Source organism: Schistocerca americana, chromosome 3 (genome assembly GCF_021461395.2).
Source record: "Schistocerca americana isolate TAMUIC-IGC-003095 chromosome 3, iqSchAmer2.1, whole genome shotgun sequence".
Lineage (NCBI taxonomy): Eukaryota > Metazoa > Arthropoda > Insecta > Orthoptera > Acrididae > Schistocerca > Schistocerca americana.
In genome coordinates this window covers 63,792,978-63,937,156 of record NC_060121.1, presented here as the reverse complement: position 1 = coordinate 63,937,156, position 144,179 = coordinate 63,792,978, and positions in this window count along the sequence as shown.

Below are 144,179 nucleotides of genomic sequence, written 5' to 3'. Positions count from 1 at the left end.
GGACATTCTTGTTGCCGATGAAACACAGAGATTGCATCGGAATTAAATACAAAAGGCACAATGCGGAATTAAGTACAAGAAGACTGACTCTTCTTACTGTCTATGTTTTGAGCCTTTCGTGTGAGACCAGTTTGAGATTCCGATGCTTCACTTCCGCTTACAGTTTCCCTTGGACTTTCTTTTTGACGATGAAACACAGAAATTGCATCGGAATTAAATTCAAAATTCACAATGCCGACTTAAGTACAAGAAGACTGACTCTTCTTACTGCCTATGATTTGAACCCTTCCTGTGAGACAAGTTTTAGATTCCGATGCTTCACTACAGGTTTACTGTATCCCTTGGACCTTCTTATTGACGATGAGACACAGAAATTGCATCGGAATTAAATACAAAGTCACAATGCCGACTTGAGTACAAGAGGGCTGACTCTTCTTACTGTCTATGTTTTGAACCTTTCCTCTGAGACCAGTTTTAGATTCCGATGTTCACTTCAGGTTTACTGGATCCCTTTGACCTTGTTATTGACGATGAAACACAGAAATTGCATCCGAATTAAATACAAAAGGCACAATGCCGACATAAGTACAAGAGGAGTGACATTTCTTACATTCTATGATATGAACCTTTCCTGTGAGACCAGTTTTAGACTCCGATGCTTTACTTCAGATTTACTATATCCCTTGGACCTTCTTATTGACGATGAGACACAGAATTTGCATCGGAATTAAATACAACAGCACAATGTCGACTTAGGTACAAGAAGACTAACTCTTCTTACTGTGTATGATTTGAGCCTTTCCTGTGAGACCTGTTTTAAATTCCGATGCCTCACTTCTTGTTTACCGTATCCCTTGGACCTTCTTATTGACGATGAAATACAGAAATTGCATCGGAATTAAATACAAGAAGCAGAATTCCGATTTGAGTACAAGAGGGCTGACTCTTCTTACTGTCTATGTTTGAACCTTTCCTCTGAGACCAGTTATAGATCCCTATGCTTCACTTCAGGTTTACTGTATCCCTTGGACCTTCTTGTTGACGATGAAAAACGGAATTTGCATCGGAATTAGATACAAAAGGCAGAATACCGACTTAAGTACAAGAGGACTGACTCTTCTTACATTCAATGATTATAACCTTTCCTGTGAGACCAGTTTTAGATTCCGATGCTTCACTCAGGTTTACTGTAGCCCTTGGACCTTCTTATTGACGATGAAACACAGAAATTGCATCGGATCGAAATACAATAAGCTCAATGCCGACATAAGGACACAAGGTATGTCACTTCTTACTGTCTATGTTTTGAACCTTTCCTGTGAGACCAGTTTTAGATTCAGATGCTTCACTCAGCTTTACTGTATCCCTTGGACCTTCTTATGGACGATGAAACACAGAAATTGAATCGGAATTAAATACAAAAGGCACAATGCCGACTTAAGTACAAGGAGACTGACTCTCCTTCATTCTATGATTTGAACCTATCCTGTGAGGCCAGATATAGAATCCGATGCTTCACTTCAGGTTTATTGTATCCCTTGGACCATCTTGTTGACGATGAAACACAGAAATTGCATCTGAATTAAATACAAAAGGCACAATGCCGTCTTAAGTACAAGAAGACTGACTCATCTTACAGCCTAAGTTTTCAACATTTCCTGTGAGACCAGATTTAGATTTCGATGCTTCACTTCAGGTTTACTGTATTCCTTGGACCTTCTTATTGACAATGAAACACAAAAATTGCATCGGAATTAAATACAAAGGCACAATGCCGACTTAAGCACTAGAAGACTGTCTCTGCTTACTGTCTATGACTGAACCTTTCCTGTGAGACCAGTTTTAGATTCCGATGCTTCACTTTTAGGTTTACCGTATCCCTTGAACCATGTTATTGACGATGAAACACAGAAATTGCACCGGAATTAAGTACAAAAGGGACAATGCGAGTTAAGTAGAAGAAGACTGACAGTTCTTACTGTCTATGTTTAAACCTTTCCCGTGAGACCAGTTTGAGATTCCCATGCTTCACTTCCGGTTTAGTGTGTCCCTTGGACCTTCTTTTTGACGATGAAACACAGAAATTGCATCGGAATTAAATACCAAAAGCACAATGCCGACTTAAGTACAAGAAGACTGATTCTTCTTACTGTCTGTGTTTTGAACCTCTCCTGTGAGATCTGTTATAGATTCCGATGCTTCACTTCAGGTTTACTGTATCCCTTGGATCTTCTTATTGACGATGAAACACAGAAATTGCATCGGAATTAAATATAGAAGGCACAATGCCGACTTAAGTACAAGAAGACTGACTCTTCTTACTGTCTATGTTTTGAACCTTAACTGTAAGACCAGTTTTGGATTCTGATGCTTCACTTCAGGTTTACTGTATCCCTTGCACCTTCTTTTTGACGATGGAACACAGAAATTGCAATGGTATTAAATACAAAAGGCACAATACCGACTAAAGTACAAGAAGACTGACTCATCTTACAGCCTAAGTTTTCAACCTTTCCTGTGAGACCAGTTTTAGATTCCAATGGATCACTTCTGGTTTACTGTATCCCTAGGACCTTCTTATTAACGATGAAACACAGAAATTGCAATGGAATTAAATACAAAAGGCACAATGCCGACTTAAGTACTAGAAGACTGACTCTTCTTACTGTTTATGATTTGAACCTTTCCTGTGAGACCAGTTTTAGATCTCGATGCTTCACTACAGGTTTACTGTATCCCTAGGACCTTCCTATTGACGATGAATCTCAGAAATTGCATGGGAAAGAAATACAAAAGACACAATGCCGACTTAGGTACAAGTAGACAGACTCTTCTTACTCTCTATGTTTTGAACCTTTCCTGTGAGATCAGTTATAGATTCCGATGCTTCACTTCAGGTTTACTGTATCGCTTAGATCTTCTTATTGACGACGAATCACAGAAATTACATCGGAATTAAATATAGAAGGCACAATGCCGACTTAAGTACAAGAAGACTGACTCTTCTTACTGTCTATGTTTTGAACCTAAACTGTAAGACCAGTTTTGGATTCTGATGCTTCACTTCAGGTTTACTGTATCCCTTGGACCTTCTTACTGACGATGAAACACAGATATTGCATCGGAATTAAATACAAAAGGCACAATGCCGACTTAAGTACAAGAAGGCTGACTCTTCATACTGTCTGTGATTGGAGACTTTCCTGTGAGACCAGTTTTAAATTCAGATGTATCACTTCAGGTTTACTGTATCCCCTTGGAACTTCTTATTGACGACGAAACACAGAAATCGCATCGGTATTAAATGCAAAAGGCACAATGCCGACTCAAGTACAAGAAGACTGACTCTTCTTACGGTCTATGTTTTGAACCTCTCCTGTGAGACCAGTTTTAGACTCCGATGCTTCACTTCAGTTTTACTGTATCCCTTGGACCTTGTTATTGACGATTAAACTCAGAAATTACTTCGTAATTAAATACAAAAGATACAGTGACGACTTAAGTACAAGAAGACTGACTCTTCGTACTGTCTATGTTTTGAACCTTTCCTGTGTGACCAGTTTTAGATTCCGATGCTTAATTTCGGGTTTACTGAATCCCTTGGACCTTCTTGATGGCGATAAAACACAGATATCGCATCGGGATTACATACAAAAGGCACAATGCCGACTTAAGTACAAGAAGACTGTCTCTTCTTAAGGTCTATGTTTAAACCTTTCGCGTGAGACCAGGTTTAGATTAAGATGCTTCACTTCAGGTTTACTGTATCTCTTGGACCTTCTTATTGACGATGAAACGCAGAAATTGCATCAGAATTAAATGTAAAAGGCACTATTCCGACTTAAGTACAAGAAGACTGACTCTTCTTACTCTCTATGTTTTGATCCTTTCCTGTGAGACCAGTTTTTAACTCCGATGCTTCACTTCAGGTTTACTGTATCCCTTGGACCTTCTTATTGACAATGAAACACAGAAATTGCATCCGAATTAAATACAAAAAGCACAATGCCGTCTTAAGTACAAAAGGATTGTCTCTTCTAACTGTCTATGTGTTGAACCATTCCAGTGAGACCAGTTTTTGATTCAGATACTTCACTTCAGGTTTACTGTATCCCTTAAACCTTCTTTTTGACGATGAAACACAGAAATTGCATCGGAATTAAATACCAAAGGCACAATGCCGACTTAAGTACAAGAAGACTGAATCTTCTTACTGTCTATGATTTGAACCTTTCGTGTGAGACCAGTTTTGCATTCCGATGCTTCACTTCAGGTTTACTGTATCAAATGGCCCTTCCTACTGACGATAAAACTCAGAATTTGCATCGGAAATAAATACAAAAGCCACAATGCCGACTTAAGTAAAAGAAGAGTGACTCTTCTTACTCTCTATGCTTTGAACCTTTCGTGTGAGACCAGGTATAGATTCCGATGCTTCACTTCAGGCTTACTGTATCCCTTGGATCTTCTTATTGACGATGAAACACAGAAATTCCATCGGAATTAAATACAAAAGCCACAATGCCGACTTAAGTACAAGAAGTCTGACTCCTCATACTCGCTAGGTTTTGATTCAATACTGTGAGACCAGTTTTAGATTCCAACGCTTCACTTCAGGTTTACCGGATACGTTGGACCTTGTTATTGACAATGAAACACAGAAATTGCATCGGAATTAAGTACAAAGGGCAAAATGCGAATTAAGTACAGGAAGACTGACTCTTCTTACTGTCTATGTTTAAACCATTCCCGTGAGACCAGTTTGAGATTCCGATGTTTCACTTCCGGTATAGTGTGTCCCTTAAACCATCTTTTTGACGATGAAACACAGAAATTGCATCGGAATTAAATACCAAAGGCACAATGCCGACTTAAGTACAAGACCACTGACTCTTCTTACTGTCTATGTTTTGAACTTATTCTGTGAGACCAGTTTGGGATTCCGATGCATCCCTTCGGGTTACAGTATCCCTTGGACCTGCTTCTTGACGATGAAACACAGAAATTGCATCGGAATTAAATACAAAAGGCACAATACCGACATAAGTTCACGAAGACTGACTCTTCCCACTGTCTATGATTTGAACCTTTCGTGTGAGACCAGTTTTGGATTTCGATGCTTCACTTCAGGTTTACTGTATCAACTGGACCTTCCTATTGACGATGAAACTCAGAAATTGCATCGGAAGTAAATACAAAAGGCACAATGCCGACTTAAGTACAAGAAGAGTGACTCTTCTTACTCTCTATGCTTTGAACCTTTCGTGTGAGACCAGTTTTGGATTACGATGCTTCACTTCAGGTTTACAGTATCCATTGGATCTTCTTATTGACGATGAAACACAGAAATTCCATCGGAAGTAAATACAAAAGGCACAATATCGTCTTAAGTACAAGAAGACAGACTCTTCTTACTGTCTACGATTTGTGCCTTTCCTGTGAGACCAGTTTTAGATTCCGATGCTTCACTTCAGGTTTACTGTGTCTCTTGGACATTCTTATTGACGATGAATTACACAAATTGCATCGGAATTAAATACAAAGGGAACAATGCCGACTTAAGTACAAGAAGACTGACTCTTCATACTCTCTATGTTTTGAACCAATCCTGTAAGACCAGTTTTATATTCCGATGCTTCACTTCTGGTTTACAGTATTGCTTGGACCTTCTTATTGAAGATGAAACTCAGAAATTGCATCGGAAACATATACAAAAGGCACAATGCCGACTTAAGTACAAGAAGACTGACTCTTCTTACTGTCTAAGCTTTGAACCTTTCCTGTGAGACCAGTTTTAGATTTCGATGCTTCACTTCAGGTTTTCTGTATCCCTTGGACCTTCTTGTTGCCGATGAAACACAGAAATTGCATCGGAATTAAATACAAAAGGCACAATGCTGACTTAAAACAAGAAGACTGACTCTTCTTACTGTCTATGTTTTGAACTATTCCTCTGAGACCAGTCTGGGATTCTGATGCTTTCCTTCCGGTTACAGTATCCCTTGGACCTTCTTCTTGACGATGAAACACAGAAATTGCATTAAATACAAAAGCCACAATGCCGACCTAAGTACAAGAAGACTGACTCCTCATACTCTCTATGCTTTGAACCAATCCTGTGAGACCAGTTTTAGATTCCGATGCTTCACTTCAGATTTACTGGATCCCTTGGACCTTGTTATTGACGATGAAACACAGAAATTGCATCGGAATTAAGTACAAAAGGCACAATGCGAATTAAGTACAAGAAGACTGATTCTTCTTACTGTGTTTAAACCATTCCCGTGAGACCAGTTTGAGATTCTGATGCTTCACTTCCGTTTTAGTGTGTCCCTTAAACCTTCTTTTTGACGATGAAACACAGAAATTGCATCGGAATTAAATACAAAATGCCCAATGCCGACTAAAGTACAAGAAGACTGTGTCTTCTTACTGTCTATGTTTTGAACCTAAACTGTGAGGCCAGTTATAGATTCCGATGCTTCACTTCAGGTTTACTGTATCCCTTGGACCTTCTTATTGACGACGATACACAGAAGTTGCATCGGAATTGAATACAAAAGGCACAGTGCCGACTGCAGTACAAGAAGACTGACTCCTCTTACTATCCATTGTTGAACCTTTCCTGTGAGACCAGTTTTAGATTTCGATGCTTCACTTCGGGTTTACTGTATTCCTTGGGCCTTCTTATTGACCGTGAAACACAAAAATTGCATCGGAATTAAATACAAAGGCACAATGCCGACTTAAGTACAAGAAGACAGACTCATCTAACTGTCTATGATTTGAACCTTTCCTGTGATACCACCTTTAGATTCCGATGCTTCACTTCAGGTTTACTGTATCCCTTGGACCTTCTTGTTGTAGATGAAACACAGAAATTGCTTCGGAATTATATACAAAAGGCACAATGCCGACTTAAGTACAAAAAGGCTGACTCTTCTTACTGTCTATGTTTTCAACCTTTCCTGTGAGACCAGTGTTAATTTCCGATGCTTCACTTCAGGTTTTATGTATCCCTTGGACATTCTTGTTGCCGATGAAGCACAGAGATTGCATCGGAATTAAATACAAAAGGCACAATGCGGAATTAAGTACAAGAAGACTGACTCTTCTTACTGTCTATGTTTTGAGCCTTTCGTGTGAGACCAGTTTGAGATTCCGATGCTTCACTTCCGCTTACAGTTTCCCTTGGACTTTCTTTTTGACGATGAAACACAGAAATTGCATCGGAATTAAATTCAAAATTCACAATGCCTACTTAAGTACAAGAAGACTGACTCTTCTTACTGCCTATGATTTGAACCCTTCCTGTGAGACAAGTTTTAGATTCCGATGCTTCACTACAGGTTTACTGTATCCCTTGGACCTTCTTATTGACGATGAGACACAGAAATTGCATCGGAATTAAATACAAAGTCACAATGCCGACTTGAGTACAAGAGGGCTGACTCTTCTTACTGTCTATGTTTTGAACCTTTCCTCTGAGACCAGTTTTAGATTCCGATGTTCACTTCAGGTTTACTGGATCCCTTTGACCTTGTTATTGACGATGAAACACAGAAATTGCATCCGAATTAAATACAAAAGGCACAATGCCGACATAAGTACAAGAGGAGTGACATTTCTTACATTCTATGATATGAACCTTTCCTGTGAGACCAGTTTTAGACTCCGATGCTTTACTTCAGATTTACTATATCCCTTGGACCTTCTTATTGACGATGAGACACAGAATTTGCATCGGAATTAAATACAACAGCACAATGTCGACTTAGGTACAAGAAGACTAACTCTTCTTACTGTGTATGATTTGAGCCTTTCCTGTGAGACCTGTTTTAAATTCCGATGCCTCACTTCTTGTTTACCGTATCCCTTGGACCTTCTTATTGACGATGAAATACAGAAATTGCATCGGAATTAAATACAAGAAGCAGAATTCCGATTTGAGTACAAGAGGGCTGACTCTTCTTACTGTCTATGTTTTGAACCTTTCCTCTGAGACCAGTTATAGATCCCTATGCTTCACTTCAGGTTTACTGTATCCCTTGGACCTTCTTGTTGACGATGAAAAACAGAATTTGCATCGGAATTAGATACAAAAGGCAGAATACCGACTTAAGTACAAGAGGACTGACTCTTCTTACATTCAATGATTATAACCTTTCCTGTGAGACCAGTTTTAGATTCCGATGCTTCACTCAGGTTTACTGTAGCCCTTGGACCTTCTTATTGACGATGAAACACAGAAATTGCATCGGATCGAAATACAATAAGCTCAATGCCGACATAAGGACACAAGGTATGTCACTTCTTACTGTCTATGTTTTGAACCTTTCCTGTGAGACCAGTTTTAGATTCCGATGCTTCACTCAGCTTTACTGTATCCCTTGGACCTTCTTATGGACGATGAAACACAGAAATTGAATCGGAATTAAATACAAAAGGCACAATGCCGACTTAAGTACAAGGAGACTGACTCTCCTTCATTCTATGATTTGAACCTATCCTGTGAGACCAGATATAGAATCCGATGCTTCACTTCAGGTTTATTGTATCCCTTGGACCATCTTGTTGACGATGAAACACAGAAATTGCATCTGAATTAAATACAAAAGGCACAATGCGGTCTTAAGTACAAGAAGACTGACTCATCTTACAGCCTAAGTTTTCAACATTTCCTGTGAGACCAGATTTAGATTTCGATGCTTCACTTCAGGTTTACTGTATTCCTTGGACCTTCTTATTGACAATGAAACACAAAAATTGCATCGGAATTAAATACAAAGGCACAATGCCGACTTAAGCACTAGAAGACTGTCTCTGCTTACTGTCTATGACTGAACCTTTCCTGTGAGACCAGTTTTAGATTCCGATGCTTCACTTTTAGGTTTACCGTATCCCTTGAACCATGTTATTGACGATGAAACACAGAAATTGCACCGGAATTAAGTACAAAAGGGACAATGCGAGTTAAGTAGAAGAAGACTGACAGTTCTTACTGTCTATGTTTAAACCTTTCCCGTGAGACCAGTTTGAGATTCCCATGCTTCACTTCCGGTTTAGTGTGTCCCTTGGACCTTCTTTTTGACGATGAAACACAGAAATTGCATCGGAATTAAATACCAAAAGCACAATGCCGACTTAAGTACAAGAAGACTGATTCTTCTTACTGTCTGTGTTTTGAACCTCTCCTGTGAGATCTGTTATAGATTCCGATGCTTCACTTCAGGTTTACTGTATCCCTTGGATCTTCTTATTGACGATGAAACACAGAAATTGCATCGTAATTAAATATAGAAGGCACAATGCCGACTTAAGTACAAGAAGACTGACTCTTCTTACTGTCTATGTTTTGAACCTTAACTGTAAGACCAGTTTTGGATTCTGATGCTTCACTTCAGGTTTACTGTATCCCTTGGACCTTCTTTTTGACGATGGAACACAGAAATTGCAATGGTATTAAATACAAAAGGCACAATACCGACTAAAGTACAAGAAGACTGACTCATCTTACAGCCTAAGTTTTCAACCTTTCCTGTGAGACCAGTTTTAGATTCCAATGAATCACTTCTGGTTTACTGTATCCCTAGGACCTTCTTATTAACGATGAAACACAGAAATTGCAATGGAATTAAATACAAAAATCACAATGCCGACTTAAGTACTAGAAGACTGACTCTTCTTACTGTTTATGATTTGAACCTTTCCTGTGAGACCAGTTTTAGATCTCGATGCTTCACTACAGGTTTACTGTATCCCTAGGACCTTCCTATTGACGATGAATCTCAGAAATTGCATGGGAAAGAAATACAAAAGACACAATGCCGACTTAAGAACATGAGGACCGACACTCTAATTTTCTATGATTTGAACCTCTCCTGTGAGTCCTGTTATTGATTCCGATGCTTCACTTCAAGTTTACTGTATACCTTGGTTCTTCTTATTGACGATGAAATACATAAATTGCATCTGAATTTAATACAAAAGGCACAATGCCGATTTAAGTACAAGCGGACTGACACTCCAACAATCTATGATTTGAACCTCTCCCGTGAGTCCAGTTTTAGGTTCCGATGCGTCACTTCAGTTTTACTGTATCAGTTGGACCTTCTTATTGACGTTGAAACACAGAAGGTGCATCGGAATTAAATTCAAAAGGCACAATGCGGACTTAGGTACAAGAGGACTGACACTCTAACTTTCTATGATTTGAACCACTCCTGTGAGTCCAGTTTTAGTTTCCGATGCTTCACTTCAGATTTACTGTGTACCCTGGACCTTCTTATTGACTATGAGGCACAGAAATTGCATCGGAATTAAATTCAAAAGGCACAATGACGAGTTAAGTGCAAGAGGACTGAGACTCTAACTTTCTATGATTTGAACCTCTCCTGTGAGTCCAGTTTTAGATTCCGATGCTTCACTTCAGGTTTACTGTATCCCTTGGACCTTCTTATAGACGATGAAACACAGAAATTGCATCCGAATTTAAAATAAAAGGCACAATGCTGACTTAAGTACAAGAGGACTGACACTTTAACTTTCTATAATTTCAACCTCTCCTGTGAGTCCAGTTTTAGATTCCAATGCTGCACTTCAGGTTTACTGTATGCCTTGGACCTACTTATTGACGATGAAACACAGAAATTGCATCCGAATTTAATACAAAAGGCCCAATGCCGATTTAAGAACAAGAGGACTGACACTCTCACTTTCTATGATTTGAACCTCTCATGTGAGTCCAGTTTTAGATTCCGATGCTTCACTTCAGGTTTCCTTTATACCTTGGACCTTCTTATTGACGATGAAACACAGAAATTCCATCCGAATTTAATACAAAAGACACAATGCCGACTTAAGTATAAGAGGACTGACACTCTCACTATCTATGATTTGAACCACTCCTGTGAGTCCGGTTTTAGATTCCGATGCTTCACTTCAGGTTTCCTGTATACCTTGGACCTTCTTATTGACGATGAAACACAGAAATTGCATCCGATTTTTATTCAAAAGGCACAATTCCAACTTAAGTACAAGAGGACTGACACTCTAACTTTCTATGATTTGAACTTCTCCGGTGAGTGCAGTTTTTGATTCCGCTGCTTCACTTCAGGTTTACTGTATACCTTGGACCTTCTTATTGACGATGAAACACAGAAAGTGCATCCGAATTTAATACAAAAGTCACAAGGCCGATTTAAGTACAAGTGGACTGACACTCTCACTTTCTATGATTTGATCCTCTTCTGTGAGTCCAGTTTTTGATTCCGACGCTTCACTTCAAGTTTACTGTATCTCTTGGGCCTTCTTATTGACGATGAAACACAGGAATTGCATCCGAATTTAATACAAAAGGCACAATGCTGACTTAAGTACAAGAGGACTGACACTCTAACTTTCTATGATTTGAACCTCTAATGTGAGTCCAGTTTTAGATTCCGATGCTTCACTTCATGTTTACTGTTTACCGTGGACCTTCTTCCTAACGATGAAACACAGAAATTGCATCCGAATTTAATACAAAAAAGGACAATGCCGACTTAAGTACACGAGGACTGTCACTCTAACTTTCTATGATTTGAACCTCTCCTGTGAGTCCAGTTTTAGATTCCCATGTCTCACTTCAGGATTACTGTATCCTTTGGACCTTCATATTGACGCTGAAACACAGAAATTGCAAATGAATTTAATACAAAAGGCACAATGCCGACTTCAGTACAATAGGACTGACACTCGAAATTTCTATGATTTGAACCTCTCCTGTGAGTCCACTTTTGGTTCGGAAGCTTCACTTCATGTTTACTGTATCCCTTGGACCTTCTTATTGACGATGAAACACAGAAATTGCATCCGAATTTAATACAAAAGCCACAATGCCGAATTAAGTACAAGATGACTGACACTCTCACTTTCTATGTTTTGAACCTCTCCTGTGAGTCTACTTTTAGATTCCGATGCTTCACTTCAGGTTTACTGAATACCTTCGACATTCTTATTGACGATGAAACACAGAGCTTGCATCCGAATTTAATACAAAAGGCACAATGCCGACTTAAGTACAAGACGAATGACACTCTCACTTTCTATGATTTGAACCTTTCCTGTGAGTCCAGTTTTAGATTCCGATGCTTCACTTAAGGTTTACTGTATCCCTTGGACCGTCTTATTGGAGTTGAAACACAGAAATAGCATCCGAAATTAATACAAAAGGCACAATGCCGACTTAAGTACAAGAGGACTGACACTCTAACTTTCTATTATTAGAACCTCTCCTGTGAGTCCACTTTTAGATTCCGATGCTTCACTTCAGGTTACTGTATACCTTGGACTTTCTTATCGACGATGAAACACAGAAATTGCATCTGAATTTAGTACAAAAGGCACAATGCCGACTTAAGTACAAGAGGACTGACACTCTAACTTCCTATGATTTAAACCTCTCCTGTGAGTCCAGTTTTAGATTCGGATGTTTCACTTCCGGTTTACTGTATCCCCTGGACCTTCTTATTGACGATGAAACACAGAAATTGCATCCGAATTTAATACAAAAGGCACAATGCCGACATAAGTGCGAGAGGACTGACACTCTAACTTTCTTCGATTTGAACCTCTCCTGTGAGTCCAGTTTTAGATTCCTATGCTTCACTTCAGGTTCACTGTATACCTTGGACCTTCTTATTGACTATGAAATACAGAAATTGCATCCCAATTTAATACAAAAGGCGCAATGTCGCCTTAAGTACAAGAGGACTGACACTCTAACTTTCTATGATTTGAACCTCTCCTGTGAGTCCTGTTATTGATTCCGATGCTTCACTTCTAGTTTACTGTATCCCTTGGTTCTTCTTATTGACGATGAAACACATAAATTGCATCTGAATTTAATACAAAAGGCACAGTGCCGACTTAAGTACAAGAGGACTGACACTCCAACATTCTATGATTTGAACCCCTCCCGTGAGTCCAGTTTTAGGTTCCGATGCGTCACTTCAGTTTTACTGTATCACTTGGACCTTCTTATTGACGTTGAAACACAGAAAGTGCATCGGAATTAAATTCAAAAGGCACAATGCGGACATAGGTACAAGAGGACTGACACTCTACCCTTCTATGATTTGAACCTCTCCCGTGAGTCTAGTTTTAGATTACGATGCTTCACTGCAGGTTTAGTGTATCCCTTGGACATTCTTATTGACGATGAAACACAGAAATTGCATCCGAATTTAATACAAAAGGCACAATGGCGACTTAAGTACAAGAGGACTGACACTCTAACTTTCTATGATTTGAACCTCTCCTGTGAGTCCTGTTTTAAATTCCGATGCTTCACTTCAGGTTTACTGTATACCTTGTACCTTCTTATTGACGATGAAACACAGAAATTGCATCCGAATTTAATACAAATGGCACAATGCCGACTTAAGTACAAGAGGACTGACACTCTTACTTTCTATGATTTGAACCTCTCCTGTGAGTCCAGTTTTAGTTTCCGATGCTTCGCTGCAGGTTTACTGTATCCCTTGGACCTTCTTATTGACGATGAAACACAGACATTGCATCCGAATTCAATACAAAAGGCGCAATGCCGACTTAAGTACAAGCGGAGTGACACTTTAACTTTCTATGATTTGAACCTCTCCTGTGAGTCCAGTTTTAGAATCCGATGCTTCACTTCAGGTTTACTGTATCCCTTGGACCTTCTTATTGACGATGAAACACAGAAATTGCATACGAATTTAATACAAAAGGCACAATGCCAACTTAAGTACAAGAGGACTGACACTCTAACTTTCTATGATTTGAACCTGTCCTGTGAGTCCAGTTTTAGATTCCGATGACTCACTTCCGGTTTACTGTATCCCTTAAACCTTCTTACTGACGAAGAAACACAGAAATTGCATCTTAATTTAATACAATAGCACAATGCCGACTTAAGTACAAGAGGACTGACACTCTAACTTTCTATGATTTAAACCTCTCCTGTGAGTCCAGTTTTAGATTCCCATGTCTCACTTCAGGATTACTGTATCCTTTGGACCTTCATATTGACGATGAAACACAGAAATTGCAAATGAATTTAATACAAAAGCACAATGCCGACTTAAGTACAAGAAGACTGACACTCTAACTTTCTATGACTTGAACCTCTCCTGTGAGCCCAATTTTTTAATTCAGATGCTTCACTTCATGTTTACTGTATCCCTTGGACCTACTTATTGACGATGAAACACAGAATTTGCTTCCGAATTTAATACAAAAAAGCACAATGCCGACTTAGGTACAAGAGGACTGACACTCTAACTTCCTATGAATTGAACCTCACGTATGAATGCTGTTTTTGATTCCGATGCTTCACTTCAGGTTTACTGTATCCCTTGGACCTTCCTATTGACGATGAAACACAGAAATTTCATTCGAATTTAAAACAAAAGGCACAATGCGCGACTTAAGTACAAGGGGACTGACACTCTAATTTTCTATGATTTGAACCTCTCCTGTGAGTCCAGTTTTTGATTCCTATGCTTCACTTCAGGTTTACTGTATACCTTGGACCTTCTTATTGACGATGAAGCACGGAAATTGCATCCGAATTTAATACAGAAGGCACAATGCCGACTTAAGTACAAGAGGACTGACACTCTAACTTTCTATAATTAGAACCTCTCCTGTGAGTCCAGTTTTAGATTACGATGCTTCACTTCAGGTTATTGTATACCTTGGACCTTCTTATTGACGATGAAACACAGAAATTGCATCTGAATTTAATACAAAAGGCACAATGCCGACTTAAGTACAAGAAGACAGACTCTCTAAGTTTCTATGATTTGAACCTCTTCCGTGAGTCCAGTTCTAGATTCCGATGCTTCACTTCAGGTTCACTGTATACTTTGGACCTTCTTATTGACGATGAAACACAGAAATTGCATCCAAATTTAATACAAAAGGCACAATGCCGACTTAAGTACAAGAGGACTAACACTCTAACTGACTATGATTTGAACCGCTCCTGTGAGTCCAGATTTGGATTCCGATGCTACACTTCAGGTTTACTGTATCCCTTGGACCTCCTTATTGACGATGAAACACAGAAATTGCATCCGAATTTAATACAAAAAAGCACAATGCCGACTTAAGTACAAGAGGACAGACATTCTAACTTTCAATGATTTGAACCTCTCCTGTGAGTCCAGTTTTTGATTCCGACGCTTCACTTCAAGTTTACTGTATCCCTTGGGCCTTCTTTTTGACGATGAAACACAGAAATTGCATCCGAATTTAATACAAAAGGCACAATGCTGACTTAAGTACAAGAGGACTGACACTCTAACTTTCTATGATTTGAACTTCTCCTGTGAGTCCTGTTTTAGATTCCGATGCTTCACTTAAGGTTTACTGTATCCCTTGGACCGTCTTATTGACGATGAAACACAGAAATTGCATCCGAATTTAATACAAAAGGCACAATGCCGACTTAAGTACAAGACGAATGACACTCTCACTTTCTATGATTTGAACCTCTCCTGTGAGTCCAGTTTTAGATTCCGATGCTTCACTTAAGGTTTACTGTATCCCTTGGACCGTCTTATTGACGATGAAACACAGAAATTGCATCCGAAATTAATACAAAAGGCACAATGCCGACTTAAGTACAAGAGGTCTGACACTCTAACTTTCTATTATTAGAACCTCTCCTGTTAGTCCACTTATAGATTCCGATGCTTCACTTCATGTTACTGTATACCTTGGACCTTCTTATTGACGATGAAACACAGAAATTGAAGCTGAATTTAATACAAAAGGCACAATGCCGACTTAAGTAGAAGAGGACTGACACTCTAAATTTCTATGATTTGAACCTCTCGTGTAAGTCCAGTTTTAGGTTCCGATGCTTCACTTCAGTTTTACTGTATCCCTTGGACCTTCTTATTGACGATGAAACACAGATATTGCATCCGAATTTAATACAAAAGGCACAATGCCGACTTAAGTACAAGAGGACAGACACTCTAACTTTCTATGATTTGAACCCCTCCCGTGAGTCCAGTTTTAGATTCCGATGCTTCACTTCAGGTTTACTGTATACTTTGGACCTTCTTATTGACGATGAAACACAGAGATTGCATCCGAATTTAATACAAAAGGCACAATGCCGACTTAAGTACAAGAGGACTGACACTCTAATTTCTACGATTTGAACCTCTCCTGTGAGTCCAGATTTGGATTCCGATGCTACACTTCAGGTTTACTGTACCCCTTGGACCTCCTTATTGACGATGAAACACAGAAATTACATCCGAATTTAATACAAAAAAGCACAATGCCGACTTAAGTACAAGAGGACTGACACTCTAACTTTCTGTGATTTGAACCTCTCCTGTGAGTCCAGTTTTTGATTCCGACGCTTCACTTCAAGTTTACTGTATCCCTTGGGGCTTCTTATTGACGATGAAACACAAAAATTGCATCCGAATTTAATACAAAAGGCACAATGCTGACTTAAGTACACGAGGACTGTCACTCTAACTTTCTATGATTTGAACCTCTCCTGTGAGTCCAGTTTTAGATTCCCATGTCTCACTTCAGGATTACTGTATCCTTTGGACCTTCATATTGACGCTGAAACACAGAAATTGCAAATGAATTTAATACAAGAGGCACAATGCCGACATAAGTACAATAGGACTGACACTCTAACTTTCTATGATTTGAACCTCTCCTGTGAGTCCACTTTTTGATTCCGATGCTTAACTTGATGTTTACTGTATCCCTTGGACCTTCTTATTGACGATGAAACACAGAAATTGCATCCGAATTTAATACAAAGGCCAAAATGCCGAATTAAGTACAAGATGACTGACACTTTCACTTTCTATGTTTTAAACCTCTCCTGTAGGTCTACTTTTAGATTCCGATGCTTCACTTCAGGTTTACTGAATACCTTCGACATTCCTATTGACGATGAAACACAGAACTTGCATCCGAATTTAATACAAAAGACACAATGCCGACTTAAGTACAAGACGAATGACACTCTCACTTTCTATGATTTGAACCTTTCCTGTGAGTCCAGTTTTAGATTCCGATGCTTCACTTAAGGTTTACTGTATCCCTTGGACCGTCTTATTGACGATGAAACACAGAAATTGCATCCGAAATTAATACAAAAGGCACAATGCCGACTTAAGTACACGAGGACTGACACTCTAACTTTCTATTATTAGAACCTCTCCTGTGAGTCCACTTTTAGATTCCGATGCTTCACTTCAGGTTACTGTATACCTTGGACCTTCTTATCGACGATGAAACACAGAAATTGCATCTGAATTTAGTACAAAAGGCACAATGCCGACTTAAGTACAAGAGGACTGACACTCTAACTTCCTATGATTTAAACCTCTCCTGTGAGTCCAGTTTTAGATTCGGATGTTTCACTTCCGGTTTACTGTTTCCCCTGGACCTTCTTATTGACGATGAAACACAGAAATTACATCCGAATGTAATACAAAAGGCACAATGCCGACTTAAGTGCGAGAGGACTGGCACTCTAACTTTCTATGATTTAAACCTCTCCTGTGAGTCCAGTTTTAGATTCCTATGCTTCACTTCAGGTTTACTGTATACCTTGGACCTTCTTATTGACGATGAAATACAGAAATTGCATCCCAATTTAATACAAAAGGCGCAATGCCGCCTTAAGTACAAGAGGACTGACACTCTAACTTTCTATGATTTGAACCTCTCCTGTGAGTCCTGTTATTGATTCCGATGCTTCACTTCAAGTTTACTGTATACCTTGGTTCTTCTTATTGACGATGAAATACATAAATTGCATCTGAATTTAATACAAAAGGCACAATGCCGATTTAAGTACAAGCGGACTGACACTCCAACATTCTATGATTTGAACCTCTCCCGTGAGTCCAGTTTTAGGTTCCGATGCGTCACTTCAGTTTTACTGTATCAGTTGGACCTTCTTATTGACGTTGAAACACAGAAGGTGCATCGGAATTAAATTCAAAAGGCACAATGCGGACTTAGGTACAAGAGGACTGACACTCTAACTTTCTATGATTTGAACCACTCCTGTGAGTCCAGTTTTAGTTTCCGATGCTTCACTTCAGATTTACTGTGTACCCTGGACCTTCTTATTGACTATGAGGCACAGAAATTGCATCGGAATTAAATTCAAAAGGCACAATGACGAGTTAAGTGCAAGAGGACTGAGACTCTAACTTTCTATGATTTGAACCTCTCCTGTGAGTCCAGTTTTAGATTCCGATGCTTCACTTCAGGTTTACTGTATCCCTTGGACCTTCTTATAGACGATGAAACACAGAAATTGCATCCGAATTTAAAATAAAAGGCACAATGCTGACTTAAGTACAAGAGGACTGACACTTTAACTTTCTATAATTTCAACCTCTCCTGTGAGTCCAGTTTTAGATTCCAATGCTGCACTTCAGGTTTACTGTATCCCTTGGACCTACTTATTGACGATGAAACACAGAAATTGCATCCGAATTTAATACAAAAGGCCCAATGCCGATTTAAGAACAAGAGGACTGACACTCTCACTTTCTATGATTTGAACCTCTCCTGTGAGTCCAGTTTTAGATTCCGATGCTTCACTTCAGGTTTCCTTTTTACCTTGGACCTTCTTATTGACGATGAAACACAGAAATTCCATCCGAATTTAATACAAAAGACACAATGCCGACTTAAGTATAAGAGGACTGACACTCTCACTATCTATGATTTGAACTTCTCCGGTGAGTGCAGTTTTTGATTCCGCTGCTTCACTTCAGGTTTACTGTATCCCTTGGACCTTCTTATTGACGATGAAACACAGAAAGTGCATCCGAATTTAATACAAAAGTCACAAGGCCGATTTAAGTACAAGTGGACTGACACTCTCACTTTCTATGATTTGATCCTCTTCTGTGAGTCCAGTTTTTGATTCCGACGCTTCACTTCAAGTTTACTGTATCCCTTGGGCCTTCTTATTGACGATGAAACACAGAAATTGCATCCGAATTTAATACAAAAGGCACAATGCTGCCTTAAGTACATCAGGACTGACACTCTAACTTTCTATGATTTGAACCTCTAATGTGAGTCCAGTTTTAGATTCCGATGCTTCACTTCATGTTTACTGTTTACCGTGGACCTTCTTACTAACGATGAAACACAGAAATTGCATCCGAATTTAATACAAAAAAGGACAATGCCGACTTAAGTTCACGAGGACTGTCACTCTAACTTTCTATGATTTGAACCTCTCCTGTGAGTCCAGTTTTAGATTCCCATGTCTCACTTCAGGATTACTGTATCCTTTGGACCTTCATATTGACGCTGAAACACAGAAATTGCAAATGAATTTAATACAAAAGGCACAATGCCGACTTCAGTACAATAGGACTGACACTCGAAATTTCTATGATTTGAACCTCTCCTGTGAGTCCACTTTTTGATTCGGAAGCGTCACTTCATGTTTACTGTATCCCTTGGACCTTCTTATTGACGATGAAACACAGAAATTGCATCCGAATTTAATACAAAAGCCACAATGCCGAATTAAGTACAAGATGACTGACACTCTCACTTTCTATGTTTTGAACCTCTCCTGTGAGTCTACTTTTAGATTCCGATGCTTCACTTCAGGTTTACTGAATACCTTCGACATTCTTATTGACGATGAAACACAGAACTTGCATCCGAATTTAATACAAAAGGCACAATGCCGACTTAAGTACAAGACGAATGACACTCTCACTTTCTATGATTTGAACCTTTCCTGTGAGTCCAGTTTTAGATTCTGATGCTTCACTTAAGGTTTACTGTATCCCTTGGACCGTCTTATTGGCGATGAAACACAGAAATAGCATCCGAAATTAATACAAAAGGCACAATGCCGACTTAAGTACAAGAGGACTGACACTCTAACTTTCTATTATTAGAACCTCTCCTGTGAGTCCACTTTTAGATTCCGATGCTTCACTTCAGGTTACTGTATACCTTGGACCTTCTTATCGACGATGAAACACAGAAATTGCATCTGAATTTAGTATAAAAGGCACAATGCCGACTTAAGTACAAGAGGACTGACACTCTAACTTCCTATGATTTAAACCTCTCCTGTGAGTCCAGTTTTAGATTCGGATGTTTCACTTCCGGTTTACTGTATCCCCTGGACCTTCTTATTGACGATGAAACACAGAAATTGCATCCGAATTTAATACAAAAGGCACAATGCCGACATAAGTGCGAGAGGACTGACACTCTAACTTTCTTCGATTTGAACCTCTCCTGTGAGTCCAGTTTTAGATTCCTATGCTTCACTTCAGGTTTACTGTATACCTTGGACCTTCTTATTGACGATGAAATACAGAAATTACATCCCAATTTAATACAAAAGGCGCAATGTCGCCTTAAGTACAAGAGGACTGACACTCTAACTTTCTATGATTTGAACCTCTCCTGTGAGTCCTGTTATTGATTCCGATGCTTCACTTCAAGTTTACTGTATCCCTTGGTTCTTCTTATTGACGATGAAACACATAAATTGCATCTGAATTTAATACAAAAGGCACAGTGCCGAGTTAAGTACAAGAGGACTGACACTCCAACATTCTATGATTTGAACCCCTCCCGTGAGTCCAGTTTTAGGTTCCGATGCGTCACTTCAGTTTTACTGTATCACTTGGACCTTCTTATTGACGTTGAAACACAGAAAGTGCATCGTAATTAAATTCAAAAGGCACAATGCGGACTTAGGTACAAGAGGACTGACACTCTAACTTTCTGTGATTTGAACCACTCCTGTGAGTCCAGTTTCAGTTTCCGATGCTTCACTTCAGATTTACTGTGTACCCTGGACCTTCTTATTGACTATGAGGCACAGAAATTGCATCGGAATTAAATTCAAAAGGCACAATGACGAGTTAAGTACAAGAGGACTGAGACTCTAACTTTCTATGATTTGAACCTCTCCTGTGAGTCCAGTTTTAGATCCCGATGCTTCACTTCAGGTTTACTGTATCCCTGGGACCTTCTTATTGACGATGAAACACAGAAATTGCATCCGAATTCAATATAAAAGGCCCAATGCCGACTTAAGTACAAGAGGACTGTCACTCTCACTTTCTATGATTTGAACCTCTCCTGTGAGTCCAGTTTTAGATTCCGATGCTTCACTTCAGGTTTACTGTATCCCTGGTACCTTCTTATTGACGATGAAACAAAGAAATTGCATCCGAATTTAATACAAAAGGCACAATGCCGACTTAAGTACAAGAGGACTGACACTCTAACTTCCTATGATTTGAACCTCTAATGTGTGTCCAGTTTTAGATTCCGATGTTTCACTTCAGGTTTACTGTATCGCTTGGACCTTCTTATAGACGATGAAACACAGAAATTGCATCTGAATTTAATACAAAGGCACAATGCCGACTTAAGAAGACGATGACTGACACTCTTACTTTCTATGATTTGAACCTCCTCTGTGAGTCCAGTTTTAGATTTCGATGCTTCACATCAGGGATATTGTATCCCTTGGACCTTCGTATTGACGAAGAAACACAGAAATTGCATCCGAATTTAATACAAAAGGCCCAATGCCGATTTAAGTACAAGAGGACTGATACTCTCACTTTCTATGATTTGAACCTCTCCTGTGGGTCCAGTTTTAGATTCCGATGCCTCACATCAGGTTTCCTTTATACCTTGGACCTTCTTATTGACGATGAAACACAGAAATGCCATCCGAATTTAATACAAAAGGCACAATGCCGACTTAAGTATAAGAGGACTGACACTCTCACTATCTATGATTTGAACCTCTCCTGTGAGTCCGGTTTTAGATTCCGATGCATCACTTCAGGTTTCCTGAATACCTTGGACCTTCTTACTGACGATGAAACACAGAAATTGCATCCGAATTTTATACAAAAGGCACAATTCCAACTCAAGTACAAGAGGACTGACACTCTAACTTTCTATGTTTTGAACTTCTCCGGTGAGTGCAGTTTTAAATTCCGCTGCTTCACTTCAGGTTTACTGTATCCCTTGGACCTTTTTATTAACGATGAAACACAGAATTTGCATCCGAATTTAATACAAAAGGCACAATGCCAACTTAAGTACAAGAGGACTGACACTCCTACTTTCTATGATTTGAACCTCTCCTGTGAGTCCAGTTTTAGATTCCGATGCTTCACTTCAGGTTTACAGTATACCTTGGACCTTCTTATTCGCAATGAAACACAGAAATTGCATCCGAATTTAATACAAACATCACAATGCCGACTTAAGCAGGATTTGAACCTCTCCTGTGAGTCCAGTTTTAGATTCCGATGCCTCACTTCAGGTTTACTGTATCCCTTGGACCTTCCTATTGACGATGAAAAACAGATATTGCATACGAATTTAATACAAAAGGCACAATGCCCACTTAAGTACAAGAGGACTGACACTCTAACTTTCTGTGATTTGAACCTCTCCTGTGAGTCCAGTTTTAGATTCCGATGCTTCACATCAGGTTTACTGTACACCTTGGACCTTCGTAATGACGATGAAACACAGAAATTGCATCGGAATTACATTCACAAGCACAATGCCGACATAGGTACAAGAGGACTGACATTCTAACTTGCTATGATTTGAACCTCCCCTGTGAGTCCAGTTTTAGATTCCGATGCTTCACTTCAGGTTTTCTGTATACCTTGGACCTTCTTATTGACGATGAAACACAGTTATAGCATCCGAATTTAATACAAAAGGCACAATACCGACTTATGTAAAACAGGACTGACACTCTAACTTTCTATGATATGAACCTCTCCTGTGAGCCCAGTTTTGGATTCCGATGCTTCACTTCTGGTTTACTGTATCCCTTGGACCTTCTTATTGACGATGAAACACACAAACTGCTTCCGAAGTTAATATAAAATGCACAATGCCGACTTAAGTACAAGAGGAGTGACACACTAACATTCTATAATTTCAACCTCTCCTGTGAGTCCAGTTTCATATTCCGATGCTTCACCTCAGGTTTACTGTATCCTTTGGATCTTCTTATTGACGATGAAACACAGAAATTGCATCCGAATTTAATACAACAGGCCCAATGCCGACCTAAGTACAAGAGGACTGACACTCTCACGTTCTATGATTTGAACCTCTCCTATGAGTCCAGTTTTAGATTTCGATGCTTCATTTCAGGTTTTTCTTTATTCCTGGTACCTTCTTATTGACGATGAAACAAAGAAATTGCATCCGAATTTAATACAAGAGGCACAATGCCGACTTAAGTACATGAGGACTGAAACTCTCACTTTCTATGATTTGAACCTCTCCTGTAAGTCAAGTTTTAGATACCGATGCTTCACTTTAGCTTTTCTGTATACCTTGGACCTTCTTATTGATGATGAAACACAGAAATAGCATCCGAATTTAATACAAAAGGCACAATACAGACTTAAGTAAAAGAGGACTGACACTCTAATTTTCTATGATTTGAACCTCTCCTGTGAGTCCAGTTTTAGATTCCGATGCTACACTTCAGGTTTACTGTATCCCTTGGACCTTCTTATTGACGATGAACACAGAAGTTGCGTCCGAATTTTATACAAAAGGCACAATTCCGACTTAAGTAGAAGAGGACTGACACTCTACCTTTCTATGATTTTCCTGTGAGTCCAGTTTTAGTTTCCGAAGCTTCACTTCAGATTTACTGTATCCCTTGGGTGTTCTTATTGACGACGAAAAACAGAAATTGCATCCGAATTTAATACAAAAGGCACAATGCCGACTTAAGTACAAGAGGACTGACACTCTAAATTTCTATGATCTGAACCTCTCCTGTGAGTCCAGTATTAGATTCCGCTGCTTCACTTCAGGTTTACTGTATCCCTTGGACCTTCTTATTGACGATGAAACACAGAAATTGCATCCGAATTTAATACAAAAGACACACTGCCGACTTTAGTACAAGAGTACTGACACTCTAACTTTCTATGATTTGAACCTCTCCTGTGAGTCCAGTTTTAGAATCCGATGCTTCACTTCAGGTTTACTGATCCCTTGGACCTTCTTATTGACGATGAAACACAGATATGGCATGCGAATTTAATAGAAAAGGCACAATGCCGACTTAAGTACAAGAGGACTGACACTTTCACTTTCTATGATTTGACCCTCTCCTGTGAGTCCAGTTTTAGATTCCGGTGCTTAATTTCAGGTTTACTGTATCCCTTGGACCTTCTTATTGACGATTAAACACAGAAATTGCATCCGAATTTAATACAAAAGGCACAATGCCGACTTAAGTACAAGATGACTGACACTCTTACATTCTATGATTTGAACCTCTTCTGTGAGTTCAGTCTTAGATTCCGATGCTTCACTTCAGGTTTACTGTATCCCTTGGACCTTCTTATTGACGATGAAACACAGAAATTGCATCCGAATTTTATACAAATGGCACAATTCCGACTTAAGTACAAGAGGACTGACACTAATTTTCTATGATTTGAACCTCTCCTGTGAGTCCAGTTTTAGATTCCGATGCTTCACTTCAGGTTACTGTATACCTTGGACCTTCTTATTGACGATGAAACACAGAAATTGCATCTGAATTTAATACAAAAGGCACAATGCCGACTTAAGTACAAGAGGACAGACACTCAAACTTTCTATGATTAGAACCTCTTTTAAGAGTCCAGTTTTACATTCCGATGCTTCACTTCAGGTTTACTGTATACCTTGGACCTTGTTATTGACGATGAAACCCAGAAATTGAAGATGAATTTAATACAAAAGGCACAATGCCGACTTAAGTAGAAGAGGACTGACACTCTAAATTTCTATGATTTGAACCTCTCCTGTGAGTCTAGTTTTTTATTCCGACGCTTCACTTCAAGTTTACTGTATCCCTTGGGCCTACTTATTGACGATGAAACACAGAAATTGCATCCGAATTTAATACAAAAGGCACAATGCTGACTTAAGTACAAGAGGACTGACACTCTAACTTTCTATGATTTGAACCTCTAATGTGAGTCCAGGTTTAGATTCCGATGCTTCACTTCAAGTTTACTGTTTACCGTGGACCTTCTTATTAACGATGAAACACAGAAATTACTTCCGAATTTAATACAAAAAAGGACAATTCCGACTTAAGTACAAGAGGACTGTCACTCTAACTTTCTATGATTTGAACCTCTCCTGTGAGTCCAGTTTTAGATTCCCATGTCTCAATTCAGGATTACTGTTTCCTTAGGACCTTCATATTGACGATGAAACACAGAAATTGCAAATGAAATTAATACAAAAGGCACAACGCCGACTTAAGTACAAGAGGACTGACACTCTAACTTTCTATGATTTGAACCTCTCCTGTGAGTCTACTTTTAGATTCCGCTGCTTCACTTCAGGTTTACTGAATACCTTCGACATTCCTATTGACGATGAAACACAGAAATTGCATCCGAATTTAATAGAGAAGGCACAATGCCGACTTAAGTACAAGACGAATGACACTCTCACTTTCTATGATTTGAACCTCTCCTGTGAGTCCAGTTTTAGATTCCGATGCTTCACTTACTGTTTACTGTATCCCTTGGACCGTCTTATTGACGATGAAACACAGAAATTGCATCCGAAATTAATACAAAAGGCACAATGCCGACTTAAGTACAAGAGGACTGACACTCTAACTTTCTATTATTAGAACCTCTCCTGTGAGTCCACTTTTAGATTCCGATGCTTCACTTCAGGTTACTGTATACCTTGGACTTTCTTATTGACGATGAAACACAGAAATTGCATCCGAATTTAATACAAAAGGCTCAATGCCGACTTAAGTGCGAGAAGACTGACACTCTAACTTTCTATGATTTGAACCTCTCCTGTGAGTCCAGTTTTAGATTCCGATGCTTCACTTCACGTTTCCTTTATACCTTGGACCATCTTATTGACGATGAAACACAGAAATTGCATCCCAATTTAATACAAAAGGCGCAATGCCGCCTTAAGTACAAGAGGACTGACACTCTAACATTCTATGATTTGAACCTCTCCTGTGAGTCCAGTTTTTGATACCGATGCTTCACTTCAAGTTTACTGTATCCCTTGGTTCTTCTTATTGACGATGAAACACATAAACTGCATCTGAATTTAATACAAAAGGCACAATGCCGACTTAAGTACAAGAGGACGGACACTCCAACATTCTATGATTTGAACCTCTCCCGTGAGTCCAGTTTCAGGTTCCGATGCGTCACTTCAGTTTTACTGTATCACTTGGACCTTCTTATTGACGATGGAGCACAGAAAGTGCATCGGAATTAAATTCAAAAGGCACAATGCGGACTTAGGTACAAGAGGACTGACACTCTAACTTTCTATGATTTGAACCACTCCTGTGAGTCCAGTTTTAGATTCCGATGCTTCACTTCAGATTTACTGTGTACCCTGGACCTTCTTATTGACTATGAGGCACAGAATTTGCATCGGAATGAAATTCAAAAGGCACAATGACGATTTAAGTACAAGAGGACTGAGACTCTAACTTTCTATGATTTGGACCTCTCCTGTGAGTCCAGTTTTAGATTCCGATGCTTCACTTCAGGTTTACTGTATCCCTGGGACCTTCTTATTGACGATGAAACACAGAAATTGCATCAGAATTTAATACAAAAGGCACAATGCCGACTTAAGTACAAGAGGACTGACACTCTAACTTCCTATGATTTAAACCTATCCTGTGAGTACAGTTTTAGATTCGGATGTTTCACTTCCGGTTCACTGTATCCCCTGGACCTTCTTATTGACGATGAAACACAGAAATTGCATCCGAATTTAATACAAAAGGCTCAATGCCGACTTAAGTGCGAGAGGACTGACACTCTAACTTTCTATGATTTGAACCGCTCCTGTGAGTCCTGTTTTAGATTCCTATGCTTCACTTCAGGTTTACGGTATACCTTGGACCTTCTTACTGACGATGAAACACAGATATTGCATCCCAATTTAATACAAAAGGCGCAATGCCGCCTTAAGTACAAGAGGACTGACACTCTAACTTTCTATGATTTAAACCTCTCCTGTGAGTCCAGTTTTTGATTCCGATGCTTCACTTCAAGTTTACTGTATCCCTTGGTTCTTCTTATTGACGATGAAACACATAAATTGCATCTGAATTTAATACAAAAGGCACAATGCCGACTTAAGTACAAGAGGACTGACACTCCAACATTCCATGATTTGAACCTCTCCCGTGAGTCCAGTTTTAGGTTCCGATGCGTCACTTCAGTTTTACTGTATCACTTGGACCTTCTTATTGGCGATGAAACACAGAAAGTTCATCGGAATTACATTCAAAAGGCACAGTGCGGACTTAGGTACAAGAGGACTGACACTCTAACTTTCTATGATTTGAACCTCTCCTGTGAGTCCAGTTTTAGATTCCGATGCTTCACTTCAGGTTTACTGTATCCCTGGTACCTTCTTATTGACTGTGAAACAAAGAAATTGCATCCGAATTTAATACAAAAGGCACAATGCCGACTTAAGTACAAGAGGACTGACACTCTAACTTTCTATGATTTGAACCTCTCCTGTGTGTCCAGTTTTAGATTCCGATGCTTCACTTCATGTTTACTGTATCCCTTGGACCTTCTTATAGACGATGAAACTCAGAAATTGCATCCGAATTTAAAATAAAAGGCACAATGTTGACTTAAGTACAAGAGGACTGACACTTTAAATTTCTATAATTTCAACCTCTCCTGTGAGTCCAGTTTTAGATTCCAATGCTGAACTTCAGGTTTACTGTATCCCTTGGACCTACCTATTGACGATGAAACACAGAAAATGCATCCGAATTTAATACAAAAGGCCCAATGCCGACTTAAGTACAAGAGGACTGACACTCTCACTTTCTATGATTTGAACCTCTCCTATGAGTCCAGTTTTAGATTCCGATGATTCACTTCAGGTTTCCTTTATACCTTGGACCTTCTTATTGACGATGAAACACAGAAATTCCATCCGAATTTAATACAATAGGCACAATGCCGACTTAAGTATAAGAGGACTGACACTCTCACTATCTATGATTTGAACCTCTCCTGTGAGTCCGGTTTTAGATTCCGATGCTTCACTTCAGGTTTCCTGTATCCCTTGGACCTTCTTATTGACGATGAAACACAGATATGGCATCCGACTTTAATAGAAAAGGCACAATGCCGACTTAGGTACAAGAGGACTAACACTTTCACTTTCTATGATTTGAACCTCTTCTGTGAGTCCAGTTTTAGATTCCGATGCTTCACTTCAGGGTTACTGTATCCCTTGGACCTTTTTATTGACGATGGAACACAGAAATTGCATGCGAAATTAATACAAAAGGCACAATACCGACTTTAGCACAAGATGACTCACACTCACACTTCCTATGATTTGAACCTCTCCTGTGAGTCCAGTTTTGGATTCCGATGCTTCACTTCAGGTTTACTGTATACCTTGGACTTTCTCATTGACAACGAAACACAGAAATTGCATCGGATTTAATTCAAAAAGCACGATGCCGACTTAATTACAAGAGAACTGACACTCTCACTGTCTATGATTTGAACCTCTCCTTATGAGTCCAGTTTTAGAATCCGCTGCTTCACTTCAGGTTTACTGTATCCCTTGGACCTTCTTATTGACGAAGAAACACAGAAATTGCATCCGAATTTAATACAAAAGGCACAAATCCGACTTAAGTACAAGATGCCTGACACTCTATATTTCTATGATTTGAACCTGTCCTCCGAGTCCAGTTTTAGATTCCGAAGCTTCACTTCAGGTTTACTGTATCCCTTTGACCTTGTTATTGACGACGAAAAACAGAAATTGCATCCGAATTTAATACAAAAGGCACACAGCCGACTTAAGTACAAGAGGACTGACACTCTAATTTTCTACGATTTGAACCTCTCCTGTGAGTCCAGTTTTAGATTCCGCTGCTTCACTTCAGGTTTGCTGTATACCTTGGAACTTCTTATTGACGATGAAACACAGAAATTGCATCGGAATTAAATTCAGAAGGCACAATGCCGACTTAAGTACAAGAGGACTGACACATTAACTTTCTATGATTTGAACCACTCCTGTGAGTCCAGTTTTAGATTCCGATGCTTCACTTCAGGTTTCCTTTATACCTTGGACCTTCTTATTGACGATGAAACACAGAAATTCCATCCGAATTTAATACAAAAGGCACAATGCCGACTTAAGTATAAGAGGACTGACACTCTTACTATCTATGATTTAGAACCTCTCCTGTGAGCCCGGTTTTAGATTCCGATGCTTCACTTCAGGTTTTCTGTATACCTTGGACCTTCTTATTGATGATGAAACACAGAAATTGCATCCGAATTTAATACAAAAAGCACAATGCCGACTTAAGTACAAGAGGACTGACACTCTATGTTTCTATGTTTTGAATCTCTCCTGTGAGTCCAGTTTTAGATTCCGATGCTTCACTTCAGGGTTACTGTATCCCTTGGGCCTTCTTATTGACGATGAAACACAGACATTGCATCCAAATTTTATACAAAAGGCACAATTCCAACTTAAGTACAAGAGGACTGACACTCTAACTTTCTATGATTTGAACCTCTCCGGTGAGTGCAGTTTTAGATTCCGCTGCTTCACTTCAGGTTTACTTTATGCCTTGGACCTTCTTATTGACAATGAAACACAGAAATTGCATCCGAATTTAATACAAAAGTCACAATGCCGACTTAAGTACAAGTGGACTGACACTCTCACTTTCTATGATTTGATCATCTTCTGTGAGTCCAGTTTTAGATTCCGATGCTTCACTTCAGGGTTACTGTATCCCTTGGACCTTTTTATTGACGATGAAACACAGAAATTGCATCCGAATTTAATACAAAAGGCACAATGCCGACTTAAGTACAAGTGGACTGACACTCTAACTTTCTATGATTTGAACCTCTCCTGAGAGTGCAGTTTTAGATTCTGATGCTTCACTTCAGGATTTCTTTATACCTTGTACATTCTTATTGACGATGATACACAGAAATTGTATCCGAATTTAATACAAAAGGCACAATGCCGACTTAAGTACAAGAGCACTGACACTCTCACTTTCTATGATTTGAACCTCTCCTGTGAGTCCAGTTTCAGATTCCGATGCTTCACTTCAGGTTAACAGTATACCTTGGACCTTCTTATTGGCAATAAAACACAGAAATTGCAACCGAATTTAATACAAACGGCACAATGCCGACTTAAGTACAAGTGGACTGACACCCTAACATTCTATGATTTGAACCTCTCCTGTGAGTCCAGTTTTAGATTCCGATGCCTCACTTCAGGTTTACTGTATCCCTTGGACCTTCATATTGACGATGAAAATCAGATATTGCATACGAATTTAATACAAAAGGCACAATGCCGACTTAAGTACAAGTGGACTGACACTCTAACTTTCTATGATTTGAACCTCTCCTGTGAGTCCAGTTTTAGATTCCGATCCTTCACATCAGGTTTACTGTACACCTTGGACCTTCGTAATGACGATGAAACACAGAAATTGCATCGGAATTAAATTCAAAAGCACAATGCCGACTTAGGTACAAGAGGACTGACATTCTAACTTTCTATGATTTGAACCTCCCCTCTGAGTCCAGTTTTAGATTCCGATGCTTCACTTCTGGTTTACTGTATCCCTTGGACCTTCTTATTGACGATGAAACACACAAACTGCTTCCGAATTTAATATAAAATTCACAATGCCGACTTAAGTACAAGAGGAGTGACACACTAACTTTCTATAATTTCAACCTCTCCTGTGAGTCCAGTTTTATATTCCGATGCTTCACCTCAGGTTTACTGTATCCTTTGGATCTTCTTATTGACGATGAAACACAGAAATTGCATCCGAATTTAATACAAAAGGCCCAATGCTGACCTAAGTACAAGAGGACTGACACTCTCACTTTCTATGATTTGAACCTCTCCTATGAGTCCAGTTTTAGATTCCGATGCTTCACTTCAGGTTATCTGTATCCCTGGTACCTTCTTATTGACGATGAAACAAAGAAATTGCATCCGAATTTAATACAAAAGGCTCAATGCCGACTTAAGTACAAGAGGACTGACACTCTCACTTTCTATGATTTGAACCTCTCCTGTGAGTCCAGATTTAGAATCCGCTGCTTCACTTCAGGTTTACTGTATCCCTTGGACCTTCTTATTGACGATGAAACACAGAAATTGCATCCGAATTTAATACAAAAGGCACAATTCCGACTTAAGTACAAGATGCCTGACACTCTATATTTCTATGATTTGAACCTGTCCTTCGAGTCCAGTTTTAGATTCCGAAGCTTCACTTCAGGTTTACTGTATCCCTTTGACCTTCTTATTGACGACGAAAAACAGAAATTGCATCCGAATTTAATACAAAAGGCACACAGCCGACTTAAGTACAAGAGGACTGACACTCTAATTTTCTACGATTTGAACCTCTCCTGTGAGTCCAGTTTTAGATTCCGCTGCTTCACTTCAGGTTTACTGTATCCTTAGACCTTCTTATTGTCGATGAAACACAGATATTGCCTCCGAATATAATACAAAAGGCACAATGCCGACTTTAGTACAAGAGGACTGACACTCTCACTTTCTATGATTTGAACCTCTCCTGTGAGTCCAGTTTTAGAATCCGATGCTTCACTTCAGGTTAACTGTATCCCTTGGACCTTCTTGTTGACGATGAAACACAGAAATGGCGTCCGAATTTAATACAAAACGCACAATGCCGACTTAAGTACAAGAGGACTGACACTCTCACTTTCCATTATTTGAACCTCTCCTGTGAGTCCAGTTTTAGGTTCCAATGCTTCACTTTAGGTTTACTGTATACCTTGGACATTCTTATTGACGATGAGACACAGAAATTGCATCGGAATTTATTACAAAAGACACAATGCCGACTTAAGTACAAGAGGACTGACACTACAACTTTCTATGAGTTAACCTCTCCTGTGAGTCCAGGTTTAGATTCCGATGCTTCACTTCAGGTTTACTGTATACCTTCGTTCTTCCTATTGCCGATGAAACACAGAAATTGCATCCGAATTTAATACAAAAGGCACAATGCAGACATAAGTACAAGACGACTGACACTCTCATTTTCTATGAAATGAACCTCTCCTGTGAGTCCAGTTTTTGATTCCGATGCTTCACTTCAGGATTACTGTATTCCTTGGACCTTCTTATTGACGATGAAACACAGAAATTGCATCCGAATTTAATACAAAATGCACAATGCCGACTGAAGTACAAGAGGACTGACACTCTCACTTTCTATGATTTGAACCTCTCCTGTGAGTCCAGTTTTGGATTCCGATGTTTCACTTCAGGTTTACTGTATACCTTGGACCTTCTTATTGACGATGAAACACAGAAATTGCATCCGAATTTTATACAAAAGGCACAATGCCGACTGAAGTACAAGAGGACTGACACTCTAACTTTCTATGATTTGAACCTCTCCTGTGAGTCCAGATTTAGATTCCGGTGCTTCACTTCAGGTTTACTGTATACCTTAGACCTTCTTATTGACGATGAAACACAGAAATTGCATCCGAATTTAATACAAAAGGCACAATGCCGACTTGAGTTCAAGGCGACTGACACTCTCACTTTCTATAATTTGATCCTATCCTTTGTGTCCAGTTTTAGATTCCGATGCTTCACTTCAGGTTTACTGTATCCCTTGGACCTTTTAATTGACGATGAAACACAGAAATTGCATCCGAATTAAATTCAAAAGGCACAATGCCGACTTAAGTACAAGACGACTGACACTCTAAATTTCTATGATTTGAACCGCTCCTGGGAGTCCAGTTTTAGATTCCGATGCTTCACTTCGGGTTTACTGTATCGCTTGGACCTTCTTATTTATGATGAAACACAGAAGTTGCATCCGAATTTAATACAAAAGGCACAAAGCCGACATAAGTACAAGTGGACTGACACTCTCACTTTCTATGTTTTGAACCTCTCCTGTGAGTCCAGTTTTAGATTCCGTTGCTTCACTTCAGGTTTACTGTATCCCTTGTACCTTCTTATTGACGATGAAACAAGGAAATTGCATCCAAATTTAATACAAAAGGCCCATGCCGACTTAAGTACAAGAGGAATAACACTCTAACTTTCTATGATTTGATTCTCTCCTGTGAGTCCAGTTTTAGATTCCGATGCTTCACTTCAGGTTTCCTTTATACCTTTTACCTCCTTATTGACGATGAAACACAGAAATTGCATCCGAATTTAATACAAAAGGTACTATGATGACTTAAGTACAAGAGGACTGACACTCTCACTATCTATGATTTGAACCTCTCCTGTGAGTCCAGTTTTTGATTCCGATGCTTCACTTCAGGTTTACTGTATACCTTGGACCTTCTTATTGACGATGAAACACAGAAATTGCATCGGAATTTAATACAAAAGGCACAATGCCGACTTAAGTAGAAGAGGATTGACACTCTAACTTCCTATGATATGAACCACTCCTGTGAGTCCAGTTTTAGATTCCGATGCTTCATTTCCGGTTTGCTGTATATCTTCGACCTTCCTATTGACGATGAAACACAGAAATAGCATCCGAATTTAATACAAAAGGCACAATGCCGCCTTAAGTACAAGACGACTGACACTCTAACGTTCTATGATTTGAACCTCTCCTGTGAGTACAGTTTCAGATGTCGATGTTTCACTTCAGGTTTACTGTATCCCTTGACCTTCTTATTGACGATGAAACACAGAAACTTCATCCGAATTCAATAAAAAGGCACAATGCCGACTTACGTACAGGAGGACTGACACTCTTACTTTCTATGATTTGAACCTCTCCTGTGAGTCCAGTTTTAGATTCCGACGCTTCACGTCAGGTTTACTGTATCCCTTGGACCATCTTATTGACGATGAGACACAGAAATTGCATCCAAATTTAATACAAAAGGCACAATGCTGACTTAAGTACAAGAGGACTGACACTCTCACTTTCTATGATTTGAACCTCTCCGGTGAGTCCAGATTTAGATTCCGATGCTTCACTTCAGGTTTACTGTATCGCTTGTACCTTCTTATTGACGATGAAACAAAGAAATCGCATTCGAATTTAATACAAAGGCACAATGCCGACATAAGTACAAGGGGACTGACACTCTAACATTCTATGATTTGAACCTTTCCTGTGAGTCGAGTTTTAGATTCCAATGCTTCACTTCAGATGTCCTTTATACCTTGGACCCTCTTATTGAGAATGAAACACAGAATTTGCATCCGAATTCAATACAAAAGGCACAATGCCGACTTAAGTACAAGAGGACTGACACTATAACTTTCTTTGATTTGAACCACTCCTGTGAGTCCAGTTTTAGATTCCGTTGCTTCAGTTCAGATTTACTGTATACCTTTGACCTTCCTATTGACGATGAAACACAGAAATTGAATCCGAATTTAATACAAAAGGCACAAAGCCGAATTAAGTACAAGAGGACTGACACTCTCGCTTTCTATGATTAGAACCTCTCCTGTGAGTCCAGTTTTAGATTCCGATGCTTCACTTCAGGTTTACTGTATACCTTGGACCTTCTTATTGACGATGGAACACCGAAATTGCATCCGAATTTAATACAAAAGGCACAATGCCGACTTAAGTACAAGAGGACTGACACTCTAACTTTCTATGATTTGAACCTCTCCTGTGAGTCCAGTTTTAGATTCCGATGCTTCACTTTAGGTTTACTGTATCACTTGTACCTTCTTATTGACGATGAAACACAGAAATTGCATCCGAATTTAATACAAAAGGCACAATGCCGACTTAAGTACAAGACGACTGACACTCTCACTTTCTATGATATGAACCTCTCCTGTGAGACCAGTTTTAGATTCCGATGCTTCACTTCAGGTTTACTGTATCCCTTGGACCTTCTTATTGACGATGAAACACAGAAATTGCATCCGAATTTAATACAAAAGGCACAATGCCGACTGAAGTACAAGAGGACTGACACTCTCACTTTCTATGATTTGAACCTCTCCTGTGAGTCCAGTTTTAGATTCCGATGCTTCACTTCAGGTTTACTGTATACCTTGGACCATCTTATTGACGATGAGACACAAAAATTGCATCCGAATCAAATACAAAAGGCACAATGCCGACTTAAGTACAAGAGGACAGACACTCTAACTTTCTATGATTTGAACCTCTCCTGTGAGTAAAGTTTTAGGTTCCCATGCTTCACTTCAGGTGTCCCTTATACCTTGGACCCTCTTATTGAGAATGAAACAGAGAAATTGCATCCGAATTTAATACAAAAGGCACAATGCCGACTTAAGTACAAGAGGACTGACACTATAACTTTCTATGATTTGAACCTCTCCTGTGAGTCAAGTTTTAGATTCCGATGCTTCAGTTCAGATTTACTGTATACCTTCGACCTTCCTATTGACGATGAAACACAGTAATAGCATCCGAATTTAATACAAAAGGCACATTGCCGAGTTAAGAACAAGATGACTGACACTCTCACTTTCTATGATTTAAACCTCTCCTGTGAGTCCAGTTTTAGATTCCGATGTTTCACTTCAGTTTTACTGTATCCCTTGGACCTTCTTATTGGCGATGAAACACGGAAATTGCATCCGAATTTAATACAAAAGGCACAATGCCGACTTAAGTACAAGAGGACTGACACTCTCACTTTCTATGATTTGAACCTCTCCTGTGAGTCCAGGTTTAGATTCCGATGCTTCACTTCAGGTTTACTGTATACCTTCGACCTTCGTATTGACGAGGAAACACAGAAGTTGCATCCGAATTTAATACAAGAGGCACAATGCCGACGTAAGTACAAGAGGACTGACACTCTAACTTTCTATGATTTGAACCTCTCCTGTGAGTCCAGTTTTAGATTCCGATGCTTCACTTCAGGTTTACTGTATCCCTTGGACCTTCTAATTGACGATGAAACACAGAAATTGCATCCCAATTTAATACAAAAGGCGCAATGCCGACTTAAGTACAAGAGGACTGACACTCTAACTTTCTGTGATTTAAACCTCTCCTGTGAGTCCAGTTTTAGATTTCGATGCTTCACTTCAGGTTTACTGTATCCCTTGGACCTTCTTATTGACGATGAAACACAGAAATTGCATCCGAATTTAATACAAAAGGCACAATGCCGACTTAAGTACAAGAGGACTGACACTCTCACATTCTATGTTTTGAACCTCTCCTATGAGTCCAGTTTTAGATTCCGATGCATCACTTCAGGTTTACTGCATCCCTTGTACCATGTTATTGACGAACAAACAAGGAAATTGAATCGGAATTTAATACAAAAGGCACAATGCCGACTTAAGTACAAGAGGACTGACACTCTAACTTTCTATGATATGAACCACTCCTGTGAGTCTAGTTTTAGATTCCGATGCTTCATTTCCGGTTTGCTGTATACCTTCGACCTTCCTATTGACGATGAAACACAGAAATAGCATCCGAATTTAATACAAAAGGCACAATGCCGCCTTAAGTACAAGATGTCTGACACTCTAACTTTCTATGATTTGAACCCCTCCTGTGAGTACAGTTTTAAATTCCGATGTTTCACTTCAGGTTTACTGTATCCCTTGGACCATCTTATTGACGATGAAACACAGATATTGCATCCAAATTTAATACAAAAAGTACAATGCCGACTTAGGTACAAGAGGACCGACACACTCACGTTCTATGATTTGAACCTCTCCTGTGAGTCCAGTTTTAGATTCCGATGCTTCACATCGCGTTTACTGTAACCCTTGTACCTTCTTATAGACGATGAAACAAAGAAATCGCATCCGAATTTAATACAAAAGCACAATGCCGACTTAAGTACAAGAGGACTGACATTCTAACTTTCTATGATTTGAACCTCTCCCGTGAGTCCAGTTTTAGATTCCGATGCTTCAGTTCAGATTTACTGTATACCTTCGACCTTCCTATTGACGATGAAACACAGGAATTGCATCCGAATTTAATACAAAAGGCACAATGCCGACTTAAGAACAAGACGACTGACACTCTCACTTTCTGTGATTTGAACCTCTCCTGTGAGTCCAGTTTTAGATTCCGATGTTTCACTTCAGGTTTACTGTATCCCTTGGACCTTCTTATTGACGATGAAACACCGAAATTGCATCCGAATTTAATACAAAAGGCACAGTGCCGACTTAAGTACAAGAGGGCTGACACTCTCACTTTCTATGATTTGAACCTCTCCTGTGAGTCCAGTTTTAGATTCCGATGCTTCACTTCAGGTTTACTGTATACCTTGGACCTTCTTATTGACGATGAAACACAGAAATTACATCCGAATTTAATACAAAAGGCACAATGCCGTCTTAGGTACAAGAGGACTGACACTCTAACTTTCTATGATTTGAACCTCTCCTGTGAGTCCAGTTTTAGATTCCGATGCTTCACTTCAGGTTTACTCTGTACCTTGGAACTTCTTATTGTCGATGAGGCAAGGAAATTGCATCGGAATTAAATTCAAAAGGCACAATGCCGACTTAAGTACAAGAGGACTGACACTCTAACTTTCTATGATTTGAACCTCTCGTGTGAGTCCAGGTTTAGATTCTGATGCTTCACTTCAGGTTTACTGTATTCCTTGGGCCCCCTTACTGACGATGAAACACAGAAATTGCGTCCGAATTTAATAATACAGGCACAATGCCGACTTAAGTACGAGAGGACTGACACTCTAACTTACTATGATTAGAACCTCTCCTGTGAGTCCAGTTTTAGATTCCGATGCTTCACTTCAGGTTTACTGTATCCCTTGGACCTTCTTATTGACGATGAATCACAGAATTGCATCCGAATTTAATACAAAAGGCACAATGCTGACTTAAGTACAAGAGGACTGACACTCTGACTTTCCAAGATTTGAACCTCTCCTGTGAGTCCAGTTTTAGAATCCGATGCTTAACATCCGGTTTACTGTATCCCTTGGACCTTCTTATTGACGATGAAACACAGATATTGCATCCGTATTTAATACAAAAGGCACAATGCCGACTTAAGTACAGGTGGACTGTCACTCTCACTTTCTATCATTTGAACCTCTCCTGTGAGTCCAGTTTAAGATTCCGATGCTACACTTCAGTTTTACTGCATCCCTAGGACCTTCTTATTGACGATGAAACACGGAAATTGCATCCGAATTTAATACAAAATGCACAATGCCGACTTAAGGACAAGAGGACTGACACTCTAATTTTCTATAATTTGAACCTTTCCTGTGAGTCCAGTTTTAGATTCCGATGCTTCACTTCAGGTTTACTGTATCCCTTGTACCTTCTTATTGACGATGAAACAAAGAAATCGCATCCGCATCTAATACAAATGCACAATACCGACTTAAGTACAAGAGGACTGACACTCTAACTTTCTATGATTTGAACCTTTCCTGTGAGTCGAGTTTTAGATTCCGATGCTTCACTTCAGGTGTCCTTTATACCTTGGACCCTCTTATTGAGAATGAAACACAGGAATTGCATCCGAATTTAATACAAAAGGAACAATGCCGACTTAAGAACAAGACGACTGACACTCTCACTTTCTATGATTTGAACCTCTCCTGTGAGTCCAGTTTTAAATTCCGATGTTTCACTTCAGGTTTACTGTATCCCTTGGACCTTCTTATTGACGATGAAACACAGAAATTGAATCCGAATTTTATACAAAAGGCACAATGCCGACTTAAGTACAAGAGGACTGACACTCTCACTTTCTATGATTTGAACCCCTCCTGTGAGTCCAGTTTTAGATTCCGATGCTTCACTTCAGGTTTACTGTATCCCTTGGACCTTCTTATTGACGATGAATCACAGAAATTGCATCCGAATTTAATACAAAAGGCACAATGGCGACTTAAGTACAAGAGGACTGACACTCTCACTTTCCATGATTTGAACCTCTCCTGTGGATCCAGTTTTAGAATCCGATGCTTAACATCAGGTTTACTGTATCCCTTGGACCTTCTTATTGACGATGAAACCCAGAAATTGCATCCGAATTTAATACAAAAGGCACAATGCCGACTTAAGTACAGGTGGACTGTCACTCTCACTTTCTATCATTTGAACCTCTACTGTGAGTCCAGTTTAAGATTCCGATGCTTCACTTCAGTTTTACTGTATCCCTAGGACCTTCTTATTGACGATGAAACACAGAAATTGCATCCGAATTTAATACAAAAGGCACAATGCCGACTTAAGTACAAGAGGACTGACACTCTCACTATCTATGATTTGAACCTCTCCTGTGAGTCCAGTTTTTGATTCCGATGCTTCACTTCAGGTTTACTGTATACCTTGGACCTTCTCTTATTGACGATGAAACACAGAAATTGCATCGGAATTTAATACAAAAGGCACAATGCCGACTTAAGTACAAGAGGACTGACACTCTAACTTTCTATGATATGAACCACTCCTGTGAGTCTAGTTTTAGATTCCGATGCTTCATTTCCGGTTTGCTGTATACCTTCGACCTTCCTATTGACGATGAAACACAGAAATAGCATCCGAATTTAATACAAAAGGCACAATGCCGCCTTAAGTACAAGACGTCTGACACTCTAACTTTCTATGATTTGAACCCCTCCTGTGAGTACAGTTTTAAATTCCGATGTTTCACTTCAGGTTTACTGTATCCCTTGGACCATCCTATTGACGATGAAACACAGATATTGCATCCAAATTTAATACAAAAAGTACAATGCCGACTTAGGTACAAGAGGACCGACACACTCACGTTCTATGATTTGAACCTCTCCTGTGAGTCCAGTTTTAGATTCCGATGCTTCACATCGGGTTTACTGTAACCCTTGTACCTTCTTATAGACGATGAAACAAAGAAATCGCATCCGAATTTAATACAAAAGCACAATGCCGACTTAAGTACAAGAGGACTGACATTCTAACTTTCTATGATTTGAACCTCTCCTGTGAGTCCAGTTTTAGATTCCGATGCTTCAGTTCAGATTTACTGTATACCTTCGACCTTCCTATTGACGATGAAACACAGGAATTGCATCCGAATTTAATACAAAAGGCACAATGCCGACTTAAGAACAAGACGACTGACACTCTCACTTTCTATGATTTGAACCTCTCCTGTGAGTCCAGTTTTAGATTCCGATGTTTCACTTCAGGTTTACTGTATCCCTTGGACCTTCTTATTGACGATGAAACACAGAAATTGCATCCGAATTTAATTCAAAAGGCACAGTGCCGACTTAAGTACAAGAGGGCTGACACTCTCACTTTCTATGATTTGAACCTCTCCTGTGAGTCCAGTTTTAGATTCCGATGCTTCACTTCAGGTTTACTGTATACCTTGGACCTTCTTATTGACGATGAAACACAGAAATTACATCCGAATTTAATACAAAAGGCACAATGCCGTCTTAGGTACAAGAGGACTGACACTCTAACTTTCTATGATTTGAACCTCTCCTGTGAGTCCAGTTTTAGATTCCGATGCTTCACTTCAGGTTTACTCTGTACCTTGGAACTTCTTATTGTCGATGAGGCAAGGAAATTGCATCGGAATTAAATTCAAAAGGCACAATGCCGACTTAAGTACAAGAGGACTGACACTCTAACTTTCTATGATTTGAACCTCTCGTGTGAGTCCAGGTTTAGATTCTGATGCTTCACTTCAGGTTTACTGTATTCCTTGGGCCCCCTTACTGACGATGAAACACAGAAATTGCGTCCGAATTTAATAATACAGGCACAATGCCGACTTAAGTACGAGAGGACTGACACTCTACTTACTATGATTAGAACCTCTCCTGTGAGTCCAGTTTTAGATTCCGATGCTTCACTTCAGGTTTACTGTATCCCTTGGACCTTCTTATTGACGATGAATCACAGAATTGCATCCGAATTTAATACAAAAGGCACAATGCTGACTTAAGTACAAGAGGACTGACACTCTGACTTTATATGATTTGAACCTCTCCTGTGAGTCCAGTTTTAGAATCCGATGCTTAACATCCGGTTTACTGTATCCCTTGGACCTTCTTATTGACGATGAAACACAGATATTGCATCCGTATTTAATACAAAAGGCACAATGCCGACTTAAGTACAGGTGGACTGTCACTCTCACTTTCTATCATTTGAACCTCTCCTGTGAGTCCAGTTTAAGATTCCGATGCTACACTTCAGTTTTACTGTATCCCTAGGACCTTCTTATTGACGATGAAACACGGAAATTGCATCCGAATTTAATACAAAATGCACAATGCCGACTTAAGGACAAGAGGACTGACACTCTAATTTTCTATAATTTGAACCTTTCCTGTGAGTCCAGTTTTAGATTCCGATGCTTCACTTCAGGTTTACTGTATCCCTTGTACCTTCTTATTGACGATGAAACAAAGAAATCGCATCCGCATCTAATACAAATGCACAATGCCGACTTAAGTACAAGAGGACTGACAGTCTAACTTTCTATGATTTGAACCTTTCCTGTGAGTCGAGTTTTAGATTCCGATGCTTCACTTCAGGTGTCCTTTATACCTTGGACCCTCTTATTGAGAATGAAACACAGGAATTGCATCCGAATTTAATACAAAAGGAACAATGCCGACTTAAGAACAAGACGACTGACACTCTCACTTTCTATGATTTGAACCTCTCCTGTGAGTCCAGTTTTAAATTCCGATGTTTCACTTCAGGTTTACTGTATCCCTTGGACCTTCTTATTGACGATGAAACACAGAAATTGAATCCGAATTTTATACAAAAGGCACAATGCCGACTTAAGTACAAGAGGACTGACACTCTCACTTTCTATGATTTGAACCCCTCCTGTGAGTCCAGTTTTAGATTCCGATGCTTCACTTCAGGTTTACTGTATCCCTTGGACCTTCTTATTGACGATGAATCACAGAAATTGCATCCGAATTTAATACAAAAGGCACAATGGCGACTTAAGTACAAGAGGACTGACACTCTCACTTTCCATGATTTGAACCTCTCCTGTGAGTCCAGTTTTAGAATCCGATGCTTAACATCAGGTTTACTGTATCCCTTGGACCTTCTTATTGACGATGAAACACAGAAATTGCATCCGAATTTAATACAAAAGGCACAATGCCGACTTAAGTACAGGTGGACTGTCACTCTCACTTTCCATGATTTGAACCTCTCCTGTGAGTCCAGTTTTAGATTTCGATGCTTCACTTCAGGTTTACTGTATCCCTAGCACCTTCTTATTGACGATGAAACACAGAAATTGCATCCGAATTTAATACAAAAGGCATAAAGCCGACTTAAGTACAAGAGGACTGACACTCTCACATTCTATGTTTTGAACCTCTCCTGTGAGTCCAGTTTTAGATTCCGATGCTTCACTTCAGATTTACTGTATCCCTTGTACCATCTTATTGACGAACAAACAAGGAAATTGCATCGGAATTTAATACAAAAGGCCCTATGCCGACTTAAGTACAAGAGGACTGACACTCTCACTATCTATGATTTGTACCTCTCCTGTGAGTCCAGTTTTTGATTCCGATGCTTCATTTCCGGTTTGCTGTATACCTTCGACCTTCCTATTGACGATGAAACACAGAAATAGCATCCGAATTTAATACAAAAGGCACAATGCCGCCTTAAGTACAAGACGACTGACACTCTAACTTACTATGATTTGAACCACTCCTGTGAGTACAGTTTTAGATTCCGATGTTTCACTTCAGGTTTACTGTATCCCTAGGACCTTCTTATTGACGATGAAACACAGAAATTGCATCCGAATTTAATACAAAAGGCACAATGCCGACTTAAGTACAAGAGGACTGATACTCTAATTTTCTATGATTTGAACCTTTCCTGTGAGTCCAGTTTTAGATTCCGATGCTTCACTTCAGGTTTACTTTATACCTCGGAACTTCTTATTGACGATGAAACACAGAAATTGCATCGGAATAAAATTCAAAAGGCACAATGCCGACTTAAGTACAAGCGGACTGACACTCTAACTTCCTAAGATTTGAACCTCTTCTGTGAATCAAGTTTTAGAATCAGATGCTTCACTTCAGGTTTACTTTATACCTCGGAACTTCTTATTGACGATGAATCACAGAAATTCCAGCCGAATTTTATAGAAAAGGAACAATGCCGACTTAAGTACAAGAGGACTGACACTCTCACTTTCCATGATTTGAACCTCTCCTGTGAGTCCAGTTTTAGATTTCGATGCTTCACTTCAGGTTTACTGTATCCCTTGGACCTTCTTATTGACGATGAAACACAGAAATTGCATCCGAATTTAATACAAAAGGCACAAAGCCGACTTAAGTACAAGAGGACTGACACTCTCACATTCTATGTTTTGAACCTCTCCTGTGAGTCCAGTTTTAGATTCCGATGCTTCACTTCAGGTTTACTGTATCCCTTGTACCATCTTATTGACGAACAAACAAGGAAATTGCATCTGAATTTAATACAAAAGGCCCTATGCCGACTTAAGTACAAGAGGACTGACACTCTCACTATTTATGATTTGTACCTCTCCTGTGAGTCCAGGTTTTGATTCCGATGCTTCACTTCAGGTTTACTGTATACCTTGGACCTTCTTATTGACGATGAAACACAGAAATTGCATCGGAATTTAATACAAAAGGCACAATGCCGACTTAAGTACAAGAGGACTGACACTCTAACTTTCTATGATATGAACCACTCCTGTGAGTCCAGTTTTAGATTCCGATGCTTCATTTCCGGTTTGCTGTATACCTTCTACCTTCCTATTGACGATGAAACACAGAAATAGCATCCGAATTTAATACAAAAGGCACAATGCCGCCTTAAGTACAAGACGACTGACACTCTAACTTACTATGATTTGAACCACTCCTGTGAGTACAGTTTCAGATTCCGATGTTTCACTTCAGGTTTACTGTATCCCTTGGACCATCTTATTGACGATGAAACACAGAAATTGCATCCGAATTACAAAAGGCACAATGCCGACTTAAGTACAAGAGGACAGACACTCTAACTTTCTATGATTTGAACCTCTCCTGTGAGTCCAGTCTTAGATTCCGATGCTTCACTGCAGGTTTACTGTATCCCTTGGACCTTCTTATTGACGATGAATCACAGAAATTGCATCCGAATTAAATATAAAAGGCACAATGCCGATTTAAGTACAAGAGCACAGACACTCTCACTTTCCATGATTTGAACCTCTCCTGTGAGTCCAGTTTTAGAATCCGATGCTTAACATCATTATTACTGTATCCCTTGCACCTTCTTATTGACGATGAAACACAGAAATTGCATCCGAATTTAATACAAAATGCACAATGCCGACTTAAGTACAGGTGGACTGACACTCTAACTTTCTATGATTTGAACCTTTCCTGTGAGTCCAGTTTTATATTCCGATGCTTCACTTCAGGTTTACTTTATACCTCGGAACTTCTTATTGACGATGAATCACAGAAATTCCAGCCGAATTTTATACAAAAGGCACAATGCCGACTTAAGTAAAAGAGGACTGACACTCTCACTTTCCATGATTTGAACCTCTCCTGTGAGTCCAGTTTTAGATTTCGATGCTTCACTTCAGGTTTACTGTATCCCTTGGACCTTCTTATTGACGATGAAACACAGAAATTGCATCCGAATTTAATACAAAAGGCACAAAGCCGACTTAAGTACAAGAGGACTGACACTCTCACATTCTATGTTTTGAACCTCTCCTGTGAGTCCAGTTTTAGATTCCGATGCTTCACTTCAGGTTTACTGTATCCCTTGTACCATCTTATTGACGAACAAACAAGGAAATAGCATCGGAATTTAATACAAAAGGCCCTATGCCGACTTAAGTACAAGAGGACTGACACTCTCACTATCTATGATTTGTACCTCTCCTGTGAGTCCAGTTTTTGAATCCGATGCTTCACTTCAGGTTTACTGTATACCTTGGCCCTTCTTATTGACGATGAAACACAGAAATTGCATCGGAATTTAATACAAAAGGCACAATGCCGACTTAAGTACTAGAGGACTGACACTCTAACTTTCTATGATATGAACCACTCCTGTGAGTCCAGTTTTAGATTCCGATGCTTCATTTCCGGTTTGCTGTATACCTTCGACCTTCCTATTGACGATGAAACACAGAAATAGCATCCGAATTTAATAAAAAAGGCACGATGCCGACTTAAGTACAAGAGGACTGACATTCTCACTTTCCATGATTTGAACCTCTCCTGTGAGTCCAGTTTTAGAATCCGATGCTTAACATCAGGTTTACTGTATCCCTTGGACCCTCTTATTGACGATGAAACACAGAAATTGCATCCGAATTTAATACAAAAGGCACAATGCCGACTTAAGTACAGGTGGACTGCCACTCTCACTTTCTATCATTTGAACCTTTCCTGTGAGTCCAGTTAAAGATTCCGATACTTCACTTCAGTTTTACTGTATCCCTAGGACCTTCTTATTGACGATGAAACACAGAAATTGCATCCGAATTTAATACAAAAGGCACAATGCCGTCTTAAGTACAAGGGGACTGACACTCTAACTTTCTATGATTTGAACCTTTCCTGTGAGTCCAGTTTTAGATTCCGATGCTTCACTTCAGGTTTACTTTATACCTCGGAACTTCTTATTGACGATGAATCACAGAAATTCCAGCCGAATTTTATACAAAAGGCACAAAGCCGACTTAAGTACAAGAGGACTGACACTCTCACATTCTATGTTTTGAACCTCTCCTGTGAGTCCAGTTTTAGATTCCGATGCTTCACTTCAGGTTTACTGTATCCCTTGTACCATCTTATTGACGAACAAACAAGGAAATTGCATCGGAATTTAATACAAAAAGCCCTATGCCGACTTAAGTACAAGAGGACTGACACTCTCACTATCTATGATTTGTACCTCTCCTGTGAGTCCAGTTTTTGATTCCGATGCTTCACTTCAGGTTTAATGTATACCTTGGACTTTCTTATTGACGATGAAACACAGATATTGCATCGGAATTTAATACAAAAGGCACAATGCCGACTTAAGTACAAGAGGACTGACACTCTAACTTTCTATGATTTGAACCACTCCTGTGAGTACAGTTTTAGATTCCGATGTTTCACTTCAGGTTTACTGTATCCCTTGGACCATCTTATTGACGATGAAACACAGAAATTGCATCCGAATTTAATACAAAAGGCACAATGCCGACTTAAGTACAAGAGGACAGACACTCTAACTTTCTATGATTTGAACCTCTCCTGTGAGTCCAGTTTTAGATTCCGATGCTTCACTGCAGGTTTACTGTATCCCTTGGACCTTCTTATTGACGATGAATCACAGAAATTGCATCCGAATTAAATATAAAAGGCACAACGCCGATTTAAGTACAAGAGCACTGACACTCTCACTTTCCATGATTTGAACCTCTCCTGTGAGTCCAGTTTTAGAATCCGATGCTTAACATCAGGTTTACTGTATCCCTTGCACCTTCTTATTGACGATGAAACACAGAAATTGCATCCGAATTTAATACAAAAGGCACAATGCCGACTTAAGTACAGGTGGACTGTCACTCTCACTTTCTATCATTTGAACCTCTCCTGTGAGTCCTGTTTAAGATTCCGATGCTTCACTTCAGTTTTACTGTATCCCTAGGACCTTCTTATTGACCATGAAACACAGAAATTGCATCCGAATTTAATACAAAAGGCACAATGCCGACTTAAGTACAAGAGGACTGACACTCTAATTTTCTATGATTTGAACCTTTCCTGTGAGTCCACTTTTAGATTCCGATGCTTCACTTCAGGTTTACTTTATACCTCGGAACTTCTTAGTGACGATGAAACACAGAAAAAGCATCGGAATTAAATTCAAAAGGCACAATGCCGACTTAAGTACAAGAGGACTGACACTCTAACTTCCTAAGATTTGAACCTCTTCTGTGAATCAAGTTTTAGAATCAGATGCTTCACTTCAGGTTTACTGTATCCCTTGGACCTTCTTTTTGACGATGAATCACAGAAATTCCAGCCGAATTTAATACAAAAGGCACAATGCCGACTTAAGTACAAGAGGACTGACACTCTCACTTTCTATGATTTGAACCTCTCCTGTGAGTCCAGTTTTAGATTCCGACGCTTCACTTCAGGGTTACTGTATCCCTTGGACCATCTTATTGACAATGAAACACAGAAATTGCTTCCGAATTTAATACAAAAGGCACAATGCCGCCTTAAATACAAGAGGACAGACACTCTAACTTTCTATGATTTGAACCTCTCCTGTGAGTCCAGTTTTAGATTCCGATGCTTCACTTCAGGTTTACTGTACACCTCAGAACTTCTTATTCACGAGGAAACACAGAAATTCCATCGGAATTAAATTCAAAAGGCACAATGCCGACTTAAGTACAAGAGGACTGACACTCTCACTTTCTATGATTTGAACCTCTCCTGTGGGTCCAGTTTTAGATTCCGATGCTTCACTTCAGGTTTACTGTGTACCTTGGACGTTCTTATTGACGATAAGGCACAGAAATTGCATCGGAATTAAATTCAAAAGGCACAATGCCGACTTAAGTACAAGAGGACTGACACTCTAACTTTCTGTAAATTGAACCTCTCCTGTGAGTCCAGTTTTAGATTCCGACGCTTCGCTTCAGGTTTACTGTATCACTTGGACCATCTTATTGACGATGAAACACAGAAATTGCATCCGAATTCAATACAAAAGGCACAATGCCGACTTAAGTACAAGTGGACTGACACTCTCACTTTCCATGATTTGAACCTCTCCTGTGAGTACAGTTTTAGATTCCGATGTTTCACTTCAGGTTTACTGTATCACTTGGACCATCTTATTGACGATGAAACACAGAAATTGCATCCAAATTTAATACAAAAGGCACAATGCCGACCTAAGTACAAGAGGACCGACACACTCACGTTCTATTATTTGAACCTCTCCTGTGAGTCCAGTTTTAGATTCCGATGCTTCACTTCAGGTTTACTGTATACCTTGGACCTTCTTATTGACGATGAAACACAGAAATTGCATCCGACATTAATACAAAACGCACAATGCCGACTTAAGCACAAGAGGACCGACACTCAAACATTCTATGATTTGAACCTCTCCTGTGGGACCAGTTTTAGATTCCGATTCCTGACTTCAGGTTTACCGTATCCCTTGGACCATCTTATTGACCATGAGACACAGAAATTGCATCCGAATTTAATACAATAGGCACAATGCCGACTTAAGTACAAGAGGACTGAAACTCTCACTTTCTATGATTTGAACCTCTCCTGTGAGTCCAGTTTTAGATTCCGATGCTTCACATCAGGGTTACTGTATCCCTTGTACCATCTTATTGACGATGAAACAAAGAAATCGCATCCGAATTTAATACAAAAGCACAATGCCGACTTCAGTACAAGAGGACTGACACTCTAACTTTCTATAATTTGAACCTTTCCTGTGAGTCGAGTTTTAGATTCCGATGCTTCACTTCTGGTGTCCTTTATACCTTGGACCCTCTTATTGAGAATGAGACACAGAAATTGCATCCGAATTTAATACAAAAGGCACAATGCCGACTTAAGAACAAGACGTGTGACACTCTCCCTTTCTATGATTTGAACCTCTCCTGTGAGTCCAGTTTTAGATTCCGAAGTTTCACTTCAGGTTTACTGTATCCCTTGGACCTTCTTATTGACGATGAAACACAGAAATTGCATCCGAATTTAATACAAAAGGCACAATGCCGACTTAAGTACAAGAGGACTGACACTATCACTTTCTATGATTTGAAGCTCTCCTGTGAGTAGAGTTTTAGATTCCGATGCTTCACTTCAGGTTTGCTGTATACTTTGGACCTTCTTATTGACGATGAAAAACAGAAATAGCATCCGAATTTAATACAAAAAGCACAATGCCGACTCAGGTACAAGAGGACTGACACTCAAACTTTCTATGATTAGAACCTCTCCTGTGAGTCCAATTTTAGAATCCCATGCTTCACTTCAGGTTTACTGTATACCTTGGACTTTCCTATTGACGATGAAACACAGATATTGCATCGGAATTAAATTCAAAAGGCACAATGCCGACTTAAGTACAAGAGGACTGACACTCTAACTTTCTATGATTCGAACCTCTCCTGTGAGTCCAGTTTTATATTCCGATGCTTCACTCCAGGTTTACTGTGTACCTTGGAACTTCTTATTGACGATGATGCAAGGAAATTGCATCCGAATTTAATACAAAAGGCACAATGCAGACTTAAGTACAAGAGGACAGACACTCTAATTTTCTATGATTTGAACCTATCCTGTGATTCCAGTTTTAGATTCCGATGCTTCACTTCAGGTTTACTTTATACCTCGGAACTTCTTATTGACGATGAAACACAGAAATTGCATCGGAATTAAATTCAAAAGGCACAATCCCGACTTAAGTACAAGAGGACTGACACTCTAACTTCCTATGATTTGAACCTCTTCTGTGAATCCAGATTTAGAATCAGATGCTTCACTTCAGGTTTACTGTATCCCTTGGACCTTCTTTTTGACGATGAATACCAGAAATTCCAGCCGAATTTAATACAAAAGGCACAATGCCGACTTAAGTACAAGAGGACTGACACTCTCACTTTCTATGATTTGAACCTCTCCTGTTAGTCCAGTTTTAGATTCCGACGCTTCACTTCAGGGTTACTGTATCCCTTGGACCTTCTTATTGACGATGAAACACAGAAATTGCATCCGAATTTAATACAAAAGGCACAATGCCGACTTAAGTACAAGAGGACTGACACTCTCACTTTCTATGATTTGAACCTCTCCTGTGAGTCCAGTTTTAGAATCCGATGCTTCACTTCACGTTAACTGTATACCTTGGACTTTCTTATTGACGATGAAACACAGAAATTGCATCGGAATTAAATTCAAAAGGCACAATGCCGACTTAAGTACAAGAGGACTGACACTCTAACTTTCTATGATTTTAACCTCTCGTTTGACACCAGTTTTAGATTTCGATGCTTCACTTCTGGTTTACTGTATCCCTTGGACCTTCCTAATGACGATGAAACACAGAAATTGCGTCCGAATTTAATACAACAGGCACAATGCCGACTTAAGTACAAGAGGACTGACACTCTAACTTTCTATGATTAGAACCTCTCCTGTGAGTCCAGTTTTAGATTCCGATGCTTCACTTCAGGTTTACTGTATCCCTTGGACCTTCTTATTGACGATGAATCACAGAAATTGCATACGAATTTAATACAAAAGGCACAATGCCGACTTAAGTACAAGAGGACTGACACTCTCACTTTCCATGATTTGAACCTCTCCTGTGAGACCAGTTTTAGATTCCGATGCTTCACTTCAGGTTTACTGTATCCCTTGTACCTTCTTTTTGACGATGAATCACAGAAATTGCATCCGAATTTAATACAAAAGGCACAATGCCGACTTAAGTACAAGACGACTGACACTCTCACTTTCTATGATATGAACCTGTCCTGTGAGTCCAAATTTAGATTCCGATGTTTCACTTCAGGTTCACTCTATCCCTTGGACTTTCTTATTGACGATGAAACACAGAAATTGCATCCGAATTAAATACAAAAGGCACAATGCCGACTTAAGTACAAGAGGACAGACACTCTAACTTTCTATGATTTGAACCTCTCCTGTGAGTCCAGTTTTAGATTCCGATGCTACACTTCAGGTTTACTGTATCCCTTGCACCTTCTAATTGTCGATGAAACACAGAAATTGCATCCCAATTTAATACAAAAGGCGGAATGCCGACATAAGTGCAAGAGGACTGACACTCTAACTTTCTGTGATTTAAACCACTCCTGTGAGTCCAGTTTTAGATTCCGACGCTTCACTTCAGGGTTACTGAATCCCTTGGACCTTCTTATTGACGATGAAACACAGAAATTGCATCCGAATTTAATACAAAAGGCACAATGCTGACTGAAGTACAAGAGGTCTGACACTCTCACTTTCTATGATTTGAACCTCTCCTGTGAGTCCAGTTTTAGATTCCAATGCTTCACTTCAGGTTTACTGTATCCCTTGGACCTTCCTATTGACGATGAAACACAGAAATTGCATCCGAATTAAATACAAAAGGCACAATGCCGACTTAAGTACAAGAGGACAGACACTCTAACTTTCTATGATTTGAACCTCTCCTGTGAGTCCAGTTTTAGATTCCGATGCTACACATCAGGTTTACTGTATCCCTTGCACCTTCTAATTGTCGATGAAACACAGAAATTGCATCCCAATTTAATACAAAAGGGGCAATGCCGACTTAAGTGCAAGAGGACTGACACTCTAACTTTCTGTGATTTAAACCACTCCTGTGAGTCCAGTTTTAGATTCCGACGCTTCACTTCAGGGTTACTGAATCCCTTGGACCTTCTTATTGACGATGAAACACAGAAATTGCATCCGAATTTAATACAAAAGGCACAATGCCGACTTAAGTACAAGAGGACTGACACTCTCACTTTCTATGATTTGAACCTCTCCTGTGAGTCCAGTTTTAGATTCCGATGCTTCACTTCAGGTTTACTGTATACCTTGGACCTTCTTATTGACGATGAAGCACAGAAATTGCATCGGAATTAAATTCAAAAGGCACAATGCCGACTTAAGTACAAGAGGACTGACACTCTAACTTTCTATGATTTGAACCTCTCCTGTGACTCCAGTTTTAGATGCCGATGCTTCACTTCTGGTTTACTATATCCCTTGGACCTTCTTATTGACGATGAAATACAGAAATTGCGTCCGAATTTAATACAACAGGCACAATGCCGACTTAAGTACAAGACGACTGACACTCTCATTTTCCATGATTTGAACCTCTCCTGTGAGACCAGTTTTAGATTCCGATGCTTGACTTCAGGTTTACTGTATCCCTTGTACCTTCCTTTTGACGATGAGACACAGAAATTGCATCCGAATTTAATACAAAAGGCACAATGCCGACTTAAGTACAAGACGACTGGCACTCTCATTTTCTATGATATGAACCTCTCCTGTGAGTCCAGTTTTAGATTCCGATGCTTCACTTCAGGTTCACTGTATCCCTTGGACTTTCTTATTGACGATGAAACACAGAAATTGCATCCGAATTTAATACAAAAAACACAATGCTGACTGAAGTACAAGAGGACTGACACTCTCACTTTCTATGACTTGAACCTCTCCTGTGAGTCCAGTTTTAGATTCCAATGCTTCACTTCAGGTTTACTGTATCCCTTGGACCTTCTTATTGACGATGAAACACAGAAATTGCATCCGAATTAAATACAAAAGGCACAATGCCGACTTAAGTACAAGATGACAGACACTCTAACTTTCTATGATTTGAACCTCTCCTGTGAGTTTAGTTTTAGATTCCGATGTTACACTTCAGGTTTACTGTATCCCTTGGACCTTCTAATTGACGATGAAACACAGAAATTGCATCCCAATTTAATACAAAAGGCGCAATGCCGACATAAGTACAAGACGACTGACACTCTAGCTTTCTATGATTAGAACCTCTCCTGTGAGTCCAGTTTCAGATTCCGATGCTTTACTTCAGGTTTACTGTACACCTCGGAACTTCTTATTCACGAGGAAACACAGAAATTGCATCGGATTTAAATTGAAAAGGCACAATGCCGACTTAAGTACAAGAGGACAGACACTCTCACTTTCCATGATTTGAATCTCTCCTGTGAGTCTAGTTTTAGATTCCGATGCTTCACTTCAGGTATACTGTATACCTCGGAACTTCTTATTGACGATGAAACACAGAAATTGAATCGGAATTAAATTCAAAAGGCACAATGCCGACTTACGAACAAGAGGACTGACACTCTAACTTTCTATGATTAGAACCTCTCCTGTGAGTCCAGTTTTAGATTCAGATGCTTAACTTCAGGTTTGCTGTATCCCTTTGGACTTTCTTATTGACGATGAAACACAGAAATTGCATCCGAATTTAATACAAAAGGCACAATGCCGACTTGAGTACAGGTGGACTGTCACTCTCACTTTCTATCATTTGAACCTCTCCTGTGAGTCCAGTTTAAGATTCCGATGCTTCACTTCAGTTTTACTGTATCCCTAGGACCTTCTTATTGACGATGAAACACAGAAATTGCATCCGAATTTAATACAAAAGGCACAATGCCGACTTAAGTACAAGAGGACTGACACTCTATCTTTCTATAATTTGAACCTCTCCTGTGAGTCCAGTTTTAGATTCCGATGCTTCACTTCAGGTTTACTGTATCCCTTGGACCTTCCTATTGACGATGAAACACAGAAATTGCATCCGAATTTAATACAACAGGCACAACGCCGACTTATGCACAAGAGGACTGACACTCTAACTTTCTATGATTGGAACCTCTCCTGTGAGTCCAGTTTTAGATTCCGATGCTTCACTTCAGGTTTACTGTATCCCTTGGACCTTCTTATTGACGATGAATCACAGAAATTGCATCCGAATTTAATACAAAAGGCACAATGCCGACTTAAGTACAAGAGGACTGACACTCTCACTTTCCATGATTTGAACCTCTCCTGTGAGTCCAGTTTTAGAATCCGATGCTTCACTTCAGGTTTACTGTATCCCTTGGACCTTCTTATTGACGATGAAACACAGAAATTGCATCCGAATTTAATACAAAAGGCACAATGCCGACTTAAGTACAAGAGGACTGACACTCTAATTGTCTATGATTTGAACCTCTCCTGTGAGTCCAGTTTTAGATTCCGATGCTTCACTTCAGGTTTACTTTATACCTCGAAACTTCTTATTGACGAAGAGACACAGAAATTGCATCGGAATTAAATTCAAAAGGCACAATGCCGCCTTAAATACAAGAGGACAGACACTCTAACTTTCTATGATTTGAACCTCTCCTGTGAGTCCAGTTTTAGATTCCGATGCTTCACTTCAGGTTTACTGTATACCTTGGACCTTCTTATTGACGATGAAGCACAGAAATTGCATCGGAATTAAATTCAAAAGGCACAATGCCGACTTAAGTACAAGAGGACTGACACTCTAACTTTCTATGATTTGAACCTCTCCTGTGACTCCAGTTTTAGATGCCGATGCTTCACTTCTGGTTTACTATATCCCTTGGACCTTCTTATTGACGATGAAATACAGAAATTGCGTCCGAATTTAATACAACAGGCACAATGCCGACTTAAGTACAAGACGACTGACACTCTCATTTTCCATGATTTGAACCTCTCCTGTGAGACCAGTTTTAGATTCCGATGCTTCACTTCAGGTTTACTGTATCCCTTGTACCTTCTTTTTGACGATGAGACACAGAAATTGCATCCGAATTTAATACAAAAGGCACAATGCTGACTTAAGTACAAGACGACTGGCACTCTCATTTTCTATGATATGAACCTCTCCTGTGAGTCCAGTTTTAGATTCCGATGCTTCACTTCAGGTTCACTGTATCCCTTGGACTTTCTTATTGACGATGAAACACAGAAATTGCATCCGAATTTAATACAAAAAACACAATGCTGACTGAAGTACAAGAGGACTGACACTCTCACTTTCTATGACTTGAACCTCTCCTGTGAGTCCAGTTTTAGATTCCAATGCTTCACTTCAGGTTTACTGTATCCCTTGGACCTTCTTATTGACGATGAAACACAGAAATTGCATCCGAATTAAATACAAAAGGCACAATGCCGACTTAAGTACAAGATGACAGACACTCTAACTTTCTATGATTTGAACCTCTCCTGTGAGTTTAGTTTTAGATTCCGATGTTACACTTCAGGTTTACTGTATCCCTTGGACCTTCTAATTGACGATGAAACACAGAAATTGCATCCCAATTTAATACAAAAGGCGCAATGCCGACATAAGTACAAGACGACTGACACTCTAGCTTTCTATGATTAGAACCTCTCCTGTGAGTCCAGTTTCAGATTCCGATGCTTTACTTCAGGTTTACTGTACACCTCGGAACTTCTTATTCACGAGGAAACACAGAAATTGCATCGGATTTAAATTGAAAAGGCACAATGCCGACTTAAGTACAAGAGGACAGACACTCTCACTTTCCATGATTTGAATCTCTCCTGTGAGTCTAGTTTTAGATTCCGATGCTTCACTTCAGGTATACTGTATACCTCGGAACTTCTTATTGACGATGAAACACAGAAATTGAATCGGAATTAAATTCAAAAGGCACAATGCCGACTTACGAACAAGAGGACTGACACTCTAACTTTCTATGATTAGAACCTCTCCTGTGAGTCCAGTTTTAGATTCAGATGCTTCACTTCAGTTTTACTGTATCCCTAGGACCTTCTTATTGACGATGAAACACAGAAATTGCATCCGAATTTAATACAAAAGGCACAATGCCGACTTAAGTACAGGTGGACTGTCACTCTCACTTTCTATCATTTGAACCTCTCCTGTGAGTCCAGTTTAAGATTCCGATGCTTCACTTCAGTTTTACTGTATCCCTAGGACCTTCTTATTGACGATGAAACACAGAAATTGCATCCGAATTTAATACAAAAGGCACAATGCCGACTTAAGTACAAGAGGACTGACACTCTATCTTTCTATAATTTGAACCTCTCCTGTAAGTCCAGTTTTAGATTCCTATGCTTCACTTCAGGTTTACTGTATCCCTTGGACCTTCCTATTGACGATGAAACACAGAAATTGCATCCGAATTTAATACAACAGGCACAATGCCGACTTATGCACAAGAGGACTGACACTCTAACTTTCTATGATTGGAACCTCTCCTGTGAGTCCAGTTTTAGATTCCGATGCTTCACTTCAGGTTTACTGTATCCCTTGGACCTTCTTATTGACGATGAACCACAGAAATTGCATCCGAATTTAATACAAAAGGCACAATGCCGACTTAAGTACAAGAGGACTGACACTCTCACTTTCCATGATTTGAACCTCTCCTGTGAGTCCAGTTTTAGAATCCGATGCTTCACTTCAGGTTTACTGTATCCCTTGGACCTTCTTATTGACGATGAAACATAGAAATTGCATCCGAATTTAATACAAAAGGCACAATGCCGACTTAAGTACAAGAGGACTGACACTCTAATTGTCTATGATTTGAACCTCTCCTGTGAGTCCAGTTTTAGATTCCGATGCTTCACTTCAGGTTTACTTTATACCTCGAAACTTCTTATTGACGAAGAGACACAGAAATTGCATCGGAATTAAATTCAAAAGGCACAATGCCGCCTTAAATACAAGAGGACAGACACTCTAACTTTCTATGATTTGAACCTCTCCTGTGAGTCCAGTTTTAGATTCCGATGTTTCACTTCAGGTTTACTGTATCCCTAGGACCTTCTTATTAACGATGAAACACAGTAATTGCATCCGAATATAATACAAAAGGCACAACGCCGACTTAAATACAAGAGGACTGACACTCTGATTTTCTATGATTTGAACCTCTCCTGTGAGTCCAGTTTTAGATTCCGATGCTTCACTTCAGGTTTACTTTATACCTCGGAACTTCTTATTGACGATGAAACACAGAAATTGCATCGGAATTAAATTCAAAAGGCACAATGCCGACTTAAGTACAAGCGGACTGACACTCTAACTTTCTATGATTTGAACCTCTTCTGTGAATCCAGCTTTAGAATCAGATGCTTCACTTCAGGTTTACTGTATCCCTTCGACCTTCTTGTTGACGACGAATCACAGAAATTGCATCCGAATTTAATACAAAAGGCACAATGCCGACTTAAGTACAAGACAACAGACACTCACACTTTCCATGATTTGAACCTCTCCTGTGAGTCTAGTTTTAGATTCCGATGCTTCACTTCAGGTATACTGTATACCTCGGAACTTCTTATTGACGATGAAACACAGAAATTGCATCGGAATTAAATTCAAAAGGCACAATGCCGACTTAAGAACAAGAGGACTGACACTCTAACTTTCTATGATTAGAACCTCTCCTTTGAGTCCAGTTTTAGATTCCGATGCTTCACTTCAGGTTTACTGTATCCCTTGGACCTTCTTATTGACGATGAATCACAGAAATTGCATCCGAATTTAATACAAAAGGCACAATGCCGACTTAAGTACAGGTGGTCTGTCACTCTCACTTTCTATCATTTGAACCTCTCCTGTGAGTCCAGTTTAAGATTCCGATGCCTCACTTCAGTTTTACTGTATCCCTAGGACCTTCTTATTGACGATGAAACACAGAAATTGCATCCGAATTTAATACAAAAGGCACAATGCCGACTTAAATACAAGAGGACTGACCCTCTAATTTTCTGTGATTTCAACCTCTCCTGTGAGTCCAGTTTTAGATTCCGATGTTTCACTTCAGGTTTACTGTATCCCTTGGACCTTCTTATTGACGATGAAACAAAGAAATTGCATCCGAATTAAATACAAAAGGCACAATGCCGACTTAAGTACAAGAGGACTGACACTCTCACTTTCCATGATTTGAACCTCTCCTGTGAGTCCAGTTTTAGAATCCGATGCTTCACTTCAGGTTTACTGTATCCCTTGGACCTTCTTATTGACGATGAAACACAGAAATTGCATCCGAATTTAATACAAAAGGCACAATGCCGACTTAAGTACAAGAGGACTGACACTCTAATTGTCTATGATTTGAACCTCTCCTGTGAGTCCAGTTTTAGATTCCGATGCTTCACTTCAGGTTTACTTTATACCTCGAAACTTCTTATTGACGAAGAGACACAGAAATTGCATCGGAATTAAATTCAAAAGGCTCAATGCCGCCTTAAATACAAGAGGACAGACACTCTAACTTTCTATGATTTGAACCTCTCCTGTGAGTCCAGTTTTAGATTCCGATGTTTCACTTCAGGTTTACTGTATCCCTAGGACCTTCTTATTAACGATGAAACACAGTAATTGCATCCGAATATAATACAAAAGGCACAACGCCGACTTAAATACAAGAGGACTGACACTCTGATTTTCTATGATTTGAACCTCTCCTGTGAGTCCAGTTTTAGATTCCGATGCTTCACTTCAGGTTTACTTTATACCTCGGAACTTCTTATTGACGATGAAACACAGAAATTGCATCGGAATTAAATTCAAAAGGCACAATGCCGACTTAAGTACAAGCGGACTGACACTCTAACTTTCTATGATTTGAACCTCTTCTGTGAATCCAGCTTTAGAATCAGATGCTTCACTTCAGGTTTACTGTATCCCTTCGACCTTCTTGTTGACGACGAATCACAGAAATTGCATCCGAATTTAATACAAAAGGCATAATGCCGACTTAAGTACAAGACAACAGACACTCACACTTTCCATGATTTGAACCTCTCCTGTGAGTCTAGTTTTAGATTCCGATGCTTCACTTCAGGTATACTGTATACCTCGGAACTTCTTATTGACGATGAAACACAGAAATTGCATCGGAATTAAATTCAAAAGGCACAATGCCGACTTAAGAACAAGAGGACTGACACTCTAACTTTCTATGATTAGAACCTCTCCTGTGAGTCCAGTTTTAGATTCCGATGCTTCACTTCAGGTTTACTGTATCCCTTGGACCTTCTTATTGACGATGAATCACAGAAATTGCATCCGAATTTAATACAAAAGGCACAATGCCGACTTAAGTACAGGTGGTCTGTCACTCTCACTTTCTATCATTTGAACCTCTCCTGTGAGTCCAGTTTAAGATTCCGATGCCTCACTTCAGTTTTACTGTATCCCTAGGACCTTCTTATTGACGATGAAACACAGAAATTGCATCCGAATTTAATACAAAAGGCACAATGCCGACTTAAATACAAGAGGACTGACCCTCTAATTTTCTGTGATTTCAACCTCTCCTGTGAGTCCAGTTTTAGATTCCGATGTTTCACTTCAGGTTTACTGTATCCCTTGGACCTTCTTATTGACGATGAAACAAAGAAATTGCATCCGAATTAAATACAAAAGGCACAATGCCGATTTAAGTACAGGAGGACTGTCACTCTCACTTTCTATGAACTGAACCTCTCCTGTGAGTCCAGTTTTAGATTCTGATGCTTCACTTCAGGTTTACTGTATCCCTAGGACCTTCTCATTGACGATGAAACACAGTAATTTCATCCGAATATAATACAAAAGGCACAATGCCGACTTAAGTACAGGTGGACTGTCACTCTCACTTTCTATGATTTGAACCTCTCCTGTGAGTCCAGTTTAAGATTCCGATGCTTCACTTCAGGTTTACTGTATCCCTAGGACCTTCTTATTGACAATGAAAAACAGAATCTGCATCCGAATTTAATACAAAAGGCACATTGCCGACTTAAGTACAAGAGGACTGACACTCTAATTTTCTATGATTTGAACCTCTCCTGTGAGTCCAGTTTTAGATTCCGATGCTTCACTTCAGGTTTACTTTATACCTCGGAACTTCTTATTGACGATGAAACACAGAAATTGCATCGGAATTAAATTCAAAATGCACAATGCCGACTTAAGTACAAGAGGACTGACACTCTCACTTTCTATGATTTGAACCTCTCCTGTGAGTCCGGTTTTAGATTCCGACGCTTCACTTCAGGGTTACTGAATCCCTTGGACATTCTTATTGACAATGAAACACAGAAATTGCTTCCGAATATAATACAAAAGGCACAATGCCGCCTTAAATACAAGAGGACAAACACTCTAACTTTCTATGATTTGTACCTCTCCTGTGAGTCCAGTTTTTGATTCCGATGCTTCACTTCAGGTTTACTGTACACCTTGGAACTTCTTATTCAGGATGAAACACAGAAATTGTATCGGAATTAAATTCAAAAGGCACAATAACGACCTAAGTACAAGAGGACTGACACTCTCACTTTCTATGATTTGAACCTCTCCTGTGAGTCCAGTTTTAGATCCCGATGCTTCACATCAGGGTCACTGTATCCCTTGGACCTTCTTAATGACGATGAAAAACAGAAATTGCATCCGAATTTAATATAAATTTCACAATGACGACTTAAGTACAGGAGGACTGACACTCTCACGTTCTATGATTTGGACCTCTCCTGTGAGTCCAGTTTTAGATTCCGATGTTTCACTTCAGGTTTACTGTATCCCTAGGACCTTCTTATTGACGATGAAACACAGTAATTGCATCCGAATATAATACAAAAGGCACAATGCCGACTTAAATACAAGAGGACTGACACTCTAATTTTCTATGATTTGAACCTCTCCTGTGAGTCCAGTTTTAGATTCCGATGCTTCACTTCAGATTTACTTTATACCTCGGAACTTCTTATTGACGATAAAACACAGAAATTGCATCGGAATTTAATTCAAAAGGCACAATGCCGACTTAAGTACAAGCGGACTGACACTCTAACTTTCTATGATTTGAACCTCTTCTGTGAATCCAGCTTTAGAATCAGATGCTTCACTTCAGGTTTACTGTATCCCTTAGACCTTCTTTTTGACGACGAATCACAGAAATTGCATCCGAATTTAATACAAAAAGCACAATGCCGACTTAAGTACAAGAGGACAGACACTCTCACTTTCCATGATTTGAACCTCTCCTGTGAGTCTAGTTTTAGATTCCGATGCTTCACTTCAGGTATACTGTATACCTCGGAACTTCTTATTGACGATGAAACACAGAAATTGCATCGGAATTAAATTCAAAAGGCACAATGCCGACCTAAGAACAAGAGGACTGACACTCTCACTTTCCATGATTTGAACCTCTCTTGTGAGTCCAGTTTTAGAATCCGATGCTTAACTTCAGGTTTGCTGTATCCCTTGGACCTTCTTATTGACGGTGAAACACAGAAATTGCATCCGAATTTAATACAAAAGGCACAATGCTGACGTTAGTACAGGTGGACTGTCACTCTCACTTTCTATCATTTGAACTTCTCCTGTGAGTCCAGTTTAAGATTCCGATGCTTCACTTCAGTTTTACTGTATCCCTAGGACCTTCTTATTGACGATGAAACACAGAAATTGCATCCGAATTTAATACAAAAGGCACAATGCCGACTTAAGTACAAGAGGACTGACTCTCTAATTTTCTATGATTTGAACCTCTCCTGTGAGTCCAGTTTTAGATTCCGATGCTTCACTTCAGGTTTACTTTATACCTCGGAACTTCTTATTGACGATGAAACACAGAAATTGCATCGGAATTACATTCAAAAGGCACAATGCCGACTTAAGTACAAGAGGACTGACACTCTAACTTTCTAAGATTTGAACCTCTTCTGTGAATCCAGTTTTAGAATCAGATGCTTCACTTCAGGTTTACTGTATCCCTAGGACCTTCTTTTTGACGCTGAATCACAGTAATTGCAGCTGAATTTAATACAAAAGGCACAATGCCGACTTAAGTACAAGAGGACTGACACTCTCACATTCTATGATTTGAACCTCTCCTGTGAGTCCAGTTTTAGATTCCGACGCTTCACTTCAGGTATACTGTATACCTCGGAACTTCTTATTGACGATGAAACACAGAAATTGCATCGGAATTAAATTAAAAAGGCACAATGCCGACTTAAGAACAAGAGGACTGACACTCTAACTTTCTATGATTAGAACCTCTCCTGTGAGTCCAGTTTTAGATTCCGATGCTTCACTTCAGGTTTACTGTATCCCTTGGACCTTCTTATTGACGATGAATCACAGAAATTGCATCCGAATTTAATACAAATGGCACAATGCCGACTTAAGAACAAGAGGACTGACACTCTCACTTTCCATGATTTGAACGTCTCTTGTGAGTCCAGTTTTAGGTTCCGATGCTTCACTTCAGGTCTACTGTATCCCTTGGACCTTCTTATTGTCGATGAATCACAGAAATTGCATCCGAACGTAATACAAAAGGCACAATGCCGACTTAAGTACAGGAGGACTGTCACTCTCACTTTCTATGATCTGAACCTCTCCTGTGAGTCCAGTCTTAGATTCTGATGCTTCACTTCAGGTTTACTGTATCCCTAGGACCTTCTTATTGACGATGGAACACAGTAATTGCATCCGAATATAATACAAAAGGCACAATGCCGACTTAAGTACAAGAGGTCTGACACTCTCACTTTCCGTGATGTGAACCTCTCTTGTGAGTCCAGTTTTAGAATCCGATGCTTAACTTCAGGTTTGCTGTATCCCTAGGACCTTCTTATTGACGATGAAACACAGAAATTGCATCGGAATTTAATACAAAAGGCACAATGCCGACTTAAGTACAAGAGGACTGACACTCTCACTTTCTATGATTTGAACCTCTCCTGTGAGTCCAGTTTTAGATTCCGACGCATCACTTCAGGTTTACTGTATCCCTAGGACCTTCTTATTGACAATGAAACACAGAATTTGCATCCGAATTTAATACAAAAGGCACATTGCCGACTTAAGTACAAGAGGACTGACACTCTAATTTTCTATGATTTGAACCTCTCCTGTGAGTCCAGTTTTAGATTCCCATGCTTCACTTCAGGTTTACTTTATACCTCGGAACTTCTTATTGACGATGAAACACAGAAATTGCATCGGAATTAAATTCAAAATGCACAATACCGACTTAAGTACAAGAGGACTGACACTCTAACTTTCTATGATTTGAACCTCTTCTGTGAATCCAGTTTTAGAATCAGATGCTTCACTTCAGGTTTACTGTATCCCTTAGACCTTCTTTTTGACGATGTATCACAGAAATTGCATCGGAATTAAATTCAAAAGGCACAATGCCGACTTAAGTACAAGCGGACTGACACTCTAACTTTCTATGATTTGAACCTCTTCTGTGAATCCAGCTTTAGAATCAGATGCTTCACTTCAGGTTTACTGTGTCTCTTGGACCTTCTTTTTGACGACGAATCACAGAAATTGCATCCGAATTTAATAAAAAAGGCACAATGCCAACTTAAGTACAAGAGGACAGACACTCTCACTTTCCATGATTTGAACCTCTCCTGTGAGTCTAGTTTTAGATTCCGATGCTTCACTTCAGTTATACTGTATACCTCAGAACTTCTTATTGACGATGAAACACAGAAATTGCATCGGAATTAAATTCAAAAGGCACAATGCCGACTTAAGAACAAGAGGACTGACACTCTAACTTTCTATGATTAGAACCTCTCCTGTGAGTCCAGTTTTAGATTCCGATGCTTCACTTCAGGTTTACTGTATCCCTTGGACCATATTATTGACGATGAATCACAGATATTGCATCCGAATTTAATACAAAAGGCACAATGCCGACTTAAGTACAAGAGGTCTGACACTCTCACTTTCCGTGATGTGAACCTCTCTTGTGAGTCCAGTTTTAGAATCCGATGCTTAACTTCAGGTTTGCTGTATCCCTAGGACCTTCTTATTGACGATGAAACACAGAAATTGCATCGGAATTTAATACAAAAGGCACAATGCCGACTTAAGTACAAGAGGACTGACACTCTCACTTTCTATGATTTGAACCTCTCCTGTGAGTCCAGTTTTAGATTCCGACGCATCACTTCAGAGTTACTGTATCCCTTGGTCCTTCTTATTGACAATGAAACACAGAAATTGCTTCCGAATTTAATACAAAGGGCACAATGCCGCATTAAATACAAGAGGACAGACACTCTAACTTTCTATGATTTGAACCTCTCCTGTGAGTCCAGTTTTGGATTCCGATGCTTCACTTCAGGTTTACTGTACACCTCGGAACTTCTTATCCACGATGAAACACAGAAATTGCATCGGAATTAAATTCAAAAGGCACAATGCCGACCTAAGTACAAGAGGACTGGCACTCTCACTTTCTATAATTTGAACCTCTCCTGTGAGTACAGTTTTAGATTCCGATGCTTCACTTCAGGTTTACTGTATCCCTTGGACCTTCCTATTGACGATGAAACACAGAAATTGCATCTGAATTTAATACAACAGGCACAATGCCGACTTAGGCACAAGAGGACTGACACTCTAACTTTCTATGATTAGAACCTCTCTTGTGAGTCCAGTTTTAGATTCCAATGCTTCACTTCAGGTTTACTGTATCCCTTGGACCTCCTTATTGACGATGAATCACAGAAATTGCATCCGAATTTAATACAAAAGGCACAATGCCGACTTAAGTACAAGAGGACTGACACTCTCACTTTCCATGATTTGAACCTCTATTGTGAGTCCAGTTTTAGAATCCGATGCTTCACTTCAGGTTTACTGCATCCCTTGGACCTTCTTATTGACGATGAAACACAGAAATTGCATCCGAATTCAATACAAAAGGCACAATGCCGACTTAAGTACAGGAGGACTGTCACTCTCACTTTCTATGATTTGAACCTCTCCTGTGAGTCCAGTTTTAGATTCTGATGCTTCACTTCAGGTTTACTGTATCCCTAGGACCTTCTTATTGACGATGAAACACAGTAATTGCATCCGAATATAATACAAAAGGCACAATGCCGACTTAAGTACAGGTGGACTGTCACTCTCACTTTCTATGATTTGAACCTCTCCTGTGAGTCAGTTTAAGATTCCGATGCTTCACTTCAGGTTTACTGTATCCCTAGGACCTTCTTATTGACAATGAAACACAGAATTTGCATCCGAATTTAATACAAAAGGCACATTGCCGACTTAAGTACAAGAGGACTGACACTCTAATTTTCTATGATTTGAACCTGTCCTGTGAGTCCAGTTTTAGATTCCGATGCACCACTTCAGGTTTACTTTATACCTCGGAACTTCTTATTGACGATGAAACACAGAAATTGCATCGGAATTAAATTCAAAATGCACAATGCCTACTTAAGTACAAGAGGACTGACACTTTAACTTTCTATGATTTGAACCTCTTCTGTGAATCCAGTTTTAGAATCAGATGCTTCACTTCAGGTTTTAATGTATCCCTTGGACCTTCTTTTTGACGACGAATCACAGAAATTGCAGCCGAATTTAATACAAAAGGCACAGTGCCGACTTAAGTACAAGAGGACTGACACTCTCACTTTCTATGATTTGAACCTCTCCTGTGAGTCCAGTTTTAGATTCCGACGCTTCACTTCAGGGTTACTGAATCCCTTGGACCTTCTTATTGACAATGAAACACAGAAATTGCTTCCGAATTTAATACAAAAGGCACAATGCCGCCTTAAATACAAGAGGACAGACACTCTAACTTTCTATGATTTGTACCTCTCCTGTGAGTCCAGTTTTTGATTCCGATGCTTCACTTCAGGTTTACTGTACACCTCGGAACTTCTTATTCACGATGAAACACAGAAATTGCATCGGAATTAAATTCAAAAGGCACAATGCCGACCTAAGTACAAGAGGACTGACACTCTCACTTTCTATGATTTGAACCTCTTGTGTGAGTCCAGCTTTAGAATCAGATGCTTCACTTCAGGTTTACTGTATCCCTTGGACCTTCTTTTTGACGACGAATCACAGAAATTGCAGCCGAATTTAATACAAAAGGCACAATGCCGACTTAAGTACAAGAGTACTGACACTCTCACATTCTATGATTTGAACCTCTCCTGTGAGTCCAGTTTTAGATTCCGATGCTTCACTTCAGGGTCACAGTATCCCTTGGACCTTCTTATTGACAATGAAACACAGAAATTGCTTCCGAATTTAATACAAAAGGCACAATGCCGACTTAAGTACAAGAGGACTGACACTCCAACTTTCTATGATTTGAACCTCCCCTGCGAGTCCAGTTTTAGATTTTGATGCTTCACTTCAGGTATACTGTATACCTCGGAACTTCTTATTGACGATGAAACACAGAAATTGCATCGGAATTAAATTCAAAAGGCACAATGCCGACGTAAGTACAAGAGGACTGACACTCTAACTTTCTATGATATGAACCTCTCCTGTGAGTCCAGTTTTAGATTCCGATGCTTCACTTCAGGTTTACTGTATTCCTTGGACCTTCCTATTGACGATGAAACACAGAAATTGCATCCGAATTTAATACAACAGGCACAATGCCGACTTAAGTACAAGAGGACTGACACTCTAACATTCTATGATTAGAACCTCTCCTGTGAGTCCAGTTTTCGATTCCGATGCTTCACTTCAGGTTTACTGTATCCCTTGGACCTTCTTATTGACGATGAATCACAGAAATTGCAACCGAACATAATACAAAAGGCACATAGCCGACTTAAGTACAAGAGGACTGACACTCTCACTTTCCATGATTTGAACCTCTCCTGTGAGTCCAGTTCTAGAATCGGATGCTTAACTTCAGGTTTACTGTATCCCTTGGACTTTCTTATTGACGATGAAACACAGAAATTACATCCGAATATAATATAAAAGGCACAATGCCGACTTAAGTATAGGTGGACTGTCACTCTCACTTTCTATGATTTGAACCTCTCCTGTGAGTCCAGTTTAAGATTCCGATGCTTCACTTCAGGTTTTTGCTGTATCCCTAGGACCTTCTTATTGACAATGAAACACAGAAATTGTATCCGAATTTAATACAAAAGGCACAATGCCGACGTAAGTACAAGAGGACTGACACTCTAATTTTCTATGATTTGAACCTCTCCTGTGAGTCCAGTTTTAGATTCCGACGCTTCACGTCAGGTTTACTTTATACCTCGGAACTTCTTATTGACGATGAAACACAGAAATTGCATCGGAATTAAATTCAAAATGCACAATGCCGACTTAAGTACAAGAGGACTGACACTCTAACTTTCTATGATTTGAACCTCTTCTGTGAATCCAGTTTTAGAATCAGATGCTTCACTTCAGGTTTACTGTAGCCCTTGGACCTTCTTTTTGGCGATGAATCACAGAAATTGCAGCCGAATGTAATACAAAAGGCACAATGCCGACTTAAGTACAAGAGGACTGACACTCTCACATTCTATGATTTGAACCTCTCCTGTGAGTCCAGTTTTAGATTCCGACGCTTCACTTCAGGGTTACTGAATCCCTTGGACCATCTTATGGACAATGAAACACAGAAATTGCTTCCGAATTTAATACATAAGGCACAATGCCGCCTTAAATACAAGAGGACAGACACTCTAACTTTCTATGATTTGTACCTCTCCTGTGAGTCCAGTTTTTGATTCCGATGCTTCACTTCAGGTTTACTGTACACCTCGGAACTTCTTATTCACGATGAAACACAGAAATTGCATCGGAATTAAATTCAAAAGGCACAATGCCGACCTAAGTACAAGAGGACTGACACTCTCACTTTCTATGATTTGAACCTCTTCTGTGAGTCCAGTTTTAGATTCCGATGCTTCACTTCAGGTTTACTGTGTACCTTGGACGTTCTTATTGACGATGAGGCACAGAAATTGCATCGGATTTAAATTCAAAAGGCACAATGCCGACTTATGTACAAGAGGACTGACACACTAACTTTCTATAATTTGAACCTCTCCTGTGAGTACAGTTTTAGATTCCGATGCTTCACTTCAGGTTTACTGTATCCCTTGGACCTTCCTATTGACGATGAAACACAGAAATTGCATCCGAATTTAATACAACAGGCACAATGCCGACTTAGGCACAAGAGGACTGACACTCTAACTTTCTATGATTAGAACCTCTCTTGTGAGTCCAGTTTTAGATTCCGATGCTTCACTTCAGGTTTACTGTATCCCTTGGACCTTCTTATTGACGATGAATCATAGAAATTGCATCCGAATTTAATACAAAAGGCACAATGCCGACTTAAGTACAAGAGGACTGACACTCTCAATTTCCATGATTTGAACCTCTATTGTGAGTCCAGTTTTAGAATCCGATGCTTCACTTTAGGTTTACTTTATACCTCGGAACTTCTTATTGACGATGAAACACAGAAATTTCATCGGAATTAAATTCAAAATGCACAATGCTGACTTAAGTACAAGAGGACTGACACTCTAACTTTCTATCATTTGAACCTCTTCTGTGAATCCAGTTTTAGAATCAGATGCTTCACTTCAGGTTTACTGTATCCCTTGGACCTTCTTTTTGACGACGAATCACAGAAATTGCAGCCGAATGTAATACAAAAGGCACAATGCCGACTTAAGTACAAGAGGACTGACACTCTCACTTTCTATGATTTGAACCTCTCCTGTGAGTCCAGTTTTAGATTCCGACGCTTCACTTCAGGGTTACTGAATCCCTTGGACCTTCTTATTGACAATGAAACACAGAAATTGCTTCCGAATTTAATACAAAAGGCACAATGCCGCCTTAAATACAAGAGGACAGACACTCTAACTTTCTATGATTTGTACCTCTCCTGTGAGTCCAGTTTTTGATTCCGATGCTTCACTTCAGGTTTACTGTACACCTCGGAACTTCTTATTCACGATGAAACACAGAAATTGCATCGGAATTAAATTCAAAAGGCACAAAGCCGACCTAAGTACAAGAGGACTGACACTCTCACTTTCTATGCTTTGAACCTCTTCTGTGAGTCCAGTTTTAGATTCCGATGCTTCACTTCAGGTTTACTGTATCCCTTGGACCTTCTTATTGACGTTGAATCATAGAAATTGCATCCGAATTTAATACAAAAGCACAATGCCGACTTAAGTACAAGAGGACTGACACTCTCAATTTCCATGATTTGAACCTCTATTGTGAGTCCAGTTTTAGAATCCGATGCTTCACTTTAGGTTTACTTTATACCTCGGAACTTCTTATTGACGATGAAACACAGAAATTGCATCGGAATTAAATTCAAAAGGCACAATGCCGACTTAAGTACAAGCGGACTGACACTCTAACTTTCTATGATTTGAAGCTCTTCTATGAATCCAGCTTTAGAATCAGATGCTTCACTTCAGGTTTACTGTATCCCTTGGACCTTCTTTTTGACGACGAATCACAGAAATTGCAGCCGAATTTAATACAAAAGGCACAATGCCGACTTAAGTACAAGAGGACTGACACTCTCACATTCTATGATTTGAACCTCTCCTGTGAGTCCAGTTTTAGATTCCGATGCTTCACTTCAGGGTCACTGTATCCCTTGGACCTTCTTATTGACAATGAAACACAGAAATTGCTTCCGAATTTAATACAAAAGGCACAATGCCGACTTAAGTACAAGAGGACTGACACTCCAACTTTCTATGATTTGAACCTCTCCTGTGAGTCCAGTTTTAGATTTTGATGCTTCACTTCAGGTATACTGTATACCTCGGAACTTCTTATTGACGATGAAACACAGAAATTGCATCGGAATTAAATTCAAAAGGCACAATGAAGACCTAAGTACAAGAGGACTGACACTCTCGCTTTCTATGCTTTGAACCTCTTCTGTGAGTCCAGTTTTAGATTCCGATGCTTCACTTCAGGTTTACTGTATCCCTAGGACCTTCTTATTGACGATGAAACACAGTAATTGCATCCGAAAATAATACAAAAGGCACAATGCCGAATTAAATGCAAGAGGACTGACACTCCAACTTTCTATGATTTGAACCTCTCCTGTGAGTCCAGTTTTAGATTTTGATGCTTCACTTCAGGTATACTGTATACCTCGGAACTTCTTATTGACGATGAAACACAGAAATTGCATCGGAATTAAATTCAAAAGGCACAATGCCGACGTAAGTACAAGAGGACTGACACTCTAACTTTCTATGATTTGAACCTCTCCTGTGAGTCCAGTTTTAGATTCCGAAGCTTCACTTCAGGTTTACTGTATTCCTTGGACCTTCCTATTGACGATGAAACACAGAAATTGCATCCGAATTTAATACAACAGGCACAATGCCGACTTAAGTACAAGAGGACTGACACTCTAACATTCTATGATTAGAACCTCTCCTGTGAGTCCAGTTTTCGATTCAGATGCTTCACTTCAGGTTTACTGTATCCCTTGGACCTTCTTATTGACGATGAATCACAGAAATTGCAACCGAACCTAATACAAAAGGCACATAGCCGACTTAAGTACAAGAGGACTGACACTCTCACTTTCCATGATTTGAACCTCTCCTGTGAGTCCAGTTCTAGATTCGGATGCTTAACTTCAGGTTTACTGTATCCCTTGGACTTTCTTATTGACGATGAAACACAGAAATTACATCCGAATATAATATAAAAGGCACAATGCCGACTTAAGTATAGGTGGACCGTCACTCTCACTTTCTATGATTTGAACCTCTCCTGTGAGTCCAGTTTAAGATTCCGATGCTTCACTTCAGGTTTTCTATATCCCTAGGACCTTCTTATTGACAATGAAACACAGAAATTGTATCCTAATTTAATACAAAAGGCACAATGCCGACGTAAGTACAAGAGGACTGACACTCTAATTTTCTATGATTTGAACCTCTCCTGTGAGTACAGTTTTAGATTCCGACGCTTCACGTCAGGTTTACTTTATACCTCGGAACTTCTTATTGACGATGAAACACAGAAATTGCATCGGAATTAAATTCAAAAGGCACAATGCCGACTTAAGTACAAGCGGACTGACACTCTAACTTTCTATGATTTGAAGCTCTTCTATGAATCCAGCTTTAGAATCAGATGCTTCACTTCAGGTTTACTGTATCCCTTGGACCTTCTTTTTGACGACGAATCACAGAAATTGCAGCCGAATTTAATACAAAAGGCACAATGCCGACTTAAGTACAAGAGGACTGACACTCTCACATTCTATGATTTGAACCTCTCCTGTGAGTCCAGTTTTAGATTCCGATGCTTCACTTCAGGGTCACTGTATCCCTTGGACCTTCTTATTGACAATGAAACACAGAAATTGCTTCCGAATTTAATACAAAAGGCACAATGCCGACTTAAGTACAAGAGGACTGACACTCCAACTTTCTATGATTTGAACCTCTCCTGTGAGTCCAGTTTTAGATTTTGATGCTTCACTTCAGGTATACTGTATACCTCGGAACTTCTTATTGACGATGAAACACAGAAATTGCATCGGAATTAAATTCAAAAGGCACAATGAAGACCTAAGTACAAGAGGACTGACACTCTCGCTTTCTATGCTTTGAACCTCTTCTGTGAGTCCAGTTTTAGATTCCGATGCTTCACTTCAGGTTTACTGTATCCCTAGGACCTTCTTATTGACGATGAAACACAGTAATTGCATCCGAAAATAATACAAAAGGCACAATGCCGAATTAAATGCAAGAGGACTGACACTCCAACTTTCTATGATTTGAACCTCTCCTGTGAGTCCAGTTTTAGATTTTGATGCTTCACTTCAGGTATACTGTATACCTCGGAACTTCTTATTGACGATGAAACACAGAAATTGCATCGGAATTAAATTCAAAAGGCACAATGCCGACGTAAGTACAAGAGGACTGACACTCTAACTTTCTATGATTTGAACCTCTCCTGTGAGTCCAGTTTTAGATTCCGAACCTTCACTTCAGGTTTACTGTATTCCTTGGACCTTCCTATTGACGATGAAACACAGAAATTGCATCCGAATTTAATACAACAGGCACAATGCCGACTTAAGTACAAGAGGACTGACACTCTAACATTCTATGATTAGAACCTCTCCTGTGAGTCCAGTTTTCGATTCCGATGCTTCACTTCAGGTTTACTGTATCCCTTGGACCTTCTTATTGACGATGAATCACAGAAATTGCAACCGAACCTAATACAAAAGGCACATAGCCGACTTAAGTACAAGAGGACTGACACTCTCACTTTCCATGATTTGAACCTCTCCTGTGAGTCCAGTTCTAGATTCGGATGCTTAACTTCAGGTTTACTGTATCCCTTGGACTTTCTTATTGACGATGAAACACAGAAATTACATCCGAATATAATATAAAAGGCACAATGCCGACTTAAGTATAGGTGGACCGTCACTCTCACTTTCTATGATTTGAACCTCTCCTGTGAGTCCAGTTTAAGATTCCGATGCTTCACTTCAGGTTTTCTATATCCCTAGGACCTTCTTATTGACAATGAAACACAGAAATTGTATCCAAATTTAATACAAAAGGCACAATGCCGACGTAAGTACAAGAGGACTGACACTCTAATTTTCTATGATTTGAACCTCTCCTGTGAGTCCAGTTTTAGATTCCGACGCTTCACGTCAGGTTTACTTTATACCTCGGAACTTCTTATTGACGATGAAACACAGAAATTGCATCGGAATTAAATTCAAAATGCACAATGCCGACTTAAGTACAAGAGGACTGACACTCTAACTTTCTATGATTTGAACCTCTTCTGTGAATCCAGTTTTAGAATCAGATGCTTCACTTCAGGTTTACTGTATCCCTTGGACCTTCTTTTTGGCGATGAATCACAGAAATTGCAGCCGAATGTAATACAAAAGGCACAATGCCGACTTAAGTACAAGAGGACTGACACTCTCACATTCTATGATTTGAACCTCTCCTGTGAGTCCAGTTTTGGATTCCGACGCTTCACTTCAGGGTTACTGAATCCCTTGGACCATCTTATGGACAATGAAACACAGAAATTGCTTCCGAATTTAATACATAAGGCACAATGCCGCCTTAAATACAAGAGGACAGACACTCTAACTTTCTATGATTTGTACCTCTCCTGTGAGTCCAGTTTTTGATTCCGATGCTTCACTTCAGGTTTACTGTACACCTCGGAACTTCTTATTCACGATGAAACACAGAAATTGCATCGGAATTAAATTCAAAAGGCACAATGCCGACCTAAGTACAAGAGGACTGACACTCTCACTTTCTATGATTTGAACCTCTTCTGTGAGTCCAGTTTTAGATTCCGATGCTTCACTTCAGGTTTACTGTGTACCTTGGACGTTCTTATTGACGATGAGGCACAGAAATTGCATCGGATTTAAATTCAAAAGGCACAATGCCGACTTATGTACAAGAGGACTGACACACTAACTTTCTATAATTTGAACCTCTCCTGTGAGTACAGTTTTAGATTCCGATGCTTCACTTCAGGTTTACTGTATCCCTTGGACCTCCCTATTGACGATGAAACACAGAAATTGCATCCGAATTTAATACAACAGGCACAATGCCGACTTAGGCACAAGAGGACTGACACTCTAACTTTCTATGATTAGAACCTCTCTTGTGAGTCCAGTTTTAGATTCCGATGCTTCACTTCAGGTTTACTGTATCCCTTGGACCTTCTTATTGACGATGAATCATAGAAATTGCATCCGAATTTAATACAAAAGGCACAATGCCGACCTAAGTACAAGAGGACTGACACTCTCAATTTCCATGATTTGAACCTCTATTGTGAGTCCAGTTTTAGAATCCGATGCTTCACTTTAGGTTTACTTTACACCTCGGAACTTCTTATTGACGATGAAACACAGAAATTGCATCGGAATTAAATTCAAAATGCACAATGCTGACTTAAGTACAAGAGGACTGACACTCTAACTTTCTATGATTTGAACCTCTTCTGTGAATCCAGTTTTAGAATCAGATGCTTCACTTCAGGTTTACTGTATCCCTTGGACCTTCTTTTTGACGACGAATCACAGAAATTGCAGCCGAATTTAATACAAAAGGCACAATGCCGACTTAAGTACAAGAGGACTGACACTCTCACTTTCTATGATTTGAACCTCTCCTGTGAGTCCAGTTTTAGATTCCGACGCTTCACTTCAGGGTTACTGAATCCCTTGGACCTTCTTATTGACAATGAAACACAGAAATTGCTTCCGAATTTAATACAAAAGGCACAATGCCGCCTTAAATACAAGAGGACAGACACTCTAACTTTCTATGATTTGTACCTCTCCTGTGAGTCCAGTTTTTGTTTCCGAAGCTTCACTTCAGGTTTACTGTACACCTCGGAACTTCTTATTCACGATGAAACACAGAAATTGCATCGGAATTCAATTCAAAAGGCACAATGCCGACCTAAGTACAAGAGGACTGACACTCTCACTTTCTATGCTTTGAACCTCTTCTGTGAGTCCAGTTTTAGATTCCGACGCTTCACTTCAGGGTTACTGAATCCCTTGGACCATCTTATGGACAATGAAACACAGAAATTGCTTCCGAATTTAATACATAAGGCACAATGCCGCCTTAAATACAAGAGGACAGACACTCTAACTTTCTATGATTTGTACCTCTCCTGTGAGTCCAGTTTTTGATTCCGATGCTTCACTTCAGGTTTACTGTACCCCTAGGACCTTCTTATTGACGATGAAACACAGTAATTGCATCCGAAAATAATACAAAAGGCACAATGCCGAATTAAATGCAAGAGGACTGACACTCTAATTTTCTATGATTTGAACCTCTCCTGTGAGTCTAGTTTTAGATTCCGATGCTTCACTTCAGGTTTACTTCATACCTCGGAACTTCTTATTGATGATGAAACACAGAAATTGCATTGGAATTAAATTCAAAAGGCACAATGCCGACTTAAGTACAAGCGGACTGACACTCTAACTTTCTATGATTTGAAGCTCTTCTGTGAATCCAGCTTTAGAATCAGATGCTTCACTTCAGGTTTACTGTATCCCTTGGACCTTCTTTTTGACGACGAATCACAGAAATTGCAGCCGAATTTAATACGAAAGGCACAATGCCGACTTAAGTACAAGAGGACTGACACTCTCACATTCTATGATTTGAACCTCTCCTGTGAGTCCAGTTTTAGATTCCGATGCTTCACTTCAGGGTCACTGTATCCCTTGGACCTTCTTATTGACAATGAAACACAGAAATTGCTTCCGAATTTAATACAAAAGGCACAATGCCGACTTAAGTACAAGAGGACTGACACTCCAACTTTCTATGATTTGAACCTCTCCTGTGAGTCCAGTTTTAGATTTTGATGCTTCACTTCAGGTATACTGTATACCTCGGAACTTCTTATTGACGATGAAACACAGAAATTGCATCGGAATTAAATTCAAAAGGCACAATGCCGATTTAAGTACAAGAGGACTGACACTCTAACTTTCTATGATTTGAACCTCTCCTGTGAGTCCAGTTTTAGATTCCGATGCTTCACTTCAGGTTTACTGTATCCCTTGGACCTTCGTATTGACGATGAAACACAGAAATTGCATCCGAATTTAATACAACAGGCACAATGCCGACTTAAGTACAAGAGGACTGACACTCTAACATTCTATGATTAGAACCTCTCCTCTGAGTCCAGTTTTCGATTCCGATGCTTCACTTCAGGTTTACTGTATCCCTTGGACCTTGTTATTGACGATGAATCACAGAAATTGCAACCGAATCTAATACAAAAGGCACAATGCCGACTTAAGTACAAGAGGACTGACACTCTCACTTTCCATGATTTGAACCTCTCCTGTGAGTCCAGTTCTAGAATCCGATGCTTAACTTCAGGTTTACTGTATCCCTTGGACTTTCTTATTGACGATGAAACACAGAAATTGCATCGGAATTAAATTCAAAATGCACAATGCCGACTTAAGTACAAGAGGACTGACACTCTAACTTTCTATGATTTGAACCTCTTCTGTGAATCCAGTTTTAGAATCAGATGCTTCACTTCAGGTTTACTGTATCCCTTGGACCTTCTTTTTGACGACGAATCACAGAAATTGCAGCCGAATGTAATACAAAAGGCACAATGCCGACTTAAGTACAAGAGGACTGACACTCTCACTTTCTATGATTTGAACCTCTCCTGTGAGTCCAGTTTTAGATTCCGACGCTTCACTTCAGGGTTACTGAATCCCTTGGACCTTCTTATTGACAATGAAACACAGAAATTGCTTCCGAATTTAATACAAAAGGCACAATGCCGCCTTAAATACATGACGACAGACACTCTAACTTTCTACGATTTGTGACTCTCCTGTGAGTCCAGTTTTTGATTCCGATGCTTCACTTCAGGTTTACTGTACACCTCGGAACTTCTTATTCATGATGAAACACAGAAATTGCATCGGAATTAAATTCAAAAGGCACAATGCCGACCTAAGTACAAGAGGACTGACACTCTCACTTCTTATGATTTGAACCTCTTCTGTGAGTCCAGTTTTAGATTCCGATGCTTCACTTCAGGTTTACTGTATCCCTAGGACCTTCTTATTGACGATGAAACACAGTAATTGCACCTGAATATAATACAAAAGGCACAATGCCGAATTAAATACAAGAGGACTGGCACTCTAATTTTCTATGATTTGAACCTCTCCTGTGAGTCTAGTTTTAGATTCCGATGCTTCACTTCAGGTTTACTTTATACCTCGGAACTTCTTATTGACGATGAAACACAGAAATTGCATCGGAATTAAATTCAAAAGGCACAATGCCGACTTAAGTACAAGCGGACTGACACTCTAACTTTCTATGATTTGAACCTCTTCTGTGAATCCAGCTTTAGAATCAGCTGCTTCACTTCAGGTTTACTGTATCCCTTTGCCCTTCTTTTTGACGACGAATCACAGAAATTGCAGCCGAATTTAATACAAAAGGCACAATGCCGACTTAAGTACAAGAGGACTGACACTCTCACATTCTATGATTTGAACCTCTCCTGTGAGTCCAGTTTTAGATTCCGATGCTTCACTTCAGGGTCACTGTATCCCTTGGACCTTCTTATTGACAATGAAACACAGAAATTGCTTCCGAATTTAATACAAAAGGCACAATGCCGACTTAAGTACAAGAGGACTGACACTCCAACTTTCTATGATTTGAACATCTCCTGTGAGTCCAGTTTTAGATTTTGATGCTTCACTTCAGGTATACTGTATACCTCGGAACTTCTTATTGACGATGAAACACAGAAATTGCATCGGAATTAAATTCAAAAGGCACAATGCCGACTTAAGTACAAGAGGACTGACACTCTAACTTTCTATGATTTGAACCTCTCCTGTGTGTCCAGTTTTAGATTCCGATGCTTCACTTCAGGTTTACTGTATCCCTTGGACCTTCGTATTGACGATGAAATACAGAAATTGCATCCGAATTTAATACAACAGGCACAATGCCGGCTTAAGTACTAGAGGACTGACACTCTAACATTCTATGATTTAAACCTCTCCTGTGAGTCCAGTTTTCGATTCCGATGCTTCACTTCAGGTTACTGTATCCCTTGGACCTTCTCATTGACGATGAATCACAGAAATTGCAACCGAATCTAGTACAAAAGGCACAATGCCGACTTAAGTACAAGAGGACTGACACTCTCACTTTCCATGATTTGAACCTCTCCTGTGAGTCCAGTTCTAGAATCCGATGCTTAACTTCAGGTTTACTGTATCCCTTGGACTTTCTTATTGACGATGAAACACAGAAATTACATCCGAATATAATATGAAAGGCACAATGCCGACTTAAGTATAGGTGGACTGTCACTCTCACTTTCTATGATTTGAACCTCTCCTGTGAGTCCAGTTTAAGATTCCGATGCTTCACTTCAGGTTTTCTGTATCCCTAGGAACTTCTTATTGACAATGAAACACAGAAATTGCATCCGAATTTAATACAAAAGGCACAATGCCGACGTAAGTACAAGAGGACTGACACTCTAATTTTCTATGATTTGAACCTCTCCTGTGAGTCCAGTTTTAGATTCCGACGCTTCACATCAGGTTTACTTTATACCTCGGAATTTCTTATTGACGATGAAACACAGAAATTGCATCGGAATTAAATTCAAAAGGCACAATGCCGACTTAAGTACAAGAGGACTGACACACAAACTTTCTATGATTTGAACCTCTTCTGCGAATCCAGTTTTAGAATCAGATGCTTCACTTCACTTTTACTGAATCCCTTTTACCTTCTTTTTGACGATGAATCACAGAAATTGCAGATGAATTTTATACAAACGGCACAATGCCGACTGAAGTACAAGAGGACTGACACTCTCACTTTCTATGATTTGAACCTCTGCTGTGAGTCCAGTTTTAGATTCCGATGCTTCACTTCAGGGTTACTGTATCCCTTGGACCTTCTTATTGACAATGAAACACAGAAATTGCTTCCGAATTTAATACAAAAGGCACAATGCCGCCTTAAATACAAGAGGTCCGACACTCTAACTTTCTATGATTTGAAACTCTCCTGTGAGACAAGTTCTAGATTCCGATGCTTCACCTCAGGTTTACTGTACACCTCGGAACTTCTTATTCACGATGAAACACGGAAATTGCATTGGAATTAAATTCAAAAGGCACAATGCCGACTTAAGTACAAGAAGACTGACACTCTCACTTTCTATGATTTGAACCTCTTCTGTGAGTCCAGTTTTAGATTCCGATGCTTCACTTCAGGTTTACTGTGTACCTTGGAAGTTCTTATTGACGATGAGGCACAGAGATTGCATCGGAATTAAATTCAAGAAGCACAATGCCAACTTAAGTGCAAGTGGACTGACATTCTAACTTTCTATGATTTGAACCTCTCCTGTGAGTCCAGGTTTAGATTCCGATGCTTCACATCAGGTTTACTGTATTCCTTGGACCTTCTTATTGACGATGAAACACAGAAATTGCATCCGAATTTAATACAACAGGGACAATGCCGACATAATTACAAGAGGACTGACACTCTAACTTTCTATGATTAGAAGCTCTCCTGTGAGTCCACTTTTAGATTCCGATGCCTCACTTCAGGTTTACTGTATCCCTTGGACCTTCTTATTGACGATGAATCGCAGAAATTGCATCCGAACTTAATACAAAAGGCACAATGCCGACCTAAGTACAAGATTACTGTCACTCTTACTTTCTATGATTTGAACCTCTCCTGTGAGTCCAGTTTTAGATTCCGATGTTTCACTTCAGGTTTACTGTATCCCTTGGACCTTCTTATTGTCGATGAATCACAGAAATTGCATCCGAACTTAATACAAAAGGCACAATGCCGACTTAAGTACAGGAGGACTGTCACTCTCACTTTCTATGATCTGAACCTCTCCTGTGAGTCCAGTCTTAGATTCTGATGCTTCACTTCAGGTTTACTGTATCCCTAGGACCTTCTTATTGACGATGGAACACAGTAATTGCATCCGAATATAATACAAAAGGCACAATGCCGACTTAAGTACAGGTGGTCTGTCACTCTCACTTTCTATGATTTGAACCTCTCCTGTGAGTCCAGTTTAAGATTCCGATGCTTCACTTCAGGTTTACTGTATCCCTAGGACCTTCTTATTGACAATGAAACACAGAATTTGCATCCGAATTTAATACAAAATGCACATTGCCGACTTAAGTACAAGATTACCGACACTCTAACTTTCTATGATTTGAACCTCTTCTGTGAATCCAGTTTTAGAATCAGATGCTTCACTTCAGGTTTACTGTATTCCTTAGACCTTCTTTTTGACGATGTATCACAGAAATTGCATCGGAATTAAATTCAAAAGGCACAATGCCGACTTAAGTACAAGCGGACTGACACTCTAACTTTCTATGATTTGAACCTCTTCTGTGAATCCAGCTTTAGAATCAGATGCTTCACTTCAGGTTTACTGTATCTCTTGGACCTTCTTTTTGACGACGAATCACAGAAATTGCATCCGAATTTAATAAAAAAGGCACAATGCCAACTTAAGTACAAGAGGACAGACACTCTCACTTTCCATGATTTTAACCTCTCCTGTGAGTCTAGTTTTAGATTCCGATGCTTCACTTCAGTTATACTGTATACCTCAGAACTTCTTATTGACGATGAAACACAGAAATTGCATCGGAATTAATTTCAAAATGCACAATGCCGACTTAAGTACAAGAGGACTGACACTCTAACTTTCTATGATTTGAACCTCTTCTGTGAATCCAGTTTTAGAATCAGATGCTTCACTTCAGGTTTACTGTATCCCTTAGACCTTCTTTTTGACGATGTATCACAGAAATTGCATCGGAATTAAATTCAAAAGGCACAATGCCGACTTAAGTACAAGCGGACTGACACTCTAACTTTCTATGATTTGAACCTCTTCTGTGAATCCAGCTTTAGAATCAGATGCTTCACTTCAGGTTTACTGTATCTCTTGGACCTTCTTTTTGACGACGAATCACAGAAATTGCATCCGAATTTAATAAAAAAGGCACAATGCCAACTTAAGTACAAGAGGACAGACACTCTCACTTTCCATGATTTGAACCTCTCCTGTGAGTCTAGTTTTAGATTCCGATGCTTCACTTCAGTTATACTGTATACCTCAGAACTTCTTATTGACGATGAAACACAGAAATTGCATCGGAATTAAATTCAAAAGGCACAATGCCGACTTAAGAACAAGAGGACTGACACTCTAACTTTCTATGATTAGAACCTCTCCTGTGAGTCCAGTTTTAGATTCCGATGCTTCACTTCAGGTTTACTGTATCCCTTGGACCTTCTTATTGACGATGAATCACAGAAATTGCATCCGAATTTAATACAAAAGGCACAATGCCGACTTAAGTACAAGAGGTCTGACACACTCACTTTCCGTGATGTGAACCTCTCTTGTGAGTCCAGTTTTAGAATCCGATGCTTAACTTCAGGTTTGCTGTATCCCTAGGACCTTCTTATTGACGATGAAACACAGAAATTGCATCGGAATTTAATACAAAAGGCACAATGCCGACTTAAGTACAAGAGGACTGACACTCTCACTTTCTATGATTTGAACCTCTCCTGTGAGTCCAGTTTTAGATTCCGTCGCATCACTTCAGGGTTACTGTATCCCTTGGTCCTTCTTATTGACAATGAAACACAGAAATTGCTTCCGAATTTAATACAAAAAGCACAATGCCGCATTAAATACAAGAGGACAGACACTCTAACTTTCTATGATTTGAACCTCTCCTGTGAGTCCAGTTTTGGATTCCGATGCTTCACTTCAGGTTTACTGTACACCTCGGAACTTCTTATCCACGATGAAACACAGAAATTGCATCGGAATTAAATTCAAAAGGCACAATGCCGACCTAAGTTCAAGAGGACTGGCACTCTCACTTTCTATAATTTGAACCTCTCCTGTGAGTACAGTTTTAGATTCCGATGCTTCACTTCCGGTTTACTGTATCCCTTGGACCTTCCTATTGACGATGAAACACAGAAATTGCATCCGAATTTAATACAACAGGCACAATGCCGACTTAGGCACAAGAGGACTGACCTTCTAACTTTCTATGATTAGAACCTCTCTTGTGAGTCCAGTTTTAGATTGCAATGCTTCACTTCAGGTTTACTGTATCCCTTGGACCTTCTTATTGACGATGAATCACAGAAATTGCATCCGAATTTAATACAAAAGGCACAATGCCGACTTAAGTACAAGAGGACTGACACTCTCACTTTCCATGATTTGAACCTCTATTGTGAGTCCAGTTTTAGAATCCGATGCTTCACTTCAGGTTTACTGTATCCCTTGGACCTTCTTATTGACGATGAAACACAGAAATTGCATCCGAATTCAATACAAAAGGCACAATGCCGACTTACGTACAGGAGGACTGTCACTCTCACTTTCTATGATTTGAACCTCTCCTGTGAGTCCAGTTTTAGATTCTGATGCTTCACTTCAGGTTTACTGTATCCCTAGGACCTTCTTATTGACGATGAAACACAGTAATTGCATCCGAATATAATAGAAAAGGCACAATGCCGACTTAAGTACAGGTGGACTGTCACTCTCACTTTCTATGATTTGAACCTCTCCTGTGAGTCCAGTTTAAGATTCCGATGCTTCACTTCAGGTTTACTGTATCCCTTGGACCTTCTTATTGACGATGAAACACAGAAATTGCATCCGAATTCAATACAAAAGGCACAATGCCGACTTACGTACAGGAGGACTGTCACTCTCACTTTCTATGATTTGTGACTCTCCTGTGAGTCCAGTTTTTGATTCCGATGCTTCACTTCAGGTTTACTGTACACCTCGGAACTTCTTATTCATGATGAAACACAGAAATTGCATCGGAATTAAATTCAAAAGGCACAATGCCGACCTAAGTACAAGAGGACTGACACTCTCACTTCTTATGATTTGAACCTCTTCTGTGAGTCCAGTTTTAGATTCCGATGCTTCACTTCAGGTTTACTGTATCCCTAGGACCTTCTTATTGACGATGAAACACAGTAATTGCACCTGAATATAATACAAAAGGCACAATGCCGAATTAAATACAAGAGGACTGGCACTCTAATTTTCTATGATTTGAACCTCTCCTGTGAGTCTAGTTTTAGATTCCGATGCTTCACTTCAGGTTTACTTTATACCTCGGAACTTCTTATTGACGATGAAACACAGAAATTGCATCGGAATTAAATTCAAAAGGCACAATGAAGACTTAAGTACAAGCGGACTGACACTCTAACTTTCTATGATTTGAACCTCTTCTGTGAATCCAGCTTTAGAATCAGCTGCTTCACTTCAGGTTTACTGTATCCCTTTGCCCTTCTTTTTGACGACGAATCACAGAAATTGCAGCCGAATTTAATACAAAAGGCACAATGCCGACTTAAGTACAAGAGGACTGACACTCTCACATTCTATGATTTGAACCTCTCCTGTGAGTCCAGTTTTAGATTCCGATGCTTCACTTCAGGGTCACTGTATCCCTTGGACCTTCTTATTGACAATGAAACACAGAAATTGCTTCCGAATTTAATACAAAAGGCACAATGCCGACTTAAGTACAAGAGGACTGACACTCCAACTTTCTATGATTTGAACATCTCCTGTGAGTCCAGTTTTAGATTTTGATGCTTCACTTCAGGTATACTGTATACCTCGGAACTTCTTATTGACGATGAAACACAGAAATTGCATCGGAATTAAATTCAAAAGGCACAATGCCGACTTAAGTACAAGAGGACTGACACTCTAACTTTCTATGATTTGAACCTCTCCTGTGTGTCCAGTTTTAGATTCCGATGCTTCACTTCAGGTTTACTGTATCCCTTGGACCTTCGTATTGACGATGAAATACAGAAATTGCATCCGAATTTAATACAACAGGCACAATGCCGGCTTAAGTACTAGAGGACTGACACTCTAACATTCTATGATTTAAACCTCTCCTGTGAGTCCAGTTTTCGATTCCGATGCTTCACTTCAGGTTACTGTATCCCTTGGACCTTCTCATTGACGATGAATCACAGAAATTGCAACCGAATCTAGTACAAAAGGCACAATGCCGACTTAAGTACAAGAGGACTGACACTCTCACTTTCCATGATTTGAACCTCTCCTGTGAGTCCAGTTCTAGAATCCGATGCTTAACTTCAGGTTTACTGTATCCCTTGGACTTTCTTATTGACGATGAAACACAGAAATTACATCCGAATATAATATGAAAGGCACAATGCCGACTTAAGTATAGGTGGACTGTCACTCTCACTTTCTATGATTTGAACCTCTCCTGTGAGTCCAGTTTAAGATTCCGATGCTTCACTTCAGGTTTTCTGTATCCCTAGGAACTTCTTATTGACAATGAAACACAGAAATTGCATCCGAATTTAATACAAAAGGCACAATGCCGACGTAAGTACAAGAGGACTGACACTCTAATTTTCTATGATTTGAACCTCTCCTGTGAGTCCAGTTTTAGATTCCGACGCTTCACATCAGGTTTACTTTATACCTCGGAATTTCTTATTGACGATGAAACACAGAAATTGCATCGGAATTAAATTCAAAAGGCACAATGCCGACTTAAGTACAAGAGGACTGACACACAAACTTTCTATGATTTGAACCTCTTCTGCGAATCCAGTTTTAGAATCAGATGCTTCACTTCACTTTTACTGAATCCCTTTTACCTTCTTTTTGACGATGAATCACAGAAATTGCAGATGAATTTTATACAAACGGCACAATGCCGACTGAAGTACAAGAGGACTGACACTCTCACTTTCTATGATTTGAACCTCTGCTGTGAGTCCAGTTTTAGATTCCGATGCTTCACTTCAGGGTTACTGTATCCCTTGGACCTTCTTATTGACAATGAAACACAGAAATTGCTTCCGAATTTAATACAAAAGGCACAATGCCGCCTTAAATACAAGAGGTCCGACACTCTAACTTTCTATGATTTGAAACTCTCCTGTGAGACAAGTTCTAGATTCCGATGCTTCACCTCAGGTTTACTGTACACCTCGGAACTTCTTATTCACGATGAAACACGGAAATTGCATTGGAATTAAATTCAAAAGGCACAATGCCGACTTAAGTACAAGAAGACTGACACTCTAACTTTCTATGATTTGAACCTCTTCTGTGAGTCCAGTTTTAGATTCCGATGCTTCACTTCAGGTTTACTGTGTACCTTGGAAGTTCTTATTGACGATGAGGCACAGAGATTGCATCGGAATTAAATTCAAGAAGCACAATGCCAACTTAAGTGCAAGTGGACTGACATTCTAACTTTCTATGATTTGAACCTCTCCTGTGAGTCCAGGTTTAGATTCCGATGCTTCACATCAGGTTTACTGTATTCCTTGGACCTTCTTATTGACGATGAAACACAGAAATTGCATCCGAATTTAATACAACAGGGACAATGCCGACATAATTACAAGAGGACTGACACTCTAACTTTCTATGATTAGAAGCTCTCCTGTGAGTCCACTTTTAGATTCCGATGCCTCACTTCAGGTTTACTGTATCCCTTGGACCTTCTTATTGACGATGAATCGCAGAAATTGCATCCGAACTTAATACAAAAGGCACAATGCCGACCTAAGTACAAGATTACTGTCACTCTTACTTTCTATGATTTGAACCTCACCTGTGAGTCCAGTTTTAGATTCCGATGTTTCACTTCAGGTTTACTGTATCCCTTGGACCTTCTTATTGTCGATGAATCACAGAAATTGCATCCGAACTTAATACAAAAGGCACAATGCCGACTTAAGTACAGGAGGACTGTCACTCTCACTTTCTATGATCTGAACCTCTCCTGTGAGTCCAGTCTTAGATTCTGATGCTTCACTTCAGGTTTACTGTATCCCTAGGACCTTCTTATTGACGATGGAACACAGTAATTGCATCCGAATATAATACAAAAGGCACAATGCCGACTTAAGTACAGGTGGTCTGTCACTCTCACTTTCTATGATTTGAACCTCTCCTGTGAGTCCAGTTTAAGATTCCGATGCTTCACTTCAGGTTTACTGTATCCCTAGGACCTTCTTATTGACAATGAAACACAGAATTTGCATCCGAATTTAATACAAAATGCACATTGCCGACTTAAGTACAAGATTACCGACACTCTAACTTTCTATGATTTGAACCTCTTCTGTGAATCCAGTTTTAGAATCAGATGCTTCACTTCAGGTTTACTGTATTCCTTAGACCTTCTTTTTGACGATGTATCACAGAAATTGCATCGGAATTAAATTCAAAAGGCACAATGCCGACTTAAGTACAAGCGGACTGACACTCTAACTTTCTATGATTTGAACCTCTTCTGTGAATCCAGCTTTAGAATCAGATGCTTCACTTCAGGTTTACTGTATCTCTTGGACCTTCTTTTTGACGACGAATCACAGAAATTGCATCCGAATTTAATAAAAAAGGCACAATGCCAACTTAAGTACAAGAGGACAGACACTCTCACTTTCCATGATTTTAACCTCTCCTGTGAGTCTAGTTTTAGATTCCGATGCTTCACTTCAGTTATACTGTATACCTCAGAACTTCTTATTGACGATGAAACACAGAAATTGCATCGGAATTAATTTCAAAATGCACAATGCCGACTTAAGTACAAGAGGACTGACACTCTAACTTTCTATGATTTGAACCTCTTCTGTGAATCCAGTTTTAGAATCAGATGCTTCACTTCAGGTTTACTGTATCCCTTAGACCTTCTTTTTGACGATGTATCACAGAAATTGCATCGGAATTAAATTCAAAAGGCACAATGCCGACTTAAGTACAAGCGGACTGACACTCTAACTTTCTATGATTTGAACCTCTTCTGTGAATCCAGCTTTAGAATCAGATGCTTCACTTCAGGTTTACTGTATCTCTTGGACCTTCTTTTTGACGACGAATCACAGAAATTGCATCCGAATTTAATAAAAAAGGCACAATGCCAACTTAAGTACAAGAGGACAGACACTCTCACTTTCCATGATTTGAACCTCTCCTGTGAGTCTAGTTTTAGATTCCGATGCTTCACTTCAGTTATACTGTATACCTCAGAACTTCTTATTGACGATGAAACACAGAAATTGCATCGGAATTAAATTCAAAAGGCACAATGCCGACTTAAGAACAAGAGGACTGACACTCTAACTTTCTATGATTAGAACCTCTCCTGTGAGTCCAGTTTTAGATTCCGATGCTTCACTTCAGGTTTACTGTATCCCTTGGACCTCCTTATTGACGATGAATCACAGAAATTGCATCCGAATTTAATACAAAAGGCACAATGCCGACTTAAGTACAAGAGGTCTGACACACTCACTTTCCGTGATGTGAACCTCTCTTGTGAGTCCAGTTTTAGAATCCGATGCTTAACTTCAGGTTTGCTGTATCCCTAGGACCTTCTTATTGACGATGAAACACAGAAATTGCATCGGAATTTAATACAAAAGGCACAATGCCGACTTAAGTACAAGAGGACTGACACTCTCACTTTCTATGATTTGAACCTCTCCTGTGAGTCCAGTTTTAGATTCCGTCGCATCACTTCAGGGTTACTGTATCCCTTGGTCCTTCTTATTGACAATGAAACACAGAAATTGCTTCCGAATTTAATACAAAAAGCACAATGCCGCATTAAATACAAGAGGACAGACACTCTAACTTTCTATGATTTGAACCTCTCCTGTGAGTCCAGTTTTGGATTCCGATGCTTCACTTCAGGTTTACTGTACACCTCGGAACTTCTTATCCACGATGAAACACAGAAATTGCATCGGAATTAAATTCAAAAGGCACAATGCCGACCTAAGTTCAAGAGGACTGGCACTCTCACTTTCTATAATTTGAACCTCTCCTGTGAGTACAGTTTTAGATTCCGATGCTTCACTTCCGGTTTACTGTATCCCTTGGACCTTCCTATTGACGATGAAACACAGAAATTGCATCCGAAATTAATTCAACAGGCACAATGCCGACTTAGGCACAAGAGGACTGACCTTCTAACTTTCTATGATTAGAACCTCTCTTGTGAGTCCAGTTTTAGATTGCAATGCTTCACTTCAGGTTTACTGTATCCCTTGGACCTTCTTATTGACGATGAATCACAGAAATTGCATCCGAATTTAATACAAAAGGCACAATGCCGACTTAAGTACAAGAGGACTGACACTCTCACTTTCCATGATTTGAACCTCTATTGTGAGTCCAGTTTTAGAATCCGATGCTTCACTTCAGGTTTACTGTATCCCTTGGACCTTCTTATTGACGATGAAACACAGAAATTGCATCCGAATTCAATACAAAAGGCACAATGCCGACTTACGTACAGGAGGACTGTCACTCTCACTTTCTATGATTTGAACCTCTCCTGTGAGTCCAGTTTTAGATTCTGATGCTTCACTTCAGGTTTACTGTATCCCTAGGACCTTCTTATTGACGATGAAACACAGTAATTGCATCCGAATATAATAGAAAAGGCACAATGCCGACTTAAGTACAGGTGGACTGTCACTCTCACTTTCTATGATTTGAACCTCTCCTGTGAGTCCAGTTTAAGATTCCGATGCTTCACTTCAGGTTTACTGTATCCCTAGGACCTTCTTATTGACAATGAAACACAGAATTTGCATCCGAATTTAATACAAAAGGCACATTGCCGACTTAAGTACAAGAGGACTGACACTCTAATTTTCTATGATTTGAACCTGTCCTGTGAGTCCAGTTTTAGATTCCGATGCACCACTTCAGGTTTACTTTATACCTCGGAACTTCTTATTGACGATGAAACACAGAAATTGCATCGGAATTAAATTCAAAATGCACAATGCCTACTTAAGTACAAGAGGACTGACACTTTAACTTTCTATGATTTGAACCTCTTCTGTGAATCCAGTTTTAGAATCAGATGCTTCACTTCAGGTTTACTGTATCCCTTGGACCTTCTTTTTGACGACGAATCACAGAAATTGCAGCCGAATTTAATACAAAAGGCACAGTGCCGACTTAAGTACAAGAGGACTGACACTCTCACTTTCTATGATTTGAACCTCTCCTGTGAGTCCAGTTTTAGATTCCGACGCTTCACTTCAGGGTTACTGAATCCCTTGGACCTTCTTATTGACAATGAAACACAGAAATAGCTTCCGAATTTAATACAAAAGGCACAATGCCGCCTTAAATACAAGAGGACAGACACTCTAACTTTCTATGATTTGTACATCTCCTGTGAGTCCAGTTTTTGATTCCGATGCTTCACTTCAGGTTTACTGTACACCTCGGAACTTCTTATTCACGATGAAACACAGAAATTGCATCGGAATTAAATTCAAAAGGCACAATGCCGACCTAAGTACAAGAGGACTGACACTCTCACTTTCTATGATTTGAACCTCTTGTGTGAGTCCAGCTTTAGAATCCGATGCTTCACTTCAGGTTTACTGTATCCCTTGGACCTTCTTTTTGACGACGAATCACAGAAATTGCAGCCGAATTTAATACAAAAGGCACAATGCCGACTTAAGTACAAGAGGACTGACACTCTCACATTCTATGATTTGAACCTCTCCTGTGAGTCCAGTTTTAGATTCCGATGCTTCACTTCAGGGTCACAGTATCCCTTGGACCTTCTTATTGACAATGAAACACAGAAATTGCTTCCGAATTTAATACAAAAGGCACAATGCCGACTTAAGTACAAGAGGACTGACACTCCAACTTTCTATGATTTGAACCTCTCCTGTGAGTCCAGTTTTAGATTTTGATGCTTCACTTCAGGTATACTGTATACCTCGGAACTTCTTATTGACGATGAAACACAGAAATTGCATCGGAATTAAATTCAAAAGGCACAATGCCGACGTAAGTACAAGAGGACTGACACTCTAACTTTCTATGATTTGAACCTCTCCTGTGAGTCCAGTTTTAGATTTTGATGCTTCACTTCAGGTATACTGTATACCTCGGAACTTCTTATTGACGATGAAACACAGAAATTGCATCGGAATTAAATTCAAAAGGCACAATGCCGACGTAAGTACAAGAGGACTGACACTCTAACTTTCTATGATTTGAACCTCTCCTGTGAGTCCAGTTTTAGATTCCGATGCTTCACTTCAGGTTTACTGTATTCCTTGGACCTTCCTATTGACGATGAAACACAGAAATTGCATCCGAATTTAATACAACAGGCACAATGCCGACTTAAGTACAAGAGGACTGACACTCTAACATTCTATGATTAGAACCTCTCCTGTGAGTCCAGTTTTCGATTCCGATGCTTCACTTCAGGTTTACTGTATCCCTTGGACCTTCTTATTGACGATGAATCACAGAAATTGCAACCGAACCTAATACAAAAGGCACATAGCCGACTTAAGTACAAGAGGACTGACACTCTCACTTTCCATGATTTGAACCTCTCCTGTGAGTCCAGTTCTAGAATCGGATGCTTAACTTCAGGTTTACTGTATCCCTTGGACTTTCTTATTGACGATGAAACACAGAAATTACATCCGAATATAATTTAACAGGCACAATGCCGACTTAAGTATAGGTGGACTGTCACTCTCACTTTCTATGATTTGAACCTCTCCTGTGAGTCCAGTTTAACATTCCGATGCTTCACTTCAGGTTTTCTGTATCCCTAGGACCTTCTTATTGACAATGAAACACAGAAATTGTATCCGAATTTAATACAAAAGGCACAATGCCGACGTAAGTACAAGAGGACTGACACTCTAATTTTCTATGATTTGAACCTCTCCTGTGAGTCCAGTTTTAGATTCCGACGCTTCACATCAGGTTTACTTTATACCTCGGAACTTCTTATTAACGATGAAACACAGAAATTGCATCGGAATTAAATTCAAAATGCACAATGCCGACTTAAGTACAAGAGGACTGACACTCTAACTTTCTATGATTTGAACCTCTTCTGTGAATCCAGTTTTAGAATCAGATGCTTCACTTCAGGTTTACTGTATCCCTTGGACCTTCTTTTTGGCGATGAATCACAGAAATTGCAGCCGAATGTAATACAAAAGGCACAATGCCGACTTAAGTACAAGAGGACTGACACTCTCACATTCTATGATTTGAACCTCTCCTGTGAGTAAAGTTTTAGATTCCGACGCTTCACTTCAGGGTTACTGAATCCCTTGGACCATCTTATGGACAATGAAACACAGAAAGTGCTTCCGAATTTAATACATAAGGCACAATGCCGCCTTAAATACAAGAGGACAGACACTCTAACTTTCTATGATTTGTACCTCTCCTGTGAGTCCAGTTTTTGATTCCGATGCTTCACTTCAGGTTTACTGTACACCTCGGAACTTCTTATTCACGATGAAACACAGAGATTGCATCGGAATTAAATTCAAAAGGCACAATGCCGACCTAAGTACAAGAGGACTGACACTCTCACTTTCTATGATTTGAACCTCTTCTGTGAGTCCAGTTTTAGATTCCGATGCTTCACTTCAGGTTTACTGTGTACCTTGGACGTTCTTATTGACGATGAGGCACAGAAATTGCATCGGATTTAAATTCAAAAGGCACAATGCCGACTTATGTACAAGAGGACTGACACACTAACTTTCTATAATTTGAACCTCTCCTGTGAGTACAGTTTTAGATTCCGATGCTTCACTTCAGGTTTACTGTATCCCTTGGACCTTCCTATTGACGATGAAACACAGAAATTGCATCCGAATTTAATACAACAGGCACAATGCCGACTTAGGCACAAGAGGACTGACACTCTAACTTTCTATGATTAGAACCTCTCTTGTGAGTCCAGTTTTAGATTCCGATGCTTCACTTCAGGTTTACTGTATCCCTTGGACCTTCTTATTGACGATGAATCATAGAAATTGCATCCGAATTTAATACAAAAGGCACAATGCCGACTTAAGTACAAGAGGACTGACACTCTCAATTTCCATGATTTGAACCTTTATTGTGAGTCCAGTTTTAGAATCCGATGCTTCACTTCAGGTTTACTTTATACCTCGGAACTTCTTATTGACGATGAAACACAGAAATTGCATCGGAATTAAATTCAAAATGCACAATGCTGACTTAAGTACAAGAGGACTGACACTCTAACTTTCTATGATTTGAACCTCTTCTGTGAATCCAGTTTTAGAATCAGATGCTTCACTTCAGGTTTACTGTATCCCTTGGACCTTCTTTTTGACGACGAATCACAGAAATTGCAGCCGAATGTAATACAAAAGGCACAATGCCGACTTAAGTACAAGAGGACTGACACTCTCACTTTCTATGATTTGAACCTCTCCTGTGAGTCCAGTTTTAGATTCCGACGCTTCACTTCAGGGTTACTGAATCCCTTGGACCTTCTTATTGACAATGAAACACAGAAATTGCTTCCGAATTTAATACAAAAGGCACAATGCCGCCTTAAATACAAGAGGACAGACACTCTAACTTTCTATGATTTGTACCGCTCCTGTGAGTCCAGTTTTTGATTCCGATGGTTCACTTCAGGTTTACTGTACACCTCGGAACTTCTTATTCACGATGAAACACAGAAATTGCATCGGAATTAAATTCAAAAGGCACAATGCCGACCTAAGTACAAGAGGACTGACACTCTCACTTTCTATGCTTTGAACCTCTTCTGTGAGTCCAGTTTTAGATTCCGATGCTTCACTTCAGGTTTACTGTATCCCTAGGACCTTCTTATTGACGATGAAACACAGTAATTGCATCCGAAAATAATACAAAAGGCACAATGCCGAATTAAATGCAAGAGGACTGACACTCTAATTTTCTATGATTTGAACCTCTCCTGTGAGTCTAGTTTTAGATTCCGATGCTTCACTTCAGGTTTACTTCATACCTCGGAAATTCTTATTGACGATGAAACACAGAAATTGCATTGGAATTAAATTCAAAAGGCACAATGCCGACTTAAGTACAAGCGGACTGACACTCTAACTTTCTATGATTTGAACCTCTTCTGTGAATCCAGCTTTAGAATCAGATGCTTCATTTCAGGTTTACTGTATCCCTTGGACCTTCTTTTTGACGACGAATCACAGAAATTGCAGCAAAATTTAATACAAAAGGCACAATGCCGACTTCAGTACAAGAGGACTGACACTCTCACATTCTATGATTTGAACCTCTCCTGTGAGTCCAGTTTTAGATTCCGATGCTTCACTTCAGGGTCACCGTATCCCTTGGACCTTCTTATTGACAATGAAACACAGAAATTGCTTCCGAATTTAATACCAAAGGCACAATGCCGACTTAAGTACAAGAGGACTGACACTCCAACTTTCTATGATTTGAACCTCTCCTGTGAGTCCAGTTTTAGATTTTGATGCTTCACTTCAGGTATACTGTATACCTCGGAACTTCTTATTGACGATGAAACACAGAAATTGCATCGGAATTAAATTCAAAAGGCACAATGCCGATTTAAGTACAAGAGGACTGACACTCTAACTTTCTATGATTTGAACCTCTCCTGTGAGTCCAGTTTTAGATTCCGATGCTTCACTTCAGGGTCACTGTATCCCTTGGACCTTCTTATTGACGATGAATCACAGAAATTGCAACCGAATCTAATACAAAAGGCACAATGCCGACTTAAGTACAAGAGGACTGACACTCTAATTTTCTATGATTTGAACCTCTCCTGTGAGTCCAGTTTTAGATTCCGACGCTTCACATCAGGTTTACTTTATACCTCGGAATTTCTTATTGACGATGAAACACAGAAATTGCATCGGAATTTAATACAAAAGGCACAATGCCGACTTAAGTACAAGAGGACTGACACTCTCACTTTCCATGATTTGAACCTCTCCTGTGAGTCCAGTTCTAGAATCGGATGCTTAACTTCAGGTTTACTGTATCCCTTGGACTTTCTTATTGACGATGAAACACAGAAATTACATCCGAATATAATATAAAAGGCACAATGCCGACTTAAGTATAGGTGGACTGTCACTCTCACTTTCTATGATTTGAACCTCTCCTGTGAGTCCAGTTTAAGATTCCGATGCTTCACTTCAGGTTTTCTGTATCCCTAGGACCTTCTTATTGACAATGAAACACAGAAATTGCATCCGAATTTAATACAAAAGGCACAATGCCGACGTAAGTACAAGAGGACTGACACTCTAATTTTCTATGATTTGAACCTCTCCTGTGAGTCCAGTATTAGATTCCGACGCTTCACATCAGGTTTACTTTATACCTCGGAATTTCTTATTGACGATGAAACACAGAAATTGCATCGGAATTAAATTCAAAAGGCACAATGCCGACTTGAGTACAAGAGGACTGACACACAAACTTTCTATGATTTGAACCTCTTCTGTGAATCCAGTTTTAAAATCAGATGCTTCACTTTACTTTTACTGTATCCCTTTTACCTTCTTTTTGACGATGAATCACAGAAATTGCAGATGAATTTTATACAAACGGCACAATGCCGACTGAAGTACAAGAGGACTGACACTCTTACTTTCTATGATTTGAACCTCTGCTGTGAGTCCAGTTTTAGATTCCGATGCCTCACTTCAGGGTTACTGTATCCCTTGGACCTTCTTATTGACAATGAAACACAGAAATTACATCCGAATATAATATAAAAGGCACAATGCCGACTTAAGTACAAGAGGACTGACACTCTCACTTTCCATGATTTGAACCTCTCCTGTGAGTCCAGTTCTAGAATCGGATGCTTAACTTCAGGTTTACTGTATCCCTAGGACCTTCTTATTGACAATGAAACACAGAAATTGCATCCGAATTTAATACAAAAGGCACAATGCCGACGTAAGTACAAGAGGACTGACACTCTAATTTTCTATGATTTGAACCTCTCCTGTGAGTCCAGTTTTAGATTCCGACGCTTCACATCAGGTTTGCTTTATACCTCGGAATTTCTTATTGACGATGAAACACAGAAATTGCATCGGAATTTAATACAAAAGGCACAATGCCGACTTAAGTACAAGAGGACTGACACTCTCACTTTCTATGATTTGAACCTCTTCTGTGAGTCCAGTTTTAGATTCCGATGCTTCACTTCAGTTTTACTGTGTACCTTGGAAGTTCTTATTGACGATGAGGCACAGAGATTGCGTCGGAATTAAATTCAAGAAGCACAATGCCAACTTAAGTACAAGTGGACTGACACTCTAACTTTCTATGATTTGAACCTCTCCTGTGAGTCCAGGTTTAGATTTCGATGCTTCACATCAGGTTTACTGTATTCCTTGGACCTTCTTATTGACGATGAAACACAGAAATTGCATCCGAATTTAATACAACAGGGACAATGCCGACATAATTACAAGAGGACTGACACTCTAACTTTCTATGATTAGAAGCTCTCCTGTGAGTCCACTTTTAGATTCCGATGCCTCACTTCAGGTTTACTGTATCCCTTGGACCTTCTAATTGACGATGAATCGCAGAAATTGCATCCGAACTTAATACAAAAGGCACAATGCCGACCTAAGTACAAGATTACTGTCACTCTTACTTTCTATGATTTGAACCTCTCCTGTGAGTCCAGTTTTAGATTCCGATGTTTCACTTCAGGTTTACTGTATCCCTAGGACCTTCTTAATGACGATGAAACACAGTAATTGCATCCGAATTCAATACAAAAGGCACAATGCCGACCTAAGTACAACAGGACTGACACTCTAATGTTCTATGATTTGAACCTCTCCTGTGAGTCCAGTTTTAGATTCCGCTGCTTCACTTCAGGTTTACTTTATACCCCGGAACTTCTTATTGACGATGAAACACAGAAATAGCATCGGAATTAGATTCAAAAGCCACAATGCCGACTTATGTACAAGAGGACTGACCCTCTCACTTTCTATGATTTGAACCTCACCTGTGAATCCAGTTTTAGATTCCGATGCTTCACTTCAGGTTTACTGTATCCCTTGGACCTTCTTATTGACGATGAATCACAGAAATTGCAACCGAATCTAATACAAAAGGCACAATGCCGACTTAAGTACAAGAGGACTGACCTTCTCACTTTCCATGATTTGAACCTCTCCTGTGAGTCCAGTTCTAGAATCCGATGCTTAACTTCAGGTTTACTGTATCCCTTGGACTTTCTTATTGACGATGAAACACAGAAATTACATCCGAATATAATATAAAAAGCACAATGCCGACTTAAGTATAGGTGGACTGTCACTCTCACTTTCTATGATTTGAACCTCTCCTGTGAGTCCAGTTTAAGATTCCGATGCTTCACTTCAGGTTTACTGTATCCCTAGGACCTTCTTATTGACATTGAAACACAGAAATTGCAGATGAATTTAATACAAAAGCCACAATGCCGACTTAAGTACAAGAGGACTGACACTCTCACTTTCTATGATTTGAACCTCTGCTGTGAGTCCAGTTTTAGATTCTGATGCTTCACTTCAGGGTTACTGTATTCCTTGGACCTTCTTATTGACAATGAAACACAGAAATTGCTTCCGAATTTAATACAAAAGGCACAATGCCGCCTTAAATACAAGAGGACCGACACTCTAACTTTCTATGATTTGAAACTCTCCTGTGAGACAAGTTCTAGATTCCGATGTTTCACCTCAGGTTTACTGTACACCTCGGAACTTCTTATTCACGATGAAACACAGAAATTGCATTGGAATTAAATTCAAAAGGCACAATGCCGACTTAAGTACAAGAGGACTGACACTCTCACTTTCTATGATTTGAACCTCTCCTGTGAGTCCAGGTTTAGATTCCGATGCTTCACTTCAGGTTTAATGTATTCCTTGGACCTTCTTATTGACGATGAAACACAGAAATTGCATCCGAATTTAATACAACAGGGACAATGCCGACATAAGTACAAGAGGACTGACACTCTAACTTTCTATGATTAGAAGCTCTCCTGTGAGTCCAGTTTTAGATTCCGATGCTTCACTTCAGGTTTACTGTATCCCTTGGACCTTCTAATTGACGATGAATCGCAGATATTGCATCCGAACTTAATACAAAACGCACAATGCCGACCTAAGTACAAGAGGACTGTCACTCTTACTTTCTATGATTTGAACCTCTCCTGTGAGTCCAGTTTTAGATTCCGATGCTTCACTTCAGGTTTACTGTATCCCTTGTACCTTCTTATTGATGATGAAACAAAGAAATCGCATCCGAATTTAATACAAAAGCACAATGCCGACTTAAGTACAAGAGCACTGACACTCTAACATTCTATGATTTGAACCTCTCCTGTGAGTCCAGTTTTAGATTCCGATGCTTCAGTTCAGATTTACTGTATACCTTCGACCCTCCTATTGACGATGAAACACAGAAATTACATCCGAATTTAATACAAAAGGCACAATTCCTACTTAAGTACAAGTGGACTGACACTCTAACTTTCTATGATTAGAACCTCTCCTGTGAGTCCAGTTTCAGATTCCGATGCTTCACTTCAGGTTTACTGTATCCCTTGGACCTTCTTATTGACGATGAATCACAGAAATTGCTTCCGAATTTAATACAAAAGACACAATGCCGCCTTAAATACAAGAGGATAGACACTCTAACTTTCTATGATTTGAAACTCTCCTGTGAGTCCAGTTTTAGATTCCGATTCTTCACCTCAGGTTTACTGTACACCTCGGAACTCCTTATTCACGATGAAACACAGAAATTGCATCGGAATTAAATTAAAAAGGCACAATGCCGACTTAAGTACAAGAGGACTGACACTCTCATTTTCTATGATTTGAACCTCTTCTGTGAGTCCAGTTTTAGATTCCGATGCTTCACTTCAGGTTTACTGTGTACCTTGGACGTTCTTATTGACGATGAGGCACAGAAATTGCATCGGAATTAAATTCAAAAAACCAAATGCCGACTTAAGTACAAGTGGACTGACACTCTAACTTTCTATGATTTGAACCTCTCCTGTGAGTCCAGGTTTAGATTCCGATGCTTCACTTCAGGTTTACTGTATTCCTTGGACCTTCTTATTGACGATGAAACACAGAAATTGCATCCGAATTTAATACAAAAGGCACAATGCCGACTTAAGTACAAGAGGACTGAGACTCTCACTTTCTATGATTTGAACCTCTCCTGTGAGTCCAGTTTTAGATTCCGATGCTTCACTTCAGGTTTACTGTATACCTTGGACCTTCTTATTGACGATGAAACACAGAAATTGCTTTGGAATTAAATTCAAAAGGCACAATGCCGACTAAGGTACAAGAGGACTGACACTCTAACTTACTATGATTTGAACCTCTCCTGTGAGTCCAGTTTTATATTCCGAAGCTTCACTTCAGGTTTACTGTGTACCTTGGTCCTTCTTATTGACGATGAGGCACAGAAATTGCATCCGAATTCAATACAAAAGGCACAATGCCGACTTAAGTACAAGAGGACTGACACTCTAATTTTCTATGATTTGAACCTCTCCTGTGAGTCCAGTTTTAGATTCCGATGCTTCACTTCAGGTTTACTGTATCCCTTGGAGCTTTTTATTGACGATGACACGCAGAAATTGCATCCGAATTTAATACAAAAGGCACAATGGCTACTTAAGTACAAGTGGACTGACACTCTAACTTTCTATGATTAGAACATCACCTGTGAGTACAGTTTCTATTTCGATGCTTCACTTCAGGTTTACTGTATCCCTAGGACCTTCTTATTGACATTGAAACACAGAAATTGCAGATGAATTTAATACAAAAGGCACAATGCCGACTTAAGTACAAGAGGACTGACACTCTCACTTTCTATGATTTGAACCTCTGCTGTGAGTCCAGTTTTAGATTCTGATGCTTCACTTCAGGGTTACTGTATCCCTTGGACCTTCTTATTGACAATGAAACACAGAAATTGCTTCCAAATTTAATACAAAAGGCACAATGCCGCCTTAAATACAAGAGGACCGACACTCTAACTTTCTATGATTTGAAACTCTCCTGTGAGACAAGTTCTAGATTCCGATGTTTCACCTCAGGTTTACTGTACACCTCGGAACTTCTTATTCACGATGAAACACAGAAATTGCATTGGAATTAAATTCAAAAGGCACAATGCCGACTTAAGTACAAGAGGACTGACACTCTCACTTTCTATGATTTGAACCTCTGCTGTGAGTCCAGTTTTAGTTTCCGATGCTTCACTTCAGGTTTACTGTGTACCTTGGACGTTCTTATTGACGATGAGGCACAGAAATTGCATCGGAATTAAATTCAAAAAGCACTATGCCGACTTAAGTACAAGTGGACTGACACTCTAACTTTCTATGATTTGAACCTCTCCTGTGAGTCCAGGTTTAGATTCCGATGCTTCTCTTCAGGTTTACTGTATTCCTTGGACCTTCTTATTGACGATGAAACACAGAAATTGCATCCGAATTTAATACAACAGGGACAATGCCGACATAAGTACAAGAGGACTGACACTCTAACTTTCTATGATTAGAAGCTCTCCTGTGAGTCCAGTTTTAGATTCCGATGCTTCACTTCAGGTTTACTGTATCCCTTGGACCTTCTAATTGACGATGAATCGCAGATATTGCATCCGAACGTAATACAAAAGGCACAATGCCGACCTAAGTACAAGAGGACTGTCACTCTTACTTTCTATGATTTGAACCTCTCCTGTGAGTCCAGTTTTAGATTCCGATGCTTCACTTCAGGTTTACTGTATCCCTAGGACCTTCTTAATGACGATGAAACACAGTAATTGCATCCGAATTCAATACAAAAGGCACAATGCCGACTTAAGTACAAGAGGACTGACACTCTAATTTTCTATGATTTGAACCTCTCCTGAGAGTCCAGTTTTAGATTCCGCTGTTTCACTTCAGCTTTAGTTTATACCTCGGAACTTCTTATTGACGATGAAACACAGAAATTACATAGGAATTAGATTCAAAAGGCACAATGCCGACTTAAGTACAAGAGGACTGACACTCTCACTTTCTATGATTTGAACCTCACCTGTGAGTCCAGTTTTAGGTTCCGATGCTTCACTTCAGGTTTACTGTATCCCTTGTACCTTCTTATTGATGATGAAACAAAGAAATCGCATCCGAATTTAATACAAAAGCACAATGCCGACTTAAGTACAAGAGCACTGACACTCTAACATTCTATGATTTGAACCTCTCCTGTGAGTCCAGTTTTAGATTCCGATGCTTCAGTTCAGATTTACTGTATACCTTCGACCCTCCTATTGACGATGAAACACAGAAATTACATCCGAATTTAATACAAAAGGCACAATTCCTACTTAAGTACAAGTGGACTGACACTCTAACTTTCTATGATTAGAACCTCTCCTGTGAGTCCAGTTTCAGATTCCGATGCTTCACTTCAGGTTTACTGTATCCCTTGGACCTTCTTATTGACGATGAATCACAGAAGTTGCTTCCGAATTTAATACAAAAGACACAATGCCGCCTTAAATACAAGAGGATAGACACTCTAACTTTCTATGATTTGAAACCCTCCTGTGAGTCCAGTTTTAGATTCCGAAGCTTCACCTCAGGTTTACTGTACACCTCGGAACTCCTTATTCACGATGAAACACAGAAATTGCATCGGAATTAAATTAAAAAGGCACAATGCCGACTTAAGTACAAGAGGACTGACACTCTCACTTTCTATGATTTGAACCTCTTCTGTGAGTCCAGTTTTAGATTCCGATGCTTCACTTCAGGTTTACTGTGTACCTTGGACGTTCTTATTGACGATGAGGCACAGAAATTGCATCGGAATTAAATTCAAAAAACCAAATGCCGACTTAAGTACAAGTGGACTGACACTCTAACTTTCTATGATTTGAACCTCTCCTGTGAGTCCAGGTTTAGATTCCGATGCTTCACTTCAGGTTTACTGTATTCCTTGGACCTTCTTATTGACGATGAAACACAGAAATTGCATCCGAATTTAATACAAAAGGCACAATGCCGACTTAAGTACAAGAAGACTGACACTCTAATTTTCTATGATTTGAACCTCTCCTGTGAGTCCAGTTTTAGATTCCGATGCTTCACTTCAGGTTTACTGTATCCCATGGAGCTTCTTATTGACGATGACACGCAGAAATTACATCCGAATTTAATACAAAAGGCACAATGGCTACTTAAGTACAAGTGGACTGACACTCTAACTTTCTATGATTAGAACATCTCCTGTGAGTACAGTTTCAGATTCCGATGCTTCACTTCAGGTTTACTGTATCCCTAGGACCTTCTTATTGACATTGAAACACAGAAATTGCAGATGAATTTAATACAAAAGGCACAATGCCGACTTAAGTACAAGAGGACTGACACTCTCACTTTCTATGATTTGAACCTCTGCTGTGAGTCCACTTTTAGATTCTGATGCTTCACTTCAGGGTTACTGTATCCCTTGGACCTTCTTATTGACAATGAAACACAGAAATTGCTTCCGAATTTAATACAAAAGGCACAATGCCGCCTTAAATACAAGAGGACCGACACTCTAACTTTCTATGATTTGAAACTCTCCTGTGAGACAAGTTCTAGATTCCGATGTTTCACCTCAGGTTTACTGTACACCTCGGAACTTCTTATTCACGATGAAACACAGAAATTGCATTGGAATTAAATTCAAAAGGCACAATGCCGACTTAAGTACAAGAGGACTGACACTCTCACTTTCTATGATTTGAACCTCTGCTGTGAGTCCAGTTTTAGATTCCGATGCTTCACTTCAGGTTTACTGTGTACCTTGGACGTTCTTATTGACGATGAGGCACAGAAATTGCATCGGAATTAAATTCAAAAAGCACAATGCCGACTTAAGTACAAGTGGACTGACACTCTAACTTTCTATGATTTGAACCTCTCCTGTGAGTCCAGGTTTAGATTCCGATGCTTCACTTCAGGTTTACTGTATTCCTTGGACCTTCTTATTGACGATGAAACACAGAAATTGCATCCGAATTTAATACAACAGGGACAATGCCGACATAAGTACAAGAGGACTGACACTCTAACTTTCTATGATTAGAAGCTCTCCTGTGAGTCCAGTTTTAGATTCCGATGCTTCACTTCAGGTTTACTGTATCCCTTGGACCTTCTAATTGACGATGAATCGCAGATATTGCATCCGAACTTAATACAAAAGGCACAATGCCGACCTAAGTACAAGAGGACTGTCACTCTTACTTTCTATGATTTGAACCTCTCCTGTGAGTCCAGTTTTAGATTCCGATGCTTCACTTCAGGTTTACTGTATCCCTAGGACCTTCTTAATGACGATGAAACACAGTAATTGCATCCGAAATCAATACAAAAGGCACAATGCCGACTTAAGTACAAGAGGACTGACACTCTAATTTTCTATGATTTGAACCTCTCCTGTGAGTCCAGTTTTAGATTCCGCTGCTTCACTTCAGCTTTAGTTTATACCTCGGAACTTCTTATTGACGATGAAACACAGAAATTACATCGGAATTAGATTCAAAAGGCACAATGCCGACTTAAGTACAAGAGGACTGACACTCTCACTTTCTATGATTTGAACCTCACCTGTGAGTCCAGTTTTAGATTCCGATGCTTCACTTCAGGTTTACTGTATCCCTTGTACCTTCTTATTGATGATGAAACAAAGAAATCGCATCCGAATTTAATACAAAAGCACAATGCCGACTTAAGTACAAGAGCACTGACACTCTAACATTCTATGATTTGAACCTCTCCTGTGAGTCCAGTTTTAGATTCCGATGCTTCAGTTCAGATTTACTGTATACCTTCGACCCTCCTATTGACGATGAAACACAGAAATTACATCCGAATTTAATACAAAAGGCACAATTCCTACTTAAGTACAAGTGGACTGACACTCTAACTTTCTATGAGTAGAACCTCTCCTGTGAGTCCAGTTTCAGATTCCGATGCTTCACGTCTGGTTTACTGTATCCCTTGGACCTTCTTATTGACGATGAATCACAGAAATTGCTTCCGAATTTAATACAAAAGACACAATGCCGCCTTAAATGCAAGAGGATAGACACTCTAACTTTCTATGATTTGAAACTCTCCTGTGAGTCCAGTTTTAGATTCCGATGCTTCACCTCAGGTTTACTGTACACCTCGGAACTCCTTATTCACGATGAAACACAGAAATTGCATCCGAATTTAATACAAAAGGCACAATGCCGACTTAAGTACAAGAGGACTGACACTCTCACTTTCTATGATTTGAACCTCTTCTGTGAGTCCAGTTTTAGATTCCTATGCTTCACTTCAGGTTTACTGTGTACCTTGGACGTTCTTATTGACGATGAGGCACAGAAATTGCATCGGAATTAAATTCAAAAAACCAAATGCCGACTTAAGTACAAGTGGACTGACACTCTAACTTTCTATGATTTGAACCTCTCCTGTGAGTCGAGGTTTAGATTCCGATGCTTCACTTCAGGTTTACTGTATTCCTTGGACCTTCTTATTGACGATGAAACACAGAAATTGCATCCGAATTTAATACAAAAGGCACAATGCCGACTTAAGTACAAGAGGACTGAGACTCTCACTTTCTGTGATTTGAACCTCTCCTGTGAGTCCAGTTTTAGATTCCGATGCTTCACATCAGGTTTACTGTATACCTTGGACCTTCTTATTGACGATGAAACACAGAAATTGCATCGGAATTAAATTCAAAAAACCAAATGCCGACTTAAGTACAAGAGGACTGACACTCTAACTTACTATGATTTGAACCTCTCCTGTGAGTCCAGTTTTATATTCCGAAGCTTCACTTCAGGTTTACTGTGTACCTTGGTCCTTCTTATTGACGATGAGGCACAGAAATTGCATCCGAATTCAATACAAAAGGCACAATGCCGACTTAAGTACAAGAGGACTGACACTCTAATTTTCTATGATTTGAACCTCTCCTGTGAGTCCAGTTTTAGATTCCGATGCTTCACTTCAGGTTTACTGTATCCCTTGGAGCTTCTTATTGACGATGACACGCAGAAATTGCATCCGAATTTAATACAAAAGCACAATGGCTACTTAAGTACAAGTGGACTGACACTCTAACTTTCTATGATTAGAACATCTCCTGTGAGTACAGTTTCAGATTCCGATGCTTCACTTCAGGTTTACTGTATCCCTTGGACCTTCTTGTTGACGATGAATCACAGAAATTGCTTCCGAATTTAATACAAAAGACACAATGCCGCCTTAAATACAAGAGGATAGACACTCTAACTTTCTATGATTTGAAACTCTCCTGTGAGTCCAGTTTTAGATTCCGATGCTGCACTTCAGGTTTACTGTACACCTCGAAACTCCTTATTCACGATGAAACACAGAAATTGCATCGGAATTAAATTAAAAAGGCACAATGCCGACTTAAGTACAAGAGGACTGACACTCTCACTTTCTATGATTTGAACCCCTTCTGTGAGTCCAGTTTTTGATTCCGATGCTTCACTTCAGGTTTACTGTGTACCTTGGACGTTCTTATTGACGATGAGGCACAGAAATTGCATCAAAAATGAAATTCAAATGGCACAATGCCGACTTAAGTACAAGAGGACTTACACTCTAACTTTCTATGATTTAAACCTCTCCTGTGAGACCAGTTTTAGATTCCGGCGCTTCACTTCAGGTTTACTGTATCCCTTGGACCTTCTTATTGACGATGAAACACTGAAATTGCATCCGAATTTAATACAACAGGCACAATGCCGACATAAGTACAAGAGGACTGACACTCTAACTTTCTATGATTAGAACCTCTCTTGTGAGTCCAGTTTTAGATTCCGATGCTTCACTTCAGGTTTACTGTATCCCTTGGACCTTCTTATTGACGATGAATCGCAGAAATTGCATCCGAATTTAATACAAAATTCACAATGCCGACTTAAGTACAAGAGGACTGTCACTCTTACTTTCTATGATTTGAACCTCTCCTGTGAGTCCAGTTTTAGATTCCGATGCTTCACTTCAGGTTCACTGTATCCCTAGGACCTTCTTAATGACGATGAAACACAGTAATTGCATCCGAATTCAATACAAAAGGCACAATGCCGACTTAAGTACAAGTGGACTGACACTCTAACTTTCTATGATTTGAACCTCTCCTGTGAGTCCAGTTTTAGATTCCGCTGCTTCACTTCAGGTTTACTTTATACCTCGGAACTTCTTATTGACGATGAAACACAGAAATTGCATCGGAATTAGATTCAAAAGGCACAATGCCGACTTAAGTACAAGAGGACTGACACTCTCACTTTCTATGATTTGAACCTCTCCTGTGAGTCCAGTTTTAGATTCCGATGCTTCACTTCAGGTTTCCTTTATACCTTGGACCCTCTTATTGACAATGAATCACAGAAATTGCATCCGAATTTAATACAAGAGGCACAATGCCGACTTAAGTACAAGAGGACTGACACTATAACTTTCTATGATTTGAACCTCTCCTGTGAGTCCAGTTTTAGATTCCGATGCTTCAGTTCAGATTTACTGTATACCTTCGACCCTCCTATTGACGATAAAACACAGAAATTACATCCGAATTTAATACAAAAGGCACAATGCCAACTTAAGAACAAGACGACTTACACTCTCACTTTCTATGATGTGAACATCTCCTGTGAGTCCAGTTTAAGATTCCGATGTTTCACTTCAGGTTTACTGTATCCCTTGGACCTTCTTATTGACTAAGAAACACAGAAATTGCATCCGAATTTAATACAAAAGGCACAATGCCGACTTAAGTACAAGAGGACTGAGACTCTCACTTTCTATGATTTGAACCTCTCCTGTGAGTCCAGTTTTAGTTTCCGATGCTTCACTTCAGGTTTACTGTATACCTTGGACCTTCTTATTGACGATGAAACACAGAAATTACTTTGGAATTAAATTCAAAAGGCACAATGCCGACTTAAGTACAAGAGGACTGACACTCTAACTTACTATGATTTGAACCTCTCCTGTGAGTCCAGTTTTAGATTCCGATGCTTCACTTCAGGTTTACTGTATCCCTTGGAGCTTCTTATTGACGATGACACGCAGAAATTGCATCCGAATGTAATACAAAAGGCACAATGCCTACTTAAGTACAAGTGGACTGACACTCTAATTTTCTATGATTAGAACCTCTCCTGTGAGTCCAGTTTCAGATTCCGATGCTTCACTTCAGGTTTACTGTATCCCTTGGACCTTCTTATTGACGATGAATCACAGAAATTGCTTCCGAATTTAATACAAAAGACACAATGCCGCCTTAAATACAAGAGGATAGACACTCTAACTTTCTATGATTTGAAACTCTCCTGTGAGTCCAGTTTTAGATTCCGATGCTTCACTTCAGGTTTACTGTACACCTCGGAACTCCTTATTCACGATGAAACACAGAAATTGCATCGGAATTAAATTAAAAAGGCACAATGCCGACTTAAGTACAAGAGGACTAACACTCTCACTTTCTATGATTTGAACCTCTTCTGTGAGTCCAGTTTTTGATTCCGATGCTTCACTTCAGGTTTACTGTGTACCTTGGACGTTCTTATTGACGATGAGGCACAGAAATTGCATCAAAATTCAAATTCAAAAGGCACAATGCCGACTTAGGTACAAGAGGACTTACACTCTAACTTTCTATGATTTAAACCTCTCCTGTGAGACTAGTTTTAGATTCCGGCGCTTCACTTCAGGTTTACTGTATCCCTTGGACCTTCTTATTGACGATGAAACACTGAAATTGCATCCGAATTTAATACAACAGGTACAATGCCGACATAAGTACAAGAGGACTGACACTCTAACTTTCTATGATTAGAACCTCTCTTGTGAGTCCAGTTTTAGATTCCGATGCTTCACTTCAGGATTACTGTATCCCTCGGACCTTCTTATTGACGATGAATCACAGAAATTGCATCCGAATTTAATAAAAAAGGCACAATGCCGACATAAGTACAAGAGGACTGACACTCTAACTTTCTATGATTAGAAGCTCTCCTGTGAGTCCAGTTTTAGATTCCGATGCTTCACTTCAGGTTTACTGTATCCCTTGGACCTTCTTATTGACGATGAATCGCAGAAATTGCATCCGAATTTAATACAAAAGGCACAATGCCGACTTAAGTACAAGAGGACTGTCACTCTTACTTTCTATGATTTGAACCTCTCCTGTGAGTCCAGTTTTAGATTCCGATGCTTCACTTCAGGTTTACTGTATCCCTTGTACCTTCTTATTGATGATGAAACAAAGAAATCGCATCCGAATTTAATACAAAAGCACAATGCCGACTTAAGTACAAGAGGACTGACACTCTAATTTTCTATGATGTGGACCTCTCCTGTGAGTCCAGTTTTAGATTCCGCTGCTTCACTTTAGGTTTACTTTATACCTCGGAACTTCTTATTGACGATGAAACACAGAAATTGCATCGGAATTAGATTCAGAAGGCACAATGCCGACTTAAGTACAAGAGGACTGACACTCTCACTTTCTATGATTTGAACCTCTCCTGTGAGTCCAGTTTTAGATTCCGATGCTTCACTTCAGGTTTACTGTATCCCTTGTACCTTCTTATTGATGATGAAACAAAGAAATCGCATCCGAATTTAATACAAAAGCACAATGCCGACTTAAGTACAAGAGGACTGACACTCTAACTTTCTATGATTTGAACCTCTCCTGTGAGTTGAGTTTTAGATTCCGATGCTTCACTTCAGGTTTCCTTTATACCTTGGACCCTCTTATTGACAATGAATCACAGAAATGGCATCCGAATTTAATACATGAGGCACAATGCCGACTTAAGTACAAGAGGACTGACACTATAACTTTCTATGATTTGAACCCCTCCTGTGAGTCCAGTTTTAGATTCCGATGCTTCAGTTCAGATTTACTGTATACCTTCGACCCTCCTATTGACGATGAAACACAGAAATTACATCCGAATTTAATACAAAAGGCACAATGCCAACTTGAGAACAAGACGACTTACACTCTCACTTTCTATGATGTGAACATCTCCTGTGAGTCCAGTTTAAGATTCCGATGTTACACTTCAGGTTTACTGTATCCCTTGGACCTTCTTATTGACGATGAAACACAGAAATTGCATCCGAATTTAATACAAAAGGAACAATGCCGACTTAAGTACAAGAGGACTGAGACTCTCACTTTCTATGATTTGAACCTCTCCTGTGAGTCCAGTTTTAGATTCCGATGCTTCACTTCAGGTTTACTGTGTACCTTGGACCTTCTTATTGACGATGAAACACAGAAATTGCTTTGGAATTAAATTCAAAAGGCACAATGCCGACTTAAGTACAAGAGGACTGACACTCTAACTTTCTATGATTTGAACCTCTCCTGTGAGTCCAGTTTTAGATTCCGATGCTTCACTTCAGGTTTACTGTATCCCTTGGAGCTTCTTATTAACGATGACATGCAGAAATTGCATCCGAATTTAATACAAAAGGCACAATGCCTACTTAAGTACAAGTGGACTGACACTCTAACTTTCTATGATTAGAACCTCTCCTGTGAGTCCAGTTTCAGTTTCCGATGCTTGACTTCAGGTTTACTGTATCCCTTGGACCTTCTTATTGACGATGAATCACAGAAATTGCTTCCGAATTTAATACAAAAGACACAATGCCGACTTAAATACAAGAGGATAGACACTCTAACTTTCTATGATTTGAAACTCTCCTGTGAGTCCAGTTTTAGATTCCGATGCTACACTTCAGGTTTACTGTACACCTCGGAACTCCTTATTCACGATGAAACACAGAAATTGCATCGGAATTTAATTAAAAAGGCACAATGCCGACTTAAGCACAAGAGGACTGACACTCTCACTTTCTATGTTTTGAACCTCTTCCGTGAGTCCAGTTTTTGATTCCGATGCTTCACTTCAGGTTTACTGTGTACCTTGGACGTTCTTATTCACGATGAGGCACAGAAATTGCATCAAAATTCAAATTCAAAAGGCACAATGCCGACTTAAGTACAAGAGGACTTACACTCTAACTTTCTATGATTTAAACCTCTCCTGTGAGACCAGTTTTAGATTCCGGTGCTTCACTTCAGGTTTACTGTATCCCTTGGACCTTCTTATTGACGATGAAACACTGAAATTGCATCCGAATTTAATACAACAGGCACAATGCCGACATAAGTACAAGAGGACTGACACTCTAACTTTCTATGATTAGAACCTCTCCTGTGAGTCCAGTTTCAGATTCCGTGCTTCACTTCAGGTTTACTGTATCCCTTGGACCTTCTTATTGACGATGAATCACAGAAATTGCTTCCGAATTTAATACAAAAGACACAATGCCTCCTTCAATACAAGAGGATAGACACTCTAACTTTCTATGATTTGAAACTCTCCTGTGAGTCCAGTTTTAGATTCCGATGCTTCACTTCAGGTTTTACCGTACACCTCGGAACACCTTATTCACGATGAAACACAGAAATTGCATCGGAATTAAATTAAAAAGGCACAATGCCGACTTAAGTACAAGAGGACTGACACTCTCACTTTCTATGATTTGAACCTCTTCTGTGAGTCCAGTTTTAGATTCCGATGCTTCACTTCAGGTTTACTGTGTACCTTGGACGTTCTTATTGACGATGAGGCACAGAAATTGCATCGGAATTAAATTCAAAAAGCACAATGTCGACTTAAGTACAAGTGGACTGACACTCTAAATTTCTATGATTTGAACCTCTCCTGTGCGTCCAGGTTTAGATTCCGATGCTTCACTTCAGGTTTACTGTATTCCTTGGGCCTTCTTATTGACGATGAAACACAGAAATTGCATCCGAATTTAATACAACAGGCACAATGCCGACATAAGTACAAGAGGACTGACACTCTAACTTTCTATGATTAGAAGCTCTCTTGTGAGTACAGTTTTAGATTCCGATGCTTCACTTCAGGTTTACTGTATCCCTTGGACCTTCGTATTGACGATGAATCGCAGATATTGCATCCGAATTTAATACAAAAGGCACAATGCCGACTTAAGTACTAGAGGACTGTCACTCTTACTTTCTATGATTTGAACCTCACCTGTGAGTCCAGTTTTAGATTCCGATGCTTCACTTCAGGTTTACTGTATCCCTAGGACCTTCTTAATGACGATGAAACACAGTAATTGCATCTGAATTCAATACAAAAGGCACAATGCCGACTTAAGTACAAGAGGACTGACACTCTAATTTTCTATGATTTGAACCCCTCCTGTGAGTCCAGTTTTAGATTCCGCTGCTTCACTTCAGGTTTACTTTATACCTCGGAACTTCTTATTGACGATGAAACACAGAAAATGCATCGGAATTAGATTCAAAAGGCACAATGCCGACTTAAGTACAAGAGGACTGACACTCTCACTTTCTATGATTTGAACCTCTCCTGTGAGTCCAGTTTTAGATTCCGATGCTTCACTTCAGGTTTGCTGTATCCCTTGTACCTTCTTATTGATGATGAAACAAAGAAATCACATCCGAATTTAATACAAAAGCAAAATGCCGACTTAAGTACAGGAGGACTGACACTCTAACTTTCTATGATTTGAACCTCTCCTGTGAGTCCAGTTTTAGATTCCGATGCTTCAGTTCAGATTTACTGTATACCTTCGACCATCCTATTGACGATGAAACACAGAAATTACATCCGAATTTAATACAAAAGGCACAATGCCAACTTAAGAACAAGACGACTTGCACTCTCACTTTCTATGATGTGAACATCTCCTGTGAGTCCAATTTAAGATTCCGATGTTTCACTTCAGGTTTACGGTATCCCTTGGACCTTCTTATTGACGATGAAACACAGAAATTGCATCCGAATTTAATACAAAAGGCACAATGCCGACTTAAGTACAAGAGGACTGAGACTCTCACTTTCTATGATTTGAACCTCTCCTGTGAGTCCAGTTTTAGATTCCGATGCTTCACTTCAGGTTTACTGTATACCTTGGACCTTCTTATTGACGATGAAACACAGAAATTGCTTTGGAATTAAATTCAAAACGCACAATGCCGACTTAAGTACAAGAGGACTGACACTCTAACTTACTATGATTTGAACCTCTCCTGTGAGTCCAGTTTTAGATTCCGATGCTTCACTTCAGGTTTACTGTATACCTTGGACCTTCCTATTGACGATGAAACACAGAAATTGCTGTGGAATTAAATTCAAAAGGCACAATGTCGACTTAAGTACAAGTGGACTGACACTATAAATTTCTATGATTTGAACCTCTCCTGTGCGTCCAGGTTTAGATTCCGATGCTTCACTTCAGGTTTACTGTATTCCTTGGGCCTTCTTATTGACGATGAAACACAGAAATTGCATCCGAATTTAATACAACAGGCACAATGCCGACATAAGTACAAGAGGACTGACACTCTAACTTTCTATGATTAGAAGCTCTCTTGTGAGTCCAGTTTTAGATTCCGATGCTTCACTTCAGGTTTACTGTATCCCTTGGACCTTCGTATTGACGATGAATCGCAGATATTGCATCCGAATTTAATACAAAAGGCACAATGCCGACTTAAGTACTAGAGGACTGTCACTCTTACTTTCTATGATTTGAACCTCACCTGTGAGTCCAGTTTTAGATTCCGATGCTTCACTTCAGGTTTACTGTATCCCTAGGACCTTCTTAATGACGATGAAACACAGTAATTGCATCCGAATTCAATACAAAAGGCACAATGCCGACTTAAGTACAAGAGGACTGACACTCTAATTTTCTATGATTTGAACCTCTCCTGTGAGTCCAGTTTTAGATTCCGCTGCTTCACTTCAGGTTTACTTTATACCTCGGAACTTCTTATTGACGATGAAACACAGAAATTGCATCGGAATTAGATTCAAAAGGCACAATGCCGACTTAAGTACAAGAGGACTGACACTCTCACTTTCTATGATTTGAACCTCTCCTGTGAGTCCAGTTTTAGATTCCGATGCTTCACTTCAGGTTTGCTGTATCCCTTGTACCTTCTTATTGATGATGAAACAAAGAAATCACATCCGAATTTAATACAAAAGCAAAATGCCGACTTAAGTACAGGAGGACTGACACTCTAACTTTCTATGATTTGAACCTCTGCTGTGAGTCCAGTTTTAGATTCCGATGCTTCAGTTCAGATTTACTGTATACCTTCGACCATCCTATTGACGATGAAACACAGAAATTACATCCGAATTTAATACAAAAGGCACAATGCCAACTTAAGAACAAGACGACTTGCACTCTCACTTTCTATGATGTGAACATCTCCTGTGAGTCCAGTTTAAGATTCCGATGTTTCACTTCAGGTTTACGGTATCGCTTGGACCTTCTTATTGACGATGAAACACAGAAATTGCATCCGAATTTAATACAAAAGGCACAATGCCGACTTAAGTACAAGAGGACTGAGACTCTCACTTTCTATGATTTGAACCTCTCCTGTGAGTCCAGTTTTAGATTCCGATGCTTCACTTCAGGTTTACTGTATACCTTGGACCTTCTTATTGACGATGAAACACAGAAATTGCTTTGGAATTAAATTCAAAACGCACAATGCCGACTTAAGTACAAGAGGACTGTTACTCTAACTTACTATGATTTGAACCTCTCCTGTGAGTCCAGTTTTAGATTCCGATGCTTCACTTCAGGTTTACTGTATACCTTGGACCTTCCTATTGACGATGAAACACAGAAATTGCTGTGGAATTAAATTCAAAAGGCACAATGCCGACTTAAGTACAAGAGGACTGACACTCTAACTTACTATGATTTGAACCTCTCCTGTGAGTCCAGTTTTAGATTCCGATGCTTCACTTCAGGTTTACTGTGTACCTTGGTCCTTCTTATTGACGATGAGGCACAGAAATAGCATCAGAATTAAATTCGAAAGGCACAATGCCGACTTAAGTACAAGAGGACTGACACTCTAACTTTCTATGATTTGAACCTCTTCTGTGAGTCCAGTTTTAGATTCCGATGCTTCACTTCAGGTTTACTGTATCCCTTTGGAGCTTCTTATTGACGATGACACGCAGAAATTGCTTCCGAATTTAATACAAAAGGCACAATGCCTACTTAAGTACAAGTGGACTGACACTCTAACTTTCTATGATTAGAACCTCTCCTGTGAGTCCAGTTTCAGATTCCGATGCTTCACTTCAGGTTTACTGTATCCCTTGGACCTTCTTATTGACGATGAATCACAGAAATTGCTTCCGAATTTAATACAAAAGACACAATGCCGCCTTAAATACAAGAGGATAGACACTCTAACTTTCTATGATTTAAACCTCTCCTGTGAGACCAGTTTTAGATTCCGGTGCTTCACTTCAGGTTTACTGTATCCCTTGGACCTTCTTATTGACGATGAAACACTGAAATTGCATCCGAATTTAATACAACAGGCACAATGCCGACTTAAGTACAAGAGGACTGACACTCTTACTTTCTATGATTAGAACCTCTCCTGTGAGTCCAGTTTTCGATTCCGATGCTTCACTTCAGGTTTACTGTATCCCTTGGACCTTCTTATTGACGATGAATCACAGAAATTGCAACTGAATCTAATACAAAAGGCACAATGCCGACTTAAGTACAAGAGGACTGACACTCTCACTTTCCATGATTTGAACCTCTCCTGTGGGTCCAGTTCCAGAATCCGATGCTTAACTTCAGGTTTATGTATCCTTTGGACTTTCTTATTGACGATGAAACACAGAAATTGCATCCGAATATAATATAAAAGGCACAATGCCGACTTAAGTATAGGTGGACTGTCACTCTCACTTTCTATGATTTGAACCTCTCCTGTGAGTCCAGTTTAAGATTCCGATGCTTCACTTCAGGTTTACTGTATCCCTAGGACCTTCTTATTGACAATGAAACACAGAAATTGCATCCGAATTTAATACAAAAGGCACAATGCCGACTTGAGTACAAGAGGACTGACACTCAAATTTTCTATGATTTGAACCTCCCCTGTGAGTCCAGTTTTAGATTCCGACGCTTGACATCTGGTTTACTTTATACCTCGGAACTTCTTATTGACGATGAAACACAGAAATTGCATCGGAATTAGTTTCAAAAGGCACAATGCCGACTTAAGTACAGGAGGACTGACACTCTCACTTTCTATGATTTGAACCTCTGCAGTGAGTCCAGTTTTAGATTCCGATGCTTCACTTCAGGGTTACCTTCTTATTGTCAATGAAACACAGATATTGCTTCCGAATTTAATACAAAAGGCACAATGCCGCCTTAAATACAAGAGGACCGACACTCTAACTTTCTATGATTTGAAACTCTCCTGTGAGTCCAGTTTTAGATTCCGTTGCTTCACCTCAGGTTTACTGCACACCTCGGAACTTCTTATTCGCGATGAAACACAGAAATTGCATCGGGATTACATTCAAAAGGCACAATGCCGACTTAAGTACAAGAGGACTGACACTCTCACTTTCTATGATTTGAACCTCTTCTGTGAGTCCAGTTTTAGATTCCGATGCTTCACTTCAGGTTTACTGTGTACCTTGTACGTTCTTATTGACGATGAGGCACAGAAATTGCATCAGAATTAAATTCAAAAAGCACAATGCCGACTTAAGTACAAGAGGACTGACACTTTAACTTTCTATGATTTGAACCTCTCCTGTTGGTCCAGGTTTAGATTCCGATGCTTCACTTCAGGTTTACTGTATTCCTTGGACCTTCTTATTGACGATGAAACACAGAAATTGCATCCGAATGTAATACAAAAGGCTCAATGCCGACATAAGTACAAGAGTACTGACACTCTATCTTTCTATGATTAGAAGCTCTCCTGTGAGTCCAGTTTTAGATTCTGATGCTTCACTTCAGGTTTACTGTATCCCTTGGACCTTCTTATTGACGATGAATCACAGAAATTGCATCCGAATTTAATACAAAAGGCACAATGCCGACTCAAGTACAAGAGGACTGTCACTCTTACTTTCTATGATTTGAACCTCTCCTGTGAGTCCAGTTTTAGATTCCGATGCTTCACTTCAGGTTTACTGTATCCCTAGGACGTTCTTAATGACGATGAAACACAGTAATTGCATCCGAATTCAAGACAAAAGGCACAATGCCGACTTAAGTACAAGAGGACTGACACTCTAATTTTCTATGATTTGAACCGCTCCTGTGAGTCCAGTTTTAGATTCCGCTGCTTCACTTCAGGTTTACTGTATACCTTGGACCTTCTTATTGACGATGAAACACAGAAGTTGCTTTGGAATTAAATTCAAAACGCTCAATGCCGACTTAAGTACAAGAGGACTGACACTCTAACTTACTATGATTTGAACCTCTCCTGTGAGTCCAATTTTAGATTCCGATGCTTCACTTCAGGTTTACTGTGTACCTTGGTCCTTCTTATTGACGATGAGGCACAGAAATTGCATCGGAATTAAATTCAAAAGGCACAATGCCGACTTAAGTACAAGAGGACTGACACTCTAACTTTCTATGATTTCAACCTCTCCTGTGAGTCCAGTTTTAGATTCCGATGCTTCACTTCAGGTTTACTGTATCCCTTGGAGCTTCTTAGTGACGATGACACGCAGAAATTGCATCCGAATTTAATACAAAAGGCACAATGCCTACCTAAGTACAAGTGGACTGACACTCTAACTTTCTATGATTAGAACCTCTCCTGTGAGTCCAGTTTTGATTCCGATGCTTCACTTCAGGTTTACTGTACACCTCGGAACTCCTTTTTCACGATGGAACACAGAAATTGCATCGGAATTAAATTAAAAAGGCACAATGCCGACTTAAGTAAAAGAGGACTGACACACTAACTTTCTATGATTAGAACCCCTCCTGTGAGTCCAGTTCTAGATTCCGATGCTTCACTTCAGGATTACTGTATTCCTTGGACCTTCTTATTGACGATGAATCACAGAAATTGCCACCGAATTTAACACAAAAGGCACAATGCCGACATAAGTACAAGAGGACTGACACTCTAACTTTCTATGATTAGAAGCTCTCCTGTAAGTCCAGTTTTAGATTCCGATGCTTCACTTTAGGTTTACTGTATCCCTTGGACCTTCTTATTGACGATGAATCGAAGAAATTGCATCCGAATATAATACAAAAGGCACAACGCCGACTTAAGTACAAGAGGACTGACACTCTAATTTTCTATGATTTGAACCTCCCCTGTGAGTCCAGTTTAGATTCCGACGCTTCACATCTGGTTTACTTTATATCTCGGAACTTCTTATTGACTATGAAACACAGAAATTGCATCGGAATTAGATTCAAAAGGCACAATGCCGACTTAAGTACAAGAGTACTGACACTCTAACTTTCTATGATTTGAACCTCTTCTGTGAATCCAGTTTTAGAATCAGATGCTTGACTTAAGGTTTACTGTATACCTTGGACCTTCTTTTTGACGATGAATCACTGAAATTGCAGCCGAATTAAATACAAAAGGCACAATGCCGACTTAAGTACAAGAGGACTGACACCCTCACATTCTATGATTTGATCCTCTGCAGTGAGTCCAGTTTTAGATTCCGATGCTTCACTTCAGGGTTATTTTCTTATTGACAATGAAACACAGAAATTGCCTCCGAATTTAATACAAAAGGCACAATGCCGCCTTAAATACAAGAGGATCGACACTCTAACTTTCTATGATTTGAAACTCTCCTGTGAGTCCAGTTTTAGATTCCGTTGCTTCACCTCAGGTTTACTGTACACCTCGGAAGTTCTTATTCACGATGAAACACAGAAATTGCATCGGGATTAAATTCAAAAGGCACAATGCCGACTTAAGTACAAGAGGACTGACACTCCCACTTTCTATGATTTGAACCTCTTCTGTGAGTCTAGTTTTAGATTCCGATGCTTCACTTCAGGTTTACTGTGTACCTTGGACGTTCTTATTGACGATGAGGCACAGAAATTGCATCGGAATTAAATTCAAAAAGCACAATGCCGACTTAAGTACAAGAGGACTGACACTTTAACTTTCTATGATTTGAACCTCTCCTGTTGGTCCAGGTTTAGATTCCGATGCTTCACTTCAGGTTTACTGTATTCCTTGGACCTTCTTATTGACGATGAAACACAGAAATTGCATCCGAATTTAATACAAAAGGCACAATGCCGACATAAGTACAAGAGTACTGACACTCTATCTTTCTATGATTAGAAGCTCTCCTGTGAGTCCAGTTTTAGATTACGATGCTTCACTTCAGGTTTACTGTATCCCTTGGACCTTCTTATTGACGATGAATCACAGAAATTGCATCCGAATTTAATACAAAAGGCACAATGCCGACTCAAGTACAAGAGGACTGTCACTCTTACTTTCTATGATTTGATCCTCTCCTGTGAGTCCAGTTTTAGATTCCGATGCTTCACCTCAGGTTTGCTGTATACCTAGGACTTTCTTAATGACGATGAAACACAGTAATTGCATCCGAATTCAATACAAAAGGCACAATGCCGACTTAAGTACAAGAGGACTGACACTCTAATTTTCTATGATTTGAACCTCTCCTGTGAGTCCAGTTTTAGATTCTGATGCTTCACTTCAGGTTTACTTTATACCTCGGAACTTCTTATTGACCATGAAACACACAAATTGCATCGGAATTAGATTCAAAAGGCACAATGCCGACTTAAGTACAAGAGGACTGACACTCTCACTTTCTATGATTTGAACCTCTCCTGTGAGTCCAGTTTTAGATTCCGATGCTTCACTTCAGGTTTGCTGTATCCCTTGTACCTTCTTATTGATGATGAAACAAAGAAATCGCATCCGAATTTAATACAAAAGCACAATGCCGACTTAAGTACAAGAGGACTGACACTCTAACTTTTTATGATTTGAACCTCTCCTGTGAGTCGAGTTTTAGATTCCGATGCTTCACTTCAGGTTTCCTTTATACCTTGGACCCTCTTATTGACAATGAAACACAGAAATTGCATCCGAATTTAATACAAAAGGCACAATGCCGCCTTAAATACAAGAGGATCGACACTCTAACTTTCTATGATTTGAAACTCTCCTGTGAGTCCAGTTTTAGATTCCGTTGCTTCACCTCAGGTTTACTGTACACCTCGGAACTTCTTATTCACGATGAAACACAGAAATTGCATCGGGATTAAATTCAAAAGGCACAATGCCGACTTAAGTACAAGAGGACTGACACTCTCACTTTCTATGATTTGAACCTCTTCTGTGAGTCCAGTTTTAGATTCCGATGCTTCACTTCAGGTTTACTGTGTACCTTGGACGTTCTCATTGACGATGAGGCACAGAAATTGCATCGGAATTAAATTCAAAAAGCACAATGCCGACTTAAGTACAAGAGGACTGACACTTTAACTTTCTATGATTTGAACCTCTCCTGTTGGTCCAGGTTTAGATTCCGATGCTTCACTTCAGGTTTACTGTATTCCTTGGACCTTCTTATTGACGATGAAACACAGAAATTGCATCCGAATTTAATACAAAAGGCACAATGCCGACATAAGTACAAGAGTACTGACACTCTATCTTTCTATGATTAGAAGCTCTCCTGTGAGTCCAGTTTTAGATTCCGATGCTTCACTTCAGGTTTACTGTATCCCTTGGACCTTCTTATTGACGATGAATCACAGAAATTGCATCCGAATTTAATACAAAAGGCACAATGCCGACTCAAGTACAAGAGGACTGCCACTCTTACTTTCTATGATTTGGACCTCTCCTGTGAGTCCCGTTTTAGATTCCGATGCTTCACTTCAGGTTTACTGTATACCTTGGACCTTCTTACTGACGATGAAACACAGAAATTGCATCGGAATTACATTCAAGAGGCACAATGCCGACTTAAGTACAAGAGGACTGTTACTCTAACTTACTATGATTTGAACCTCTCCTGTGAGTCCAGTTTTAGATTCCGATGCTTCACTTCAGGTGTACTGTTTACCTTGGTCCTTCTTATTGACGATGAGGCACAGAAATTGCATCGGAATTAAATTCAAAAGGCACAATGCCGACTTAAGTACAAGAGGACTGGCACTCTAACTTTCTAGGATTTGAACCTCTCCTGTGAGTCCAGTTTTAGATTCCGATGCTTCACTTCAGGTTTACTGTATCCCTTGGACCTTCTTATTGACGATGAAACGCAGAAATTTCATCCGAATATAATACAAATGACACAATGCCCCCTTAAATACAAGAGGATAGACACACTAACTTTCTACGATTTGAAACTCTCCTGTGAGTCCAGTTTTAGATTCCGATGCTTCACTACAGGTTCACTGTACACCTCGGAACTCCTTATTCACGATGAAACACAGAAATTCAATCGGAATTATATTAAAAAGGCACAATGCCGACTTAAGTACAAGAGGACTGACACTCTAACTTTCTATGATTAGAACCTCTCCTGTGAGTCCAGTTTTAGATTCCGATGCTTCACTTCAGGTGTACTGTTTACCTTGGTCCTTCTTATTGACGATGAGGCACAGATATTGCATCGGAATTAAATTCAAAAGGCACAATGCCGACTTAAGTACAAGAGGACTGACACTCTAACTTTCTATGATTAGAACCTCTCCTGTGAGTCCAGTTTCTGATTCCGATGCTTCACTTCATGTTTACTGTATCCCTTGGACCTTCTTATTGACGATGAATCACAGAAATTGCTTCCGAATGTAATACAAATGACACAATGCCTCCTTAAATACAAGAGGATAGACACTCTAACTTTCTACGATTTGAAACTCTCCTGTGAGTCCAGTTTTAGATTCCGATGCTTCACTACAGGTTTACTGTACACCTCGGAACTCCTTATTCACGATGAAACACAGAAATTCCATCGGAATTAAATTAAAAAGGCACAATGACGACTTAAGTACAAGAGGACTGACACTCTCACTTTCTATGATTTGAACCTCTTCTGTGAGTCTAGTTTTTGATTCCGATGCTTCACTTCAGGTTTACTGTGTACCTTGGACGTTCTTATTGACGATGAGGCACAGAAATTGCATCAAAATTAAAATTCAAAAGGCACAATGCCGACTTAAGTACAAGAGGACTGATACTCTCACTTTCTATGATTTGAACCTCTCCTGTGAGTCCAGTTTAAGATTCCGATGTTTCACTTCAGGTTTACTTTATCCCTTGGACCTTCTTATTGACGATGAAACACAGAAATTGCATCCGACTTTAATACAAAAGGCACAATGCCGACTTAAGTACAACAGGACTGACACTCTCACTTTCTATGATTTGAACCTCTCCTGTGAGTCCAGTTTTAGATTCCGATGCTTCACTTCAGGTTTACTTTATACCTCGGATTTTCTTATTGACGATGAAACACAGAAATTGCATCGGAATTAAATTCAAAAGGCACAATGCCGACTTCAGTACAAGAGGACTGACACTTTAACTTTCTATGTTTTGAACCTCTCCTGTGAGTCCTGTTTTAGATTCCGATGCTTCACTTCAGGGTTACTGTATCCCTTGGACCTTCTTATTGACGATGAAACGCAGAAATTGCATTCGAATTTAATACAAAAGGCATAAAGCCGACTTAAGTACAAGAGGACTGACACTCTAACTTTCTATGATTAGAGCCTCTCCTGTGAGTCTAGTATTAGATTCCGATGCTTCACTTCAGGTTTACTGTATCCCTTGGACCTTCTTATTTACGATGAATCACAGAAATTGCATCCGAATTTAATACAAAAGGCACAATGCCGACTTATGTACAAGAGGACTGTCACTCTCACTTTCTATGATTTGAATCTCTCCTGTGAGTCTAGTTTTAGATTCCGATGCTTCACTTCAGGTTTACTGTATCCCTAGGACCTTCGTATTGACGATGAAACACAGAAATTGCATCGGAATTTAATACAAAAGGCACAATGCCGACTTAAGTACAAGAGGACTGACACTCTAAATTTCTATGATTTGAACCTCTCCTGTGAGTCCAGTTTTAGATTCCGATGCTTCACTTCAGGTTTACTGTATACCTCGGAACTTCTTATTGACGATGAAACACAGAAATTGCAGCCGAATTTAATACAAAAGGCACAATGCCGACTTAAGTACAAGAGGACTGACACTCTCACTATCTATGATTTGAACCTCTCCTGTGAGTCCAGTTTTAGATTCCGATGCATCACTTCAGGGTTACTGTATCCCTTGGACCTTCTTATTGACAATGAAACACAGAAATTGCTTCCGAATTTAATACAAACTTACAATGCCGCCTTAAGTACAAGAGGACAGACACTCTAACTTACTATGATTTGAACCTCTCCTGTGAGTCGAGTTTTAGATTCCGATGCTTCACTTCAGGTTTCTTTTATACCTTCGACCTTCCTATTGACGATGAAACACAGAAATTGCATCCGAATTTAATACAAAAGGCACAATGCCGACTTAAGAACAAGACGAATGACACTCTCACTTTCTATGTTTTGAACGTCTCCTGTGAGTCCAGTTTTAGATTCCGATGTTTCACTTCAGGTTTACTGTATACCTGGGACCTTCTTATTGACGATGAAACACAGTAATTGCATCGGAATTAAATTCAAAAGGCACAATGCCGACTGAAGTACAAGAGGACTGACACTCTAACTTTCTATGATTTGAACCTCTCCTGCGAGTCCAGTTTTAGATTCTGATGCTTCTCTTCAGGTTTACTGTGTACCTTGGGCCTTCTTATTGACGATGAGGCACAAAAATTGCATAAAAATTAAATTCAAAAGGCACAATGCCGACTTAAGTACAAGAGGACTGACACTCTAACTTTCTATGATTTGAACCTCTCCTGTGAGTAAAGTTTTAGATTCCGATGCTTCACTTCAGGTTTACTATATCCCTTGGACCTTCTTATTGACGATGAAACACAGAAATTGCATCCGAATTAAATACAACAGGCACAATGCCGACTTAAGTACAAGAGGACTGACACTCTAACTTTCTATGTTTAGAACCTCTCCTGTGAGTCCAGTTTTAGATTCCGATGCTTCACTTCAGATTTACTGTATCTCTAGGACCTTCTAATTGACGATGAATCACAGAAATTGCATCCGAATTTGATACAAAAGGCACATTGCCGACTTAAGTGCAAGAATACAGACACTCTCACTTTCCATGATTTGAACCTCTCCTGTGAGTCCAGTTTTAGAATCCGATGCTTAACTTCAGGTTTACTGTATCCCTTGGACCTTCTTATTGACGATGAAACACAGAAATTGCATCCAAATTTAATACAAAAGGCACAATGCCGACTTAAGTACAGGAGGAATGTCACTCTCACTTTCTATGATTTGAACCTCTCCTGTGAGTCCAGTTTTAGATTCCGATGCTTCACGTCAGGTTTACTGTATCCCTAGGACCTTCTTATTGACGATGAACCTCAGATATTGCATCCGAATTTAATACCAAAGGGACAATGCCGACTTAAGTACAAGAGGACTGACACTCTAATTTTCTATGATTTGAACCTCTCCTTTGAGTCCAGTTTTAGATTCCGATGCTTCACTTCTGGTTTACTGAATACCTCGGAACTTCTTATTGACGACGAAACACAGAAATTGTGATCGGAATTAAATTCAAAAGGCACAATGCCGACTTAAGTACAAGAGGACTGACACTCTAACTTTCTATGATTTGAACCTCTTCTGTGAATCTAGTTTTAGAATCAGATGCTTCACTTCAGGTTTACTGTATCCCTTGGACTTTCTTTATGACGATGAATCACAGAAATTGCAGCCGAATTTAATACAAAAGGCACAATGCCGACTTAAGTACACGAGGACTGACACTCTCACTTACTATGATTTGAACCTCTCCTGTGAGTCCAGTTTTAGTTTCCGATGCTTCACTTCAGGGTTACTGTATTCGTTGGACCTTCTTATTGACAATGAAACACAGAAATTGCTTCCGAATATAATCCAAAAGGCACAATGCCGCCTTAAGTACTAGAGGACTGACACTCTAACTTTCTATGATTTGAACCTATCCTGTGAGTCCAGTTATAGATTCCGATGCTTCATTTCAGGTTTACTGTATACCTCGGAACTTCTTATTGACGATGAAACACAGAAATTACATCGGAATAAAATTGAAAAGGCACAATGCCGACTTAAGTACAAGAGGACAGATACTCTCACTTTCTATGATTTGTACCTCTCCTGTGAGTCCAGTTGAAGATTCCGATGTTTCACTTCAGGATTACTGTATCCCTTGGACCTTCTTATTGACGATGAAACACAGAAATTGCATCCGATTTTAATACACAAGTCACAATGCCGACTTAAGTACAAGAGGACTGAGACTGTCACATTTTATGATTTGAACCTCTCCTGTGAGTCCAGTTTTAGATTCCGATGCTTCACTTCAGGTTTACTGTATCCCTTGGACCTTCTTATTGATGATGAATCACAGAAATTGCTTCCGAATTTAATACAAATGACACAATGCCTCCTTAAATACAAGAGGATACGCACTCTAACTTTCTATGATTTGAAACTCTCCTGTGAGTCCAGTTTTAGATTCCGATGCCTCACTACAGGTTTACTGTACACCTCGAAACTCCTTATTCACGATGAAACACAGAAATTGCATCGGAATTAAATTAAAAAGGCACAATGCCGACTTAAGTACAAGAGGACTGACACTCTCACTTTCTATGATTTGAACCTCTCCTGTGAGTCCAGTTTTAGATTCCGATGCTTCACTTCAGGTTTACTGTATCCCTTGTACCTTCTAATTGATGATGAAACAAAGAAATCGCATCCGAATTTAATACAAAAGCACAATGCCGACTTAAGTACAAGAGGACTGACACTCTAACTTTCTATGATTTGAATCTCTCTTGTGAGTCCACTTTTAGATTCTGATGCTTCACTTCAGGTTTCTTTAATCCCTTGGAACTTCTTATTGACGATGAATCACAGAAATTGCATCCGAATTTAATACAAAAGGCACAATGCCGACTCAACTACAAGAGGACTGTCACTCTTACTTTCTATGATTTGAACCTCTCCTGTGAGTCCTGTTTTAGATTTCGATGCTTCACTTCAGGTTTACTGTATATCTAGGACCTTCTTAATGACGATGAAACACAGAAATTGCATCCGAATTCAATATAAAAGGCACAATGCCGACTTAAGTACAAGAGGACTGACACTCTAATTTAATATGATTTGAACCTCTGCTGTGAGTCCAGTTTTAGATTCCGCTGCTTCACTTCAGGTTTACTTTATACCTCGGAACTTCTTATTGACGATGAAACACAGAAATTGCGTCGGAATTAGATTCAAAAGGCACAATGCCGACTTAAGTACAAGAGGACTGACACTCTCACTTTCTATGATTTGAACCTCTCCTGTGAGTCCAGTTTTAGATTCCGATGCTTCACTTCAGGTTTACTGTATCCCTTGTACCTTCTAATTGATGATGAAACAAAGAAATCGCATCCGAATTTAATACATAAGCACAATGCCGACTTAAGTACAAGCGGACTTACACTCTAACTTTCTATGATTTGAACCTCTCCTGTGAGTCGAGTTTTAGATTCCGATGCTTCACTTCAGGTTTCCTTTATACCTTGGACCCTCTTATTGACAATGAAACACAGAAATTGCAACCGAATTTAATACAAAAGGCACAATGCCGACTTAAGTACAAGAGGACTGACACTATAACTTTCTATGATTTGAACCTCTCCTGTGAGTCCAGTTTTAGATTCCGATGCTTCAGTTCAGATTTACTGTATACCTTCGACCCTCCTATTGACGATGAAACACAGAAATTACATCCGAATTTAATACAAAAGGCACAATGCCAACTTAAGAACAAGACGACTAACACTCTCACTTTCTATGATGTGAACCTCTCCTGTGAGTCCAGTTGAAGATTCCGATGTTTCACTTCAGGATTACTGTATCCCTTGGACCTTCTTATTGACGATGAAACACAGAAATTGCATCCGAATTTAATACACCAGTCACAATGCCGACTTAAGTACAAGAGGATTGAGACTCTCACTTTCTATGATTTGAACCTCTCCTGTGAGTCCAGTTTTAGATTCCGATGCATCACTTCAGGGTTACAGTATCCCTTGGACCTTCTTATTGACAATGAAACACAGAAATTGCTTCCGAATTTAATGCAAAAGGTACAATGCCGCCTTAAGTACAAGAGGACAGACACTCTAACTTACTATGATTTGAACCACTCCTGTGAGTCGAGTTTTAGATTCCGATGCTTCGCTTCAGGTTTCCTTTATACCTTCGACCGTCCTATTGACGATGAAACACAGAAATTGCATCCGAATTTAATACAAAAGGCACAATGCCGACTTAAGATCAAGACGAATGACATTCTCACTTTCTATGTTTTGAACCTCTCCTGTGAGTCCAGTTTTAGATTCCGACGTTTCACTTCAGGTTTACTGTATACCTTGGACCTTCTTATTGACGATGAAACACAGAAATTGCATCGGAATTAAATTCAAAAGGCACAATGCCGACTGAAGTACAAGAGGACTGACACTCTAACTTTCTATGATTTGAACCTCTCCTGCGAGTCCAGTTTTAGATTCCGATGCTCCACTTCAGGTTTACTGTGTACCTTGGGCCTTCTTATTGACGATGAGGCACAAAAATTGCATCGAAATTAAATTCAAAAGGCGCAATGCCGACTTAAGTACAAGAGGACTGACACTCTAACTTTCTATGATTTGAACCTCTCCTGTGAGTGAAGTTTTTGATTCCGATGCTTCACTTCAGGTTTACTATATCCCTTGGACCTTCTTATTGACGATGAAACACAGAAATTGCATCCGAATGAAATACAACAGGCACAATGCCGACTTAAGTACAAGAGGACTGACACTCTAACTTTCTATGATTAGAACTTGTCCTGTGAGTCCAGTTTTAGATTCCGATGCTTCACTTCAGGGTTACTGTATCTCTTGGACCTTCTTATTGACGATTAATCACAGAAATTGCATCCGAATTTGATACAAAAGGCACATTGCCGACTTAAGTGCAAGAATACAGACACTCTCACTTTCCATGATTTGAACCTCTCCTGTGAGTCCAGTTTTAGAATCCGATGCTTAACTTCAGGTTTACTGTATCCCTTGGACCTTCTTATTGACGATGAAACACAGAAATTGCATCCAAATTTAATACAAAAGGCACAATGCCGACTTAAGTACAGGAGGACTGTCACTCTCATTATCTATGATTTGAACCTCTCCTGTGAGTCCAGTTTTAGATTCCGATGCTTCACGTCAGGTTTACTGTATCCCTAGGAACTTCTTATTGACGATGAACCTCAGAAATTGCATCCGAATTTAATACCAAAGGCACAATGCCGACTTAAGTACAAGAGGACTGACACTCTAATTTTCTATGATTTGAACCTCTCCTGTGAATCCATTTTTAGATTCCGATGCTTCACTTCTGGTTTACTGAATACCTCGGAACTTCTTATTGACGATGAAACACAGAAATTGTGATCGGAATTAAATTCAAAAGGCACAATGCCAACTTAAGTACAAGAGGACTGACACTCTAACTTTCTATGATTTGAACCTCTTCTGTGAATCCAGTTTTAGAATCAGATGCTTCACTTCAGGTTTACTGTATCCCTTGGACCTTCTTTTTGACGATGAATCACAGAAATTGCAGCCGAATTTAATACAAAAGGCACAATGCCGCCTTAGGTACATGAGGACAGACACTCTAACTTTCTATGATTTGAACCTCTCCTGTGAGTCCAGTTATAGATTCCGATGCTTCACTTCAGGTTTACTGTATACCTCGGAACATCTTATTGACGATGAAACACAGAAATTACATCGGAATTAAATTGAAAAGGCACAATGCCGACTTAAGTACAAGAGGACTGATACTCTTACTTTCTATGATTTGAACCTCTCCTGTGAGTCCAGTTTTAGATTCCGACGCTTCACTTCAGGTTTACTGTATCCATTGGACCGTCTTATTCTCGATGAAACACAGATATTGCATCTGAATTTATTACAAAAGGCACAATACCGACCTAAGTACAAGAGGAGTGACACTCTCACTTTCTATGACTTTAAACCTCTCCTATGAGTCCAGTTTTAGATTCTGATGCTTCACTTAAGGTTTCCTTAGTCCCTTGGACCTTCTTATTGACGATGAAACACAGATATTGCATCCGAATTTAATACAAAAGGCACAATGCCGACTTAAGTACAAGAGGACTGACACTCTAACTTTCTATGATTTGAACGTCTCCTGTGAGTCCAGTTTTAGATTCCCATGCTTCACTTCTGGTTTACTGTATCCCTTGTACCTTCATATTGACGATGAAACACAGAAATTGCATCGGAATGAAATTCAAAAGGCACAATGCCGAGTTAAGTACAAGAGGACTGACACTCTAACTTTCTATGATTTGAACCTCTCCTGTGAGTCCAGTTTTAGATTCCCATGCTTCACTTCGGGTTTACTGTGTACATTGGACCTTCTTTTGTAGATGAGGCACAGATATTGCATCGGAATTAAATACAAAAGGCACAATGCCGGCTTAAGTACAAGAGGACTGACACTCTAAATTTCTATGATTTGAACCTCTCCTGTGTGTCCAGTTTTAGATTCCGATGCTTCACTTCAGGTTTACTGTATCCCTTGGACGTTCTTATTGACGATGAAACAAAGAAATTGCATCCGAATTTAATACAAAAGGCACAATGCCGACTTAAGTACAAGAGGACTGACACTCTCACTTTCTATGATTTGAACCCCTCCTGTGAGTCCAGTTTTAGATGCCGATGCTTCACTTCAGGTTTACTGTATCCCTAGGACCTTCTTATTGACGATGAAACACAGAAATTGCATCGGAATTTAATACAATAGGCACAATGCCGACTTAAGTACAAGAGGACTGACACTCTAAATTTCTATGATTTGAACCTCTCCTGTGAGTCCAGTTTTAGATTCCGATGCTTCACTTCAGGTTTACTGTATACCTCGGAACTTCTTATTGACGATGAAACACAGTAATTGCAGCCGAATTTAATACAAAAGGCACAATGCCGACTTAAGTACAAGAGGACTGACACTCTCACTATCTATGATTTGAACCTCTCCTGTGAGTCCAGTCTTAGATTCCGATGCATCACTTCAGGGTTACTGTATCCCTTGGACCTTCTTATTGACAATGAAACACAGAAATTGCTTCCGAATTTAATACAAAATGTATAATGCCGCCTTAAGTACAAGAGGACAGACACTCTAACTTACTATGATTTGAACCACTCCTCTGAGTCGAGTTTTAGATTCCGATGCTTCGCTTCAGGTTTCCTTTATACCTTCGACCTTCCTATTGACGATGAAACACAGAAATTGCATCCGAATTTAATACAAAAGGCACAATGCCGACTTAAGATCAAGACGAATGACACTCTCACTTTCTATGTTTTGAACCTCTCCTGTGAGTCCAGTTTTAGATTCCGATGTTTCAGTTCAGGTTTACTGTATACCTTGGACCTTCTTATTGACGATGAAACACAGAAATTGCATCGGAATTAAATTCAAAAGGCACAATGCCGACTGAAGTACAAGAGGATTGACACTCTAACTTTCTATGATTTGAACCTCTCCTGTGAGTCCAGTTTTAGAATCCGATGCTTAACTTCAGGTTTACTGTGTACCTTGGGCCTTCTTATTGACGATGAGGCACAAAAATTGCATCGAAATTAAATTCAAAAGGCACAATGCCGACTTAAGTACAAGAGGACTGACACTCTAACTTTCTATGATTTGAACCTCTCCTGTGAGTCCAGTTTTAGAATCCGATGCTTAACTTCAGGTTTACTGTATCCCTTGGACCTTCTTATTGACGATGAAACACAGAAATTGCATCCAAATTTAATACAAAAGGCACAATGCCGACTTAAGTACAGGAGGACTGTCACTCTCATTATCTATGATTTGAACCTCTCCTGTGAGTCCAGTTTTAGAATCCGATGCTTCACTTCAGGTTTACTATATCCCTTGGACCTTCTTATTGACGATGAAACACAGAAATTGCATCCGAATGAAATACAACAGGCACAATGCCGACTTAAGTACAAGAGGACTGACACTCTAACTTTCTATGATTAGAACCTGTCCTGTGAGTCCAGTTTTAGATTCCGATGCTTCACTTCAGGTTTACTGTATCTCTTGGACCTTCTTATGACGATTAATCACAGAAATTGCATCCGAATTTGATACAAAAGGCACATTGCCGACTTAAGTGCAAGAATACAGACACTCTCACTTTCCATGATTTGAACCTCTCCTGTGAGTCCAGTTTTAGAATCCGATGCTTAACTTCAGGTTTACTGTATCCCTTGGACCTTCTTATTGACGATGAAACACAGAAATTGCATCCAAATTTAATACAAAAGGCACAATGCCGACTTAAGTACAGGAGGACTGTCACTCTCATTATCTATGATTTGAACCTCTCCTGTGAGTCCAGTTTTAGATTCCGATGCTTCACGTCAGGTTTACTGTATCCCTAGGAACTTCTTATTGACGATGAACCTCAGAAATTGCATCCGAATTTAATACCAAAGGCACAATGCCGACTTAAGTACAAGAGGACTGACACTCTAATTTTCTATGATTTGAACCTCTCCTGTGAGTCCAGTTTTAGATTCCGATGCTTCACTTCTGGTTTACTGAATACCTCGGAACTTCTTATTGACGATGAAACACAGAAATTGTGATCGGAATTAAATTCAAAAGGCACAATGCCGACTTAAGTACAAGAGGACTGACACTCTAACTTTCTATGATTTGAACCTCTTCTGTGAATCCAGTTTTAGAATCAGATGCTTCACTTCAGGTTTACTGTATCCCTTGGACCTTCTTTTTGACGATGAATCACAGAAATTGCAGCCGAATTTAATACAAAAGGCACAATGCCGCCTTAAGTACAAGAGGACAGACACTCTAACTTTCTATGATTTGAACCTCTCCTGTGAGTCCAGTTATAGATTCCGATGCTTCACTTCAGGTTTACTGTATACCTCGGAACTTCTTATTGACGATGAAACACAGAAATTACATCGGAATTAAATTGAAAAGGCACAATGCCGACTTAAGTACAAGAGGACTGATACTCTTACTTTCTATGATTTGAACCTCTCCAGTGAGTCCAGTTTTAGATTCCGACGCTTCACTTCAGGTTTACTGTATCCATTGGACCGTCTTATTGTCGATGAAACACAGAAATTGCATCTGAATTTATTACAAAAGACACAATACCGACCTAAGTACAAGAGGAGTGACACTCTCACTTTCTATGATTTTAAACCTCTCATGTGAGTCCAGTTTTAGATTCCGATTCTTCACCTCCGGTTCACTGTATCCCTTGTACCTTCTTATTGACGATGAAACAAAGAAATTGCATCCGAATTCAATACAAAAGGCACAATGCCGACTTAAGTACAAGAGGACAGACATTCTAACTTTCTGTGATTTGAACCTCTCCTGTGAGTCCACTTTTAGATTCTGATGCTTCACTTAAGATTTCCTTAATCCCTTGGACCTTCTTATTGACGATGAAACACAGATATTGCATCCGAATTTAATACAAAAGGCACAATGCCGACTTAAGTACAAGAGGACTGACACTCTAACTTTCTATGATTTGAACCTCTCCTGTGAGTCCAGTTTTAGATTCCGATGCTTCACTTCTGGTTTACTGTATCCCTTGTACCTTCATATTGACGATGAAACACAGAAATTGCATCGGAATGAAATTCAAAAGGCACAATGCCGAGTTAAGTACAAGAGGACTGACACTCTAACTTTCTATGATTTGAACCTCTCCTGTGAGTCCAGTTTTAGATTCCGATGCTTCACTTCGGGTTTACTGTGTACATTGGACCTTCTTTTGTAGATGAGGCACAGATATTGCATCGGAATTAAATACAAAAGGCACAATGCCGGCTTAAGTACAAGAGGACTGACACTCTAAATTTCTATGATTTGAACCTCTCCTGTGTGTCCAGTTTTAGATTCCGATGCTTCACTTCAGGTTTACTGTACCCTTGGACGTTCTTATTGACGATGAAACAAAGAAATTGCATCCGAATTTAATACAAAAGGCACAATGCCGACTTAAGTACAAGAGGACTGACACTCACTATGATTTGAACCTCTCCTGTGAGTCCAGTTTTAGATTCCGATGCTTCACTTCTGGTTTACTGAATACCTCGGAACTTCTTATTGACGATGAAACACAGAAATTGTGATCGGAATTAAATTCAAAAGGCACAATGCCGACTTAAGTACAAGAGGACTGACACTCTAACTTTCTATGATTTGAACCTCTTCTGTGAATCCAGTTTTAGAATCAGATGCTTCACTTCAGGTTTACTGTATCCCTTGGACCTTCTTTTTGACGATGAATCACAGAAATTGCAGCCGAATTTAATACAAAAGGCACAATGCCGCCTTAAGTACAAGAGGACAGACACTCTAACTTTCTATGATTTGAACCTCTCCTGTGAGTCCAGTTATAGATTCCGATGCTTCACTTCAGGTTTACTGTATACCTCGGAACTTCTTATTGACGATGAAACACAGAAATTACATCGGAATTAAATTGAAAAGGCACAATGCCGACTTAAGTACAAGAGGACTGATACTCTTACTTTCTATGATTTGAACCTCTCCAGTGAGTCCAGTTTTAGATTCCGACGCTTCACTTCAGGTTTACTGTATCCATTGTACCGACTTATTGTCGATGAAACACAGAAATTGCATCTGAATTTATTACAAAAGGCACAATACCGACCTAAGTACAAGAGGAGTGACACTCTCACTTTCTATGATTTTAAACCTCTCCTGTGAGTCCAGTTTTAGATTCCGATTCTTCACCTCCGGTTCACTGTATCCCTTGTACCTTCTTATTGACGATGAAACAAAGAAATTGCATCCGAATTCAATACAAAAGGCACAATGCCGACTTAAGTACAAGAGGACAGACATTCTAACTTTCTGTGATTTGAACCTCTCCTGTGAGTCCGCTTTTAGATTCTGATGCTTCACTTAAGGTTTCCTTAATCCCTTGGACCTTCTTATTGACGATGAAACACAGATATTGCATCCGAATTTAATACAAAACCCACAATGCCGACTTAAGTACAAGAGGACTGACACTCTAACTTTCTATGATTTGAACCTCTCCTGTGAGTCCAGTTTTAGATTCCGATGCTTCACTTCTGGTTTACTGTATCCCTTGTACCTTCATATTGACGATGAAACACAGAAATTGCATCGGAATGAAATTCAAAAGGCACAATGCCGAGTTAAGTACAAGAGGACTGACACTCTAACTTTCTATGATTTGAACCTCTCCTGTGAGTCCAGTTTTAGATTCCGATGCTTCACTTCGGGTTTACTGTGTACATTGGACCTTCTTTTGTAGATGAGGCACAGATATTGCATCGGAATTAAATACAAAAGGCACAATGCCGGCTTAAGTACAAGAGGACTGACACTCTAAATTTCTATGATTTGAACCTCTCCTGTGTGTCCAGTTTTAGATTCCGATGCTTCACTTCACGTTTACTGTACCCTTGGACGTTCTTATTGACGATGAAACAAAGAAATTGCATCCGAATTTAATACAAAATTCACAATGCCGACTTAAGTACAAGAGGACTGACACTCACTATGATTTGAACCTCTCCTGTGAGTCCAGTTTTAGATTCCGATGCTTCACTTCAGTTTTCCTTTAGACCTTGGACCTTCTTATTGACGATGAATCACAGAAATTACATCCGAATCTAATACAAAAGGCACAATGCCGACTTCAGTACAAGAGGACTGACACTCTCACTTCCTATGATTTGAACCTCTCCTGTGAGTCCGGTTTTAGATTCCTATGCCTCACTTCAGGTTTACTGTATACCTTGGACCTTCTGATTGACGATTAAACGAAGAAATTGCATCCGAATTTAATACAAAAGGCACAATGCCGACTTAAGTACAAGAGGACTGACACTCTAACTTTCTATGATTTGAACCTCTGCTGTGAGTCCAGTTTTAGATTCCGCTGCTTCACTTCAGGTTTACTTTATACCTCGGAACTACTTATTGACGATGAAACACAGAAATTGCATCGGAATTAGATTCAAAAGGCACAATGCCGACTTAAGTACAAGAGGACTGACACTCTCACTTTCTATGATTTGAACCTCTCCTGTGAGTCTAGTTTTAGATTCCGATGCTTCACTTCAGGTTTACTGTATCCCTTGTACCTTCTAATTGATGATGAAACAAAGAAATCGCATCCGAATTTAATACATAAGCACAATGCCGACTTAAGTACAAGAGGACTGACACTCTTACTTTCTATGATTTGAACCTCTCCTGTGAGTCAAATTTTAGATTCCGATGCTTCACTTCAGGTTTCCTTTATACCTTGCACCCACTTATTCACAATGAAACACAGAAATTGCATCCGAATTTAATACAAAAGGCACAATGCCGACTTAAGTACAAGAGGACTGACACTATAACTTTCTATGATTTGAACCTCTCCTGTGAGTCCAGTTTTAGATTCCGATGCCTCACTTCAGGATTACTGTATCCCTTGGACCTTCTTATTGACGATGAAACACAGAAATTGCATCCGAATTTAATACACCAGTCACAATGCCGACTTAAGTACAAGAGGACTGAGACTCTCACTTTCTATGATTTGAACCTCTCCTGTGAGTCCAGTTTTAGATTCCGATGCTTCACTTCAGGTTTACTGTATCCATTGGACCTTCTTATTGACGATGAATCACAGAAATTGCTCCCGAATTTAATACAAATGACACAATGCCTCCTTAAATACAAGAGGATACACACTCTAACTTTCTATGATTTGAAACTCTCCTGTGAGTCCAGTTTTAGATTCCGATGCTTCACTACAGGTTTACTGTACACCTCGGAACTCCTTATTCACGATGAAACACAGAAATTGCATCGGAATTAAATTAAAAAGGCACAATGCCGACTTAAGTACAAGAGGACTGACACTCTCACTTTCTATGTTTTGAAGCTCTTCTGTGAGTCTAGTTTTTGTTTCCGATGCTTCACTTCAGGTTTACTGTGTACCTTGGACGTTCTTATTGACGATGAGGCACAGAAATTGCATCAAAATTAAAATTCAAAAGGCACAATGAGGACATAAGTACAAGAGGACTGACACTCTCACTTTCCATGATTTGAACCTCTCCTGTGAGTCCAGTTTTTGAATCCGATGCTTAACTTCAGGTTTACTGTATCCCTTGGACCTTCTTATTGACGATGAAACACAGAAATTGCATCCGACTTTAATACAAAAGGCACAATGCCGACTTAAGTACAGGAGGACTGTCACTCTTACTTTCTATGATTTGAACCTCTCCTGTGAGTCCAGCTTTAGATTCCGATGCTTCACTTCAGGTTTACTGTATCCCTTGGACCTTCTAATTGACGATGAAACACAGTAATTGCATCCGAATTCAATACAAATGGCACAAAGCCGACTTAATTACAAGAGGACTGACACTCTAATTTTCTATGATTTGAACCTCTCCTGTGAGTCCAGTTTTAGATTCCGATGCTTCACTTCAGGTTTACTTTATACCTCGGATTTTCTTATTGACGATGAAACACAGAAATTGCATCGGAATTAAATTCAAAAGGCACAATGTTGACTTAAGTACAGGAGGACTGACAATCTAACTTTCTATGATTTGAACCTCTCCTGTGAGTCCAGTTTTAGATTCCGATGCTTCACTTCAGGGTTACTGTATCCCTTGGACCTTCTTATTGACGATGAAACGCAGAAATTGCATTCGAATTTAATACAAAAATCATAGAGCCGACTTAAGTACAAGAGGACTGACACTCTAACTTTCTATGATTAGAACCTCTCCTGTGAGTCTAGTAATAGATTCCGATGCTTCACTTCAGGTTTACTGTATCCCTTGGTCCTACTTATTTACGATGAATCACAGAAATTGCATCCGAATTTACTACAAAAGGCACAATGCCGACTTAAGTACAAGAGTACTGACACACTCACTTTCCATGATTTGAACCTCTCCTGTGAGTCCAGTTTTAGAATCCGATGCTTAACTTCAGGTTTACTGTATCCCTTGGACCATCTTATTGACGATGAAACACAGAAATTGCATCCGAATTTAATACAAAAGGCACAATGTCGACTTAAGTACAGGAGGACTGTCACTCTCACTTTCTATGATTTGAACCTCTCCTGTGAGTCCAGTTTTAGATTCCGATGCTTCTCTTCAGGTTTACTGTATCCCTAGGACCTTCTTATTGACGATGAAACACAGAAATTGCATCGGAATTTAATACAAAAAGCGCAATGCCGACTTAAGTACAAGAGGACTGACACTCAAAATTTCTATGATTTGAACCTCTCCTGTGAGTCCAGTTTTAGATTCCGATGCTTCACTTCAGGTTTACTGTATACCTCGGAACTTCTTAATGACGATGAAACACAGAAATTGCAGCCGAATTTAATACAAAAGGCACAATGCCGACTTAAGTACAAGAGGACTGACACTCTCACTATCTATGATTTGAACCTCTCCTGTGAGTCCAGTTTTAGATTCCGATGCATCACTTCAGGGTTACAGTATCCCTTGGACCTTCTTATTGACAATGAAACACAGAAATTGCTTCCGAATTTAATACAAAAGGTACAATGCCGCCTTAAGTACAAGAGGACAGACACTCTAACTTACTATGATTTGAACCACTCCTGTGAGTCGAGTTTTAGATTCTGATGCTTCGCTTCAGGTTTCCTTTATACCTTCGACCTTCCTATTGACGATGAAACACAGAAATTGCATCCGAATTTAATACAAAAGGCACAATGCCGACTTAAGATCAAGACGAATGACATTCTCACTTTCTATGTTTTGAACCTCTCCTGTGAGTCCAGTTTTAGAATCCGATGTTTCACTTCAGGTTTACTGTATACCTTGGACCTTCTTATTGACGATGAAACACAGAAATTGCATCGGAATTAAGTTCAAAAGGCACAATGCCAACTGAAGTACAAGAGGACTGACACTCTAACTTTCTATGATTTGAACCTCTCCTGCGAGTCCAGTTTTAGATTCCGATGCTCCACTTCAGGTTTACTGTGTACCTTGGGCCTTCTTATTGACGATGAGGCACAAAAATTGCATCGAAATTAAATTCAAAAGGCACAATGCCGACTTAAGTACAAGAGGACTGACACTCTAACTTTCTATGATTTGAACCTCTCCTGTGAGTGAAGTTTTTGATTCCGATGCTTCACTTCAGGTTTACTATATCCCTTGGACCTTCTTATTGACGATGAAACACAGAAATTGCATCCGAATTAAATACAACAGGCACAATGCCGACTTAAGTACAAGAGGACTGACACTCTAACTTTCTATGATTAGAACCTGTCCTGTGAGTCCAGTTTTAGATTCCGATGCCTCACTTCAGGTTTACTGTATCTCTTGGACCTTCTTATTGACGATTAATCACAGAAATTGCATCCGAATTTGATACAAAAGGCACATTGCCGACTTAAGTGCAAGAATACAGACACTCTCACTTTCCATGATTTGAACCTCTCCTGTGAGTCCAGTTTTAGAATCCGATGCTTAACTTCAGGTTTACTGTATCCCTTGGACCTTCTTATTGACGATGAAACACAGAAATTGCATCCAAATTTAATACAAAAGGCACAATGCCGACTTAAGTACAGGAGGACTGTCACTCTCATTATCTATGATTTGAACCTCTCCTGTGAGTCCAGTTTTAGATTCCGATGCTTCACGTCAGGTTTACTGTATCCATAGGAACTTCTTATTGACGATGAACCTCAGAAATTGCATCCGAATTTAATACCAAAGGCACAATGCCGACTTAAGTACAAGAGGACTGACACTCTAATTTTCTATGATTTGAACCTCTCCTGTGAGTCCAGTTTTAGATTCCGATGCTTCACTTCTGGTTTACTGAATACCTCGGAACTTCTTATTGACGATGAAACACAGAAATTGTGATCGGAATTAAATTCAAAAGGCACAATGCCGACTTAAGTACAAGAGGACTGACACTCTAACTTTCTATGATTTGAACCTCTTCTGTGAATCCAGTTTTAGAATCAGATGCTTCACTTCAGGTTTACTGTATCCCTTGGACCTTCTTTTTGACGATGAATCACAGAAATTGCAGCCGAATTTAATACAAAAGGCACAATGCCGCCTTAAGTACAAGAGGACAGACACTCTAACTTTCTATGATTTGAACCTCTCCTGTGAGTCCAGTTATAGATTCCGATGCTTCACTTCAGGTTTACTGTATACCTCGGAACTTCTTATTGACGATGAAACACAGAAATTACATCGGAATTAAATTGAAAAGGCACAATGCCGACTTAAGTACAAGAGGACTGATACTCTTACTTTCTATGATTTGAACCTCTCCTGTGAGTCCAGTTTTAGATTCCGACGCTTCACTTCAGGTTTACTGTATCCATTGGACCGTCTTATTGTCGATGAAACACAGAAATTGCATCTGAATTTATTACAAAAGGCACAATACCGACCTAAGTACAAGAGGAGTGACACTCTCACTTTCTATGATTTTAAACCTCTCCTGTGAGTCCAGTTTTAGATTCCGATTCTTCACCTCCGGTTCACTGTATCCCTTGTACCTTCTTATTGACGATGAAACAAAGGAATTGCATCCGAATTCAATACAAAAGGCACAATGCCGACTTAAGTACAAGAGGACAGACATTCTAACTTTCTATGATTTGAACCTCTCCTGTTAGTCCACTTTTAGATTCTGATGCTTCACTTAAGGTTTCCTTAATCCCTTGGACCTTCTTATTGACGATGAAACACAGATATTGCATCCGAATTTAATACAAAAGGCACAATGCCGACTTAAGTACAAGAGGACTGACACTCTAACATTCTATGATTTGAACCTCTCCTGTGAGTCCAGTTTTAGATTCCGATGCTTCACTTCTGGTTTACTGTATCCCTTGTACCTACATATTGACGATGAAACACAGAAATTGCATCGGAATGAAATTCAAAAGGCACAATGCCGAGTTAAGTACAAGAGGACTGACACTCTAACTTTCTATGATTTGAACCTCTCCTGTGAGTCCAGTTTTAGATTCCGATGCTTCACTTCGGGTTTACTGTGTACATTGGACCTTCTTTTGTAGATGAGGCACAGATATTGCATCGGAATTAAATACAAAAGGCACAATGCCGGCTTAAGTACAAGAGGACTGACACTCTAAATTTCTATGATTTGAACCTCTCCTGTGTGTCCAGTTTTAGATTCCGATGCTTCACTTCAGGTTTACTGTATCCCTTGGACGTTCTTATTGACGATGAAACAAAGAAATTGCATCCGAATTTAATACAAAAGGCACAATGCCGACTTAAGTACAAGAGGACTGACACTCTCACTTTCTATGATTTGAACCTCTCCTGTGAGTCCAGTTTTAGATGCCGATGCTTCACTTCAGGTTTACTGTATCCCTAGGACCTTCTTATTGACGATGAAACACAGAAATTGCATCGGAATTTAATACGAAAGGCACAATGCCGACTTAAGTACAAGAGGACTGACACTCTAAATTTCTATGATTTGAACCTCTCCTGTGAGTCCAGTTTTAGATTCCGATGCTTCACTTCAGGTTTACTGTATACCTCGGAACTTCTTATTGACGATGAAACACAGAAATTGCAGCCGAATTTAATACAAAAGGCACAATGCCGACTTAGGTACAAGAGGACTGACACTCTCACTATCTATGATTTGAACCTCTCCTGTGAGCCCAGTTTTAGATTCCGATGCATCACTTCAGGGTTACTGTATCCCTTGGATCTTCTTATTGACAATGAAACACAGAAATTGCTGCCGAATTTAATACAAAAGGTACAATGCCGCCTTAAGTACAAGAGGACAGACACTCTAACTTACTATGATTTGAACCACTCCTGTTAGTCGAGTTTTAGATTCCGATGCTTCGCTTCAGGTTTCCTTTATACCTTCGACCTTCCTATTGACGATGAAACACAGACATTGCATCGGAATTAAATTCAAAAGGCACAATGCCGACTGAAGTACAAGAGGACTGACACTCTAACTTTCTATGATTTGAACCTCTCCTGCGAGTCCAGTTTTAGATTCCGATGCTCCACTTCACGTTTACTGTGTACCTTGGGCCTTCTTATTGACGATGAGGCACAAAAATTGCATCGAAATTAAATTCAAAAGGCACAATACCGACTTAAGTACAAGAGGACTGACACTCTAACTTTCTATGATTTGAACCTCTCCTGTGAGTGAAGTTTTAGATTCCGATGCTTCACTTCAGGTTTACTATATCCCTTGGACCTTCTTATTGACGATGAAACACAGAAATTATATCCGAATGAAATATAACAGGCACAATGCCGACTTAAGTACAAGAGGACTGACACTCTAACTTTCTATGATTTGAACCACTTCTGTGAATCCAGTTTTAGAATCAGATGCTTCACTTCAGGTTTACTGTATCCCTTGGACCTTCTTTTTGACGATGAATCACAGAAATTGCAGCCGAATTTAATACAAAAGGCACAATGCCGCCTTAAGTACAAGAATACAGACACTTTCTATGATTTGAACCTCTCCTGTGAGTCCAGTTATAGATTCCGATGCTTCACTTCAGGTTTACTGTATACCTCGGAACTTCTTATTGACGATGAAACACAGAAATTACATCGGAATTAAATTGAAAAGGCACAATGCCGACTTAAGTACAAGAGGACTGATACTCTTACTTTCTATGATTTGAACCTCTCCTGTGAGTCCAGTTTTAGATTCCGACGCTTCACTTCAGGTTTACTGTATCCCTTGTACCTTCATATTGACGATGAAACACAGAAATTGCATCGGAATGAAATTCAAAAGGCACAATGCCGAGTTAAGTACAAGAGGACTGACACTCTAACTTTCTATGATTTGAACCTCTCCTGTGAGTCCAGTTCTAGATTCCGATGCTTCACTTCGGGTTTACTGTGTACATTGGACCTTCTTTTGTAGATGAGGCACAGATATTGCATCGGAATTAAATACAAAAGGCACAATGCCGGCTTAAGTACAAGAGGATTGACACTCTAAATTTCTATGATTTGAACCTCTCCTGTGTGTCCAGTTTTAGATTCCGATGCTTCACTTCAGGTTTACTGTATCCCTTGGACGTTCTTATTGACGATGAAACAAAGAAATTGCATCCGAATTTAATACAAAAGGCACAATGCCGACTTAAGTACAAGAGGACTGACACTCTCTATGATTTGAACCTCTCCTGTGAGTCCAGTTTTAGATTCCGATGCTTCACTTCTGGTTTACTGTATCCCTTGTACCTTCATATTGACGATGAAACACAGAAATTGCATCGGAATGAAATTCAAAAGGCACAATGCCGAGTTAAGTACAAGAGGACTGACACTCTAACTTTCTATGATTTGAACCTCTCCTGTGAGTCCAGTTTTAGATTCCGATGCTTCACTTCGAATTTACTGTGTACATTGGACCTTCTTTTTTAGATGAGGCACAGATATTGCATCGGAATTAAATACAAAAGGCACAATGCCGGCTTAAGTACAAGAGGACTGACACTCTAATTTTCTATGATTTGAACCTCTCCTGTGTGTCCAGTTTTAGATTCCGATGCTTAACTTCAGGTTTACTGTATCCCTTGGACGTTCTTATTGACGATGAAACAAAGAAATTGCATCCGAATTTAATACAAAAGGCACAATGCCGACTTAAGTACAAGAGGACTGACACTCTCTATGATTTGAACCTCTCCTGTGAGTCCAGTTTTAGATTCCGATGCTTCACTTCAGTTTTCCTTTAGACCTTGGACCTTCTTATTGACGATGAATCACAGAAATTACATCCGAATCTAATACAAAAGGCACAATGCCGACTTCAGTACAAGAGGACTGACACTCTCACTTCCTATGATTTGAACCTCTCCTGTGAGTCCGGTTTTAGATTCCGATGCCTCACTTCAGGTTTACTGTATACCTTGGACCTTCTGATTGACGATTAAACGAAGAAATTGCATCCGAATTTAATACAAAAGGCACAATGCCGACTTAAGTACAAGAGGACTGACACTCTAACTATCTATGATTTGAGCCTCTCCTGTGAGTCCAGTTTTAGAATCCGCTGCTTCACTTCAGGTTTACTGTATCCCTTGGACCTTCTTATTGACGATGAAACAGAGAAATTTCATCCGAATTTAATACAAAAGGCACAATGCCGACTTGAGTACAGAGGACAGACACTCTCACTTTCTATGATTTGAACCTATCCTGTGAGTCCAGTTTTAGATTCCGATGCTTCACTTCAGGTTTACTGTATACCTTGGACCTACTTATTGACGATGAAACACAGAAATTGCATCCGAATTTAATACAAAAGGCACAATGCCGACTTAAGTACAATAGGACTGACACTCAAATTTTCTATGATTTGAAGCTCTCCTGTGAGACCAGTTTTAGATTCCGATGCCTCACTTCAGGTTTACTGTATCCCTTGGACCTTCTTATTGACGATGAAACACAGAAATAGCATCTGAAATTAACACAAAAGGCACAATGCCGACATAAGTACAAGAGGACTGACACTCTCACTTTCTATGATTTGAACCTCTCCTGTGAGTCCAGTTTTAGAATCCGATGCTTCACCTCAAGTTTACTGTATTCCTTCGACCTTCTGTTTGACGATGAAACACAGAAATTGCATCCGAATTTAATACAAAAGGCACAATGCCGACTTAAGTACAGGAGGACTGTCACTCTCACTTTCTATGATTTGAACCTCTCCTGTGAGTCCAATTTTAGTTTTTGATGCTTCACTTCAGGTTTACTGTATCTCTTGGACCTTCTTATTGACGATGAAACACAGAAATTACATCCGAATTTAATACAAAAGGCACAATGCCGACTTAAGTACAAGAGGACTGACACTCTAACTTTCTATGATTTTAACCTCTCCTGTGAGTCCAGTTTTAGATTCCGATGCTTCACAGGTTTACTGTATACATCTGAACTTCTTAATGACGATGAAACACAGAAATTGCATCGGAATTAAATTCAAAAGGAACAATGCCGACTTAAGTACAAGAGGACTGACACTCTCACTTTCTTGATTTGAACCTCTCCTGTGAGTCCAGTTTTAGATTCCGATGCTTCACTTCAGGTTTACTGTATCCCTTGGACCTTCTTATTGACGATGAAACATAGAAATTGCATCCGAATTTAATACAAAAGGCAGAATGCCGACTTAAGTACAAGAGGACTGATACTTTTACTTTCTATGTTTTCAACCTCTCCTGTGAGTCCAGTTTTAGATTCCGACGCTTCACTTCAGGTTTACTGTATCCATTGGACCGTCTTATTGTCGATGAAACACAGAAATTGCAGCTGAATTTATTACAAAAAGCACAATACCGACCTAAGTACAAGAGGACTGACACTCTCACTTTCTATGACTTTAAACCTCACCTGTGAGTCCAGTTTTAGATTCCGATGCTTCACCTCAGGTTTACTGTATCCTTTGTACCTTTTTATTGACGACAAACAAAGAAATTGCATCCGAATTTAATACAAAAGGCACAATGCCGACTTAAGTACAAGAGGACTGACACTCTAACTTTCTATGATTTGAACCTCTCCTGTGAGTCCACTTTTAGATTCTGATGCTTCACTTCAGGTTTCCTTAATGCCATGGACCTTCTTATGGACGATGGAACACAGAAATTGCATCCGAATATAATACAAAATGCCCAATGCCGACTTAAGTACAAGAGGACTGACACTCTAACTTTCTATGATTTGAACCTCTCCTGTGAGTCCAGTTTTAGATTCCGATGCTTCACTTCTGGTTTACTGTATCCTTTGTACCTTCTTATTGACGATGAAATACAGAAATTGCATCGGAATGAAATTCAAAAGGCACAATGCCGACTTAAGTACAAGAGGACTGACACTCTAACTTTCTATGATTTGAACCTCTCCTGTGAGTTCAGTTTCAGATTCCGATGCTTCACTTCGGGTTTATTGTGTACATTGGACCTCCTTATTGTCGATGAGGCACAGAAATTGCATCGGAATTAAATACAAAAGGCACAATGCCGGCTTAAGTACAAGAGGACTGACACTCTAAATTTCTATGATTTGAACCTCTCCTGTGAGTTCAGTTTCAGATTCCGATGCTTCACTTCGGGTTTATTGTGTACATTGGACCTCCTTATTGTCGATGAGGCACAGAAATTGCATCGGAATTAAATACAAAAGGCACAATGCCGGCTTAAGTACAAGAGGACTGACACTCTAAATTTCTATGATTTGAACCTCTCCTGTGTGTCCAGTTAAGATTCCGATGCTTCATTTCAGGTTTACTGTATCCCATGGACGTTCCTATTGACGATGAAACAAAGAAATTGCATCCGAATTTAATACAAAAGGCACAATGCCGATTTAAGTACAAGAGGACTGACACTCTCTATGATTTGAACCTCTCCTGTGAGTCCAGTTTTAGATTCCGATGCTTCACTTCAGGTTTACTGTATACCTTGGACCTTCTTATTGACGATGAAACACAGAAATTGCATTGGAATTAAATTCAAAATTCACAACGCCGACTTAAGTGAAAGTGGACTGACACTCTAACTTTCTATTATTTGAACCTCTCCTGTGAGTCCAGTTTTAGATTCCGATGCTTCACTTCAGGTTTACTGTGTACCTTGGACCTTCTTATTGCCGATGAATCACAGAAATTGCATCCGAATTTATTACAAAAGGCACAATGCCGACTTAAGTACAAGAGGACTGACACTCTCACTTCCTATGATTTGAACCTCTATTGTGAGTCTAGTATTAGATTCCGATTTTTCACTTCAGGTTTACTGTGTACCTTGGACCTCCTTAAGACGATGAGGCACAGACATTGCATCGGAATTAAATTCAAAAGGCACAATGCCAACTTAAGTACAAGAGGACCGACACTCAAATTTTCTATGATTTGAAGCTCTCCTGTGAGACCAGTATTAGATTCCGATGCTTCACTTCAGGTTTACTGTATCCCTTGGACCTTCGCATTGACGATGACACACAGAAATTGCATCCGAATTTAATACAAAAGGCACAATGCCGACTTAAGTACAAGAGGACTGACACTCTAACTTTCTATGATTTGAACCTCTCCTGTGAGTCCAGTTTTAGATTCCGATGCTTCACAGGTTTACTGTATACATCGGAACTTCTTATTGACGATGAAACACAGAAATTGCATCGGAATTAAATTCAAAAGGCACAATGCCGACTTAAGCACAAGAGGACTGACACTCTCTATGATTTGAACCTCTCCTGTGAGTCCAGATTTAGATTCCGATGTTTCACTTCAGGTTTACTGTATACCTTGTACCTTCTTATTGACGATGAAACACAGAAATTGTATCGGTATTGAATTCAAAATTCACAATGCCAACTTAAATAAAAGGGGACTGACACTCTAATTTTCTATGATTTGAACCTCTCCTGTGAGTAAAGTTTTAGATTCCGATGTTTCACTTCAGGTTTACTGTATACCTTGGACCTTCTTATTGACGATGAAACACAGAAATTGCATCGGAATTAAATTCAAAAAGCACAATGCCGACTGAAGTACAAGAGGACTGACACTATAACTTTCTATGATTTGAACCTCTCCTGCGAGTCCAGTTTTAGATTCCGATGCTTCACTTCAGGTT